Genomic DNA, 113389 nt, shown 5'->3' on the forward strand with positions numbered 1-113389 from the left:
TTTTCCCTGTTAGAGGGCTGGGAACAGAGGATTGCCTTGAGATTGTCAATTTTTCTTAATGGTCGGGTAGGGAAATTTCATTCTCTTGACCACTGCTCAACGGCCAACTTGAAAAAATGTCCAGTGGATGAAGAGGAACAATAATTCGGTTGATTTCAGAATGTGCCGACGTGAGGGGGTAAAAAGAAAGAGGCAAAGCAATGACAAATAGTGACATATAAGGGAACGAGCACAATTAACGGCAGGGGGGCTGGAAGAGAAAATATGTGGTGCATATATTTTTTACAGCCCCCCCCCCCACACCAGCAAAAATTTTAGTGCCCCCCCCCAATCACCGGCAACATAATGTTTGTGTCCCCCTCCCCAAGAAAGAAAGATTACATAGGTACAAAGTTGTCCTCATATATACAATCCTTATAACTTTTAATATATGCTTTAGTGAAAACAACATTCTTGCATTCTTGAAATAAATAATAAACAAATAAATATATAAATAATAAACAAACAAAATAAGATATGTTCAAGCTTTACGACTTGTAACACCCACAGCTACTTTTCTGTATTGTGTTGTGCTGTTTTATATCTCAAAGAATGATGAAATTACCAAATACATTGTAAACAATCTACAAGTTCATTCAGTGCTGTTATAGTTGTTATAGTTGAAGCATTGATTTAGACATGAATTATTTTTAATGATGGCAGTGTTCACTGCACATCTCCAAGTTAGTCTAACAAGCTCAATATTGTGCATTTCATCATACTCTGAGTAAAATAAGAACTTCAAGTGAAACACCCATGGTATATAGAATGAATGCATTGTCTTTTTAATTTCCAAAGTACGATACAGCAAAGAGAAAGAATTTTAGGACAATTTTGTCACTGAGAAGACTGAACTGAACTGCCTAATTATTTTTGAGTCTGTTTGCTGGTATGCATGTTTAGCATTTCATATGGCGGTATGTCTATGCTTTACTTCAAATGAGTATCTGTATGACGTTTTCAGATGTTGGGGGAAAATGTATAACATGACCATTGTGATTTCAATGCACTTTCCACAACCCAGTGTCTGCCTTTCTATGACTACCCAAGATATTCAATGTTACTACACTGTAATGACAGTCTGCCATTGGAATAGTCATTCATGGGCTAACTATAAAAGACCCATTAATGCCATTTTTTCCCTTTTTTCAGTATTTTTTCCTGTGTGTCCACTACGTATTCTAGTTCTTCCTATAGCATGATGAAATAACCAGTTTCAACCTAGCCTCTGTATCATTACCAACCATTATTATTGTTGACAAATGAAGTCAATTTTCAATAATAATATTGCTCAGTTTACACATAACAACTGCATTGTGAGGTTTAAGACTTGGTATTTCATCATGCTACAAGAAGTTTAACAAGGAACTCCAGCTTCAACAAGGAAAAAAAATGCTGTAAAATATTCTCTGTCTAGATCTGTCATGGTGTAAAAAATTTTGGTGGCCCACCCCTTACCTTCCCTGGAATTTTCATGGCCTACCCCAAGAACACTCATGTTTTCTTGCCCCCCCCCCCCCATTTTTCTCTTCCGCCCCCCGTTAATTGTGCTCTGTCCCTAAAGAGGTAGATGAAATTTTTCAAGTCGTAGAGTTGGATATATGCACAGCTATCGTTTTCACCTTTGAAGTCTTGCTTTGCTAACCTTAGCGTACCACATTGATGATTGTAAGGGAGCGTTCAGTTATTATAGCCAAGGGTGGGCCAGCAAATTCTTCCTGCGCATCAGTCAAAATAAGTGAACCCCCCTACCCATTGTACCAAAAAATTGATGACCCCCCCTTTCAAGATGTCAAAAATTTCATGAGACACCCCCCCCCCCACATTGCTTGAGTAAATTAGCTGCACACACAAACACCTCAGGGTAATGGAGCGATAGAATCCCCCCAAAATAGAGCTTAGATTTTTTCAAATGACCTTCCTTACAAACTCAAAAGGTGTTAATGCTCAGATTCCCCATTCTGACTTGCTATGATTTTGAAATTACCCCTCAAAGGGGTTGAACAGAAATTACTGGTTTATCGCAATATTTTTGCGCAAGCGTGTGTGTACATATTTTGATATTTGGATTTAATTAAAAATCAGCTGTTGATAATATTGATTCACTATACATGGCATACATATATTTTCTCATACATGTATGAGGAATCTATGTAATACTTTCTCAATGCAAAACTATATCTATGCATTTATAGATATTTGATAATTTACATAAATGTACTTAAATGAAATAGGGTTGTTACAACTGGCATGTGGACAAAAAGTTTGACCTTAGAATTTCACCAAAAATGTTCATCCACTATACATGGGAGTCAATGATAAAATTGTGAATAATTTTTTTTCCAATGAAAAACTTGGTATACTTGTGCATATGCAGACGTTCAATAATTAACATTATTGTACTTGATTAGAATATGATGGTTAAAGGTGCATATTATGTGTACAAGAAATTTGATTATGGAATTTCACTGAAAATATTCATCCACTATACATGGGAGTCTATGAGGAAAGTATGAATAATTTTTTTCCAATACAAAAATAGGTAAACCCATGTATTTATGTACTCTCGATTATTGATATCAATGTACTTGATTAGATTAGGGTGGTAACAAATGGATGTGTTCGCCAGAAATTGGATTTTCGAATTATACCAAAATGTAGATTCACTGTACATGGGAGTCTATGAGGAAAATATGAATAATTTTTTTCCAATACAAAACTATCAAAATCTGTGTATTTATAGACATTTGATAATTCATTTTAAAGTACTTAGTCAGCCTAGGATGGTTAAAGGTTGATATGTGTGCAAGAAATTAGATTTTGGAATTTCACCGAAATGCTGATTCACTATACACTGGAGTCTATGAGAAAACTAAGAATGATTGTCTTACTATGCTAAACTAAATTAATTTGTGCTTTTATAGGTGTTTGATAATTGATACAAATTAATGTACTTGATTCAAATAGGATATTTGAAAGTTCAGATGTGGACAACAATTATGATATTGGAATTTCACTTAAAAGTATTATTTAACTTTTCATGGTACTAGTAGTCTCAGTACAGGTAACTGTTAAATAATTTCCCTGACAAAACTTGCTATATCTCTAATATGTAAGTAATAGGAATTGTTCATCGCCCTCAGTGCAGTGAGCTTGATTTACAATAAAACAAGCCTCAGAGTTGTCAAGTCAAGATGTTCATGTGACAGATAATTATACTTTTGTTCAGATTTACAGGTGAATAACTTCAGAGAATGAAATCATGCAACGAATCATTTTTATCTGCCAGAATATTTCTGAACACTGAAACTGCTTTTTGACGGGACGGATACTTATGAAAATTAAGTGACCCCCCCCCCTCTGAGATGTTTGAAAAATACATGACCCCCCCCCTTTGCAGTTTTCAAATTTGAGGTGACCCCCCCCCCTGGATTTTGCCGGCCCATCCCCGGCCATAATTACTGAACGCTCCCTAAACGCCTCAGAGTCGAATCTAGCCCTGCGTACGATGATGTGTGTTAACCGTCGTTATTATTATTATTAAACTTTATTTCAGACAGGTACAAGGACCGTCCATAGAATCAAAAAAGCTACACAGTACACCAAAAAAGCACAACACCAAACTACAAGAAAGTACAGACAGATTACAAACATACATTAAAAAACAGGAACCCTGAGAGACAATAAAAAGCAATTCTAAGACTAACGATACAGAAGCTGTCTCCAATAAGATTGCAATCCAGAATACCTACAGTCTGACAAAAGTAAAACTCTTAGAAGACTGTTGTCGGTACATTGCAGTCTCCGGACAAGACTGTACACAAGTCTTCTTCTAAAGACTGGAAAATTATTTACACGATTTTCAACAAAGGCAGCTGAGATACTAGCATTTCGCGATAAGTCTAAAAACCTGCGCAAAGCATTATTGTGACAAACATGCAGGCTACGAATGGACGAAACATTAAAATCACACCAAAGTTGAGCACAATAGATGTTATTACAAAAAGTATTAAAAAGTCGTAACTTAACACTCAAACAGCAATTCAGTGTTGTCCTTAGAAGCCGGGTGCCGGGTAAATAACCCTGCTGATTTGCATTTTTTCCCGGCTACTTTTAACGTCATTAGGTTATTTTATAGACCTGTAATTTCGGGATTGCACTGCCAGCTGTTAGACTGCACACGTACGATTAACAGTTTCGCGACCTCTTTCCCCGCATGGAACTGCACAAACATAAAACAGTTTCTAAATACCCGTTTGTGGCTTTTTGAGCCCGATCTTCTATTTGTTAAATAGTGTGATTGGCTGATGGACACCTCTATGGTGCTGTCTTTGTTACGAGCAGTGTAATTGGTTTGATTAGTAAGAAGGTCATCTTAGGTCATGATTTTCAACGATGGCGTCAAACAGAAATGTGGCGTCGGCCACTGGCACCTTGCCAATGGAATATTTTACCCGAAGAAAGCCCGTTCGAAAGGTATACTTGATTCCAAAAAGATACTTCGTTTACGTATGAAAAACTTCAATTTCGCTGAATTTGTGAGAAAAAAGCGCCGAAAAGATGTGATTTTGATCGACGATTCGAAGTTCATGAGACTGCAGCTAGTTTTCCGCCGCCGCGCTGGCTGCCAACGTCACGGTCACTACATATGATCTTCTCAACAAATCAAGTTATTCTCAGAGCAATACCGACGCATTTTCTAGATTTTAAAAAAAATGAGCTAGAACTGATTTTTTTAGAAGCAACTATTTATTTGAATGGGTATTTTTTTCCATTGATTATTTTTACGTAATAGAATCCACGGTGACAGGCATGTGTGTTGCCGACCGGCGCATCATCGACGCGTCACGGCTCACGGCTTCACCTTGGCGCTGATCCCCTGTTGCTTAAGACAACAGGACAATACGTCGTGGATTCCGGCATGGGTTCAATTTCACTGCGCTTCTCCTTGTTGGGTTGCCCGATAGTGTCTTTCGATGGACCCTCTGAATCATTTTTTTCACGGACTCGTGGAGCAAATTTGAAAGAAAGTAGAGTTGTTTCCTTCCGACGCCTTGCTGCAGATCTGCTTTGATCAAATTTGGGGACAGCGAGACGCGATGATCGTGCGCGGTTTGCATTTAATTTGTTGCAACATTCCTGTCAATCACTCACTTTGTGTCATAAGTTTCAGATACTATCGCTAGCCTGAAAATTAGCAACTGACATGGTAACGTGCCTCTGACTCGACGCTGCCGATTTTTCAGACTACACTCAGAGAATCTGAAACTTTCCACATAAAATGAGTGATTGACAGAAATGTTGCAAAAAATTTAGTGTTAATCGGGCACTCATCTCGTCTTGTTGTCGCCTAAGCTCAGTCGCGGAGAGTGCTTTCGCAACTGTTTGCGTATGGAAAACTCATAACAATGAAAAAATACGTAGAGACTCAATTCAATGCGATCGACTCTCTACGCATTTTTTCATTGTTATGAGTTTTCTATATACGCATTTTTTTTCGTAAATGCGAACACTGTTACAGTGAATTATCTTACCGATGTTGTTCTTAAGAAAAGAGAATGTGTTTTGATTAGAATAGAATGAGTTTGATGGTTTTTGGGAAACTACTATGTGGTAATGAAGAATGGTAAATGAGCAATGAAATGAGCAGACAGCGGGTGATTTAAGATTAAATGTTACATCTTCACTGCAAATAAAACCATAAGTGTGTCATAAATAATACAACAAAACAAAATCATGTTTGTTTGTTTTGTTGTATGTGAGCCACGTCTAAGACACACAACAAAAGTACTGTTTCAGTCTCAGCTAAATGTCACCTCAGATGTCACCAGAGAACACCATTTCCACTCCAAAATTTCATTTTTCGCCTTGCGAGAGGGGGACACCCCCTCTCGCGCTCTCCCCCCGCGTTCGCTCCGCTCACTCGCCGCTCGGTCACTTCGCTTCCTCTAAGTCCACCCGTCTACTTTCTTAAATTACCCGGCTACTTTTAAATATAAGGACAACACTGAATTCAATTACGAAATTTTCTCAGAAGTAAGTTTGCTCTACCACATAATGCCCTACGTTGGGAGGCGATATCATCATCATCCTTTAAGTCTAATGTAAAAACATGACCAAGATACACAAATTTTGACACAAAATCAATACTATAACCCCTAAGGGTAATTGGTGGAATAATTCTGCATTTGTTTCGAGATTTAAAACACATACATTTTGTTTTTAAAACGTTATATACAATATCATTCTCTTCAGCAAAATTCTGGCAAATTTTGAGTAGTTTTCTTAGACCCTTGATAGAAGGCGCTGCTAAGCACATATCATCTGCATACGATAAATTATTCAACATTGTACCACCTATTTCACAACCAATCCCACAGGCAGACAAAGCCTTGTTAAGGTCATCCATGTATACATTAAAAAGTATGGGAGACATGATGCCACCTTGACGCACTCCGTTTGACACAGTAAAAGTGGAAGAAATTGCTTTTCCCCAACGAACACAAAATGTTTGGGAAATAAACCAAAATTTAAGAATACGAACAATGTAAAGAGAAACATGCCTCTCAATTAACTTCTTCAATAGAGTGAAATGGTTAACCTTGTCGAAAGCTTTTTCGGCATCAAGGAAACATACATACACTGAACTTCCATTCTTCTTATAATACCTGATGGTTTCTTTTAGGAGGAAAACACACATATCAGTGCTGTGCTTCCTTTTGAAACCGAACTGGTATTCAGAAGTTTCAAGTTGTGTTGCGCAACGATTTAACAGAACACGCTCCAAGATTTTAGACAAGACACTGGTCAGTGCAATTGGTCGATAATTGCTCTTGCTCGACAAATCAGCCGTTTTGTCCTTCACCAAGGGAACAAGAATCACATTGGTGAGATTTTCGGGAACAAAGCCATGCATTAACATTGAAGAGAAACACATTGCAAGATGGATAATCAATTTACTGCTAGCATAACGCAAATGCTCGACCCCCATAACCATCACTGCCCGGTGATTTTCCCATGACTAGCTTACTGATGATATTACGAATTTCATCGACATTTATATACATCTCTTCAGCATAGGGGATCAAGTCTAGTGAATTTTGTACATACATCCTGTGCTTCACATTATTCACAGAATTCATGAGTTCGTGAAAGTGACTACCCCACATATTAGCAATATTCTGATCACCCTTTGCATTATTTACACAAGTCGCCAAAGGGACCTTTTTACTATTCACACTGGCAACAGCAGCCCAAAAAGAATTTTGCTTATTTTCCAAAAGGGCGTTTGCCGTGCTATCAGCTCGCCTGGTGGCTTCATCTTTTCTGCATTTTCTCAAGGTATATTTGAAAACGGATCTCGTGCGCCGCATTTGCTCAGAAATCGGGCCAGTCCTTGGTTTACCAGCTGATCGCCAAATACTGTACGCAAAACGTGCTGCACTGTGTGCTTCTTTGACGACATCATTCCATCCTGGAATTGAATGGTAGCGCTTTGGTTTGCTTGAACAGAAAACGTCATCACTTGCCTTGGTCAAAGCATTACAAATTGAGTTATAGTACGAAGAAATTTGACTGATATGTTGATGGTGGCAGCAGTTTGGATTTTTACAATAAATCAAATCGCCGGGAATCTGAATTTGTGACAAATAGAAATCGGAACGAAGTGCATATCTTTGAATATCCAAGTCAGCAACAGCTGACCAGTCAACTCCTTTCCAATTGACCTGCGGACAGGTGTCACTAGAATTTCTATCACAGGAAGAACTCACTGTAGTACTAAAGGCGAATTGACAAATGAATGGCAGATGATCAGATGAAAAGAAATCATCGACAATTTGAATATCTAACAGTGCGCTATATGCGGCCTTGGTACACAGACAATGGTCAAGCCAGGAGGTTGAACCATGGGCTTCACTTTTATATGTATACACATCTGAACTTTGACCAAAATGTGACATGTCAGCAATAACATAGTTATAATCATTACAAAAGGAAATTAATTCTCTACCAAAGGTCTTATTAGGGTCAGCATTCATATCTCCCATTACAATCGTGTATGGTGTACCAGAATCCTGTATTATAGAGTGAATTTTGCCAAAATAGTAACTAAAAACATCAAAATTTTCATGACAATCCGTGGGGAGATAAACACAAAGTAACAGGCAAGTACCAAAGTTAAACGAAACCTCTACACCAATGATTCTTGGGTCATTATACGTTTTGGGAGTGATGATACTCGCCAATGATTTTTTCCAAAGTATGGCTGTGCCGCCGTACGGACGGCCGACAAACAAGCCTTCCTTTGTGTCAATTGCAGAAACTCCAAAAGCCTGAAAATCATCATGTATTAATGAGAGCAAAGACAGTTCGTCTTTAAAGAGCCAATGCTCTTGCAAGAGACAAATATCAACCATATTGCAGAGGTTTTCAACATCTGCAACCGACGATTTAACTGATCTACAATTATAAGACGCTATTTTCATTGTTCTGTGGATGCTTTTTTGGAACGACTACGGTAAAACTTTCGAACCAAAACTCCGCAAGGCCACTTTTCAGAGCATACTATATCACTATACGCAACTCCTTTCACGGTTATCCGAAAAGATGAATAAGAATCATACTTGGTGGAAAGTTGTTCACATTCAATAACTGAGATACAATGAAATGTCTTCTTGATGTAATCAGTCAGTTGTGTTGACGAAGTATCAGGACCCAGACGACTAACAAAAATATGTACAGTTGGTTCTGTATTTATTCCGTGAACAACGCAGTCAGATATGAGCGAAGTACCGATAACTGGACTTCGTTTCTGTCTTTTCTTTCTTGTCACTAATTTGAAGGAATCGACCTTTGAGGAGTCGGTAATACTCGAATTCTCATGCACAGATGTTTGATCATAAATTTGGCCTGCGCTTGGTTGTGGTGGTATACACTTCAGAGCTTTTGCATAAGATTTCGTCGGTGATACGGTCTTCCTCGGGGAACCTGAATTAAACAATTCCATGACTTTGGTGTTTTCCTCCTGTTGCTTATGCGGTGTCGGGGCATTCAAGACCGAGATAATTTCTTGTTCAACACACGCAACTGGTTGTGGCCGGTTTTCGTCTATCTCAGAATGACACGCAACGGATTTGTCATTCACTTCTGATATACAATTTACTCCATTCAATGCATATGATTGTGAGTTTTTCAATAGCTCGATTTCATCTTCAAGATGAGAGTTCAATTGTAAAGAATGCTTTGTACACTCCTTCAGTGAAGTGATATCAGACTTGATCGATGACATCTGTTGCATCAGAACAGAGATATCAATATGATTTTGTGTTATGGGTGGTAGATTACCTAAATCAACTGCAACAAAGGACGGTATCACCTCCGGATCGACTTCATGTAACAAATTCAGTATATCTTGAACATTATTTAACTTTTTGTTCTGGCCCTGTCTTCGTCTGAAGCGAGTAGAAGTAGCCGACGAACACAGGTCGAATAGCTCTTTTTTCGAATTTTCAATTTGAGAATCTTCATAGAAATCGCAACAGACCTTGGACAAAATGTCAGTAGGCATAACATCCATCTTATTTACCAGAAAGCAGAGCAGCTCATTCACGATCAGTACGTCCTTAGACGATGACGACTCCCCACGCTTATTCTTTGACGTGTCACATATTTTCGTGCTGGAATCATCAGCACCTGTTGATTCGTCCGGCCTGTTACTTTGTTGATGATTCAAATTTACGACAGAATTTTGTTTCTGTTTGCCCAATTTGCGTTCTTGACGTCTACGCATAGTGCCAGGAAACCGTTTCTCCTCACATTCAGGGCATAATAGTTCGTCACATATCGCAAGAGTCACAGAATTTGCCGATCCACAATCGTAGCACCTCATGTTGATTTACATAAGAATGCTGAAATGATATGTGCAATGGCGAGGTAGCCAAAGGCCAAAGGCCCTGGGCAATTCAGAAATTGCAGATTATGGCAGTACTATTGACTAACCGAGTACAGTTTTCACGTCTTCAGCTTCAGGGTATCTTCATGCACACATGTAGGTCACAAAATGAGGAGCAATTTCGGAAAAGACAGCAAAAATCGCTGAGTATCACGAGCACCTTCAGGAGACAGCTTACTGCATCAATCACAACAGCATACGCAGGGCTAAGTCGAATCATAATTTCTCACCATTGGCTGGTCGGCTGCCCATGAGATAACCTCTCCAGCTCTGACCTTTTACATAAATAAATATTTGACAGCCATATCGAGATAGTCATATGATGCCACACATCGAACGGTACGAGCGAACATTGACGATTTGCTTGGTCATCTTATTTGAATGTTTCCCCAATTTTCCGCAAAGCGAATTCGAAGCAGCAAAAGCTGTGCTCCGGTATAAAAAGACGTTCTCAATCGATTCTCGGCTGACATTTTTTACTAGGTGATGGGTCGGCTTCCTGATGGGTGTGGTAGAGTCTCAGAGGAAACTAATAGCCCAATCTGATGAAAATCCAATGTATATAGAGATGGGTCTATCTTTTACGCTATCGTATATTTCGGTCTTCATTTAAATGCGGTCCTTCTCCCAGGCGGAGGGTGACTGAGATATTTTTCTTTCAATATCGTAGCGAAGGCACGTAGGCCTACATGTACAATTGCAAACAGCTGTCACAGTTCTCTCAACTTTCCCTCTTCTTCAAAATATATCAGAATATCATATTTACTGTGCTTATACTCTCTAAAGCGGCTTAATGCTTGTTTAGTGTTGAAACTGGTGGTTTTCGTTTACACGCATGGAAACTGATCAGAAATTTTAAGTGTAACAGTTGCAAACATGTGTTCCACCGGTAAACGTAAAGCCATTCTCTTCATAACCAGAAATACACGTCAGCAGGGTCACCATGCACATTTTGGTATTACAGAAACAAGTTACCTAAAGTTTATTGATGTTTGAATTTTAACATTTACGCTTGATCCTGTGTTGGCGCTACAGGGGAACAACTGAATTTTAGATTTCCACAAAAACAAGAGAGAGGGGAATTTTAATTTACCCCGCAGGCTTGAAAATGAATCCACTCGAACGTGTGGTAAATGTGTAACTGTCTGAGTATCTGCCCTAAAGCAATTCCTGTCTTAATCTCTCAATGTGTAGCGTTCCTCTGTTGTAACAAGTCGTAACGTTTCCAATACATAAGTGGAAAATGAATTCCATATAAGCTGAAGGTTGCAAGTGACCGCTTTTACTTCCTCTTCCTTTCTTTGAAAACGTAATTCGATCATTTTATTGTGAAATCATGTGTGCTTTTGGGACAGATATTCGGACTCTCAAATTTTTACTATGCTTAGGCAGCGTTCAAAAATAACTTAGATCACCCCTTAGTATCCTCAAAAATTTTCAAGTCCCCGTCTACATGATCAAAATTTTTCAAGGCCCCCCCCCCCATTTTTTTGGGAGCGTCTTCTGAAGCTCTTAGAGAAAAGTAAACTTGTTGCCGTCTTATATTTGGTGAGAATCGAATATTCGATTTTCCCAATGGGGATGGCGACCATTTTAAATTTTGAATATTGGTAAGGTAATTTGTTTCCAAGGTACCGACATTTGCAAGGTGACCCCCTAAATTGTGATTTTGAAAGAGAGTGATTGAAATTTTCCTCGAGGGTTGAGAAAAGTTTCAACTCTTTCAATTTTAAAGCAAATACTATACTGCCTAAATACCTGCGAAATATGCGTGTCACCAATTTCCCCACATTATAAATCTTGAATAGAGTTCCACGTCAGGCGCCTTACTTAAACTCAGACAACTGCAACTGGTGGTCTAGTATCAAAAGTATGGCAAAAGAAAGTTTATGTGACTTTTGTCGTTGGTGGCCGGTACATTTTAAGAAGGTAAGATCGGGGCTGACAAGGTTTTTTTTCTGTACTTTCCAAGTTTCACTTCACACACATGGATCGTATCCACCTGGTCGTGTTATCATTGTGCGGTTTAATCAGTGACACAATTATTTTCACTGCATAAGCTTAGGTCCCATTGATCATACATTTTCACGAATGTCAACAACTTGTAATGCTCATCGCCCCTTTGTTTTTCACGATAAGACGTTTCTATCAATACGTCATATTCTGAATATGGTGAGACAATATTCATATAGAGGTTATGGGTCAGCTCAAGTGACTTTTCACCGACTTCCCAGGGCGTGGCATCGGGGGTTCAGATTGCATGTATAAGTCTGTCCGTTATTCAGGTTAAAATTTTGTCGGAAACAATGTCAACGGTATGGTAAATGAACGATCTACGGAGAGAACCTGCTTGACATGACAGTATAAGAAGTTGAAGTTATAAAAAACCTGATCAAATGGTACTTATCTTAGAAGGAGATGACGTAAAAATCTGAAACAGGATGTTGTTTAATTTGTTTGTATTTATCCCTTCTTGTCAATAACATGTAATGAAGAATAGTAATTTATTGATTTTATTGCGATTGTTTTGTTGTCCTTCAAAATACATGTAAACACCTTACGATAAAGGTTTCGAACCCCAAGCCCTCATATAAAGGAGTTCGAGTGTAGAAAATCATAGGTCCCCGTGCAGTGACGTGTCTACGTCAGAGAGGTTTACGGGCAATTACATTCCATCAGTACGCGTAGCGTCTTTTGTCACACATGATAGTCAGACGTCCAGTAAATGTAGCACAGACGTTCGGGAACGTCAAACGACACTTCTACACGTAGTCATAATTACGTGTAGTGTTTTTTTAGAATTTCTGGGCGTTTCCGCGAATTTAGACAAGCAACCTCGTAAACTTAAAGTATCATTTTAAATCAGCAAACATCTTCGATGTAAGAAATTTCGTAGAGTTTGCACCAGTACAAGAAGTATTTGCTATGATTTCGCGACATGAACGAAATGTGGACGTCTCATTCAACTTTTTTATCTGAGCTCTTGAGAAAATTCCTTTAAACCTCATAAATAACCTTAACTGTATTTAAAAAATCGGCCGATTTAATTCGAGGGTAGAATGAGGTATAAGTGTAGTCGTAGTCGTCAAGTAAAGAAATCATTTTTTTCTTTAAAATTACACTAATTTTGCATGTTTCTGAGAAAAAATGCGGCAAAATCATCGGAACGCTCAACTTAATCCAAAAATTCGCACATCAGACGGCGGCAGGGGTTTCATTAAGAGCCGGCAGCCGGCGAAATTGACCGGTTACTCTCACGATTTCGCCGGCTACTTTTTTTGGAAATTTGAACTCTTTCATAGCTAAAATATTTTTTACCTTCTGAAATGATACGGACAAGTTTCATAAGCTGTGTAATCAAACTTTTCAACGGCTTTTATGTGAAACAAAATTTAGAAGACGAGCGACTACTACGATCGCCTTGTACTACGATGCAGCACGGTCTTGCGTATACTGCCTCAATAAAAATCGGAATTGCAATTGACGATTCTATTGGCTACCTGAATTGCTGATTCCTATTTGGTGACCTTTATATATGCTAATGAAAACGTGCATACTACACCTGTCGGCCGTCGTTAGCTCAACTCAGAATGGTCGATGAACAAATGAAGACGGAAGCGATCGCAAGGTAAAGCTGCGCTGTACGATCCTCGGTTTTGAAGTGGACCAAGAAACGAGAGAAGGATAATTTACCTGGATTTAAACTGTTTTCGAAGGCTATGACCTGATTTTTTTCTCACGAAAAACTTTCCGATTACAGTTGGAATTTTAGTAAGCCGATGTGCGTTGCACTGCGGTAGGCGTAATTGTGAAGGTATATAACCATTTGGACGTATATGATATGTACTGCTCTTCGCGAATTCGGTCTATCGACGCCAATAAGAACGTCGCCCAGAGTGCATGGTTACAATACGATCAGACCTCTAAATTCACTTCAAAAGGGATCATCAGTTTAAATCCAAATGTGCGCTTCTGAACGTACAAATTTTCATATCCTACATCAAGGTTCTTACTTTGCATACCCATATAGTCAAATAACCTTGAGGATCTTTGATTCTATTTGAGCAATATGGTAATGATTGTAATTTTTTATCATTATTCGTTATATAAATTATCCTTTTTACCTCCCCAGAGGTATAAAAGTTCTTCATCTACAGATTTCCATACCAAACATCAGGGCTCTTAATTTGAAGCATAACATTATGCATTAATGAAAAGTTTCTAATTTACTGTGCTTAAAATATAAGTGTTTCATCCAGGATGGCATCAACAAGGGGGATTTTTCCCCTTTACCAGAAAATTTCGGGGGCATTTCACCAGTTCATGTGTTCTACTTGTACCTCTAAGGTGTGACTGGCACCATTTCATGGAAGGGGGGAGTGGTCCCCTTGACAAATTAATTTGGGGTGCCAACATTTCAACAGAGGGGGAATCCCCTATCTCCCTGTCTAGATGTAACACTGTACATATCAAATTTATATCATTAATAATAGTGAATTATTATAGTTTACCTCCTAAAAGCATAGAAGCTCTAAAGACTTCAGTTTTCTTTGTTCAAATTATCGTCAACATTACCACATTTTGTCATTTTTAATTATGAATTATCATATTTAGGCCTAATCTCCCAGGAAAATGGCTTTTATGATATGAACACAAATTGCCCTGGAACACTGCTGACAATTCTCCTGAAAATACTAGAAATTCAAGTGACTGTAAGCTGTAAAAAGTAAATTTTATTTTAGCTCATTTTTCAGGGTTTCCGGCCTTTGGCCGGGAGGGGAACACCCCCTCCCGGACCCTCCCCCGACGACCACCGCTTTGTGGTCATGGCAGAAGCCGCCTACTTTTCCATTCTAGCCCCCTACTTCAAAACTTAATGAAACCGCTGCAGACGTCGGCGTAATATTACGTGTAACTCAGTCGACGCACAATAGTAGACGGCAATTTTTGTTATAATTATTTATATTCCATAATAAATGCCACAAACCGAATGCCGCTGCGAAATCGGCGAGGTAGAGTTCGTACTTTTAAAAATCTAGCTACGAGATGGCCATTTCCCCCATGGCAGAAAACGCGTACACATGCGCACACATGAGGCACATGGGACACACATAGTGCACGAGAAAGTGAGTGAGGGCGTTGTCCATATCCGATATATTACATACACACAGCGCTCGCAGTCTCAGTCGATATATTCACTTCGCCGAAAAAAACGTCCTAAGACAGGCGCGTCGTGTCCATACACTGCATAGTAGCCTGCCAAGGTGATTGTCTGGCCGTTTGAATGTACCCACCACTGTCGATTGTATAAGGTATGTATGTCTTCATCACTCAATTTCTTTTGACAGAGCATTTAGCATAGCACCAACCAGCACATTTTACGTTTTCACATAAATCCCGCAGCGAGCCGGCAATGTGTTCACAGTTACACACGATTGCTGAGCGTATTATTTAGAGACATCATCTGGCCACTTACTGGTTTACTCAACTCAGTGAAACCAGCATATATTTCTTTTTAATTCCATATTGTAGCACCAATATAATTTTCGTCTCGCTGTCTCTACTGATGCTTACCGTGTCATATCCTAGACAGCGGAGACGAAAAGCGAAATCAATATGGCCGTGGATGACAATGTGCGTTCGTTCACACATATCCTTAACCTTGTGTGGTGCAGCCGATCGCCCCTCTTTCAAACCAGTTTTTGCACATGTAGTCGATGATAACGTTTATTTGACAATACAATGACAAGCAACAAAGCCTCGATGACGTACAAACAGTGTAAATTATATTTTCTAAAGCAATAGCGAGGTTTCCAATGCTGCATGCCGCGGCCTGGTGTGCACAAAATGCACATTGGGCGCAGGTGTTATAGAAATATATCCATAGAATGATAGATATATCGAGCATACCGTACCATATATCGGGATTATTGTACATATAATTGGTCCAGTCCTCCAATGTATATCCTTAATTAATGTAATGTGTCTCTTTTGCCCATCAAATCCTTCATTTATTTTTATTCCGTCGTTCAATAGTTGAACTTGGGCTGGCCTGCACCCCTAGCTTCACAACAGCGTCACCGAAAGTGAACCTCTGCAAAGCGCCCGTCCAAAGGCCGAAAGCTCGGGGAGCAAGAAACGGAAATCTAGTGGCATAGTCCTGTGCTCATGGCTGTTCTGAGAGTTTCAAAACACGGCTGTTATAGTGCTACCCATTGTTTGCTTCAGAAAACTAACAATAACATTGATTTTGTTAAACCATGGAGGTAAAAGAGATAGCTACCAGGGCCATATTTGCGTTTAAAAACTATCTACTGTTGATTGACCAATCAGAGTGCTCAATTCAGGGTGTTTTATTTACTCATAAAGCCTTGGTCACCAAATTCCAGAAACGAATGACAGCGCCGTAGTAAAGTACTGTCCAATCAAAAGTGAACATGTCATATTCTGTAGACATCTGGTACGTTTTAGTATTCAAATTTGGTAACACAGCGGAAACCAGCTGCAACACAAAATCTGCTGTGCCCTAGGGCATTTATATAATGTGGCCTAGGCATTTATAGGATGTTCCATTACATTGGAAGGTTATTTCACAAATAAAAGTTTTAATTCATATCCTAAACATGTTACATTGACAAAGGGGACGGTTGACGTAAACACATTGAAAACGAAAATATATCAGTTAGGGCGATAGTTTTTAAGTCGGATAAAACCCTTGTACTCGGGCTCTTCTGGTATATACAGTCCAACCCTACGATAAAATGTCTCGGCCTGCGGCCTCGACATTTTATCGTTGGGTTGGACTTTATATACCAGAAGAGCCCTCGTACTCGGGCTTTATCCTATACTTAATTTGGCCTACCCAATTGTGGATTTCAACAGTTTGTTATCGTGGTGGATACCCTTCGCTCGAGAAACTGAGATTAATCTCGAATTGTGAACTTAAAGTTACCTTATGGGAACAGGATTGCCAATGGAATTAGCTGTCCTGTCATAATTTGAGGTGTAATGTTTGTTTAAAAACAGCTTCGCAGACACAAGGCCATATCTGAACTTTTGTTCAAGTTTGTGTCACTGTCAAACGTGTAAATTTATCCATCATTGCAGACCTTTGAAGGAAGTTGTGTAACCACTGTCACTCTGTGGTATAACCTGAGTGTCTGTCAGTGCACCATTACAAATGAGACTTGAAATAATTATTCCCCAATAATTTGTGTGCACATTACCTAACCAAAATAAGCCTGCTTGTATGTGCATGCCATGCTCTAGAGCTAAATTGCTGAAATTTGAACTTAACACTTCAAGAAAATTGGTGATTTCAAGGTGCGAAAAAGAAATTTGCCAAATTCCATAAAAATGAAAAATATCACTTATATTTGTAGTGCTTTCCTATCAAAAAGTGGTGAAAGGTTATAAAAACTGGGATGATCAAAGTATATCAAAGTTTAGCAAAAATAAATTTGATGACTGACAAACAATGTCGCTATGATTTATAGTCATGCAAATTGACTGAATGTGGTCAGAGGGTATATAAATTTTCTTCAAAGGTTCCCTAAAGTTCATCAGACATAAATGCAACTGCATGACTGATCATTACAAAATTATGCATACTGTTTTAGAGGGAGTCAACTTTGCAATTTCTGTAAAAAAAATCGTAGCAGAATTTGTTAGTCAGACACATATTGCTGTAGATGTACATGTAGTCTGTTTCTTCATTTAGATGACCTTATTATGATATGTTCAAATCATGATGAAGTGTGAATGGCTTTTTTATGATTTCTTCCAGAGTTTTCGGGCGAAAATCATTTCAATGAACCCAGTCAAATTCGCTTTCAAATTAAGTTGTACATTACTTTATCTGTGAGTTATTCCAGGCAGTTTATTTTCTCCATGTTATATTTTGGAAACCTCAGATCAGAGTGGTGGGGTATGCTTACCTCCTTGTCGTGGGTAAAGATGTGGTGAAAGGTCACTATATGGTGACAATTGCCGATCATCACACATCACGCCTTCATTTGTCCTTCTTTGACCTGTTCCCCTGCGGTGTGAAGTCAAGTATTGGCTATTGTCCATACTAGTCTAATTTGCGGCTTAACGAGTTGGCACCTCGGGTAGTTATTGTGTACAGAGAATGGGCATTTCCCTCGGATAATTGGTATCATCTATCAGATTAAAGCAAACAAGATACTCTACATGTCTGTAGTCTGCTGCTAATACACCCATTGATGAAAAACAGAGACAGTGGATTATTGGCCGTCCATGGTGTTAAAGATTAGATTATTTATCAGCTATTGGAAAACAAATTGAATGTGGCGATAATGTTCTAAGAACCAACAAAGTACAATGAACACCTCACCATGTCAATATTCAACTCAAACAAGAAGTTATGCAATATGTACAGCCCCTCTGTAGGTAGAGCGACTGTGCCTTGAACTAGTGATCAAGCACAGTAGCTAAAACACCCTGATTGAAAAATGACAGTGTTTCAGGAATGATGAATTTAAGAAAGAGGTTTTCAGTTTTCAAAAGTCATTTTTCCCTGAGTGAATATCATGGTTCTCAATAACTTTTGTTGACAAAAATACCAGTATGAATAGGAGTTTACCAAATTGAAAGTCATTGATAAAGTAGAAGACTTGTGATAATTCACAAATGATGCTTTTGTTCTGTAATTGATATGCAACAATAAATATACGTCTACAAATTTGTAAATTATGGGTGCAAGAACAATGAAAGTAACTTACTTCAACTGTCAATGTCACCATGAACACCAGAAAAGACATATTAAGAATTCACACCGCAAGCCCAAGCAACATCCATGCATGCAACACTGAACAAATTTGTCCAATTTTCTTGCAGTAGTGTCTGATGTACATGCTGTCATTATTTAGTAAGAAACACCCCCCACCCCCCTCCCAATTTCCTGTATACGGGTCCATTCGCATCATAGAAAACAACGGGGTTGGACCAAACCATGATGGTTAATTTAGAAAAAAAGGTATTCAAAGGAAGCAACAGTGGGACGGCCACAAACTGTAGTTGCACCTTGCCCCATTTTCCTATTTTTAAAAATACAATGGAAGTTGTTGTTCAACATTCTGCAATGGTATTTTGTACCATGGTGTTCAGTTATCAGTAATTTCTCAAAATGAAAACATTTTTCTTGTTTTTTAAGAACACTCTCAAACAAAAATTGCATCCATCAGTGTTATAAAGTGTAGTGCGCTACCTCAGTTGCAAAGACTTCACAAATTTATAGCAATTCACAACTGTGCACTCAAAATAGTGACACATGCAAATCACACAAAGCGCATACATTACAGAAAATATGGTGAAAGGTGAGGCGACTCAAAAAGTGTTTTGCACTGGTATGACACCGTCATGTCTCACCAAACAGCCACAAAAGGTTTCCAGCAACTGATTAAAATAGAACAGAATATTCCTTGGGACCAGAATTGTGACCTTCCAGCATTGTAGAATGAGTGTGTCTCTAACAGTGTGCCCTCTAAGCCATGCGACGCCCCATGACGCCAACAAATTGCATGTGATGCAAGCAGATTTTTTTATTTACATGCAAAGAAATAGGGCTGATGCAAAGAATTTTCCACATTTCCCCAAAGCGAAGCGCAGTTTCCAGAGAGACGCTAGGGCACACTGGTGTCCAACAGTATCCAGACTGGCTGTTGTGACAAGACAGATGCAGTATGCCAACGAGCACTTTTGCCAAACTACAAATGCTAATTGAATTATGGTAGGGTAGCCAGAAAGTACACATGTACAAACATGCCCACCACTTATAGAAGGAAAATTGGAAGTTTCACGCTTTGATAAGATCAGGAGAGATGTCCAGCTTTCAGAAAACTAAGTTTTTAGGAATGAAGTGAAAGAGAAATGCAAGAGTTATTATGGGGGTAAGTAACTGACTACTGATCGAATGATAGGCCCTGGAGAGACAACGAGTGACCTACATGTAACTGACATTCAACAAAATGAGATATGGAAATTGTATCAAATGGTAATTTTTAAATTAAAAAAAAAAAGAGGAAAGGTCAAGATTTATCATATTACCATGCCCTGCCTGTCGCATTTTGATTGGTCGATCTGAACCATGTGACTGACCACAAATACACAATAATTGTCTGTTACATGCCCTTGAATATTTATAATAAGATTAACAACTCACAGTATTGTAACTTTACAGCTCAAACGCAAATCATAAGCAATCACAAAATAAAATGGAGCACTTGTGGGCCAAGTTGAGATAGTTTTTTCTGAAAATATCTCCAGATTTGCCAATATTTTACAGTGCGCATGACAGTGAGTCACGTATTGCTCAGTTCTGGGGCCCAGCTGTTGTCGTTCTCTTCGAAAATTTTCGCAAATTTTGACAGTTTTGTCCGGTTCGTTGATAATATAATGGAAATAACAGACTCTGCTCTGACCATTAACGTTTATTTATGGGCGCGGGCTCGAGAAAAGCCAAATTAACGGGCTCGACAAGCCTTGCCCATTAATTTTTGGCTTTCCTCTCGCCCTTGCCCATAAATAAACGTTAATGGTCAGCGTGTTGCCCGTTATTTCTATAGTAACTATAATCCAATCAGTATTTGGATGATTATTCACTGTTGCTATTATTAGCTTGATTTACAGAATGAGAAGAACTTCACATAGGCTTCTTCATTTAATTATAAGTAATTTAAAGTATGGTAATTTCAGGAAACTTCAGTAAAACTTTCCCAGTCAACTTAAAAGATCAGGTTATCACCTTTGAAGTTGTTGGAGCAGAGCAGCAAATCAAATCAAAGTTACAATTATTTGAAATGCAAAATTTTCATTACACATGCCATAAATGAATTTTTTATTTTGAAAGAAAGATTTTTGAAAGTCAAGTTTTGCCAGCATGTTTCAAAACGAATATTCAGAAGCTGTACGATGACAGGAGCTTGTAAAATTCTGAGTCTGAAAATCCACCCCTGAAGGGCAAGGCGCAATGTAGTGTTAGCCGTTGTCAGTGACAAAAGAGAAAAGTGACACAGAATCCCCCACACTCAAATATATGGTGAAAGGTCGCCGACCTACTTACAAAATAGGTCACCTAAGTTTACAGTGTTCGCTTAAAACCTTGTGGAGTTGAAGTGTTTTTCAAAGACTTGGTGTAAGATTTGTGGCCTGAAGCACGTAACTTTTAACATGTAATACACAGCACCAGACGAATATAAGTCAAACACTATCGGTGCTTACCTATGAATGAAGGAACTGTTTGTTCAACCTGATAAATATTTCACTTCAGTGAAAGGTGATTTTCAGCAATCAGGATTCAGAACTTTAACTAAATTCTTTGTTCAGTGGCTGAATGCTCACCATGACAAGAAGGCTAGATGCTTTGCCTTCTTCACTATCAAAGAAATGTAGAAATATTGATTCTATTTATCATTGATAAAGTTAGTATTTATAGAAACACTGAAACAACAAGCCATATAAGAAATAGAGTATATGACAGTGATTCTAACTCGCCCAAGGTGACAATTTTGTCCTTGACACTGTTTGTCTAGGATCTTGACTACGTATTTTGACCTTCGCATGGCCACTGTCAACAGTCTACAGTCCTACAATTGGGTCATTCCAAGGTCATTCCAAATTCTAAATATACTGAAGTTGGTAAAACATAAAACGAAAAAAACAGCAGATAACACTGCTAGGTTTTCATCTGCACAGCTAGATGTTAAAAAACATTTTGCAAGAGTCTGAAGAGTACACAATCCATCCTTTTATACAAAGAAAGTCTGTGTTGTCCCCCAGCACAGGTCAAGTCATTCAAAGTCAGTATAGAAATCAAGGTGTGTCAGAGCATGGACATACCACAGAAAGACAAGGTCAGAGCAAGTCATTGTGCCGCACTCTGCTTTTGGACAAGCAATTTCTATTGTACTTGAGTAGGTCAGGGTCACTTTTTAGACAAGTGTCTACGTCAGGTTTTTGTAACGTACCATGATTCAGGTATCTCATAAGAACTGCCAAAATTGAGGAGTGCCGAATTATGCAAGAAAATATTTAAAGCGTGCGTTAGGGCACAGATATTTGGACTCAGATTTTAACAACGTTTGTCTGATCTACCACTGAGGACTCTTGAAGTAAATAGATTATTCAAAATCTTATTTTTTCACAAGGATTGCAGCCATTTTGAATTTCAAATCTTGGTAAATCGCGTCGGTAATTTGTTTCTAAAGTATACAAATTTGGATGGTTACCCCTAAACTTTTATTATTGGTTTTGAAAAAGAATGGTTGAAAGTTTTACTGAGGCAACCCTTGAAGTTTGAAAAAAAGTTTAACTCTCTCAATTTCAAGTGCATATGGAGTTACCGTAACTCTGTCGTGGTTGACTAGCAATCATGTAGTCCACACATTGCAGTGCAATATGTGAATGAAATACAAGCAGGCGTCATGCTTTTGAAGACGCAATGTACCAGGTGTTAACTTCAGTACATGTCGTGCTCTTTTTCCTCCATTCAGGCTTAATTGCACTTCAAATATTGACAAGGTTAGATGACCGGTGTGCATGACCATATGAAAGTGATAATTTGATGTTGGTGTCTAACGGTACCTGTACAATTGGGGGAGTTAAATAAACAGAAAAGTAAAAATATAGATGCGGAATCCCGTGGTGGTTTGTGGTAGTTGAGGGAATAATGAGCCTACTCAGATAGACGTATTGTTGAAAATGCATTCAGGAGGATAACATTTTACGATCTGCAGTGTTTTCTTATCTACAGAGCTATGTCAATTTAAGTGATGTTTTTCTGATACCCATACAGATAGCTGGCAGTGTCGTTCACCCTACTTCAGCCCGTATCCACATGTCTTGCATCTTGCACCAGAGGGTGCATGTGTACATGTTTGTGTGACCGCAAACTTACGTCAAGTGTACGTACATGTATGTTCTGCATAAGTTGATGATTGCAAATCATCTACAATCATGCTCACCAATTTGGTGCAAAGTAAATATCCTTTACTAGGTATTCTGTAGCTAAGTTCAAGTTAAATTGTTTATGTAGAAGTTTATAAAGATGTCAGTGAAAATATCACTACTGAAATGATGTCATGTTTATGATTAATTCATCTCTTTCATGAGACAAACATTTGAAAGAGCAATGTCAACATCCTTGAAACAATTCTCCTTCCAGCAGGCAGCCATGATTAAAATAAACAAAATGTGGTTGATCGTTACTATATTAAGCTTCACTGCCATGCTGTAGCTGGAGGTTTTACATGCATGAGTATGTGGTCTAGACGGTTTTGCCAGCACTGTAACTGCTATAGCTAGCAAAAACACAATATTAGTGTGTGCATATAAATTTTTCAACATTTAGGAACGAATTGCAGTGAATTATTAGGAGTCTAAGTTAAATACAATTTTGTGGACAATTTGCACCCAATTGCTTGGCTATTTTGTAATTTAGGACCCCCTCCAGGGCTTATAGGCATGTCCTGGGTGACACACTGTCCTCCCATGATGTCATTCAAATCTGTGACTCGCTTCACAGGAAAGGCTGCTTTAACCTTTTCACCCCCGATTCCCTGTATAGAGGTCCACACTTACCATTGATAACAATGGGTTTGGACCAAACCATGGTGGTGAAAGGGTTAAGACATCTGGATGTGCCCTTGCCCCTGGATTTCAGCCCAACCCCTCCCTGTCTCTTTGTTGTTTTTTGGGGGGGCTAATTTGGCTTTAAAAAAATGAAACTGACAAGTATCATACTTGTGACTGTTGTCCTGTGTCAAAAGTGACTTTTTATTCTCCTCACTAAAACTTTTAAACATGTACCACGGATGTAGAAAACAGCTGGCAGCCAGCAAAACAACCGCTTGTCAGCTAAAATTTGCTAGCCGTGAAAATTTAGTTTTAGTAAAAAAATCAGGACATTTTGCACAACTTTATGTACACATACACTACTTGTAACCGCCTGTACTTTTATTTTGCAACCTGTAAGCAAAATTTTCTACATCCCTGTTAGACTTGGTTCAAGTCGGTGAATTAAAAAAAAATAAAATCATTTATAACAGTTTCTCTTGTGTCTCTCCTATTTCGTACAAACCTATCCGGAATTTGGCAGCTCACGCCAGGTTTTCCCAGCTATTGAATGCGTCGAGTTTGAGTCTGCGCAGTAGTGAGTTAGTTTCTGCCGGATTCACCGACTTGGACTTCTTGCAAGTACAGGCGGTGAGACGGACTGTGTACACAGTGACGTAGAGCAAATACAAAATGATTGACAGCCCCGCCGTTATTCTGGCCAATAAGAAGAACGCATGCTCTGCATGCATTCAAAAGTTTGTTGTCATCTCAGTGCAAAGCTAGACGTCGAGTACGTTTATATCTGGGCGAATAATGGCATCAAGTTCGTACATCAACTGCGTTTTACAACTGATCGGTCGACCATCGCTAATCATGCGAGATTACCAAAGAAAGCTTGTTGAGAGTTACATTGAGGAAAAGATGTGCTCGTCTGCGCACCAACCGGCAGCGGAAAATCACTGACATACGAAGTCGCCCCACATTGTTTTGATTTCCATCGCTTTGGGCACGTAGAGAAACAGGCTACAACTGTAAGGACGGTGTCTTTTTCCATCCTTGAAAAACCGGCGACAGTTTTCGCATTTTGCAACATGGGCCCCACAAACAACACAGATATTTTCACTCGTTTTCGGTGATACAACAGAGGTCGTGCTGATCATGACTTTTGTGGGAGTGATCGGACTCGACATTTTGTCAACAATACCATGTGAGTTTTATGCACGTCTCGTTTGGGTCAATTGGTTACTCCTCCCAATGTGTAAAATTTAGTGATGTCATCTTATGAATAATATATGAGTAAAGAAAACGTCATCTCATGAATAATTTATAGCAACGCAGATCGTGCAAGAAAGCCAAGTCTGTGATTCCGGGTGAAACTCCGCTGCATGGCGTTCACTCCACTCATCGCGTCCACTCACGCGCGCGTTTCACATGAAAGCAGAATACAAATCATTGCGTTCACTCCACTCAAACATTCACAAATCACAGACTTGAACCAAGTCTACATCCCTGTGTACTTTGGTGCAATGATTATACCACTCGTATACTGGTAAGTCTTTAGTTAGCTTTAACAAAGAAGTGAGCTTTATAAAGAATTTAAAGTGAGACATTGCGCCAGTTCGGTTCAGTAACAGGTCATCATGGAGTGGCAATTGTTGAAAAAACTGTTGACAGTACAAGACTAATAAATTCAACATGGTCTAAAAATGTCAGCATTCTGTCATGTTAACCTAGAAACTTTAAGTCTATACAATTACTGTAAAAAAACTGATCACATATCAACCGTTGATTGACATGTGTTAATTACCAAAGATTTGGAAGATCCATTTTCTTTCTTGTAGCTCATACCGTCGTTATCATAAAAATATTGATGTGCAACATACAATAACACAGCTACTACTGCAGTTCAATTGTCAATGATTCCAATGACTTAACCTTGACTTTGAAAATATTGAAGCCCTTCAGAAACTTGTACAATGAGAGAGTCATAGGATTGTGTGCAGCGTTCTTTATATTTTGGATATAATTACTTTTAATACAGAGAAAATATTGACGTCAATGACGTGAACAGTAATAGTTGCTTCTGTTAGTGTAGACTAATAGTATTGGTTTGTACATTATCACTGGATGAGTACACAATGTTCATGTGCGTACAACCACTAAGTTTGTCATCCTGCTAATGCCTGAGCTAGCACACTGTATGCAGCAAATTACTCATATGTACCTTGCAGTTGACAAGCATTGTCAAGTACATACTTGACTGCCAAATTTTTGTATATCTACCAGTTTAGCCCACAGCTTAATTAGTGATACATCACAACATTTATTGATATATGGCCTCTTGTACAAGCTTATGCTAAAATCTCTCGCTTTAAACTGTTGAATAATACTGCAAACTCTGACAAAATTACCTGAGACACGTACAAAACTTCACTTTGTGTGTGTCATTTTCATGTGACTGAAAATAATGAGAGGTCAAGGGTTGTAATGGGCGTCAGTTTGTCTTCCTGTCAGAGTATACCACTGTAAGTTGTGATGTCAGCAGAGAAAATAACGAGAAGAGTCACAGTGCAACACTGTTCATATCCTAAGAAATCCTTAATAGCTAAACCATATTGAAAACTCTGTTGATGAATATTTTCCATGCGCAATTAATGTTATAAGAGTAAAAATAAATCCACTTTACTGTCGGCATGTTGACAAAACTTTTGCTAGCCAAACCTGTTTTAAGTTTACATAAATACATGTACATTGTACATTACGTCATTTAATTTACACCATATGGCTGAAGGCTGAGTCAGCTGATGTATTGGGAAATTCCAGAGAGGATGTAAAAGTAAAGTAAAGTAAGCCTTTGTTGAAATAGTATCCCAATTCTGAATTGGCATCTTGATCACAGAGTACAATATAGGTTTTTTAGCGCTGTAATTTTTCCCACCAAAATCTCAGTGTGATATTTTACCAGTATTTATGAATTTTTCTGTAATTTTTTATTATTTTGGACCAAACGGGTGTAACATTCAATGACTACAATTTTTGACCAAAATTTTGGGAAAATCTGAAAAAAACTTGTCCAGATCTGAAAAAAGTTGCTGGCTATTTTACATTCTATAAAGGCAACAAAAGTTGACTTTGTCATTCAAAGGGTTGAATAAAACATATATATATATATATATATATATATATATATATATATATATATATATATATATATATATATATATATATATATATATATATATATATATATATATGGTATACACATGTGGTATTTAAGGTTTTCAGATAGCAACATGGCACCATTAACCAATTTGGTGATTCTTCCTACTCAAATCTGATATCTAAATATATCAACTTCACAACACCATGTTAAAATACAAGGATTTTAGGGTCAGTTAACAGAATTTTCACCTCTTTTTTTTTGTCCCAGTTACATTTCAGCTTAAAATGGTTTTCACAATTCTGTCATGCTAAGGCTTTGAAAAATGTAAGTGCTGCGGCAAGGATCTACTGGAACAGTTTCTATGTGTCTGACCCAGAAAAAGATTATTTAGATCAACCTTTGGCTTGCAAATAATCTCTCTTTGTAAATGTTGAAAGTTGTGACGCATTCCTTGCAGAGCTGTGCATATCAAAGAGTAACATGTAGCTTGGTATGGCTGTCAAGAGTTTTCTAGGTCAAGCTGACATGTTACATATTATGCAAATTTCATCTGGTTGTATATCAGGGCAGTGTCCTTTTTATGCTGTAAAATGTCAATAACCTCCATGGTTGTTGAAATGAGATTTGTATGATATATACTCTTGAGGGTGATTATTAATCCCTTTTGTTGGTTTTTTTTTTTTGTGATTTCTGTGCTCTGCATACGGTACCATTTTATTTTAAAGCAGTATGATGCAGCAAATCCAATACAGCAATCTGATTGGTCAAGACGTGAAAAAAACCATGGTATATTCATGATATACCATGGCTGGCACATACGTGAGATCTTGTCTTGAGCGAAAATCCTTTTTTTCACGTTCTATGCCAGAATTTCAATGTACTGTTATGGTGTAAAAATTGTAATAATCACACCCAGTGACGATATACCACTTGCTTTGCACTCGCTATTGCTCATGGGTATTTGTCTTGAACTGGTCAAAATCTAGTGGCATACCGTCACTGGATGCCCTTTATTGCTAAAATATATATAGCAGAAGAAATATATGCAACTGTATATCAAACTCCCCCTCACTTGCAAAAAGTGATCAGTAGAATTGTGAAAAAAGGAGACTTTAAACCCCTTCACCATCATGGTTTTGCCCAAATGCATTGTTATGAATGTTGATAATGGACCCATCTACTGGCATTTGGTGGGTGAGGAGGTTTAATACATAATACAATCACTGTGCATGTATTGCTCTACCTTCCAGCTCTCACTACAGGTTTTAGCCCCTGAAAATGCACCGTCACCATATGAAAACCTGAAAATAGATTACAGATTGGCGAAACTATTGTCATTGAGAACTGTGAGGTACAAATAAATAATTGTAAATTTCATTAACATTCTGTAACAAAATTTTTTTACAAAGTGGCATTTGGACTGAAAGTTTCTGATGTATTGAAAACTGAGATTGAAACAAGTTTTTTCTGATAAAGCTTCAAAACTTTTGCATGGCACCTTTACTGAAATAATAATTGATGGATTATAAGAGATTATTCGATTGTGAAGAAATCTACCTTAATTAAGAAACGTCAGCACTTTAGTCCATGTAATAATATTCACTTTTAAGTCCATGTGATAATAATCTCTTTAGTCCATGTAATAATACTCATTTCAGACCATACCGGTGTTATAATACTCACTTTAGTCCATGTAATAATGTTCACTTTAGTCCGTGTAATAATATTCACTTTAGTCCATGTAATAATATTCACTTTTAAGTCTATGTGATAATACTCTCTTCAAGTTAGTCCATGTAATAATACTCATTTCAGTCCGTACCGGTATAATAATACTCACTTTAGTCCATTTAATAATATTCACTTTAGTCCATGTAATAATATTCACTTTAGTCCAAATAATACTCAAGTGTATGTAACAATATTCACTGTAGTCCATGTAATAATATTCACTTTAGTCCATGTAATAATATTTACTTTAGTCCATTTAATAATATTGACTTTAGTCCATTTAATAATACTCACTTTAGTCCATGTAATAATATTCACTTTAGTCCATATAATACTTAAGTGCATGTAACAATATTCACTGTAGTCCATGTAATAATATTCACTGTAGTCCATGTAATAATATTCACTTTAGTCCATGTAATAATACTCACTTTAGTCCATGTAAAAATATTCAGTTTGCTGTCTGGTATGATTAGCAACAGTGTATGTACAACTTGTTACTTTTGTAAACTATTATCAGGTATCTTGTGTTGTCATTGGAACATATCCTTTCCCTGCTCTGCATTTCATTCAATCAATCAACAAAATATCACTCTTTGTGTTCAGGACTTATCAGTGTTTCTGTCCCTCCCCCCTCTAAAAAAGTGAACCATTCCTAGAATATAGTAGAGGTGTTGAATGAATGAGTGATTGTACAGTATTTGTCCATCGGATTCATAATCACCAAGTCTGCATGCAGGGAGGGAGGGATGTTACAACATCAGCCTGCCACGTGTTTATATGCCAATGTGACTATCCATAAGCACCAAAAACGTGATGTCAACCTTACCTAACAGAATTTGCTGACTCACAATACTGTCTGATGTCACCAGCAAAGTGCACACACATGACAAGCAAAAAATCAGTCATTTTGAAGGACTTTGTATAATTGTTGGACTTATTGTCTAGCCTCATACCCAGTACCCTTCCTTCATGTCAACTTTTTTAATTACTCTATGCTGTCTTTATGTTAATTTTTATTGAATATTAATTAATCTCGTGCCATGAACAACTTTCCCTTATACACATAGGAATGTTATCTTGTTGGTAATTTGACCAAAATGTTGCATGATTCTTTTTTTGTAGTCTTCTGCTGTGTATGCTTTATATAATAATGTATATCTTTATGATCTTGTTTGTTCTGAACTGAGGGAATTGGCACTTTTATAGATTTATTCATTTGTATGTGCATTGATTTCCTCCACTGATGGTTTGACCTTTGACCCCTGGCAATATGCCTGAGAATTACATCATGAATAAGTTTTATAAGCATAAATTTAAAAGGCAAGAAAATTGAAGTAAGAATATTACAAAAGAGGTATACAGACAGGGAGTGCTAGCTCTTTTTGCGGGATGAGACAAAATTTATAAATTGGACTTTCATTGCTGTGGAGAATGTGGGACCAGCTGAGAAAAATTTTAGTCATTTATTGTCAAATGTATAATGCTCATGCATTACAGTATATCAATGATAGATTTCTGGTGTAAACAAGAAATTTATGTTTTATCAGGGACAGCTCTGAGTCAATATTTTATTCTCTAGACTCCTTTATCTCTTGATTTCTACCCGCCCCCCCCCCCAAAGAAAAACCCCTCTCTACATAGACTAGCTGTGACAGTTCCTCATGCCTATACATGCGATATAATACAGTATATAATCATACCAGTACGTTGATAGCGCAAATACAGTGAAAATAACAAGGCTATATATATGCAATATGGGAGGGCTCGCAGACAGCTATAGGCACCCCTGCTTCAGTTATAGAAAACTTGTTTTCATAACATTCACCAGAATTTCAGTGTACCTGTTATGATAAAGACGCAATGAAGAACCACCTCAACAACAGGTAATGCCAGTATCTGGACCAGATGACATTGGCTGTGTACATGCAAATTACATATGTACATGAGTAGAACACAATAAATCGTGCAGCTTATAAAACCAAAATAACCAGCATATCATAATTATGACAAGCACTTCCACCCATAATGGTGCTATGTATAGGAATGATAGCATTGCTTATGATAAAGTTGTAAATTAAAATGTGGTCAGTGCAATACAATCAGCAAATTTTTACTCTCTGGATTGAAATAAATGTATTTATCAAATCAAGATAAATGGCAAATATGTACCATACAGTAACTGAGATGCATCTAAGTTATTGTCTGATTCTTGTTTTGACACGCTCCTTGTGAATTTATTGACCGATGATTGATGGGTCCTGTACAATATGTGCATGCAAAGGGTCAACAAAACCTGAATCGCTGACATTATGAGATATGGCGTCTCACTTAAAGCCTGTCTGGCTGTCAGGACTTAGCTGTTAGTGTGTAGCTGACATATGCCATGATGACGATCAATACATGATGGGAAAGTACGGAACCTGTGCGTTAATTGTGTGGTTAGATATGATTGGTGTTGTTTCATATCCATAGATTTTACGAGCATAGATGTGGAATTTATTTCTGTTACCCATTGTAAATGTCAAGATAATCCTCAGTTGTAGATCAGGAATTTGCCATGTCATCGCTCAATTCTTTTATACAATATTTATTCCATTCACAGGTTAAGCAATTCACAGGTTAAGCAAACAATGATCACATAGAAAGAAGCTGGGATATTCAGACGGTTTTGTGTTGCTGGACTAAAATAAAGACAAAATATCACAGCTGAAGCGTATGTCACATAAAGTAAGTTGGTTCACTATTTTACATAAGAACTGTTTATGTGGAAGCTTAGGTCAGACAGCTAGGCAGCCATATTTGAAAAGTTACTATTGTTCGCTCCCTTGTTTTATGCTGTTCACCCCTATTACCCGATGATAGGTCCTCAATCGTCATTCATAACAATTGGTTTTAGGCCGAACCATTGTGATGAAAGGGTTAATATTCTGTTCCAGCCAATACAATATGACATGCATTACAAGTTGTGAACAAAAAATGGACTTAGAAACAATATAAACTTTTACAGTTATAATAATTTGAAATATAGCAGAGGCATGTGTGCTCCGTTCACATAACCTCTAGGTGAGCTTTTAGTTATTATGCTATAGGCCAGCAACTTCTTCATTGCCTTTCATCAAAATTAGTGAACTCCCCTACCCACTTAAAAAAGTGATTACATCCCTCCACCAAACATGACGTTGCAAGAGCAAATTTTGATACTTTGATATTTTGTGTTCAATATTTAATGTCATTTATACTTAATGTGATCAATGAGCTGTATTTGCCTTGTTATCACAGTAGTAAATATAATCTATATACATCTGGAATTGAATGCAATTGTCAATGATAACAATAGCCATAGAGGTTATATATGCACAATTTGTATGCATACCGGTACACATATATACACTTTGTAATAACAAAGACATCAGTTTCATAACTAGTATTCACAGTATAGTAAACGTACTGGAAACTTCAAAAAGTTATTCATGTAATTGTGCTAATTCTGCTATCTTCAACGATTATGTTCATCATCACAATCTCCTTCTCTGTAGTATTGGTTTATGTCAGGTTCAGATATTATTATGTATGTACATTAGCTGTGTGGGCCCCCCTCCTAATTGTTTCTTAAGTTTCCAAATTATTGTAATCTGTCTCTCTGTTTTCTCTTCCAATTTTTGTTGTTTCTGGAGTACAGTGCATGTACATGTACATTGTAATATTGCCTAAAACCCATAAATGTTCCCTGTAATCAATAGATTGTCGACTCAACAAATTCGGAAATGCTCTCCATTTGGGCTCATTTTCAAGCAAAATTTGTACAATATTCATTCATTTTCCCAAAGGTCATTTTGAAAACTGTCATACAACCTAAGAGTTGCTAGACTGTAAGCTCATGTACATGTGGGAAAGGGGATTGGGGAGGGTGTCATGAAAATGGCCATTGCCAGTATGGCTGGGCGGGCTAGAAGTGTTACATGTAGGTCTGAAAGTGCCTTTCTCAGGGACATAATTGTTCAGCTGTTACTAAGTCTATAAAGGGTGTTACATGTACTCTGGTCACTACAGCTACATGTATATCAAACTAAACTGCACAAAATGAACCTCTGAACAAATGCCAAGTCATTGTAATAATTACCATCCAGGTACATGTACACCTGTGGTAAGCAAGATCTCAACCTGACGTGTGTCTTTTCCCGCTGCAGCTGGTAAAAGTTGTCACACCATTATATGCTTACAATTACAAGAAGTTAATAAGACAGGAAACATATTTATGCTATATTGTATCATGATTTCAGAGAATGAAACAGGCAGAGGGAGTTCTCCTTATAAACACTTTTGACATTTTTGAAAATTAAAGTATGTTGTTGCTTTTGATGTATATAATGTCCAGTATTTTACTCTGCCTGCATATGTTAAATAATGTTTGTTTTCTTCATGAACCCACAAAAAGATGTTGAAATGCAAAGTACTCCTCATGTCAACCTAAGCCTATAAAAGAAGCTTTGTTTGTACTGTCAGACACTATTGTCCGCATCTGAATTTTAGTCTAGACTGGAATTCATTTATCAAAAATACTACCTATTGTATGCAATTCTTGACACGTTAAATGCAATTTTGCCACCAAAGTGAGTGGTAAAAGTCTCATTCGGTTGACCATATTTTCAGCATGGCAGGTTCCTACTGGTAAATTAAATAAAAGTCACAGTGAAGTTGTACCGGTAGTTCATACAGGAATTTCTACAAGAAATACTGAAAAGTATGAGATTGAAAAGCTGCATGAGTTAAGCTATTTTCACTAGGAAACATCTTTTTGCCATGAAAACAATTGCATGTGTGTTAAAAGTATTTATCAAATCACTATCTCACACTCTTGCTGTGATTAGAATTTGACTCTGAATTTCAGTATCATGCAGTTTGATCCCCTAGCACAAGACAAAAAGCTATTTAAGGTATTCATTATGCGTAAAAAACTAAATTTATTTTAAATGCAAATTGTTGGCCTTGTTAGTGCACTGCACTTAGTGTACAATAGGAAAAATGTCATTGTTTTCTTGAATACATGTAAATATAAAAGATATAATGAAAAGTTGGGGGTTATTGTCCTTTTAAAATCCTCCGCAGGTTTCAAGTCAGTTATCAAGGGTATGAAATATGGCAGACACTGATAGAGGCAGTCCCAGTGGAGAAATAGGAAACACAGAACAAAATGCCAGCAACGTCAGTGAAAACGGACCAGAAGAAGTAATGGACTCAAAAATATCAGACAATAATGACGGAGATATGTCAGCAGAAAAACAAGATCAACAGGAGAAGGAAAATAGTGAAGATGGGGATGGTGAAGCAACAGGTGCCAGGGGAAACAGTGATACAGATGAGAAAAGTATAGATGATTCACACTCAGAGAGCAACAAACGTGCTTCTGCTGTGGACATACAAGATGATGGAGACAGCGTTGAAGATGTCACCGCGGGTGACGATTCAAAACCGCTCGTTAGAACTGAGAATGCCGGAAGTGATGACCACGTAAGAGAACCGGAGACCGGGAAAGCACCCTTGGAAAGTAGCGAAACTTTGAACACAAATTCAGAGAGCACGGACAGCATAGCTGTAAATTTCATGCCCATGGAAAATGGAGCTGATTTAAAAAGCAAGAAGATCGAGGACAACGACATCGAATTCATGGAAATTCCGTTGGATGAGGAAGATGAGAGGACGAAAGACAGAAGGGAGGCACATCGGAAAGGCGGAAAGTACAGCGACACGATGAGGGTACTTTTCCCAATCAGACCAAGAATGTGAGTATCTGTAACGAGATGTCACACACATATCACAAGATTAATGTCCTCAGTTCAATAGCCCAGCAAGAGGGGCGTATCTTCTATGGTTTAACACAGGCAATACGCCCCTCTTGCACTGGGCCATCGAGTTGTGAAAGTTGCTGTCATTGATAATGGTATACCAATACAGTGTTTGCCCGGTAGATTTGCATGTGTGTTCACTTCAATGTAAGTGATAACATCTTGGTGGAGAATGTCTGGACAACAGAGCAATCATATTTTTATCAACTCAGTTAAGTAAACAAAGCAGGGATCACATGAGATGTGCTTAGTACTGCAACGGAAAATAAGCTACTGTAATAGTTACAACGGAATTTAGGTAAAATGTGCCCCAGGAACAGATAGTTGTGCTCTCAAATTTTTACAATTACCTTCTAGTTTACAACTTTTGTGGGCTCATTTTGAAGCTCATGAAGTAAACAAGGTTTTCACAGTCTTACTTTATTGTTAAATTGGAAAGTTTTTATGTTAACCCAGGGATTGAAGCCATTTCACATTTCAAGTGTTGGTAATGTTGGAAAACCTGTTTCTCTTGTACAAAAATTTGCACAGTTACCTCGATTTTTATTCTTGACTTTGAAATAAAATGGTTCTGTGTTTCCTGAGGAAAATTTCAGCAAAATTTCAAATCTTTTGATTTCAAGGCACCTCTTCCTACATTTACCTTTGGTGAAAATCTACTAGTATCAACAATTCTGCTGCATTTAGTTTGCTGTGTATTTTTGTCAAGGATGACGCTTAATTATTCAAAGAAAATAAAAAAATTATAATTGCATCTTTTAAATGCATAATATTCACTAAACATAGTTTCTGTTTTCTGTTCGCCAACTTCATATCAACCTTACATGCGACAGGGACAAATCCAAGAGCCCATTGGACCAGATCGGATTGTTTTCCTTCATGTCATATCACTGGGTCACAAGAGTTATAGGTTTGGCCTACAAGAATAAACTGACAATGGAGAAAATACTCCCTTGTTCAGAAAACGATGCTGCCATGGTTAATGCATTGAGGTAAGACATTTATATGACAGAGTAATGGTTTCTTTAGACGAATTCCCAGATTGGTAATGCATGAGATAACAGACTGGCTAGAAAACATAGCAGCCTAGTCTCTAAATCATGTAATCATATTTTTTCAATATTATAACGAAACTGATATCCCCATCATTCATTGCTACAATGCCCTTAGACAAAAGTGTATGCAGGTGGTCGATTGGCAATATTCATTGGTGATATTCATCACAGAGCCCACAGCTGATCAGTTCGTTATAAGTGTAACCGTTTAGACTTCAAACGAGAAAGACAAATACTATGTTAATTCCCACTACAGAGTTTAGGTTGCCTTTGAATCGACCCTGGCATATAAATAAAAAAAATGTGAATGCGCTATGTGGGCCCTTGGTTGGCTCTGGGCTGGTTTCGTATATGCGGAAGGTGGCCAGGTTCAAAGTCAACACAAATTTGCGACTGCACCAAAATTGTGTATTTGAATGATTTCTGTAAGCCCTTTGCCCTGTTGATGCTCTTGCATTTGTCTAGAGCAAGCTTGTCATTTTCCCCTACTAGCTTTCTCATACAGTTCCCCTTTCTGATAATAGGATTATTATAATGGTAATCTTCTTTCTCGGTACAGGTTGGAAAGGCATTGGGACGAAGTCTTGAAGAGAGATGGTGCTGAAAAAGCCTCGTTTAGCAGTGCTGTTTGGGGATTTGCCAGAACCAGGTGCATCGTGGCAATACTTATTCAGATCTGGCCGTTCGCAGTGCTTTTAACAGCAGTAAGTGGTATTATGAAGTGTTACGTTTCAGTATATTATATCATTACCCCTCCATAACTTTGGATTCATTTTGGGGAAATCGAAAAGCATGAAGAATTTTAAAATGGGAAGATCAATGGGTACCTGGGTACTGTCTTTGAGAATGCCTATTGATGTGGTATGTAAAGTCAGTGACAGTGAGAAGTCGTATTGTAAAATATGTTTGGGGTCTAATATTGATTCACTTATCCACATGTTCGTTTCGTTACAAGTTGTACACAAAGGTCAACCATGCTGGCAGGACTGTATTCATTAGCTGCTTACCAGCAATACCATCCAGGAGTATGGTTAATAGTTTGTCTTAGGGCAAGCAATCGGCATTTGTCTCATGGATCCGTGTTTGTCATATGTTTTCTTAGGGTGTGTTGATACAAGCACTTCTGCAGTACCTGGAGCAGCCGGAAGCCGACCTCCAACAAGGTCTTCTCCTGGTCTTGGCCGTTTTTGGGTCGGAGCTGCTTCGCGTGTTCTCGCAAAGCATAACGCAGGCCATGACCGTCAGGACGGGTGTCAGAGCCAGAAACGCCATCATGACCATGATATACCGCAAAATGATAAGACTGCGAAGTCTGCAGGACAAGACAGTCGGAGAGGTGAGTTCAGGAAATCATGACAGGGATCCCTGGGGGGATTCGGTTCTGATTGAGGGAGACAAAAATGAATTATGTAAATTTGCATTATGCAAAATAAGATTTTTTCATGGTATTACTAGGAAATCAAGGTTATAGCATTGATCACATACCAAGTAAAAACACTCCTGTTTCTTTATATTTTCAATCCAGTAAACGTTGAGTAAATGAGAACGCTACACAGTATCATTCGTACTTCATTCATTTCAGTTCAGAGGTAGTTCTGTAATCTGTAGGCAAACTCTAGGTGATAGTCTTTGAGCTGTATCATTTCCCTCTGCAGATACGAAGCTCATATCACTTTACTACATGTACATATAGTGGATTACATCAACTGTATGATGTTACGTCACAGACAGTAATCATGAAGTGGAATGCTACTATAAATACTCTGTGTAAATCATAATCTTAAACCTCATTGAAGAAGGGGGCATGTGGGATGTTTGTGATTATTTGAGGAGGATTTTGATTAGATAGGGGGATTTGCATGATTGGGCATCCTGTAGAAAACACTGCAATGGAGCCTCCAAACATTTGCATGACCAGTGGCTGTAACTCTTAATGATTTTCTTCACTATTTTTGTTATGTATGTCAATTGCAAGTTCCTTGTTCCTCTCCCAAAAGCATGTTGAAACACCAGCTACATACGTTTAGCTTGCCAGCGCAGTGTCTATAAGTGTACAATGTGCTTTCATTGTTTACTTTTGAAGTTTCGTCCAGACCGGGTTGACCAGATGTCCCTTGTCAATAACAACGCATTCTCCACATGTCCAGGCTGGTGTTGACAAGCTGAATATTGTGTATCTCAACAGAACGAAAAAGTGAAAAAAATTGTCAACAGTTGCAGCTACTGGCCCTCATACTTATCCTAGACATATATGCATTCAAGTGAATGTATTTAATACGTGTATTGTCACTCAAAGAGCTTTGTAGTCATTGATGATGTATTTCTGATTGTAAAAATTGAATATATCACTTGCATTTTCTTTACAGCTTGTAAACCTATGCACCAATGATGCACAGAGGTTTCATGAATTGCTGGCGTATTTTCCTCTCCTTTATGGAAGCATTGTACTTGGCATCCTCAATATCATTTATGCATATATGCTGGTGGGACCATCTGGATTGCTCGGCACACTGGGAGCTTTCTTCGTCTTCTGGCCTTTACAGGTAAACTCCCAGAATGCATTTATACAACTACATATCAGACGGACAAATTTCTGATCTCATCATAGTACACAATTTTTATCATCACCTCTTGATAAACCATTTTGTGACCCTTGCAAGCCTTTGAAGGTCAAAGGTCAGCAAGAATTTCATGGTAAATTATCAAAAGGCCAACCCATCAAATATGTTAGATTGAGGTTACTTTCCCGGGATTAAAACAATATTTTGTGAACTACTATATATTTATGAATTTTCACATATCTGAGTCTTATGTTGAATTGATTTTCATATTTTCCTTTCTTAGAGGACTTTCATCAAATATTATTCAAACTGTGGAACAAACTTAAAAGTTAGCACAGAATTCAAACAGCCAATGTTATTGTGCTTGAGGAATCGTAAAACCTTTAGATCAAAACCCCAGTATTTGTTCTGTGTTAATGAATGACTTCTGTGAATCACATTCAACATATCATGGTATTTCTACTTGCAGGCTGTTAGTGGCATTTTGGCGCAGATACTTCGGGGCAAATCCATCAGGGTGACCGACCGGAGGGTACGCCTCATGAACGAAATCCTGACCTGCGTGAAACTCATCAAGATGTACGCCTGGGAGATGCCATTCTCAAGGACAGTTGAAAGTAAGTGAGTTTTTATTTTTTCAATACAAGATCATATTCTCTTGCATAGGAAAGTGTCGCGGAATCTTCATATCTCACTGGCTATGGATGAAATTATGTGCATGGATTCAGACTAAAGTGAACACTGAATTGAAAATATTGCAATGTCAAAATGGTGTCTGCTAGATTAACTCATGAAACTGTCCTTTGTAATCTTCCAACATAATTCACACTGTTTTTTTTAATGTTTTAAAACTCAGGCATACGAAGAGAAGAACGAAAATTTCTCCAGTATTCAGGGTATGCCCAGAGCATCGGTATATCTCTGGGACCAGTTGTAGCCAACATAGCCACTATTCTGACCATTACAGTGTACCTGGTGACCGGGAATGATCTGACGGCCGCCACAGCATTCACGTTGGTGGCGCTCTTCAACACCATCAGAACAGTGGTCGGCATCGTGCCCTGGTTGATGAGAATATATGCCGAAACAAGAGTTGCCAAAGAGAGAATAAAGGTATTCTTCCGTAATATACGAACTGTAATAGTATCATTGAGGCATAAATGCAAATGTCACTTTGTAGAATTTTTAGTGAGTTTTCTTTCTGTATTTGTGAAACCTACATACCTCTGTAAGACATGTCAATGTGCACTGGGACATGTCAGGGACTTGAAGCTTTCCTTTTTCAAGACATGAAAGCAGAATACTGTAATGCTTTCAGTATAGACTGTGAGAGTCATCACACTAATCTTTCCCCAATGAAATGAAGATTCTGTTTGAGGTTTAAGATTAACATTCTTTTTGAGTCCAGTTGGGCTTGTTGAGTCTGAGAATAATACTGATTGATTACAAATGGCGACATTTTTCTTTCATTGATATCCAAAGATATTTGTCAACATTTTCTGCAAGGACGACAAAAATAAAAAATGCTGGTGTTACAATGGATTCTAAAAGTCACACTAATTTATGGCTCAGACTGCAGGCTGCAACAACAGCCACACACGCGTCAATAAAATTCTCTGAATTTCAAGCAGTAGTCTCCGATGTTGCATGCGTGCAGCTATATTTAGTAACAAACCTGAAATCGCAATCAGGGCTATTGTTTACTTCCCAGATTTTTACCATGTTTAGAAAATAAATTATTTATCCCTGTTTGTTTGTCCAACAGCAACTACTGCTGATGGCTGAGCTGGAGCCCATCGCAAAGGCACCGGACAACCCGAAACACGCCGTGGAAATCAACGGTGCGACGTTCGCGTGGGAGAAACAGAAAGACGCTGAAAAGGAGAAGAAGAACAATGAGAGTGAAGAGAGAAGAGGTCCAAGGGGACGAAGACAGAGAAAGAAAAAAGCCAAGCAGGAGAAATCTTTTAGTAAGGGGAAAGGGAATGGGGACATTGTCTTGGACGGACACGCGGGTTCCTTTAAGACAGAGGATGGTGAAAATGACATGAATTCAAGCAACGAAGATGCCAACGGCAAAGAAGAAAAAATAATCAGGACTCTCTTTGGTATCAGTTTAATTTTACCCAAGGTAACTTTTAGTTATCGTTATACACTTTAAATATTCTTGTTGATAACTTTTGACAAAATTTGTGCAGAAAATGCGTCGAAAGTCTAAGGTTTGAGTTAACCTTAATTCGATCATATTTGCTCTGAACCAACCATTCCATCAGAAACTTAAATCTGTCGTATGTTCATCAGGGATTTATTTCAAAGAATTTCAAAAAAAACAAGTGTTTGTCTTATAGATAGTGTGGTAGTTATGAAAGATTTTTTTCATCAATGCTTCCAATTTTAAGGTATCAGAGGTTTATTTACATCAGTGCGTATACACTGTCCCCAAACGGCCTTAATCAGTACTCAGTTTGAAATGGTCATGTAAATATTTGGAAAGTGATAAGAATGAAAATCAGTGTACATTGTTGCACCAAGGACCCTAGAAAAATGCTACAGTCTATGGTTGCACTTTTGGTCCTTTTCTGATCCTTGAAAATGCTTGTTAAAACTGTGTGACATGACTTATTACTTGATCAGTATCGGAGTGCGACCTTTATTGTTTACAATGTTTCCTGACCTTCCATGTTTTAGAGGTTTCTTAAGGATGATAGAGGGCGATCATCTCAATACCTGGTTAGGGGTCAGAGTTCAATTATAAAGCACACCATATCTTTCAATTACTCTGATTTCGTTTGCAATTTTCATGCATTTTATATGTTTTGTTATGTATAAGTTTAAAGTGCCAACATCTGTTTTCTATGTGCTCATTTTTCCTACACACACTAAATTTGCTTCTTTCTCAAAAGGGACAACTTCTCGGTGTCTGTGGAGGTGTTGGCAGTGGCAAGAGTTCTCTGATATCAGCCATCCTCAGTCAGATGAGACTCGTCGATGGAGAAATCGCCGTCGCTGGAACTACAGCATATGCAGCACAGCAGGCTTTCATCTTCAATTCCACTCTGCAAGAGAACATCCTCTTTGACAAGCCTTACAAAGAGACAAAGTACCAACAGGTGGTCCATGCTGCCTGCTTACAGCAAGATCTCGATATGCTGCCTCATGGAGACCAAACTGAGGTAAGATTTCTAGCAGCAATAATCCGGTAATAAGGTACATAAGTCTTCGAAGTGGAGACAGAAAGTTCACTCAAATTTTCCTGAAAGACATTTTCAACCAGTCCCTTTCAAAATAATGAGTAAAAATATGAGTTCACCATGCAAATTTTAGTGCAAGAAAAAAAATTACTGGTACCTGACATTTACCAACATTTGAAATTCAAAATGGCTGCCACCACTGTGCCATGAGGAAAAATTAAATTGATTTTTTGATTTGCACAAATAAGCCTTGGAAAACGTGAGTTACTCTGTAAGCTGGCAGTGGTAGACCAAACCAGAAAAGTAAAAGTTCGACAGTCCGAAAAATATGTCCCAATACGCCTTCTTCTTATACCTTAATTGCCCATTGGAGTCTCATATGTAGATCATCAGTATAATTAATTTTATTTTTCAGATTGGAGAGAAAGGCATCAACTTGAGTGGAGGTCAGAAACAGAGAGTGAGTTTGGCTAGAGCTCTGTATGCTGATTGTGATGTTTATCTGTTAGATGATCCACTCAGTGCTGTGGACGCACATGTAGGTCAACACATCTTCCAACATTACATCCTTGAAGCCCTGCGTGGAAAGACTGTTCTATTTGTCACCCATCAGCTACAAGTGAGTTTCTATACATATTTTACATGTACATTCTATAAGGCCACTCACATTTCATCACTCCATTATCCATCTTCCACACCCATTTATGTATAGAGGTCCGTCTTTACTGTAGAAAACAACACAGTTGAACCAAAATTTGATGACTATAGTACTATAGGTCAAAATTCTCATGATTTGTAGAGTCGTCTATCACCGTGGTGCATTTTGTCATGATCGTAATTTCAAATAATACAAGGTTTGTTAATATGCAAATTTTATTCAATACTTTGCATAATTTACACCAATGAAGTATGAAAGTGTGCCAGCTACTTTAGCTTGACAACTTATCGGTAAGGGGACAAATTATGGTCTTGTAATATGCATGAAATTTGTGCCAATGTGTGGGAATCATGAGCTCACTTGTGACTTGGCCTCGATTTGTTGGCCAAAGCACTCAGTAGTTGGCCGTGCTTACACCTTTCATCTCAAAAAATTGAGAGAGTTTTGATACAAGAATAACAATTTGCAACAATTCTCAGAGTTTTAAAAAACCTATGTGCATGTTTTAACTGTGTAAAAAGTCTAACCTGTAGATTTTCTGTAAAATTGACAAAGAAAATTTATTCTTGCCCAGTATTTAAACAAATGTGATAAAGTACTCTTCATGAAAGACGGACGCATTGAAGAATATGGAACCCACACGGAACTGATGTCCGAAGACAAGGAGTATGCCGGACTCATCAAGACTTTCCATGCGGAAGATGAAAGCATTGAAGAAGAGGAAATGGAGCCGCAGGGATTTCATAGACAGCTGAGTAAACAAATGAGTGTCGAGTCTACAGCATCAAGAAGCAGCTTTAGAAGTGACGAATCTGATGAGACGAGTAAGGACGATGGTGAGTGAACAGTTTGTCATTTCAGTCAGCAGTATAAAATTGAATTTAGTCTCTTTACACAATCCATTCATAAAAATTCAACATTATATCAAAATAAATCTTGCCAGAACCTGTACAAATAATTTTGTGGTAAACATACCAGGCATGCTGGGTAAATGTATGCCACACAAATTTGTTTGCCACAGCACTTTATACTCAAGTCTGCGCTGATCATCACCACTAGTGGCACACTTGTGATAATCAGTTTATTGTGATATGGCTACTGTACCTCAACACTTAAGTAAATAAAGATTGCAGATTGTTTTGTGGCATGTTTACTAAAACACTTGAGTACATGTACATGTAGATTGTTTTGTGGTATGTACATGTATACTGCAGTGATAGTGTGTGAGGTGTGAGTGTTGGTTTGCAGTGCTTTCATTGTGAGTGTGATTGAAGCGAATAAGTGGCTATCACCTCTAGAAATTTACAGAGATATACCGCACATCCACGTTTCCCACATCAATCTGAGGTTGACTTGTTGATAAATGTCAGTGGGGCTGAACCAAAGTCTTTCGATGAAAGATGAGTAATGTCATTCCATGGCCTAAAAAAGAAATTGTTTTTGTTTCTCACCCTCGATCATGTCAACTTGGCTGACTGTTTGTCAGTTATTTTTTTGTATGTTTGCTTGAAAACAATAATTATATCATAGTGGAAAAAAATGACAATGCGCTATGCTCAGCAGAAAATTTCTATTGAACCACACATATGTATTGTACCATCATGAAGTGAACTTCTCCCATCATCTTCCTACCTGTAGTGTCACAATTACTGATGCATGATGCAAGCATAGACTCTCTTGCTTCAAGGTCAATGATGCAAATAGACATTCCAGTTTTGTTGTTAACATGTCGGAAGTTGAATATCGTCAGCTGAAAAGAATAAGTTGCCGCATTATTTTTGCAAGAAACCCATTATGAGAAACTAACCCATAATTTTTTCGCCTAAGCACTGTATTGACCGCAGAGTTAACAGGCAGTAGACACAAAAATACATTCAAAATCAAAGTACAATGTAATCCTGTACATAACATGTGTCGGTTAAACATTACAAGGAGGGAAACTAGTACTCTTTTGAAGATTTGGCTTTTTAAATATTATTACCAGCTTTGCAGACTATATATTGTACTGCATGTACCCAACTCCAACATTTTCACAAAAAATTAAGGGATATACAATCATAGCAAGTGACTTTATGGTGAAAAGTTTCATCTACTCAAACATACTCTTATCTTCCATCCTCAATGTGGAAAAAATTATTACTTTTTTATAATTTGTGTGCATATAGTAGACTTTGTTGTGAGCAGGGAATTAACTAGCCTCCCTCGATCCTGACGCTTTGATATTCCATTCCAGGAAAACTAATCGTTGCTGAAGAGAAGGAAGCTGGAACTGTGAAGTGGGCAGCATACAATACATACTTCAAAGCTGCTGGTGGCTATGCAGTTGTATTTCTAATCTTATTCCTCTTCATATTGTACATTGGTCTTCTGACGTTCAACAATTGGTGGCTTAGTTACTGGATCAACCAAGGCAGTGGGGTGAGCTATATTGCAAGTGTTGTGTTGTGGTCTTTGATGTGTCATATATAGAGCGCCATCATGCGGTAGTCTTTGATGTGCCTCATACAGAGCGCCACCACATGGTGAACTGATAAAAACTTTTGTAGTTTTACGCTCAGTTAAGAGGTCCTTTTTCAAATCTTGCAAAAGATGGCAGGTTGTTGGAAGCAAACATTGCAGTCTGGGCAAAAAAACAAGAAAAACAGTTACATTATTCAGAATTTCATTAGAGTGAGATTACAAACATCTGATCTCTCCTGAACTTTGGAAACAAAACTCAAAAATCCCAGGGGTTTATTTAGTTAGTGAACAACGTGTAATTTTGCTACCATCCATGGTAATTTCCCACAGAATACATCCATCATAGTGGACAATGTGACGGTGATCAGTGACAGCATGCTGGACAATCCACGGATGAACTTCTACGCCATGATTTATGGAGTCAGTATTCTGGTAGTTCTGTTTTTCAGCGTCATCAGATCCCTTATCTACATGACAGTAAGTATCATATCTCAAAAAATGTCATCTTTCCCCTCACATCGTGTTATCAGCCAATTTCACCAAACCTTTCCAACACACTTTCTCCTGTACACACTCTGTGTACATGGAACCCATGATATCTTTATCTAACCTGAGATTAACCCTTTGTGCACCATAGTCAATTTTTGTTGCCTTTATGAAATATTCAAAGTCAATTTTTTTTCAGATTTTTGCTAAAATTTTGATAAAAAACTGTAGCCACTGAACCCTGATGTCCAACAGGTCCAAAATTATCAAAAAATTACAGAAAAATTTATGAAAATTGGTAAAATGTTGCACAAAAACTTTGGTGGGAAAAATTACAGCACTCAAAGAGTTATAGCTTGACACCCCATATTACAAGAAAATAAAATACATGTCAAGTAAATGAGAACTCTATGGACATTTCATTAGCTACTGGGGCGGCATCACTTTTATAAGACTTTCTGTCATTTTTGTTAAATATATATATAATACAGAGTGGTTTCGATCCATGTGTGTACACCAGACACTGTATTGACGAGGTCAAGTGAAATTGGCTGTAATGGAGCTGGCTTACCCAGACTCATTTTTAGCTACTATAGACTATAGTCTATAGAAGCTATTGGGATGGGTATCCGTCCGGCGTCAGTCTGTATGTATGTATGTATGTATGTATGTATGTATGTATGTATGTATGTATGTCCGTTTGTGAGGCGTCCGTCCACTCAAATATCTTGAGAACCGCAGTACTTACTGATTTGATATTTGTTGTGTAGATGAAAAATATGATTTTGAGAAACTGTTTTTTTTAATTTTTTGATATTGTTGAAAATAGGCAAATTAATGCCAAAAAAGGTGTTTTTGGTAAAAAATCTTCTTCTTCATAACCGCTGGTCAGACAGCTTTGTTATTTGGTATACAGGTCCCTAGGGATAACCCAACTTAGATTTGTTCAAATTGTGATGAAATATGCAATGTGTATTTTTAAGGAATTTTTTTGTCATTTTTGGTCAAAATTTGACTTACATTGTATGTAATTCTTGTACTGTATAAACCCTATCAATTCACCCAGAAAAAAATAATTAATAAGATTTTAAATAATTGAATTAATTAGGAAATCATCAAAGCCAAAATAATTTTAGTGTGGAATTATCAGAAAGTTCAACTTTTCTTGACAGTTCATAGTGAAATGCTTACCATCTTGGAGGATTAAAACATGTAAAGGCAACTTTCCTGAATCCCAACTTTGATATTCTGAACCACCATTTATGTTATCTAAAAGAAATTGCTCATAATAGTTTGTCATGATAGGGTTGTCAAATAAATAGAGATAGAGAAAGTTCTAATTTCCATTTATGGTTGACTTGGTAAGGATAAAATAAGATTACTTTTTGAGGAAAAAAATAGAGTGGTCAGTTAAAAGAGTGGTCAAAGTGATATGGTTTTTATGGTAAAGCTTGGCTGTAAGATTCCTCATGTGCTATTTATAGCAATTATGCAATCTGTGTAAACAGTGCAATGAAAGTGTAACATGATTCCTTATAATGCTTTTGATGACCTTGAACTTCTTAAGTTTCAAACATTTGTCTTCAGTGTGCTTTCTCTGAGTACGTACAGTCTCAACTTATTCAACAGAACTTACTGGTTTACAAGTCCCTAGGATGACCTTACTGAGATAATTTCATACAGTCAGGAAATACTTAATTTTGTATCCATGTCTATAGTAGCTTCAGGGACTTTGGCCCTATGTTTATTCAGAGGCACTTATACTTTCTTAGACGGATTTGGTCCCATCATTCATATCAATACAAATGTTGAATTTTCTATCACATATTCCTCAGCACATGTGTTTCTCTCTAGCGGTTGCTTGTACATGCAATTCCCGAGTTCAGTTTTATTTCCTTGTGTTTTCCTTGCAGACTTGTCTCAGAGCATCCTCCAACCTCCACAACAGGGTCTTCATTCAAGTCTTCCGGAGTCCCATGAGTTTTTTCGACACAACCCCAACCGGAAGAATCTTGAGTCGCTTTTCTAAGGATATTGATGAAAGTACGTAGATCAGTGTTTCTGTATTGAAAGGGGATTAACAACATCCAGCATTTCAAGTTGAAAGAACCATTCTGATTTCCAGAGCACAACATACAAACATTTCTTGAAATGAAAGCAAGTGATCACTTCAAATGATGCAAAGAAATATGAACTTTTCATTACAACATAATTTCTGACTTCTGATTTCTGACACTGTGTTGACTATGTAGTTGGTCTTTCAACATGCTTTGGGGAGTATACATATAAAACAAAAATATTCAAAAAATTATCATCAGAAGTACTAGATACTGGTCCTTTAACAGGAACCTCATGTTTATATTGTAAATAAACTGTAGAAACGATATGCGGTGAAAATTGGGTCAAGTGAGACACATAGACTGGACGTCATCCTGCATGCTGTATTGCAGCATATATGCAGCTCAGCTTGAATGATGCTAAATCAAGGTTTGAATATCAAGCAAGACTTTCACACCCATGATCTGGGTGTTCTCCTTTCTGAATTTACAGTTGATGTTTGGATTCCATTGACCTTGGACATGGCCACACAGAACTTTATACTTGTAGGCTTTGCGATCCTCACCATCTGCATCGTGTTTCCATGGTTTCTAATCGCGTTGGCGATACTTGTCATCGTGTTCGTGGTGTGTATCAAGTTCTTCCGTGCTGGCATACGTGATTGCAAACGACTGGATAACGTCACTCGGTCACCGTGGGTCTCTCTCCTGACCTCAACCATCCAGGGGCTGCCAACGATCCATGCTTATAAACGCATAGACAAGTTCACTGAAAGGTAATTTCAACTACATCAGACAGATCAATAAATGGCGTATCTCGTAACACAATTGATCACTTAGGGCGCTCTAACTGAAAACTTCAGACACCAATAAATAGCGCATCTCACAAGAATAATTGACCACTGAGGGCACTCTACTGAAAACTTAATCCCAGACTTCAAAACAGGAAACCACCTTAATCACTTCTTGGTTAGACCGATATACACATATTCTGGTTTCTTCATGTCTTTCACAATCAATATGATGAAACAATTAGCTTTGTCATTTTTGAATGCACTACAAATCTTTTCTCAAGTTATGAACCCTCCATACAAAGTAACCAAAACTGTTTGATTTGTAGACATCTACTCATGAAGGATACTAGTGAGCCAGGACTTGGAGCTAAAACTCTGACAAAGTTTAGTCTAGACGGCCATGAAATTTTGGTACATTAATGCGTTGTCACCTGTGGCAAAGGTTGGCCTTGACATTTGGAAAAGAGGAAGAATTGGTGGCTAGAAATCGGAATTAGGAAGATTGTGACCAAATACTGAAAATAGAAATTTTATACATTCAGGGATAGCTGCTTAAGTACAGTACACAGTGTCTTACATGCATTTGAAAAAGTTTGCATACAGTTTAATTTTCAACTTTTAATGTCCTGTAATGTTTTACTCAGTGAGAGAGAAAATCGCCCAACACATCAGTAAAACTTACAGTTAGTAATCTTAAGAGTTATATTCCATAATTTCACCCTTTCACCACCATGGTTTGGCCAAAGCCCATTGTTATCAGTTGTGAATGTGGACATGATCACAGGGAATGGGGATGACCAGGCTAAGATGTGTGTGAGTATCAGTATTGACTCTTCTGACAGGGTTTCCCCATTTTTTTTTTACCTCTCCTATTCAGGTTTTGCCAACTAGTAGAGGACAATTCTGTGGCATTTCTATACAGTTTGATGTGCGCTCAGTGGATCAGGTTTCGAATGGATATGCTGACATTACTAATAGTTGTCACGACTGCACTTCTGGCTGTCCTGACCCATGGACTGATATCCCCTGCAGTGGCTGGACTTGCCCTGTCCTACACTATACAGGTGAGAGGAGGAGAGCTCCTTTTAAACCTCCTTTTGGTGCACAGTTTTTTCCCTAGCAACAAATGCGTTTGTTCTGACAATATATATTTATGATTTTAAAAGGAAAATGATATTTCACAACACGTCACATACCATTCTGTTATCTTGATTGACTCTAAAACTCACTGACATGATAAACTTGTTTGCTCTTTTTATGTGCTTTAAAGAGTTTTTGAAGATAATATTAACCTTTTGAATTCTGTAATTATTCCCATCAACATTTTTGTGCGACACTTAACCACTTTTTTATGATTTCTTCTGTTGTTCTTTTGATAATTTTGGACCAAATGAATAGTACTTTTCATAGCTACAGTTTTTGATCAAAATTTTGGAGAAAATCTGAAAAAAAAACCAAAATGTTTGGACCAGAAAAAAAATTTGTCGGAGTTATATTTTACAAAGTTAACAAAAATTGACTTTGGCACTCAAAGGGTTGATTGCACTCATAGCTCATTTTCCTTCCCAGTTGTATGACTGAATGAATGAACAAGTGAAGTAAGATTTCTCCCACCAGATGTACTGTGTTTTCGTTTTTAACTCCATATACATCTCTGTGGTAGGTTGGTACACTGCTCAATTTGTGCGTTAATTTTGGTGCTGAAGCAGAAGCAAGATTTACCTGTGTTGAGAGAATGAGACATTACGCCAAGGTAAGAAATACTTCTTTATGAGAATGAACTTACCTAAAATGTACTTATGTCAGGGTCTGTCAACCAGAACATTGTTTGATCTTTTTGCTGACTGGCACAACAAAACAAGACAATGCAGGATAAAATTGTTAAAATAGCTAAAATTGTTACATTGATGTGAGATCATCAGTGACTGTGTTTGTAAGTGTCAGAAAAAGTTGTGTGACACCTTTTATTGGAGTTTGTTATGTTTGTAGTATTTAGGACAGCGCCCTCATATGCCCTATAATATTGTCTCTCTTCTGGTTGGCAATACAAGTTCACAGTAGCCTTGTGAGTGCACAGCAGTACAGAGCTTGGAAGCTAGCAAACTAAACCAGAGAATATAACCATACAGTTTTTTTTTTTGTTAAGACTTGAAAAACGTACAGCGCCCTCACTAGTATGTTATGAATTATTTGTTGAATGATGGAGTTGTTTTAATACCATTACTGACCTGAATCAAACATTTTGCTAGAACGGTAATGAGGTTTTGGTTATAAATAGGTAAATAAATCAACAGTCAGGCAGCAATCATTTTTAGGCTATTGCAGCGTTTTCTCCAGGATGTGCAATTGGGCAAATCTCCCCTCCCCCCCCCAATCTAATCAATACCCCCCTTCAAATAATCACAAGAGTGGGACATGTCACCCTTCTACAATGAGGTTTGAGATTATGATTTAGAGTATTTATTTGACTATCATGATTACTGTCTGTGATGTAACATACAGCTGATGTAATCTACTATCTGTAGCCACAGTCAAGTGACAGAAGCTTCCTATCTGCAGAATGATACGATGCAGCTGAAAGACTGTCAACTGGAGTTTGCCTCCAGATTACAAAACTGTTTGAACTGATTTGAACAAAGTGTGAATGATTTGTGTAGGTTTCTAATTTATTCAACATTTACTGGATGGAAAAAATAAAGAAACAGGAGTGTCTTTTATTTGATCTTTATCTAATGCTATAAACCTTAATTTGCTAATACCATGAAAAAATCTTAATTTGCATAACTTGAATTTGCATGTTTTATTGTACTCCCCCTCAATCAGAGCCAAAGGCCCCCTAAATTTTCAACCAGAGGGCAACATTCCCCCTTGTGAGAAAAACCTGAAGAAAACATTTCCATTGTCTATGTCACCATGGAGAGGTACTGTTCACTCACATAGTAATTATCATGCCATAACTACTTTCTGACCAAGACTTGGTTTTCAATTTCAAATGACTGCTCCCAAAATGAGAAGTGGCACTGATGTATTTCAGGTAGTATGTGCCTCCAAAGTGAAAGACCTAAACTTTGGCTTAAACTTTCCTCAAGGACTCTTTCTACCATTCTCTTTCAAAATCAAAGAATAAAAATCGGGGGTCACCGTGCAAATTTTGGTACTAGAGAAATAAAAAACCCAAGATTTACCAATATTTGAAATTCAAAATGGCCGCCATCCCTGTGTGAGCTCTATGGAGAAAAATAAATTTTCGATTTTCGATTTTCGAAAAACTAAGACAGTGAAAATTTTTCTTATGCCAAGAGCTTTAAAATGAACCCCCACAAGTGGTAGATCAGAAAAGAAAGTTTGAGAGTCTGAATATCTGTCCCTGAGGCATGTTCTACCTTAAGCATTGTGAACAAAATAATCACTTCAATACTTTTACAAAAAAACGGCAGCAGCTGTTGGCTTTGGTAAAAAATAATGGTAGTTTTATTTCCCACAATGAATGGCTAGCTTTATTTTACAGTCTGTATTCCAAATAATAAATACTTGAGTTATGGAACTTCAAAATCAGTTGGGAGTTGTATGCCAACAGCACCTTACACATTCCTTCTATGTACCTCTGCAATGTTAGAATATCCCTGAAGAGGCACCGGCAAAGGTGAAGGGTCATGAGCCACCAAAGAACTGGCCAACGGAAGGGAACATTGTTTATAAAAAAGTGAAGCTTCGGTACAGAGAGAAGCTACCATTGGTGCTGAAGAGTGTCTCATTTGACATCAAACCACAGGAGAAGATTGGTATTGTAGGCAGGACAGGTTCAGGTACGGTGTTAAGAATTATTTGTGATTAGCCAATCAGACGTGAGCTCTTATTATTGATCAGAGTTCTAAGCCAATCATTATCAACATTGATAGTGTGTGACATATCTGATTGGTGGAGTACATTTTTCCTTGCAGGTAAATCATCACTTGGCGTGGCCCTGTTCAGACTTGTGGAACTGGCAGATGGAGAGATTTTAATTGACGGTTTAGATGTCAGTAAAATGGGATTAGAAGATCTACGGACAAAACTTTCTATCATTCCTCAAGATCCAGTTCTCTTTGTTGGAACCGTCAGGTAAATCTGAAACTACCCGTATAACCATGATCCTATTTTGACTTCATGTCCAATGTGTGCCTTGTTGACGGGGTAAATTTTATTGAGCTCCTATGCACTCTACACATTATGTTTTACTACATTGTGTTTTGTCTGTTTGGGTGAATTTTCTTACTCATATAGCTAATGGTTGTATTTTATCTGTTTCCATAGATACAACCTTGATCCCTTCAGTGAGCACTCTGATGAGGAACTGTGGAGTGCCCTGGAGAAAGCTTACATGAAAAATGCTATCAGTGCCTTGGAGAAACAGTTAGAGGCACCTGTTGTGGAAAATGGAGAGAACTTTTCGGTGGGAGAGAGACAGTTAATATGTATGGCTAGAGCTATTCTTAGAAATAGCAAGGTATGTAGATAGGAAATATCAACAATTTTTGTGTGTTACCTTTGTCAGTATTGTAATTATATAAAATTGTTCACCAAATACAGGGATTTATATCCGTGTACATCGTACAGTTGCAAGGCGCATTTTATACTGAAGCATATGATATGCACGAGGACATAAATCCCGGTATTTTGGTGAAAAACGTTTACTCCTTTTACACTTAAATTTTGCAAGAAATGTCGAGTTCACTGTCTCTAGAATGCTCTGTATGAACACTGCATGGCCTACAGACTAGGAACACGTACAGCACGACGTGACCGACTCCTCTAAGCACACAGAACAAAAATTGAACCCATGCAGTGCTGTACGTGTGAAGAAATTGTAGTTAAGCAGAATCATTTCACATAAATTCACAGATTTTGAACTTTTCATTCATTGCATTATTCTTGTGAGGTCAAAGGTCAGATAGCATCCAATAATGCCAAGCGGTTATTGGACTCCAGGTCAATGTTATTTGACTGTACAATATGAAACTCCATAGGTGTGCAATAATGAAAGATTATGCTTCGCAGGAATTTGCAGTCAATATAAATTACTATTTGCACAATGATATCCCAAATTTGCCTGGTAGTTAACTTCAAATTTAAAGGGGATGTTGTCAATTGCATGACCCTAGCATTTTTGACGCAAAAGTTTTGTATTTTGATATCAAATAATGTGAATAGAATTAAACATTATGATTATTCATCAAAGGAATGAATACTGTATGTCATAATGGTACATTTTTTCTTCCAGATCATGATGCTAGACGAAGCAACTGCAGCTATTGATACGGAGACTGATTCTCTGATCCAGGAAACCATCCGTAATGCTTTTAAAGATTGTACTATGCTGACAATTGCACACAGACTGAACACTGTCCTTTCCTGTGATAGAGTGATGGTTATGGACGAGGGACGGGTAAGCATATTCTTGCATTTCAACAGAGAGGGCGCTGTGACCCAAAGGGTGTTGAGTTTTAGACGCCTGGGTGGCCACAGTTGCAAACTCACTATCAAGGAGTTTGCCTCATTCAGACCATCTCAAACTTTTATGATATTCTTTTGGCGTACCACTTGTGGGGGCTGATTTTGAAGCTTATGGAGGAAATAGTTTTCATCAGCTTAGTTTTGTGACAATTGGGAATGTTATTTTCCCCCATAGAGATAATACAGAGATCATGGTAGCCATTTTGAATTTCAAATATTGGTAAATTTTTGGTAATTTGTTTCACTAGTACCAAAATATGCACGGTGACCACCGATTTTCATTCTTGCTTTAGAAAGGGAATGGTTGAAAGCTTGCCTGAGGAAAGTGAGAGCAAATCTTAAAAGGTTTTCGTTTTCCAGGCACAAACTAACATACCCTCAACCTTATAGGACTAAATAGTGTGCAAATTGAACATGTTGTTGTGCCCTTGAGCAAGGCTGTTCACCCTTATAAAGCTCACATACTTATTTAAGTTATCCATAAGTCTGTAAATAAGTCTGTATATAAGTTGTTTTTGTGGCAGATACCTACTTGTTTCGTTACAGACTTGTTCCTTTTGTCTATGGCCAAAGTTAGGTCTGTACATACTACTAAGTATGTGTATAGGCCGAAAAATGTAAATTAGCTAGGTAGGCATCGGCCATACAGACCTAAAAATTAGCATAACCACTTAACAATACATACTTAAAGCGCGTAAATATAAGCAAGTAAAATTGGTATGTAAAATTTACATATATTAATTAGCATATATAAGCAGGTAAAATTGGTATGTAAAATTTACATATATTAGCATATATACATACTTCTTGACAATAAGTATGTATGTTCTTAAAAATTAGCATACATGATGCCTATATATTCAAATCTCGATGCATGAAAAAATTGCAAAACCAGGAATTGACAACAGTGATGCAGCCACATCCACATTTTATGTATGATCATAATTATCATGCTTCTAAAATTGATATACCAGGTCAACAACTGAAAAATGGACAGTGATACCCAAGACAGAGGGCAGCTTCTAGCAGAGTTCATGGGACAGTGTACATAGTAGCCTAGACTTGGTTCAAGTCTGTGATTTGTGAATGTTTGAGTGGAGTGAACGCAATGATTTGTATTTTGCTTTCATGTGAAACGCGCGCGTGAGTGGACGCGATGAGTAGGGTGAACGCGATGAGTGGAGTGAACGCTATACAGCGGAGTTTCACCCGGAATCACAGACTTGGCTTTCTTGCAGGGTTTGCGTTGCTATAAATATTTCATGAGATGACGTTTTCTTTACTCATATATTATTCATAAGATGACATCACTAAATTTTACACATTGGGAGGAGTTACCAATTGACCCAAACGAGACGTGCATAAAACTCACATGGCGTTGTTGACAAAATGTCGAGTGCGATCACTCCCACAAAAGTCAGCACGACCTCTGTTCTATCACCGTAAACGCGGTGAAAACATGTGTTGTTTGTGGGGCCCATGTTACAAAATGCGAAAATCATGGCCGGTTATTCAAGGATGGAAAAAGACACTGTCCTTACAGTTGGGGCCTGTTCTCTTACGTGCCCGAAGCGATGGAAATCAAAACAATGTGGAGCGACTTCGTATGTCAGTGATTTTCCGCTGCCGGTTGGTGTGCAGACGAACACATCTTTTCCCTCAATGTAACTCTCAACAAGCTTTCTTTGGTAATCTCGCATGATTAGCGGTGGTCGACCGATCAGTTGTAAAACGCGGTGGATGTACGAACTTGATGCTATTATTCGCCCAGATATAAAACGTACTCGATGTCTAGCTTTGCACGGAGATGACAACAAACTTTTTAATGCATGCAGAGGTTTATTAGCAAGCGTTCTTCTTATTGGCCAGAATAACGGCGGGGGCTGTCAATCATTTTGTATTTGCTCTACGTCACTGTGTACACAGTCCGTCTCACCGCCTGTACTTTGCAAGAAGTCCAAGTCGGTGAATCCGGCAGAAACTAACTCACTACTGCGCAGACTCAAACGTGACGCATTCAATTGCTGGGAAAACCTGGCGTGAGCTGCCAAATTCAGGATAGGTTTGTACGAAATAGGAGAGACACAAGAGAAACTATTATAAATGATTTTATTTTTTTAAATTCACCGACTTGAACCAAGTCTAATAGTAGCCAAGCTTCCCAATACTTCCATCCATTACAAATTTACTCGGTTCAGAATCATTTTGTAATGAACTGTAGTGGATAGACTTGCCATGTAAGAAACTAAAAATAGTCTTACCTCAGCATAGGGAACAAGACAGCACAAGAAGCAACAAGACAACACAAGAAGCAGTTCTCTGATGTCAAGTTTGCAAGCTCTTTATTTCATAGTGGAAGGGGAGATTCATGTGAAAAACCCAACAGAACACGTCTTAAAGTCTGCATTTGATTGTTCACATTATCAAAAGTTGTTTTTGATGCCATCCTTATACTTTCCGATCTTGTTCTGAAACTTCACATTGGTCTGTTCAGCTTCTTGGCCTTTGCCCATAGATACACTGAGAATAAAAATGATAAATAACAGACAAGGATGTCATTACATGTGGAGAGTGAAATTGCTTGTACTTCGTCGACTATCCTTAATATAAAAATTCATGGAAAGAGCATTCATGTGCTTAAATGAAATTATAATAATTGATATAAAATAATTTACCTTCTGATAAAAACACTCATGACATATCTATAAATTATGTTCGTTGTGATTACCAAATCTTTGCTTTTCAGCCTCATTTTCCCCATTGATTAGTGACACACCATTCCAAACTACAACTACTGACCGGTAGTGATTGGGGTTCAGCACATCTCAAACAGAAGAAATGTAAATCAAAAAGTATCCCTTTATAATATTAAAACCAGGTCAAAGTTTAAATAATAAAAATATATGATCAATCCGGTCAAAATTTTGAATCAATGAGTAAAAACAACAGATAATAGCCTGGCTCTATTCGTTACTACAACTCTCCTTGTAATTAACGCACAGAGATAGACAGTGACAGTGTGGAGTAACACTTCACTGTCTATATTGAGGTACCAACCTCCATCATGGTTTAATTTTTGCCAACACCGTCCGTTCGTTTCGTATACTTGAACAGGGTTCGCCAAGAATGACATCAATATAGCGTGACTAAAGAAGTGAAAACTGCGAAAATTACAGAGACAACTCGTGGATAAGGCGTATTGGAAATTACTTACCGAATTTTTAAACAATCTCTTCAGTCTCTCCTGCCTCCATGCTTCGATCGAACTATGCATATGGGTTGTGTTCGTGTTCTACGGGACGATATCGCGATCTCAGAATCGGTCATCCAAGGGCCATCAAAGCATCGTAAACGCTGTTTGTTGGTTTTAAATTCATAGCTGAATGATTATGTCCTACGGTAATTTTACGCGAAACTGTGTCAAAATCAGAGCGGAAAGAGGTGACGATTTTCTCTCTCACTCAAAACGTCCCAGTGTCAGATTTAATTTGCCGCTTAGGATTTGACCCATGACCTTTTGGCAACTTGACCAATCATAAAGAAATCTTCACATGATCTACAATAATCTGACCAATCATAAAGAAGTCTTCACATGATCTATGACATCATCAGGCGTGATTCTAAAGTCCTGGGTTCAAAGTCTGATGACCCATGTGACCCACTCACTCAGCCAGCTAGCAACGTGATCGAACACAGCCTTATGCGAGCTCGCGTTTGAAAAGCTAAAACGACAGAAAATCCATTACATGTAAACCTTTACCAGATCATCACAACGCTCTGCAAAAACGTCTCCGACATACAAGTCTCGTGACTTACAAACTTGGCTCGATGACGACTTTCATCGCGACCGTCTGGTGTGAGTCGATGTTGAAACTATAATGCTTATACGCTGGGATAGCTGCCTTGCATCATACGTAGTCGTAAGCTTTCAATCTACTCTGTGATCGGACTCGTGGTTCATGTTTGAAAGGGCCCGGTAAGAAAACAAAAAAGAACCATGCAGATATACGTTATTTTTGAGTTGCACTTCTTTGAAAGACTAGGCTTTTAAAGGGAGATATGCACGTGAAATAAGTTCAACCATATTTTACGTCGAGCTGAACGTTCATTTTTCGCAAAGCGTTTTTTGGCAGATCGTCCATGTAGCCGACACGGACACGAACTGTCTGATCGTTTTTTGTCTTCTTTCTGTAGAAACATTTACGCTTTCAGTGAGAACTGATCATTCGCAAAACGTACATAAAAAGTCAGTGATTGATTTTCTGTACCGATCAAAGTCAAATGGTAGTTTTTTTCACACAATTTGTTGAACTTCAAAATCAAAATCAACTATCACACATTTCCGAATATGCAGCGTATTTATTGTGCAGACTTAAAATACGCGACACCGGCCCAAAACAACATAAGTCTGTAGGAAATTAAACGTAATTGTTTATTTTGACCAAGTAGATAACAAAATAAGTTGTTATGCTCTCCGGACGTAAAACAATTAGGTATGTATGATCACAAAATAAGTATGTATGAAGTTCCAACTACTTATTTCCCAAAAATAGGTCGTTTTGGGTCGGTACAGACCTAATCACTACACAGTAAGTACTTGATAAGTCGTTCAGTTTTCTACGGGCACTCATTATTGCCCAGTGGGTTGTTTGATGATGGGCATCTCATCCTGTCAATAGACTTCTTGCCTGTTGGATGAGGGAGTCAAAAAACAAATGTAGAGCCAAGAAACTCTAACGATGGTTGTTTCTTTTTCAGCATCTTTGTAGCTCATGGTCTTATTTGCTTGATTGCTTGTTGATCGCACCCTATGTTTGGCTTTCAATTCTGTAATATCAAGAACGATAATTAGCAGACAATACATTGAGTTATGCAAAGTACATTAACCAGTATCATGTAAGTGTATGTGCATTAATCAAACAGTTTTTACTCATTTCAATCAGACTATCATTGCCCTTGCGTTGTGCCACCATCTAACAGCAAATGAGAAGTGATTTGCAATGTTGCCTAATCATGCAAAATTATGATTTCTTCCTTTTTTTTCACAGATTGTTGAATTTGACAAACCATCAGCCTTGCTTGCGAAACCTGAGTCACAGTTCAGCGCTATGATGGCCGCAGCTGAAAAGATGAAAGGAGAATCGAATGGTGTCTTTTAAATTGTAAATTTGAATAAAAATGTACAAATTTCATATGAAGATACTTCTGTTTACTATTGTAATCTTGTCCTTGAAATGTGCACAAGAAATTCTTGAAATAATAATTTTTTATTGTTCTGTGCCATATTTACATCATGTATAACAATACTGTGTTTAATTAAACCGTGCAAGGGTTTGCCAAATCTGTAGGCTGAAGACAGGGACCACATTTTTTTTAGCTCAGAAAATCACTGAAATTGCAATTTCTCAAGTCAGATAAATTTATGAATGCCAACATGGCCATCTTATACTGAATACAATAATAGTAACAGCTTCTTTTTTACTTTATCGTAAGCCTAGACTACTGAATCTTGGATCTCCATCACAAAATACTTGTAGTATATATGCACTCCAGTAACTCAGCCCTACTCTTGTGTGATGATATAACCCCAGTACTTGCTTTGCTGTATGGAATAATTGCTGGCCAGAGTTCACAAGTTCCTTTCAACTTCTTTTGAAACACAATACTATTTCTGAAAGAAAAACAGTCTTGGTCTCAATTTTAAGAAACAAGCCCTTTTACACAGATGTAGTTAAATTGTAGATGTCTTGACAACTTTCTGATAATTGGGATACTCAAGCTGTTATTTACCAGCCTTTATGTTCTGCACAGCTGTAGTCAATTGCTGTACCAAGTATTTATCACGTATATCCTTTTATCCTTTGTTCTGTCAAAACTTTTTTGCTGTTTTGATTGTGCATTACTGGGGGGGGGGGGGATACTTCTTATTTACAGTTTTGTGGTTTGATTGTCGTTTTGTGTTCTTTCAAAGAGGTTGCATGACAACATATGATGTTTTTTTATAAGATATGGACATCCATTTCTGGCATATGAGGTTGACTTTTAATTATCCACGGTATCTCTAACAGGATTTAACACAAGGTTTATGTAGGCAATGCCAACTTGCAATGAGAAGTCATGAAAAAAGGAAGAAAAGTATAAGACTTGCTGACAATATGATGATTCCAAATGTGAACTTAGCCTAGGAATGATACTGAACAAAACGACAGCGTTTTTTAGCCTAGGAATGATACTGAACAAAACGACAGCGTTTTTTTGTTTGTTTAAAGGTTGCATTAAAAAAGAAATATCAAGAATATACAGTCAAATTGTTACACACACTTTAAACCAAATACTATGACTCATTTGATTAATTTGTAGAATGAATAAGTCAAATTCATGGGATAGAATTGTACCAAATTACAACATATATACACACACTACGGGTAATTGACAGGTAGGTTAAACATATTAGCATGTATAGTTATGAAACAGATTGTATATGCCATGTACATTTGTATAATGTGCTCTCTCTCTCTCTCTCTCTCTCTCTCTCTCTCTCTCTCTCTCTCTCGCTCTTTCTCTCTCTTCAAATACACCCAAATATATAAATGCACAACTGTTTTGAGCAAATGCACATTTCTTGATTTCGCTGAAGAAAATTTACTGCTGCAATTATACTGATGCATGGCCTTTTCAACCCCTACGCATTTTATACTGATAGCTTTCAACCCTATGCATTCAAATGTCAGCCAATCAGGTTGACTTGGCTGAACAGGTATATCAGGGTTTTGTGGTGGTCCAGTAACCATGGTAACCTGCATTTTATACACTTGTTATTCAATTTAATATGCATGGCTTTACCATGAGAGAAATTTTCCAATTCATTTACGGTATTATCTTTAAAAATCATGTTTGTTCAATGAGTACCTATTTTACGCTAGTCGAGAGCTGTACTGCCACAGTTTAGAGGCTATATCGAGTGTGTGACATGAAACGGATTTGTCTTATACTACACTCATTGTATGATACACTTTACTCAATCTATGGAGATGTTTTCTTTCATGTTTAACAAGACTGTCAGCAAACACCCGTTAACAGTACTATAAATTGAAACCACATCCCTTGATTTGTACCAACAGATATTAGAATTCAAATTTCTTTTCAATTATGGAGTCGGATCACATATCAGTCTAAAAATTATATTATCATCAGGTAATGTTCAAGGAAAGAATGTTTCTGGAAATCTGACCATTTTATTATTTCTGCACTTTCAAGTTAATTTGATAATTAAGTTTTTCAAGTGCCAAAAACAATAATTTTCTGTAGAGCAACATTAGAGATGTATTTCTTATTGAATTATGAATCCTAATCAAAAGTATAGTGCAATACAGATCACTATAAGTTGTTTGCATATGGCCATTTAAAGAAAATTCTTTGTTTGCCGTCCTTTGATTTTTGAAAAACCTACCAGCCAGCCAGGGAAAAGAACAAACACATAGGCTCAATTTTTATTTGGTTTCTTTTGGCAAAGTAATATTTTTATTTGTAATTATGTCAACACTGTATTCGTTTTCTTAATTTTCTGTGAAAACCACCAGCACGCGGACGACAAACAAAGAATTTTATTTAAAGTGCCCAATCTGAAAAACAAAATTACATCCTACATTGGTAGTCTGCTCAGTGAAACATGCTGCACCACTTCACAGCTAGTCATGTGACATCTCCAAGCCAATCATCACGCAGAATATCAACTATATATGTTTTAACATTGTATACTGTAAGTTGTTGCAAAGCAAATCTCAATTAAAAATATGTTCGACTCCTAAAAAACTGTTTTTTGGGCGTGTGAAAGATACAATATTTATGGGGAAAGATTTTCTAACTGTATCTATTTTTTTCTAAGGGGAGTTTGCATATAAATCCCAGAATTTATAGAAACTTTTCTTGTGTATGTTATACTGATATTTACCAAAACCATGACTACTGCAGTTCATACACTACCTTTGACTGATTTTTTCATTACAAAATAAGAATGATGTTGCCCCTTAAACTGAATTCATATATGTATGCCTTTCATGAACTTGAACTTTTGAATTAAATTTTTGCAGGTGGTTGCTTTATCATGTGCCAGAAATTACTTTGACTTTTTACGTCATTAAACGGTGGTGAGCTCTGTACTTTTTGTTCAAGACATGTACAAATGTATAAAGATAAATAAAGAGCTTTCCAGTGTAAATGATTCCAGGTAGTCTCTGGTTACATGGCATTGTGTCAGGGATGGACCATTGCGTCTTTCGAGGGAGTGTGTCTGTGTGCCTTGGAATGTTAGGGATGGACCATTTCGTCTTTGGAGGGGGTGTGTTAGGGATGGACCATTTCGTCTTTGGAGGGAGTGTCTGTGCGCATGGGAATGTGTTAGGGATGGACCATTTCATCTTTCAAGGGAGTGTGTGCTGTGCACAGGAATGTGTTAGGGATGGACCATTTCATTTTTCAAGGGAGTGCGTTTTGTGCACAGGAATATGTCAGGGATGGACCATTTCATCTTTGGAGGGGTGTGTCTCTGTGTGCATAGGAATGTGTTAGGGATGGACTATCATATCTTTGGAGGGAGTGCGTAGGAATGATCTACCAGAGGTCCGTTATCTCTTTACATAGGATACGATACTCTTTGAGGATAAATTGTTGGAATACTAAGATTTGAAGAAAATTGAAATTTGTGGTTCATCTGGACTCATTTTAATTGAAGTTTTCACAGTTCAATTTTGTCAAAATCAAAATTAATTTTCCTAATATTTTGACTTTCAAATACAAGTTAAATTTTGATAATTTCTTTTCTCTAATTCAAACTTTGCGTGTTGAGCAAAGAATTTGATCCTTCATCATGAAAGAAAAGTTTGCTTGAGGAAAGTTTGAGCAAATGGTTCTATTTAAGGCACTTATTGCCTGGATGCACAGGTCTCGGAGGCAATGAAGCAATTTCCTTCCATGTGATGCTGATTTTCATGCTTTCTCCAGGTGGAATATTGCACTACTCAAGTAGCATCGTCTTTTTTGAAACATTTTGATACAGTTGATAGTTGACACATTTCAGGCTGATTGTGTGAAATTAAGGTAGTTTCATGGTGCAACCACCAGAGGTTGACATTAATGACCTTGTCCCAGTTTGAACAGAACTAAACATTCCAAACGCGTTTGTCTTCCTGATTCAACACGTCTAGGGTGTTCACAAGAAGGTAAGCATGCACAACTACACAGTGCCGTTGTAAAAAGTCACTGTGTTTAGAACATGTTTGTATTCCCTACCTCAGATTACAGTGGCACCACAAATGAAAGTTTGATTTGCAGAACTTCAAATTCACTGGGCTATTGAAATGTAAACCTTTCCAAAAAACTTCATCAGATTGCTATCATTTTGTGATATTTCCCTACTCCTAAATTCCAAATAGTTGCCATCCCGATTTACCTCTATGGGGAAAACTACATTTCCAACTTTCCGAATCTTCCAGAGTTGGACCAAAAACGTACAGTAGAAGTATGAAAGTCCAAGTATTGTCCCCTAGATGGATTGTGACCTCAAATTAACATTTTTGAAAGTTGTTTAAAGAAGGACAATCCATCTTCATATTACCAACTTTCAAATATAAAGTGTGCCTGGTACTAGCAATTCAGAAAAAAAGCCTGAAAATTTTGCATAGTGTAGATTTGAGTTTTTGTCGTCGTTTCTCAATATCTGTCATATGTACAGCAGTGACTGATTATTATTAAATGTGGTTTCTGAAGGCATCTCTACACCTCCTTGGTTTTACACAATACATGTTAAACCTGTTCACCCCCCAATTCCTTATAGACTGGTCCACAATCACCATAGCTAAGTGGGTTTAATTTGGGCCAAACCATGGTGATGAAAGGGTTAACTCAAATGCTAAGCATTTATCTTGTCACTACTGTATATGGAACGTGAGTATGTTACTGTCAGTGAGTCCATCTCACTCTGGACTTGCATGTAAACAGCTAGTGCATGTACATGTATGCACATACAGTTTTTGAATGGTGAAATTAGCACACTTCATGCTTGATTCTTATGTAAACAACCGATTAATACATTTATTACTCAATGATATTACACTTTCATATTACAACAGCCTCTACAGTGTACATAAGGAAGGACAAGTTGAAGTTTACTTCAGGTGTGGTCTGTAGTGAAACTGCTGGCCCCCGGCCAACACTTTTGTCAATTTTCCAGTCTATGCTGTGGCCCATGGGAGTCAACACGTTCACAAGTTCATGAGCTAGAGCTGCATAGGAATTTCAACCACTTATAAACTAAAATTGACCTGCAGTACAAATTACGGAAATCAGTCAGTGTGAGGCTTATTATAAATCCAATACGAGGCTCAAGAATTATGACTTTTACAATCTTTATCGTCCATCCTCTTTTCTTCAAGACTACCGTACATTTCGCAATCTTATAATAATCACTTTCTAACTTACCACTCTTCGACACTTTATTGACACGACACCTTTTCTCTACAGAAGTTTCTAAACTGGATAGTTTACATGACGTTGTGTAAAATATGTAAAATTATTAATCTACCATTATCAAAGATAACTGAAGGTGTGAGTTTTCCAATTTCCTAATGAATTATGACTGCTCATTTAAAATTTTCCTCCCCGGAAATCAACTGTCAAAAACTGGCCCTCAAATAAAACAAATACAATACGCACATATAAGAAGTTATAGCTAAATTAATATGATATCAGTGAAATTAAAAAATAGGCTACAAAATTACTATAAATTTATGTGGACCTATAAACAAAGGCATAAAAGCTGTCGTTTTGACATTGTTGTGGTTTTCGTGATTGTTACGTTTTGAGGGGTTTTCTACAAAAGTCTGCACGTCGCAGTAATTATAACTGTACATCTTCAGATCTGTCAAATCTGAGTAATTCATGACACTGTTGTTGTCACGTACACATAACATTGTCTGGTGTTGATTGAACAAATAAAATGAAGCATTAGTCTGTTTTCAAGTGAGGTAGAATTATATGGTATTTCTGGCTCCACAGTTTTTAAAAGATGGACATTTTCCTTCGTCAATGCTAGACAACTTTGGCAAAACACAAACTATTCTGCTTCATTCTCTACAAATATTTTTTTTTGTTTCAGCTCAGTCTGACTTCTTCAAATTATTCTCTTTTTTTGTGATTTTTAAATTTTTTTTCAAATTTTTTTTTACTTTTTTAATGTTTTTGACATTTCTACGATCTACCTTAAAACTGTGCCTTTAATTAAAATGTATAAGTGTACAAAGGCATACCACATTACATTAACAGCCATTGCAATAAAGTAATACACCAAAATACAAGGTTCCAACCATGCAGATAAAAGGTACATACATATTGAGGTCAAAGGTTATATGAACAAAGACCTTGGGGTCAACTATTGACAAACATTTCCTGCAAAGTTTACCGAAATTTGCAGGAAACCCATAAAAACTGAAAGAGTGCATATTTGTGGCTAGAATATTGGCAGATATATGTACATTACATACTATACATTCTATCTGTTATGATGATAATCTTGGTAATAACACTACACCTCAAAGTAGCTAACGATCAAACAATTACTGTGCTAGAATTTTTCTAGTCTCTTTTTCCGCCAAAAATACAATGATGAGTTGCATGTCCGTACCTACATATAGTGCTATAAAAATGTCATCTTCTCTGTGATTACACTGCTGGTTATCGTTGATAACCAGTAAAATTCATAGAAAATCAATATCTCAATCGAACCCAAACAAAACAACAAAAACTGCATTCGTTATCAGTTTTATACCCTGAAACCAAAACAATGACTATTTTAAAAATCTTCATTTTCACAGTTACAAACTCAATTCACCTCTTTCCAATAAAAAATGATACCATATTTTTTGCACATTTTGTGCAGTCTTGAAGAAGCAATGTTTTTTCAGTTGTTTTAGCTATTACTTAATATCTGTAGAAATTTTCATAATTTTGTAATTTTTTAGATTTTTTTTTACATATTACTCAATATTTTAAATATCACTGAATCATGATGAGTATAAAAAAACCTGATCACCATTTACTTGCAATTGACATGCTACTATAACAAATGTCGATCAATGGAGACAATTTTTATACACATTGAAACTACCTACTAAATACATACACATACATGCTATCTGACAGGACTTAAATAACTACATATTTTGGCATCACTTATTTGAACCATGTACAAACTTTAAAAGGAAATTCAAAAATCTGTATCTAATGAAGGTGTGAGCCTTCACCTGACCTATGATATGAGTCATAGGCTATAGTCTGCTGGTTGTTCACGTGTCCACTTCACCACCGGGGGCTCCCATCATGCTTCCCAGCTTTGAACTTGGGTCGACCAATAATGTCGACGGGTCACCTCGCTCAACAATCTGAGAACAGAAGCGATAAAGGAAGGTTAGATATTTTATAGCAAAACTTTTGCAAATGTTACACTTGAGAGTTGGTTCCTGAAAAACAGAGCAATACATGAGCTAAAACTGTACTATCACCGTGTCATGACAGAATGCTTACAAATCCTTTGTTATCTAGAATACAAAACTTTGGAGCAGCAACTTTATTTAGACTCTCAACTGCAACAGTAACAGGGGCACATAAACGAATTCTGAAAGCTTTTTAAAGTAGTTGAGTTTTTCAAACCTAACTTGTCAGCATGGAAGTTACAGAGGTTGTTGACCTTTGGCCCTCACCTTTCCGTCTTCCATGACCAGGACCCTATCACAGGCCAGGACAGTGTTCATCGTGTGTGCAATGGTCAACATGGTACAGTCTTTGAAAGCATCGCCTACAACCGTCTTGATCGTCTCCTTGGTTTCTGTCTCTAAGGCAGCAGTCATCTCTTCAAGAACGACAACCTGTAAAACAAAACGAAACAAAAAAATGAAAGTCAGAGAAAAAGGTAGCTTGTCATGATGAATAGTTGGTATCTGTGTGGTACATGATATGTGGCATAAACTTTGTATCAATCAATGTGTAAGTGGGTGTGGCAACATGCCCACACATCCATAGATTGTATGATATTGTTCGATAATAATTTAAAACTAGAGTTCATATTCCCTGCCAAATTCTGTAACTGGAAAAAACTCTGCTAGCAAATACAGATAAAGGAAATGCCATTCTGATACTTACTGAAGGAAATTGGGTTTGAATGATCAAAGTAGAATTGCACCGCAGGTAAAGATATTCGTACTCTCAAATTTTAACACTGCCTACATTGTATTTGTAGTCACAGCTTGTGAGGGTTCATTTTGAAGTTCATGGAGTAAGTACAGTACTGTACGGTAAGTACACTATCTGATCTTTTTTTCTATCGTACTTTAATTTTTCCCCCGAAATTTTCAGGGATGGCTCCCATTTTGAATTTCAAATATTGGTAATATTTGGTGATTTGTGCCTGGTATCAAAGTTTGCATGGTGACACTAATTTATACTGATTTTCTTGATTTTAAAAGGGAATGGTTTCAATATTTTAAATATTTCAATTCCAAGGCACACACCACCTTAATGCCGTTATGAAGATGATTTTAATCACTTAAATTGAAAGATTTAGAATTCATCGCTTCAATATGATAGAATCTATTTGTCATTTTACCTTGCTGTTCCTCAGCAATGCCCTAGCCATACATATTAACTGTCTCTCTCCAACTGAAAAGTTCTCCCCATTTTCCTCCACGGGTGCCTCTAACTGTTTCTCCAAGGCACTGATGGCGCTCTTCATGTAAGTTTTCTCCAGGGCACTCCACAGCTCCTCATCAGAGTGCTCATTGAAAGGGTCAAGGTTATACCTGTCAAAATTGAAAGATGAATTACAATGAATGGAAGGTGTCAGCTCTAGCTCAGTTTTGAGTCATGTTGGTACCACCAGTGGAATAGCGCTGTTCATGGTTACTGGTTTGCTACTAAATATACGGTTACTGTACGTGGGCGACATTGGACACCGAAGCTTGAAATGCAGACAAATTTTATCAATGTTGCATGCAAAGCTGTTTTTGCAGCTTGTACACTGAGTCGTAAATACGTCTTTCAGTATTCGCCTACTAAGATGTATTCCGTCACTAATTTTCAAAAGCGTAATCTAAAAATGCGTCCAAATATTTACTTTTGCATATTAATGAGAGAACGACATCAATTGTGAACAGCTCTATTCCACATGAGATATAAAAATAATATATTCTGTTTCCATTCATGAACTCAGGAAACAGGGTAGGTTGGTAAGAAACATTTTTGATTTTGAATTTCTATTTAACCTTTTGAGTGCTGAAATTTTTTCCTACCAAAATGTTTGTGTAACAGTTTACCAATTTTTCTGAATTTCTCTGTAATTTCTTTGTACAATTTTGGACCAAATGGCCATAACTTTTCATTGGCTACAGTTTTTGATCAAGATTTTAGAAAAAATCTAAAAAAATTGTCTGAATCTAAAAAAATTGTCTGCATTATTTTATGAAGGCAAAAAAAGGACTTTGGCACTAAAAGGGTTAAAGTGTGACCCATTAAAAAAACAAAACTGGGCAAAAATCATCCATGATTTTTAAAAATACAAAAAAATTATCAGAGGGTTTCAAATAGGGTAGGTTGGGTTACAGGAAACACTGCTTTTTATTTCGCCAAAATTGTCTGACATTTGTCAACATTTACTCACATATATAATACAGAAATTAGCTTTGGGAGTTAAACTTAAATGTTGTAAGTTCAATTATTACCTGATGGTGCCGGCAAAGAGGACTGGATCTCGCGGAATGATGGAAAGTTTTGTTCGCAGATCTTCTAATCCCATTTTACTGACATCAACACCGTCGATTAAAATCTCTCCCTCAGCCAATTCCACGAGTCTGAACAGGGCTACGGCAAGCGAGGATTTACCTGAAACAAAAAGTCATACATACTCAGTCATTTTAACCCTTTCACCCCCAGTTCCCTGTATACAGGTCCAACTTTACCATAGAAAACAATGGATTTGGGACAAACCATGGTGGTGAAAGGGTTAAGGTATAATTTGCCTCAGAGAATCAGCATGCATCCCAGCTTTGCTTACTAGATAACAATACCACTATTAAGATGAGAACCCATAATAACTTGTTGAAGGTACGTCAAGCAAACCAACAGTACACATAAATGGATTGTGATAGTACATGTACTGGATTGTGAAAACCGATATAGCTGGTGAGCAATAACTCATACAAAATAAAAAAATTTTATAATTTTTCACTGAAATATTTAATGTTACGGTTTAAATGCTGCACAGATATTTATGTTACGATAATGTTACTTCAAGCTGTATGATATTTTAATATGTCACACTTAAAAATTATGGTCATACTCAATTGATATATCAATGCACTGCAATTGTTGAAGTAGTCTGGCTACTGAAAATTTGTGAAAATTTGTCACCATATATACACTGTACTGGACAATATGGGCATACTTAGCCAATGCTGTACACTTCGGCTGCTTGATGAAAAGACCTCTGACAAACACACACTGATATCTTAAATCACACTTTGTGGTTTCAAAAATTGATACACCTATAAGATCACTACTAACCCGATCCACTTCTGCCGACGATGCCGATCTTTTCTCTGGGGGAAACGTTCATGCTGACGCCCTTCAGAACCAACGGGAGTCCGTCTTTATACCTCATGACCACGTTTCTGAATTCAACGCCGCCTTGTTGCGGCCAGTCTTCTGGTGGTTCCTGACCCGACACCTTGGCTGGTGCCTCCTCAACCGATCTCTGCAGAAAGACAAAAAATCAATAAACTGTGAAAATAAACTTGAACCATACCATCACTTAACTTTCTGAGATGAAAAGTACTTCTTGTTACTGTGTAAAGTCTGCATCTCTTTAGTCTTCAATTTTTTTTTTAGATAAGCAAGCACATATGTACTATGATTGCTGGATACAGAGAATCATTTCATTTGAAACCGGTACATACATTTTGTTTACGTGATTGTTTGCTGGCTGTCATGACAGGTAAAATTTATCATAAGGATATACACTGAGAAGACAAGGATTATGCAGAGAGCTTGGTCTCAGCTGTGCATTTTTTTTTTGATGAGATGGTTTGAAATCAAAATCAACTCATGTTAAAATGCTCATTGAAGAGTGACCACAGAATGTTGTTCAAACATTGGCAATGAACATAAAACACAGATTTTAACAACTAAATATTTTTTGACTTGGCATGGTATATGACCGCCGTGAGCTAGTACACAAAAACTGTGAACCATAGACCAAATCCATCTCCAAGGATCAAAATGGCGACATTTTCAACGACAATATGGCCTAAAAATGACAGGAATCAAAAATATCTCTGAGAAGATTTGTATGGTATATTTTGGAAAGCAAAATGCAAAAAGATATAGCTACTGTTGATCATAGTTATTGCTTGCGTGCAGCAAATGCTTCAGGCATCTCAACTGACTTCAAAAAGCTGATTTGGTCCACACCTACCCTTTGATAATTAGAAAGTCTCTCTACGCTCGAAAGTCTGGCCTCTGCTTCTGTCGACATCAAGATGAGGACGTGTGACAGCCCAAGAGCCTTAAATGGAAAGAAAGTTAAATTTAAATTCAGGATGCTGTTGTACATGGCATGCAAAAAGAGTTTAACGAAGGTCCCTTGTAGTTATCATGTACTCCATAAATTCAAATGGAACAGGCAATGTAAATCCATTCAGTTAGTGAATATTTATACTATGACCCAACCGTCAAATGTGAGTTATTTTATGAAGTTGAGTTATTTTATCGCATATAAACAAAGAATGTATCAAATTTATATCCAACATCTACGACCATCAAATACTATGACAGAAATAAAAGTTTCAACACATTTTCAAGGTAAATGTGAGATTTTTATGATGGTGTTGTACCTCCGATTGACTTTGAGTTAAAAACTGTGTTTATCACGCACTATGGCATCTTTCAGGAAAAGATAAAACGTCAAGACTTCCAACTAAGGATTTACATACCTGCAGCGCAAATACCAGTGCCAATCCGACCGACGTGGGCAGGACAAAGTTGTGACTTATTCCGGCTACTATGGCGGTACCAAAGACAACCAGACAGTAGAGCATAGTGACTCTAAGCTGACCCCAGTGACCACACAAGAGTGACATGGAGAGTGGTACAGATTCCTTCTCCAGCAGTTTGTTAAACCTGGAAGGGAAAAGAAGTTAAAGTTTAAAAAAATCAGTGATCAGCTGTTGTATATCGACATGCATATACCCAACCCATAATAGCTGGATCTTTTTGCATTTACGTACCAAAAAATACCACCTAACCTTGGAAGAGATGTTTTGATTTCATATTATTAAGCCATATTGTCTTTGAAAATGTCAGTATTACAATCCTTGGTGCTGGATTTGGTTGATTAAATTCATGTGGTTACATGTACGTATATACAGCGGCCACATTTGAGTTGCAACTCAAAAAATTATTCAACTGTTAAAATCTAAGTTGTGCGTTCCTCACCGAACAACAAGGCTCTGTGGTCACGCTTCAATAAGCAATTTTATATCAGTTGCATTTGATTTCAAACCATTTCATAAAAAAATGCAAAAGATACAGCTAATTGGGCTTTAAAAAAGGATTTTAATTTCGGTAGTAGCAGTGGAAATTGACGATACGTATCATTCCTTGCGTATCCAATGACTGAAGCTTGGGCTGTCATCTGAGATAACCATTTTGCTTTTAACTTGATGGAAATTTTGATGTTATAATCATTACGGTCTTTCTATGTTAGTTGTGGTTCTGTTCATCTCGTTGCTTTCAAAATACGTGATATAAGGTCTTTTTTTTCATTAAGTAACAGTATAAGACCTGGTAGGTAATAGAAGGGTAATTGTTTTGTTGTGATTACAATTGTCACAGTATGAATCAAAAAATTAGCTTGTGGAGATGATTATCAAATGGCTATTTCCCATTTTCCTGTATGACAATATCATTACATGAAAGCAAAAGTTCAACACTCACCGTCTTGTAAAAGCATCAACTTTGCCGTAAGCATGTATAGTCGACTTCCCACGAGCCGTTGATGTCAGGAGGGATATCCACGGCAACCGATTGACACATGCCAGCCGTCTGCAGTCTCTTGCTCCAGCTCGGCATAGGGCGAATAACCCGACGGAGACCGCGAGACTCGGTAGTGCGATAATGATGACCAGTGGGAGTAGGATACAGACAGACACGACGGCAATTAGGAGGAGTATTGTACCAACAGCGACAAAGTCCATCAAGATGGGCATCTGCACTTCAGCTGAAAGAAAAGACGACGAGGATAACTATGAGGCAAAGTTAGGAACCAGAACTTATGATCAGAAACAAACAGGCATAATTTGCATAATTTGTTAAAAAGTTATCGTTTTAGTTAAAATGCGCCTCTGAGACATATATTCAGACTCGAAAACTTTCACAATAGCTTTTTGGTTTACCACTTGTTGAGGTATTTTTTTAAGCTCTTTGGAAATGATTTTGATGAAGATCAATACAGGTGTATGTACACACAGTTTTCCCTGGTTGACTGAGAATGAACTCCAATTCATGCAGAATTCACACTTTTAATTTACAAATACCTTTGCTGGAGTGGGCTGAGAAGTGACGTAGAGTACTGCTGGTTGGTGGGGAGATGAAGAAGTTTATCGGACTTCGGATGACCCTGAGGAGGGCGCTGTTGCTGAGGCGGCCAGATGCGACTGAGCAAACCTGGGCCATGAAAGTGAAAAGTACTTATCAATTTACGAGTGACATGGATGTCAATCTAAGTAAACGAATATAATGTTAACGGTGCAGTAAATGAAAGACTTAAAAGTATACAGTCACATGTAATCTGAATGTGCCCACATATGGTCAAAGGGGCATTCCTTGGTATTCAAAATGCCCATGTGAGGGCGCTGTTTTTAAAAAGCAGCCACCCGCTTAAAGTCTGTGTATTGGTTAGATTTTCTCTTTCCATGGTAACTGTGGCAAAATTGGAACAGGTGACAGTATACCTTTAAACAATCAAACACTTCGATGATATCTCTGTGTCTCCACATTTGCATCCTATGTTTTCGAACTGCATCTATTGACATGTATGGTAGTGTCAAGTACAAACAGAGTCAAATGCTTAATATTTGATCCTGGGCTTCTTTTTCTGACCACAAACACAAACTAATTACATAGGGACATAAAGGTGGATATCAAGTTATGGAGTTGACGATCAATGCCAATTTCTTTTGACCACATCAAAATGAGCAATGCTGTACACAACATTGTAAATAGAAAAGTGGCACGATGTAAATGGTGGGAGAGATATATCTGCATAATTTTTTTGAGTCATCAGGATGACTGAGTGACCCTATGAACTTTGACCCCCAACTAACCTCTGACATCATCAGAAATTAACCCTTTGAGTACTGTAATTTTTCACACCAAAATTTTAGAGTAACATTTTACCAATTTTTGTGAATTTTCTGTCATTTTTTGACAATTTTGGACCAAATAGGCATAACATTTCATTGGCTACAGATTTTTGTCAAAATTCTTGCAAAAATCTGAAAAAAATTGACTGGGCATATTTTATAAAGGCGACCAAAATGGACCTTGATGCTCAAATGGTTAAGATCCCTGAACAGTATAAAGGCAATGCCTAGAACAACTGTTTCTCTTACCTTGTAGAAGGTAACAGACTGTATGATGGCCAGGACAACAATCAACAGCGAGGTTATGCCATAAACCAAGCAATAGGTACCAAACTGAGGATTATCAAGCATGCTGTCGCTGATCACCTTTGTATCACCGTCCATGATCGTGGTGTTCTGTAAAATAAAAGTTTCAAATGTGTACCATTCTTCACATTTGATATCACACTGTTCATGCACTCCTGGTGCCGGGATATTCAGATGGACAAGGCTGCTTTGAAATACGTTGCCTTAAAGTGTCCCTGGTAGCGAGTCACATGCACAAGAAGTGCTGCTCTTTTCAATGGTGATATATGCATCTTCTAGAAGTATGAATTCTAAAGGTCAAAGTTCAGCTTATATGTAAATTGGAAATCTGTATTATTGTCAATGTGAAATCTATGTATACATGACATTTCAATAAACGTTTAGTTGTACCAGTATTTGTACATGCTAAATTTATGCTAATGATGCTCGTTATATAACAAATGTTTCACGTCAGCAAAGTACCCAGATGCATACATCATAAAACAATAAACTGATTAATTCAACGCTCCGGTTTTTTTTAGCGCCAAAATCTATTCTTTACAATATTACACACTACATGTTGCAGTTGGAATCACATGAAATTAAGTCATGACCGTAACATAAATATGCTCACCCCACTTCCTCTGTCTATCCAGTACTTCAGCCACCAGAAGTTAGTTGCTACAGCTGCAGTAAATAGCAGCACCAACAGCATTAGAATAATAACTCTTGGTACACCTGCTGCCTTCATGTAAGAGCCAATTGTACCACTTTTCACTGTGTCGTCGATTACTTCACAACCTACAAGATAATGAACATATGTACAGATCACATCAAAACTATTTCTCAGACTGGAAAATTGTGGTTTCCCCTAATTTTCATATTTATCTATGATACTTTCTACCTATAAACTCAACCATTTCATCGCAGCTCTCTGCATACAGTCAACATCTTCCTCAATCTTTTTGTCTCAACATCGTTACAAAAATTCACTTCAACCCTCTTAGATATCCATGAACTTCATCTTGTTGGAAACTAATTAAGCTGACATATCAGAGTCTTTCCCTCTCACATTATTTGGACTTCAGAGCAGTTTCTTCACTGAACCAAGCAAATGAATCACTCTGCCATGAAGCTGCATTTTGACAGATACAGTTGGCTGCAATAACAAAAATTTGGTGTGTGAAATATACTGATGCACCAGCTGCTAGAAGTCATTTAGCATGCCGTGATCACATTGAATATTCCGCGTCGAGTACTCACCAGAGATGTTGATCATTGTGCCGGATTCCTCCAATAACTGGTCATCTCGCTTCTGGGCGACTATTCCCAGTTCTTCGGCCTTCAATTGTTTAGCCGATGTATTGATCAGCGATGAGTATTCTTGATTGTGGGACATCAGGTGTCGATGAGGTCCGTGGCATCGGATGCGGCCATCTTTCAGGACGAGGACGCTATCGCATCGACTCAAGAACTGAGTCAAGAAAATAGTAAAGTCAATATCGTCAGGGTTTTTGCTTTTAAAGAAAAAATCTGAGACACATCATTGTATAAATAGCTGAAATCTAAAATGTATGAGCTAAGGAGCTTTTAATGTGACAAAAGGCACTACCAAATTTGATACAGTCTTTCCTTATTGCCAGCAATAATTCTTGATTAAAACAAATTAAGTAATGAACAAAATCACCTAAAGTTGACACAGCTACTAGCCCCTCCCTTTGTTTAACCAATGTCATTAAAATCTGATGTATAAATGCATTCAGTCTGACCTTGTATGAACTTTTTGCCCTTTTTTTCTCCTATCCATGTCTTTGGAGCAGGATCAAGACTAAAAACAATGAACTTGGCAAAGAGGAACTGAAGAAAGTCAGTTCCTATATCGCATTTCAAACAGACTGAGGTGACGTTAGAAAATTCCTGCAGCAATAGCAGCCCTACCTGTGGTTGATGAGTGACGAACAGGACTGTCTTGTTACGGAGAGCTTCATGGATGTAATGTTGGAAGATGTGTTGACCTACATGTGCGTCCACAGCACTGAGTGGATCATCTAACAGATAAACATCACAATCAGCATACAGAGCTCTAGCCAAACTCACTCTCTGTTTCTGACCTCCACTCAAGTTGATGCCTCTCTCGCCAATCTGTAATGAGCATTTATTCACAGTGGTATAGATTTGAGAGCTTAACCATTGAGGTGTTGTGTCAGGGACAGATAAGTGGCCTTTATCAAGACATTGTTGCAAAGGACGTTTTCAGTGTTTTTGAATGTATATAGAATGTTAAAAAGATTTCTTTCAGGTTCCTTAGGACTTCTTTTACTTCAGACCGAAAACCCTCGCTTGAAATAAACTTTACACGAGTTTTTGCTGGCTCAAACAAATAGGTTGATGAAGCACTATATTGGTATATTGGTTGGCAAAGAGACAACGGCACAGGAAAAATCACCTACATCTGAAATTTCAAGTTGCCAAGAGTGAAACTAAAACACAAAAAATTTTGCAACTCATTGATATAAGAGAGATGGCCTCTTCCCCACTCACTGATGAAAAAAAGGCAGATATTCTATGTAGCCGAACTGTCTGATAGCAGCTATCAAATACTATGAAAAATAGTAAAGAATGAGCTACAACATCACTATCAGTTTTAAGTTGCAGTTAGAGTAAGTCTGTGACTTTGTATAAAATACAATAAAAATAGTAGAAAGTGAGCAACCAGCTAAAAGTTAGTCGAGGAGACCTTAAACTTGACACTACGCATATCATTAGCATCTCATTGTCGGCTACATGGACAGTGTGCCAAAAAAAGCTCCATCACCACCGAACCCACTTGCGATCAATCAAGCTAAAAAACCATATCTCACCTCGGTCAGATCACCATGTGGTAACATTCTTATGACATCTTGTAAACATGCAGCCTGTAGAACTTGTCTGTATTTGGCTTTGTCAAATGGATTATCAAACAGTATGTTGTCTTTGAGGGTTGCATTGAATATCCAGGCATCCTGTGCGACGTAGGCAATAGTTCCACCAACACCCACTTCACCATCAATCAGCCTCATTTCACTGAGAACGGCCGAGATCAGAGAACTCCTGCCACTGCCACTGCCTTCATAGACTCCGAACAATTTCCCCTGTGTGATTAAAAGATCAAAAATGAAATGATGGTCTTCTGGGCAGGATTGATTTATTGACTCAGGTTCTAAAAATATCATAATTATTTCAGAGCAGATTATTTTTATTTAATCCTTTGAGCGCCAAAGTCTATTTTCTTACCTGTATTTAAAAAACGCAACAAATTTTTTCAGGTCATTTTTTTTTCAGATTTTTCCACAAATTTGATCAAAAACTGTAGCCTATGAAAAGTGCTGTCCACTTGGTCAAGAATTATCGAAAGAATTACAAAATCATAAAAGCAGTAACATGTTGCACAAAATGTTTTGGCGGGAAAGACTTGGCACTCAAAGACTACAGCATTAAAATAGACATGATAGGCAATATCCTCCTGATATATGAAGTCATGTTACCAGTAGCTATAATGTTTGATGATTTTCCCTATTTTTGTTACATACGCCAATTGCAAATTTTTATTCTACACCAAAAAGTATGTTTAAAGAACTATTTAACTCGTCAACGCAGTGTTTATACTCTGTTAAATGCACTGTTATTGTTTACATTTGAATTCAAATTCAGGCCAGAGTCAACAATGACAAAGCAGCTTTCACATATATAAAGGTTGAGTTGACAAGTTGAAAACTTGTTTATCTAAACATGCTTTTGGAAGTGGAATAAAAAAATCGTAGTTGATATAAAAAAACAAAATACTAAAAAAAGGTAATCAAAAGTTACAGCTTCTGAGCCTTTAAAACAGCCTTTGTATAGGTAAGTACCAAAAGGAGGACAGAATTCACTGATTTCTGCACTAAGTCATGAATACAAAATCTTACCTTTGGCAAAGTGAAACTGATATCAGACAAAGCTATTCTCCAGCTTGTCTTCTCACCACCCATGTCTTTAGCTTTCAACGGTATTCCCACCTCCACATCCTCGTCACTATGTATTCCGTAGTCTTTCTCCTCCACATCGTTTTTGTTTTCGTCGCCAGACATCTTCTTCTTTTTCTTGGAAAATTTGCCAAAGAGCCGCCTTCCTTTTGTCTCGTTGTTGTTGTTCTCGTTGCCTTGCTCGCAAGGCCAGGCGAAGGTTGCATCTTTGATGACCAGGGCCTGATCGATATCTTCAGGAACTCCAGTGAAAGACTTGCCTTCTTCAATAAGCAGGAATTCCTGAAACCAGTCAATGCATTCTGTTAGCAAACTTATTTTCACAAGCTGCGAGTTTTTCTGCATGCGCACAAAATCTTGTGACAAGTCAATGCATTCTATTGGAAAACTTACATTAAAAAGTTGGGTCATTTGCAAAAAAATTCTAAAAAATTCTGGAATCAATGGCTGTCGGCTTGAGGATGTCTCTATGTAAATAAAGTAGAATTTTAATTCTAAAATACATGTAGTAATGTTTACAAAAATTTGACAATAACTTCGGTGTACATAACTATTATCAATTATTTTTACAGTGGTTTGCATTGAACCATTGGCAATACAAGAACTTTACATACCATCCAAATTAAAGAGTTGCCAAATCTGTCAGCAGTAATTATTATTTTGGCAGTAATATCAGTCAATCAGCAACTCTGCAATTTAAACCGTACGTCTTATTCCCATATTGCCAATTGTTCAACGCAAAGAACTGTAAACTTACCTTGATTCTTTTGTCTGCATTTTTCACGTTGGCGTGTAATCTCCAGATCCTTGGCAGAGTCTCATTACCAAGGAAGTACAGCAGGGTCATCATAGCGGCAACAGTGAATGCCTGGTAGGGTAAGATGTTATTTCCGACCCCCAGGTAGAAGATAATTACAACGGTGGTGGCGATGTTCGGCAGCAGGAGTGGAAGAGACTGGCTGATGCCATCTAGGATGGTCACTCTGTCGAGGCGCTTTCTCTCTTCTCGATGGATGCCTAGATAAAATGGAAAAATATCAGCAATAGTGCATCAGTTGCAGAGTCTATTCATGAATCGACCATGTACCATGATTTATTTGAAAGAATTTCCAGATGAATTCCATATTTCATGGCTTGCAACTTCACATCACTTCAGCAAACATCACACACAAATTCCAACCTGATATATTTGTTTCATACAATCTTGACCACTGTAATTGTTCCATATATCATACTTTGTAAAGATTTCTTGATATCAAAGTGAAGACTAACAAACTTTGAGAACCAATTTGATGGAAAGGTGGAATAACTAGTTCATGATTTTCGCGTTGGAGAATTAATAACCACCATGAGTTATATTTCCAGCTTGCAATATATCAGATATACCGGTATAGAAAATGTTTCTTGTACAAATTCTGGATCTTGAAGTGCAATGTCCCTATCATATGGAAACTCTATTTCTGACCACAAAGATTTTATGACAATAACTTGGACATAAATATTGCAGACAGAAGTATAAACCGTAATAGAAAATAATTCAACACTCTTGAAAGGTGTCTAACTTTATACCTTACCTGCAACAAACCTTGCGAATGGAATCTCCCAAGCATACATCTTAATGAGTCTCATGCAGTTCAGAATGTCGTTCATCAGTCGTGCCCTCCTGTCTGTCAGTCGGTTGGCTTTAGCTTTGACAGCCTTGCTGATCTTCTCAAACACCATCTGAATGTACAAGCAAGATGCATACCTTAGTTGATTGCATTCATAAATTTTTGAAGGAGCTTTCACTAATATCTATTAAAACTGATTTGTTTTTACCTTGCTTTAATTGACATGGTATGTTCAATTGATTGACTATTGAAAAATGGCTGTACATTTACCAATGAGTGCACATATACACACACACAGCCCCATGCACACATGCACGCATACATACATACATACATACATACATACATACATGTGTGTATACTCTCTCTCTCTCTCTCTCTCTCTCTCTCTCTCTCTCTCTCTCTCTCTCTCTCTCTCTCTCTCTCTCTCTCTCTCTCTCTCTCTCTCTCTCTCTCTCTCTCTATATATATATATATATATATATATATATATATATATATATATATATATATATATATATATATATATATATATATATATATATATATATATATGTGATGTCAACACCAACTAGAACTAGTATAATGGTACAGTCCAACCATATACAGTAATTTGTGTTGCCGCCCTTGGCATTAGGTAAACTAGACATATTGTCTAAATTGAGGTGTTGTCAACACTGTCAGGTGCAATTCTGAGCTAGGCGGTAATATGAGTCGATCATAAAGGAACCAACTGTACAAAGGTTGAAACACTGTCTAGCAGGAGGACAGACGTAGTCAAAACAACACTACCCGATCCACACACACCAAGTCTGCTATCCTAGGCTACATTCTAGCAATCCAAGTTACAATTTCCTTGGGGGTGTTGTTTTGACTATTTCTGACCACCGGCTAGACAATGTTTCAACTGATGTGAAGGACCAACAAGGTAGTTATTGTATTGCCTTCAAGAAGTCATTGATTAATATACCAATATTTATAACAACAAAGAAGTGCATTCTCCACCAACCTGTATCATAGCAACAAGAACAAAGAGTCCGAGAGTTCCTAGTAGGGATGTAGTGCCAATGAGGATGACTGCGATGATGATGATGGCTACGCTGAGACACACGCAACTGAGCAGTGCCTTGGGGAAGAGGGTTATCATTTCGAGGTAGTGTTGGGAGTCGTCGGTGCAGATGTTTACTAACTGTGAAAAAGCAAATACAAACAGCGTGTCAAAATCACATCAAAAGGAAACCTATGTGATTTTAAGAGGAGATACCGCTGTACTGGAGCTATGTTTCTACTGATTGCCTTCTATATCCTTTGAAATGAGATGAAAGTATTTTCTTCAAGTTTCTAAAACTCATAATTTTTGGCAAAGATTCTTGCACTGAGCACAACAGCAGCGGAGCGCTTGTTTACAAGAACACTATTAAGCCTTAAGAAACATGTACCAGTGTAGATCAATGAAATAATGAATAATATCTAGATTTAAATGACTAGTAGTGGCACACTGAAGGCAAATATAAGCAGTACAGATACATTTATATTACTACCAAAAGAATGACAGCATTCAAGATATTGGTTATCAACATTGTAAAGACAGAGAAAATAATTAAAAATGGCAATTCCTAGTACCACGCTTTAAAATGTGTCGATATGTGGCATATGTATACATTTTCCTTGCCAAGTCTGTATGAACTGACTAAACAATTCGGCAAAAGTTTACCTCCTGAATTTTGTGATCCGGTAGGTCCTGAAGTCGAAGCAGTTTTCTGTACATCATCGCCACGATCGCTGTTTTGGTTCGTACACCGGTCCGCACGACAACCGCATGGTACGCACTACAGAAGAGACAGCTGACTAACAGACACAGACCGATCCCGAGGGCGAGCAGGATTCCAGTAGTTCTATCGTACGCGGGTGCTTCCAAGCCAGAAAGTATGAACTGACTGAGCACTCCCTGTGAGAAAATGGCATTCAAGGAAACAAAAAGAAGAGTCAGTGTAGCTAATATAACTTGCAGAGTGCTATGATTTGTCCTTTGATAGAACTACTTTGTCTGGTATTCTCAATGCAGAACAGGGCGGCAGTCACTGTACGTTTTGTATGACCGCTTCACCCAAGTTAACACACCACCTTTGAAATGTAAATGACTACACGATGGCTAAGGACAGGCTTATCCTGATTTCAATGGATTAACATTTTTGAGGGGCTACTACCAGGCAGTGCTGGCTGCATGATCAACACTCGCTAAGACTGAGAGGGAATTTCAGCCAAGGGAATGACTGGTGTGTTTCAGTGGAACAATGAAATAAATGAGAGGTTATGCAGTACATCACAAGATGTTGTTAAATATATCTCCATATGAAAACATGCAAGGGAGTCTTATTCAAGAGATCAAGTTCACATCTGAACAATCCCTACCAACACCTGTAAATCTTCAATTCTACACGAAAATATTTGGATAATTTCAAATTATATTATAGCTTTATCAACACCAGTGAATTTTGTGATGCCATACCCTCAGATTATTACTGATATATGGGATTAGCCAGCATGGTGGCCCCAACATGTTTTCTACAAATTCACTGGTATTGCCAAACTATAAAATAATAGCCATAATGTACTCCTCCCAGCCCAAATGGACTCAAGCAAACTTGCACTCCATAATGCCCTTGGGTTCGTTTCATACAATATGTCGTGCAAAGTTTTGCTTTTGTCCATTATGGCTGGGAGGAGTACATTATTGCTTTAATAGTGCTAGAGTGACTTGGAAACTTACATTGGATGCAATTAGAAATGCAAGATGTAGCAACAACAGCAAGAGACAGACCAGTATCCTGGTTCTTATGTAACGTCTCACTGCATGCCCAAAGTTGGCCTCGCCGACACCCTCATTTTCCAGGACATCGTTCCAGCACCTTTCAAGCCTGTGATATTGACATGAGAGAAATAAATTCAGGTAGGAGTGAGTATTGCTGCTTATAGAAGGCAACACGGAGAGACAACACAAAAAGGCATAGACTACACAGTTCTTAAAGTCATATTTATAAAAGGGATAATAGCCATGGCAATGTGCTCCACATATGACCATTGCTTTTAGATCACGACGTAAACATATATTACCTTTCAAAATATTTTTTTTCTTTTAATTTTTTTTTAGTCATATGAAGATGTTGGTGGCCTAATCACATCAAATCAGGAAAATGTTCAGAAGACGATGTTGTGTCACTGACATTTTCTTTTATCAGTATCCAAATAGCGCTGATCATGATTTCAGGTTTGTTACTAAATGTAGCTGCGTGTGCGTGACATCGGACACTACTCGGACAAATTTTGTTGTCGCATGCTTAGGCGTTGTTACAGCTTGTAGTCTGAGCTATAAATTAGTGTAACTTTTAGCACAGACAGTAGAGAAACTCCGTCTATGCTTTTAGTATCCATTGTAACACTAGCAGGTCATCATTCTTGCAGAAAATGCAGATAAATATTTATTTTTGCATATTAATGAAAGAAAAATGACGTCATTTGCAATCTGCACTATTATCCTCATGTTTGTGACCTCTAATGTTTAAGATAGCTTAAATTTTTTGACGCAAGGTGGGAACTTCTTGTCATCTACCGAGTCAACTCAAAACCGATTCTTGCAATTGTATGCTTACCCATTCTGGACACCTGGTACCACCACTTAACTAGTGGTTTGAGATTGCACTATTGATTTTGTCAGTCTTTTTTTTTGTTTATGTTGTTGTTTTTTTGTTTGTTTCTTGGACTTTGTGATTTACTGGCCTTGAATGATAATGATTGCTGGAACTGATGTCATATTGCAATATGTAAATTTTTCTTTAGTCAAAACATTCTTTTACCACACAGTGGTATGTAAAAGTGGCTAAGGGGGCACATGGTGACTCAAAAACATTTGGATTTGACACAAGTTGCCTGTGCTAACTTTGATAACATGGAAATAGGAACAAAACTCCATACAAGTCAGAGGCAATTGAACCTCTGATAATTTCATTGAACCACTCTTTTTAAGGGTGGGGATTTGGCTGAATGGTTTTGACTGTGGCGTGTTTGCTGGGTGATTTGGTGCTGTCAAACAAAATAAACAATTTACTGTACTTGTTACTTTGGAAATATATGTGACACACATAAAAAAGTTAGGTGTTGATGTGACAAGGAGGATCCTGATGTTTAACCTGTTTATCCCAATTGAATATAAACAGGTCCACAATCACCATTGATAACAATCGGTTTGGGCTAAACCATGTTAGTGAAAGAGTTAGAAAGCGGGGAAACATACCTGATAGCATTTGGTAAAGCTGCATCATTTGGAGAACATGGCTGGAACTTTCCTGAGGTAAGTCTATTTTTGTATGAAAGGTAGACTATTCTGTTCATGTAGTTATGGGTTATGAAGGAGAACAGTCCCGCCTGGTCAAAAGGACTCTGGGATAGATCTCTGTGCAGAAAAGAATGAATGAATGAATGAATAAACTGTATCTCTGTTCTTCTGTATTGCAAATCATCCTGCAATACTACAATAACTAAATGATTGTTTTTCATTGTAATACATAACCCTTTCTTGCTATGATGTCTGATGATAAGGTGGAGTGTAACTTTGACAAATAACATGGATGACTAAACAGTCAGGAAAAGTAATCTACATTTTTCCATCTGAAGGTAAAAATCCTAGCACAAGATTTTCCCACTGAATTAGGTCACTTGATCTTTAGTTTGTGAAGACACATTTTGCATGGTGTCCACAAATTTGTATGTGTTGGGCTAGTTGACAAAGACATTGGTAGCAATTATGATGTCAATATCAGCCTATTTGAGGAAACATGCTTCTGTACATGAGAATTTGCTAGTGACCCTGGGTTTATTCATATCAAAAATGAGTACTATTTTAGGGTCCATTGGAAAAAGTATGACGTCATCAGCTTTCTCCTTAAAAGTAAATGTTACCTGATATGCAACTTTATTGACTTATAAAATCAATTTCATGAAGGAAAATGCTGAATTGTGATGAATTTGAATAAATGTAACATGTTGTTGATCAACTGTATTTCCTAGGTTAAGATACGATGGAAAGTACTTACGTTTTGGCCCTAATTGGTATAAATGTTTTCAAAGAATCTCTGTATTTTCCCCCTTTATCTTTCTGAATAACAACATTCACATCATGGTCCAGAAGAGCATCTACATCAGTAGACTCATCATCACCTTCTCCTTGCAAGCCAAGTTGGCCTTTCTTCCTCAGCCAGACATCTCTGTCTTCAACATCTTTTATGTTAGCTTTTGCGGAGCCGCCACTAAGAAGGACATTTGAGTCTTGGTCATGGTTTATACCACCGGAAAAAGACAAATCCCCTTCCGCTGGTATACTTGCCTCTGTAGCTATCACTTTCACTTGCGGAATGTCTTCCTCTTGAACAACAGCACCATCAATTTCACCAGAAGGCATGTGCAGTGAAATTTCTCCATCTCCACCAACCCCATCCATACTGGCCCTCAGTTTATCCGCGTCAACATTTGCAGTCAGGTCACCAAACATTGATGGATCATTCATCGCATCACCGCCTGACATGTCAATTCCAAAACTGGCAGTGAGGTCACCATCACCAGGTAGTCTACCTCCATCCATTTCAAGATCAGCAACTCCACCAATGTTCATTGACGGGGCGGCTGCATTGACATCAAGGGCAGCAGTTTTTTGGAAACTTTCCTTTTCAATGCCAGCATCGATGCTGATGTCAGTATCACGTTGACTGAATTCCACCTTAGGAGTACTGACATCAAGGCCTCCTTCCATTGCGACGGATGGAAGTGAAACACCATCATGCCCATTATGTGACATGGACATGGTTCCACCACTAATGTTCATTCCAGCATCAACATCTAAGGATGGTGCAGATTTAACGTTGAAAGCAACATCCTTTTTAATTCCTTCGTGCTCTGCATCGATATCAATGCCCATGTTTATATCACGCTTCATGCCCTTTATTTCAACAGAGCCAGTATCAAACTTTCCTTTGCGTTTGCCGTAACTGATATCGTCATCATCTGCAGATAGCGATATGTCATACTTCTTTCCTTTCCCCAAACAAGATGTTAGGATTCTACTGCGTCCTTTTGGTTTTTTAACTTTCGCCTTTCCTTTCGGTAGCACAACTTCATGGTCTCCACCTAGTTCCAGATTGTCATTTCCGTCTATATTTATCTCGGCATCACCACCAATGTTCATTGATGGATCATCAATTTCAATGTCACCTTTTACACCACGGGTACTCATACCCAAATTTCCTCCCCTTAATTTTAGTTTCTTGTTAGGGTCATCATCATCGGTATCAGATGAGTCAGTCTTTCCTTTACAAATGCAGACTTTGAATATTCCCCCCTTTTTGCCACTCCCTTTTTCAAGTTCGATATCTTTGCCATGAATCTTCTTACTTCCCTTGATCTTCAATGATGGTAGGTTCACATCTACATCTCCAGCACTTCCTTCAATTCCAACCTTAGCACCAGTATCGATATCAAGGGATGCATCAGGTGCTGCAACATCCAAAGCGATGTCTTTTTCAACTTTTGGAGCATCTGTATCTATGTCCATGCCAACATCAATGTCACCACTGCCAGCTTTTCCCTTAGGCATATCTACATCCAAACCCTCTCCCTCCGACTTCAATTTCGCATCCAGATCTAAACTCCCTCCCTCCAATTCAAATTTCTTCTTCTGGTCGTCGTCTTCACCATCAGAAGACAAAGATGCTGAGCCAGACTTCTTTCCTTGGCAAATACATACTTTAAATAGACCACATTTTTGGCTACTTCCTTTCTCAAGTTGAAAACGTTTGCCATGGACCTTCTTACCACCTTTGACTTTGAGTGATGGAAGGTCAATATCAACATCTCCAGTGCCTTTACTTCCATCAATGTCAGCACCAGAGCCAATGTTCAGTGAAGCATCAGGTTTTGTGACATCGCCAGCACCAAAGCCAATATCAGTACCGGAGCCAATTTTCAGTGATGCATCAGGCTCGGCGATGTCACCACCATCAAGGTCAATGTCAGCACCAGTACCAATCTTCAGTGATGCATCAGGCTTTGAGACATCACCAGCGCCAAAGTCAATGTCAGCACCTGTGCCCATTTGAAGAGATGCATCCGGCCCTCTAACATCAAGAGAAGCATCTTTTTCAACTCTGGAGCCATCAGTATCTATATCCATTCCAACATCAATATCTCCTTTACCACCTCCTATTTTGGGGGTATCAACATCCAAACTCCCTCCTTTTAATTTAAACTTCATCTTTGTGTCATCCTCTTCACTATCTGATGATGCTGAATCCGTCTTTCCTTTACACATGCAAACTTTGAAAAGGCCACCCTTTTTGCCCCTTCCCATTCCAAGATCTAGATCTTTGCCATGGATCTTCTTACCACCTTTAACTTTGAGAGATGGTAGGTCAACATCCGCATCTCCAGTGCCCTTACTGCCATCAATGTCAATGTCAGCACCAGAGCCAATCTTCAGTGATGCATCAGGCTTTGTGATATCAACAGCACCAATGTCAATGTCAGCACCAGTGCCCATTTGAAGAGATGCATCCGGCCCTCTAACATCAAGAGAAGCATCTTTTTCAACTCTGGAGCCATCAGTATCTATATCCATTCCAACATCAATATCTCCTTTACCACCTCCTATTTTTGGAGTATCAACATCCAAATTCCCTCCCTTTAATTTAAACTTCATCTTTGTGTCATCCTCTTCACTATCTGATGATGCTGAATCCGTCTTTCCTTTACACATGCAAACTTTGAAAAGGCCACCCTTTTTGCCCCTTCCCATTCCAAGATCTAGATCTTTGCCATGGATCTTCTTACCACCTTTCCCTTTGAGCAATGGTAGGTCAACATCTACATCTCCAGTGCCTTTACTGCCATCAATGTCAATGTCGGCACCAGAGCCAATATTAAGTGATGCATCAGGCTCTGTGACATCAACAGAAACATCTTTTTCAACTCTGGGGCCATCGGTATCTATATCTATTCCAACATCAATATCTCCTTTACCACCTCCTACTTTGGGGGTATCAACATCCCAATTCCCTCCCTTTAATTTAAACTTCCTCTTTGTGTCATCGTCTTCACTATCTGATGATGCTGAATCTGTCTTTCCTTTACACATGCAAACTTTGAATAGGCCACCTTTTTTGCCACTTCCCATTTCAAGGTCAAGATCTTTGCCCTTGATCTTCTTACCACCTTTGACTTTGAGAGATGGTAGGTCAACATCTACATCTCCAGTGCCTTTACTTCCATCAAGGTCAATGTCAGCACCAGAACCAATCTTCAGTGATGCATCAGGCTTGTCAATGTCAGCATCAGCACCAATGTTAAGTGATCCTTCAGGCTCTGAGACATCAACAGCTAAATCTTTTTCAACTCTTTGGCCATCGGTATCTATGTTAATTCCAAAATCAACATCTCCTTTACCACCTCCTATTTTTGGGGTATCAACATCCAAATTCCCTCCCTTCAATTTAAACTTCATCTTTGTGTCATCATCTTCACTCTCTGATGATGCTGAATCTGTCTTTCCTTTACACATGCAAACTTTGAATAGGCCACCCTTTTTGCCCCTTCCCATTTCAAGGTCAATGTCTTTGCCCTGGATCTTCTTACCACCTTTCCCTTTGAGCAATGGCAGGTCAACATCTACATCTCCAGTGCCTTTACTGCCATCAAGGTCAATGTCAGCTCCGGAGCCAATCTTCAGTGATGCATCAGGCTCTGTGACATCAACAGCACCAATGTCAATGTCAGCACCAGCACCAATATTAAGTGATCCTTCAGGCTCTGCGACATCAACAGCTAAATCTTTTTCAACTCTTGGGCCATCGGTATCTATATTAATTCCAACATCAACATCTCCTTTACCACCTCCTACTTTGGGGGTATCAACATCCAAATTCCCTCCCTTCAATTTAAACTTCATCTTTGTGTCATCGTCTTCACTCTCTGAAGATGCCGAGTCTGTCTTTCCTTTACAGATGCAAACTTTGAATAGTCCACCTTTTTTACCGCTTCCCATTTCAAGGTCAAGATCTTTGCCATGAATCCTCTTACCACCTTTGACTTTGAGGGATGGTAGGTCAACATCTACATCTCCAGTGCCTTTACTACCATCAAGGTCAATGTCAGCACCAGAGCCAATCTTCAGTGATGCATCAGGCTTTGTGACATCAAGAGCACCAACGCCAAAGTCAGCACCAGTGCCTTTAAGTGATGCATCTGGCCCTCTAACATCAACAGCTACATCTCTTTCAACTATAGAGGCATCTGTGTCTACATCAAATCCAACATCAATATCTCCTTTACCACCTCCTATTTTTGGAGTATCAACATCCAAATTCCCTCCCTTTAATTTAAACTTCATCTTTGTGTCATCATCTTCACTATCTGATGATGCTGAATCCGTCTTTCCTTTACACATGCAAACTTTTAAGAGGCCACCCTTTTTGCCCCTTCCCATTTCAAGGTCAAGGTCTTTGCCATGGATCTTCTTACCACCTTTCCCTTTGAGCAATGGTAGGTTAACATCTACATCTCCGGTGCCTTTAATTCCATCAACATCAATATCAGCACCAGAGCCAATATTAAGCGATGCGTCAGGCTCTGTGACATCAACAGAAACATCTTTTTTCACTCTGGCGCCATCAGTATCTATATCTATCCCAACACCAATGTCTCCTTCACCACCTCCTACTTTTGGAGTGTCGATATCTAAATTTCCTCCCTTTAATTTTATTGTCCTCTCATCGTCACTATCTGATGAAGGTGCTGAATCAGTCTTTCCTTTACAGATGCAAACTTTGAATAGGCCACCTTTTTTGCCACTTCCCATTTCAAGGTCAAGATCTCTGCCCTTGATCTTCTTACCACCTTTAAATTTGACGGATGGTAGGTCAACATCTGGTGACTCACTTCCATTTATACCAATCTTAGCACCACCTTCTATACCAAGTGATGCATCAGGCACCTCAACACCAGGGCTTTGCTCAACATGCTGCTTTCCAGAGTCAAGGTCAAGTCCAAAATTTAGATCACCATCACCTCCTTTTACCTTTGGAGTGTCTACATCTAACTTCATTCCTTTCAGTTTGAATTTACTTTCACCATCATCATCTTCACTATCTGATCCTGAGTCCTCTCTCTTTCCCTTCTTCCCTCCAAATTTTATTCCAGGCATTTTGAGGCCAAATGAAGGTAATTTTGGCCCTTTCAATTTCAGTTTTCCCTTGCCATCATCATCATCTGATTCAGAGTCTGACTTGTCTCCTTTCTTCAAACCAAATTTCATGCCAGGCAGATCAATATTTCCATCTCCTTTGAGGTCAACTGATGGCACATCAACATCTTGTCCCAAACCTCCTTCTCCTGATAGTTTACCTCCACCAATGTCAAGATCCCCTCCTCCATCAATATCTAATGATGGAAATCCTGCTTTGACATCAACATCAACATCTTTTTCAATGTTCGGCTTTCCAGAATCGATGTCAAGTCCAAAATTTAGATCACCATCACCTCCTTTTACCTTTGGAGTGTCTACATCTAACTTCATTCCTTTCAGTTTCAGTTTCCTTTCATCATCATCACTTTCACTATCAGATCCTGAGTCTCCTTTCTTTCCCTTCTTCCCTCCAAACTTTATTCCTGGCATTTTGAGGCCAAATGAAGGCAACTTTGGTCCTTTGAATTTCAGTTTTCCCTTGCCATCATCATCATCATCTGATTCTGAGTCTGATCCGTCTCCTTTCTTCAATCCAAATTTCATGCTAGGCAAATCAATATTTCCATCTCCTTTGATGTCAACTGATGGCACATCAACATCATGGTCCAAACCTCCTTTTCCAGATAGTTTACCTCCATCAACATCAATGTCACCTCCCCCACCAATGTCTAATGACGGCAAACCTGTTTTGAGACCAACATCAACATCTTTATCAACGCTTGGCTTTCCAGAGTCAATGTCAAGTCCAAAATTTAGATCACCATCACCTCCTTTTATCTTTGGAGTGTCTACATCTAACTTTGGTCCTTTCAGTTTGAGTTTCCTTTCATCATCATCATCATCTTCACTATCAGATCCTGAGTCTCCTTTCTTTCCCTTCTTTCCTCCGAACTTGAGGCCAAACGAAGGCAACTTTGGCCCTTTGAATTTGAACTTCCCCCTGCCATCATCATCATCATCATCTGATTCAGAGTCTGACTTGTCTCCTTTCTTCAAACCAAATTTCATGCCAGGCAGATCAATATTTCCATCTCCTTTGAGGTCAACTGATGGCACATCAACATCATGTTCAACACCTCCTTTTCCTGATAGCTTACCTCCTCCAATGTCAAGATCCCCTCCTCCATCAATATCTAGTGATGGAAATCCTGCTTTGACATCAACATCAACATCTTTTTCAATGCTCGGCTTTCCAGGATCGATGTCAAGTCCAAAATTTAGATCACCATCACCTCCTTTTATCTTTGGAGTATCTACATCTAACTTCATTCCTTTCAGTTTCAGTTTCCTTTCATCATCACTTTCACTATCAGATCCTGAGTCTCCTTTCTTTCCCTTCTTCCCTCCGAACTTGAGGCCAAACGAAGGCAACTTTGGCCCTTTGAATTTGAATTTGCTCCTGCCTTCATTATCATCATCATCTGATTCAGAGTCTGACTTGTCTCCTTTCTTCAAACCAAATTTCATGCCAGGCAGATCAATATTTCCATCTCCTTTGAGGTCAACTGATGGCACATCAACATCTTGTTCCATACTTCCTTTTCCTGATAGTTTACCTCCACCAATGTCAAGATCCCCTCCTCCATCAATATCTAATGATGGAAATCCTGCTTTGACACCAACATCAACATCTTTTTCAATGTTCAGCTTTCCAGAATCGATGTCAAGTCCAAAATTTAGATCACCATCACCTCCTTTTACCTTTGGAGTGTCTACATCTAACTTCATTCCTTTCAGTTTCAGTTTCCTTTCATCATCATCACTTTCACTATCAGATCCTGAGTCTCCTTTCTTTCCCTTCTTCCCTCCAAACTTTATTCCTGGCATTTTGAGGCCAAACGAAGGCAACTTTGGCCCTTTGAATTTCAGTTTTCCCTTGCCATCATCATCATCTGATTCTGAGTCTGAGTTGTCTCCTTTCTTCAAACCAAATTTCATGCCAGGCAGATCAATTTTTCCATCTCCTTTGAGGTCAACTGATGGCACATCAACATCTTGTCCCACACCTCCTCCTGACAGTTTACCTCCATCAACATCAATGTCCCCTCCGCCACCAATGTTTAATGATGGCAAACCTGTTTTGAGACCAACATCACCGTCTTTTGCAATGGACTTATCTCCAGAGTCAATGTCAAGTCCCAAGTTTAGATCACCATCACCTCCTTTTACCTTTGGAGTGTCTACATCTAACTTCATTCCTTTCAGTTTGAGTTTCTTTTCATCATCATCTTCACTATCAGATCCTGAGTCCCCTGCTTTTCCCTTCTTCCCTCCAAATTTGAATTTAGGCATTTTGAGGCCAAAAGAAGGTAACTTAGGTCCTTTAAATTTCATTTTCCTCTTGCTTCCATCATCATCATCATCGGATTCTGAGTCTGACTTGTCTCCTTTCTTGTAACCAAATTTAATGCCAGGCAGATCAATATTTCCATCTCCTTTGAGATCACCTGATGGCATATCAACATCATGTCCCACACCTCCATGGACATTCATGTCAGGTCTTCCGCCAATATCCAATGATGGCATACCTGCTTTGAGATGAGCATCAACATCTTTTTCAGTGGACAAATCTCCGATGCCAAGTCCCAAGTTTAGATCACCATCTCCTCCTTTTATCTTTGGTGTGTCTACATCTAACTTCATTCCTTTCAGTTTCAGTTTCCTTTCATCATCATCATCTTCACTATCAGATCCTGAGTCTCCTTTCTTTCCCTTCTTCCCTCCAAACTTTATTCCTGGCATTTTGAATTTTCCACCTCCTTTAAGCCTAAAAGATGGTAACTTTGGTCCTTTGAATCTGTGTTTTTTCTTATGTCCATCTTCATCATCATCATCATCAGATTCTGATTCAGACTTGTCTCCTTTCTTCAAACCAAATTTCATTGCCGGCATGTCAATATTCCCATCTCCTTTAAGATCAATAGATGGTGCTTCAATGTCATGTTCTGTGCTTCCTATATCCAGTGATGGCAGACCTGCTTTGATATCAACATCAACATCTTTTCCAATGCTCTTGCCTCCAGAGTCAATATCAAGTCCAGCATTTAGGCTGCTATCACCTTTTATGTTTGGGGTGCCAACATCTGCCTTCATCCCCTCCAATTTAAGTTTCTGTGAATCTTCTTCATCTTCACTATCTGACTCGTGGTCTGCTCTTTTGCCCTTCTTGCCACCGAATTTAAATCCCGGCATTTTAAATTTTCCACCACCTTTCAACTTAAAGGACGGTAATTTTGGCCCTTTAAATTTTAGTTTCTTCTTGCCTTTAACTTCATCAAGTTCTGGGGAAGCTTTGTCTCCTTTCTTCAAACCAATATTCATACCTGGCACATCAATATTTCCATCTCCTGTTAGACCAACTGATGGCACATCAACATCATGTTCAACACCTCCTGCTCCTGAAAGTTTACCTCCATCAACACCGATGTCCGCACTTCCATCAATATCTAATGATGGCAAACCTGCTTTGAGATCAACATCACCCTCTTTCACAATGGACTTATCTCCAGAGTCAATGTCAAGTCCCAAGTTTAGATCACCATCACCTCCCTTTAGCTTTGGAGTGTCTACATCTATCTTTGGTCCTTTCAGTTTGAGTTTCTTGTCATCATCATCTTCACTATCAGATCCTGAGTCCCCTTTCTTTCCCTTCTTTCCTCCAAACTTGAGGCCAAATGAGGGCAACTTTGGTCCTTTCAATTTGAATTTCCTCTTGCCTCTATCATCATCATCATCAGAGTCTGAGTCTGATTTGTCTCCTTTCTTCAATCCAAATTTCATGCCTGGTAGGTCAATATTTCCATCTCCTTTTACGTCAACTGATGGCACATCAACATCACCTTCCAAGCCTCCTTTTCCTGACAGTTTACCTCCATCAACATCAATATCAGCACCTCCACCAATATCCAATGATGGTAGACCTGCCTTGATGTCAATGTCACCTTCTTTTTCAATGGACTTACCTCCAGAGTCAATGTCAAGTCCCAAGTTTAGATCACCATCACCACCCTTTAGCTTTGGAGTGTCTACATCTATCTTTGGTCCTTTCAGTTTGAGTTTCTTGTCATCATCATCTTCACTATCAGATCCTGAGTCCCCTTTCTTTCCCTTCTTTCCTCCAAACTTGAGGCCAAATGAGGGCAACTTTGGTCCTTTCAATTTAAATTTCCTCTTACCTCCATCATCGTCATCATCGGACTCTGAGTCTGACTTGTCTCCTTTCTTCAATCCAAATTTCATGCCTGGTAGGTCAATATTTCCATCTCCTTTTATGTCAACTGATGGCACATCAACATCACCTTCAAAACCTCGTTTTCCTGACAGTTTACCTCCATCAACATCAATATCAGCACCTCCACCAATATCCAATGATGGCAGACCTGCCTTGATGTCAATGTCACCTTCTTTTTCAATGGACTTATCTCCAGAGTCAATGTCAAGTCCCAAGTTTAGATCACCATCACCTCCCTTTAGCTTTGGAGTGTCTACATCTAACTTTGGTCCTTTCAGTTTGAGTTTCTTGTCATCATCATCTTCACTATCAGATCCTGAGTCCCCTTTCTTTCCCTTCTTTCCTCCAAACTTGAGGCCAAATGAGGGCAACTTTGGTCCTTTCAATTTAAATTTCCTCTTACCTCCATCATCGTCATCATCGGACTCTGAGTCTGACTTGTCTCCTTTCTTCAATCCAAATTTCATGCCTGGTAGGTCGATATTTCCATCTCCTTTTACGTCAACTGATGGCACATCAACATCACCTTCCAAACCTCCTTTTCCTGACAGATTACCTCCATCAACATCAATGTCAGCACCTCCACCAATATCCACTGATGGCAGACCTGCCTTGATGTCAATGTCACCTTCTTTTTCAATGGACTTATCTCCAGAGTCAATGTCAAGTCCCAAGTTTAGATCACCATCACCTCCCTTTAGCTTTGGAGTGTCTACATCTAACTTTGGTCCTTTCAGTTTGAGTTTCTTGTCATCATCATCTTCACTATCAGATCCTGCATCTTTTTTCTTTCCCTTCTTTCCTCCAAACTTGAGGCCAAATGAAGGCAACTTTGGTCCTTTCAATTTGAATTTACTCTTACCTCCATCATCATCATCATCAGACTCTGAGTCTGACTTGTCTCCTTTCTTCAATCCAAATTTCATGCCTGGTAGGTCGATATTTCCATCTCCTTTTACATCAACTGATGGCACATCAACATCACCTACCAAGCCTCCTTTTCCTGACAGTTTACCTCCATCAACATCAATATCAGCACCTCCACCAATATCCAATGATGGCAGACCTGCCTTGATGTCAATGTCACCTTCTTTTTCAATGGACTTATCTCCAGAGTCAATGTCAAGTCCCAAGTTTAGATCACCATCACCTCCCTTTAGCTTTGGAGTGTCTACATCTAACTTTGGTCCTTTCAGTTTGAGTTTCTTGTCATCATCATCTTCACTATCAGATCCTGAGTCCCCTTTCTTTCCCTTCTTTCCTCCAAACTTGAGGCCAAATGAGGGCAACTTTGGTCCTTTCAACTTGAATTTACTCTTGCCTCCATCATCATCGTCATCAGACTCTGAGTCTGACTTGTCTCCTTTCTTCAATCCAAATTTCATGCCTGGTAGGTCGATATTTCCATCTCCTTTTACATCAACTGATGGCACATCAACATCACCTTCCAAACCTCCTTTTCCTGACAGTTTACCTCCATCAACATCAATATCAGCACCTCCACCAATATCCACTGATGGTAGACCTGCCTTGATGTCAATGTCACCTTCTTTTTCAATGGACTTATCTCCAGAGTCAATGTCAAGTCCCAAGTTTAGATCACCATCACCTCCCTTTAGCTTTAGAGTGTCTACATCTAACTTTGGTCCTTTCAGTTTGAGTTTCTTGTCATCATCATCTTCACTATCAGATCCTGAGTCCCCTTTCTTTCCCTTCTTTCCTCCAAACTTGAGGCCAAATGAGGGCAACTTTGGTCCTTTCAACTTGAATTTACTCTTGCCTCCATCATCATCGTCATCGGACTCTGAGTCTGACTTGTCTCCTTTCTTCAATCCAAATTTCATGCCTGGTAGGTCGATATTTCCATCTCCTTTTACGTCAACTGATGGCACATCAACATCACCTTGCAAACCTCCTTTTCCTGACAGTTTACCTCCATCAACATCAATGTCAGCACCTCCACCAATATCCACTGATGGCAGACCTGCCTTGATGTCAATTTCACCTTCTTTTTCAATGGACTTATCTCCAGAGTCAATGTCAAGTCCCAAGTTTAGATCACCATCACCTCCCTTTAGCTTTGGAGTGTCTACATCTAACTTTGGTCCTTTCAGTTTGAGTTTCTTGTCATCATCATCTTCACTATCAGATCCTGCATCTTTTTTCTTTCCCTTCTTTCCTCCAAACTTGAGGCCAAATGAAGGCAACTTTGGTCCTTTCAATTTGAATTTCCTCTTACCGCCATCATCATCGTCATCATCGGACTCTGAGTCTGATTTGTCTCCTTTCTTCAATCCAAATTTCATGCCTGGTAGGTCGATATTTCCATCTCCTTTTACGTCAACTGATGGCACATCAACATCAACATCACTTCCAAACCTCCTTTTCCTGACAGATTACCTCCATCAACATCAATGTCAGCACCTCCACCAATATCCACTGATGGCAGACCTGCCTTGATGTCAATGTCACCTTCTTTTTGAATGGACTTATCTCCAGAGTCAATGTCAAGTCCCAAGTTTAGATCACCATCACCTCCCTTTAGCTTTGGAGTGTCTACATCTAACTTTGATCCTTTCAGTTTGAGTTTCTTGTCATCATCATCTTCACTATCAGATCCTGCATCTTTTTTCTTTCCCTTCTTACCTCCAAACTTGAGGCCAAATGAAGGCAACTTTGGTCCTTTCAATTTGAATTTCCTCTTACCTCCATCATCGTCATCATCGGACTCTGAGTCTGACTTGTCTCCTTTCTTCAATCCAAATTTCATGCCTGGTAGGTCAATATTTCCATCTCCTTTTACATCAACTGATGGCACATCAACATCACCTTCCAAACCTCCTTTTCCTGACAGTTTACCTCCATCAACATCAATATCAGCACCTCCACCAATATCCACTGATGGTAGACCTGCCTTGATGTCAATGTCACCTTCTTTTTCAATGGACTTATCTCCAGAGTCAATGTCAAGTCCCGAGTTTAGATCACCATCACCTCCCTTTAGCTTTGGAGTGTCAACATCTAACTTTGGTCCTTTCAGTTTGAGTTTCTTGTCATCATCATCTTCACTATCAGATCCTGAGTCCCCTTTCTTTCCCTTCTTTCCTCCGAACTTGAGGCCAAATGAGGGCAACTTTGGTCCTTTCAACTTGAATTTACTCTTGCCTCCATCATCATCGTCATCGGACTCTGAGTCTGACTTGTCTCCTTTCTTCAATCCAAATTTCATGCCTGGTAGGTCGATATTTCCATCTCCTTTTACATCAACTGATGGCACATCAACATCACCTTCCAAACCTCCTTTTCCTGACAGATTACCTCCATCAACATCAATGACAGCACCTCCACCAATATCCACTGATGGCAGACCTGCCTTGATGTCAATGTCACCTTCTTTTTTAATTGACTTATCTCCAGAGTCAATGTCAAGTCCCAAGTTTAGATCACCATCACCTCCCTTTAGCTTTGGAGTGTCTACATCTAACTTTGGTCCTTTCAGTTTGAGTTTCTTGTCATCATCATCTTCACTATCAGATCCTGCATCTTTTTTCTTTCCCTTCTTTCCACCAAACGTGAGGCCAAATGAAGGCAACTTTGGTCCTTTCAATTTGAATTTCCTCTTACCTCCATCATCGTCATCATCGGACTCTGAGTCTGACTTGTCTCCTTTCTTCAATCCAAATTTCATGCCTGGTAGGTCGATATTTCCATCTCCTTTTACGTCAACTGATGACACATCAACATCACCTTCCAAACCTCCTTTTCCTGACAGTTTACCTCCATCAACATCAATATCAGCACCTCCACCAATATCCACTGATGGTAGACCTGCCTTGATGTCAATGTCACCTTCTTTTTCAATGGACTTATCTCCAGAGTCAATGTCAAGTCCCAAGTTTAGATCACCATCACCTCCCTTTAGCTTTGGAGTGTCTACATCTAACTTTGGTCCTTTCAGTTTGAGTTTCTTGTCATCATCATCTTCACTATCAGATCCTGAGTCCCCTTTCTTTCCCTTCTTTCCTCCAAACTTGAGGCCAAATGAGGGCAACTTTGGTCCTTTCACTTGAATTTACTCTTGCCTCCATTATCATCGTCATCGGACTCTGAGTCTGACTTATCTCCTTTCTTCAATCCAAATTTCATGCCTGGTAGGTCGATATTTCCATCTCCTTTTACGTCAACTGATGGCACATCAACATCACCTTCCAAACCTCCTTTTCCTGACAGTTTACCTCCATCAACATCAATATCAGCACCTCCACCAATATCCACTGATGGCAGACCTGCCTTGATGTCAATGTCACCTTCTTTTTCAATGGACTTATCTCCAGAGTCAATGTCAAGTCCCAAGTTTAGATCACCATCACCTCCCTTTAGCTTTGGAGTGTCTACATCTAACTTTGGTCCTTTCAGTTTGAGTTTCTTGTCATCATCATCTTCACTATCAGATCCTGCATCTTTTTTCTTTCCCTTCTTTCCTCCAAACTTGAGGCCAAATGAAGGCAACTTTGGTCCTTTCAATTTGAATTTCCTCTTACCGCCATCATCATCGTCATCATCGGACTCTGAGTCTGATTTGTCTCCTTTCTTCAATCCAAATTTCATGCCTGGTAGGTCGATATTTCCATCTCCTTTTACGTCAACTGATGGCACATCAACATCACCTTGCAAACCTCCTTTTCCTGACAGTCTACCTCCATCAACATCAATATCAGCACCTCCACCAATATCCACTGATGGAAGACCTGCCTTGATGTCAATGTCACCCTCTTTTTTAATGGACTTGTCTCCAGAGTCAATGTCAAGTCCCAAGTTTAGATCACCAGGAAGATAGGTATTTCCGTCTCCCTTGAGGTCAACTGATGGTAATTTAACATCATCTTCCACACCTCCTTCTCCTGATACTCTACCTCCATCAACATCAATGTCAGCTCTCCCACCAACATCTAGTGATGCTATACCTGCTTTGGCACCAACATCAACATCTTTCTCAAGGGACGTATCTCCTGTTTCAATATCAAGTCCCACATTTAGATCACCATCACCTCCCTTTACCTTTGGAGTGTCTACATCCACTTTCAATCCTTCAAGTTTGAGTTTGCTTTCACCATTATCATCTTCACTATCAGATCCTGAGTCTTCTTTCTTTTCTTTCTTCCCACCAAAGTTTATTCCAAATGATGGCAACTTTATGCCAAATGATTTTGATTTCTTTTTGTCGTCATCACTGTCTTTTTCATCACTGTCAACATCATCTTTGACATCTTCAACACTTTTTTGTTTATCTTCATCAATATTGATCTTCCCACTGCCACCAATATCTATTGATGGCATACCTACTTTGACATCAACTTCAACCTCTTTTTCAGTTTCTTTATCTCCAGAGTCGATATCAACTCCTAAATTTACATCAGAATCATTTTCTATATCCTTTTGAGAGTCTACAGCAAGCTTCAGTTTCTTTTCATCATCTTCATCACTATCACTCTCAGATCCAGAATCTTTTCGTCCAAATCCAAATGATGGTAACTTAAATCCAAATAATGTTGTTGGTTTTTCATTTTCATCACTGTCGTGATTGTCATCCACTTCTTTGTCCCCCATCTTGTCAGAGGAGTCTTTGCTATCCTATGCAACTTCCTCGAAGTAATTGCTGCTCTCTCTTCCGGTATCAGCTGTGTCTTCTACCTGTTCTTCTTTAGTTGCCGTGGTTACATTTGAATCACATGACACAAGTCATTTCCCTCTGAAAGTTGTTGAAAAGAATAAATGTCAAAACTGTGTTAAATTCTTCAAATTGATATGTTGAAGTTTGTAAATATTTTTATTTGATGGCTGTGAAAAAAATAATTCGTTAATCAATTACTTTCTGTTAAGGGTGCAAGTGCTGTGTTTTCTTGTGCTGATGGCAATAGAGTGCATCATACAACATATGTATCTTTTCATAGTTGCAACTAGGAAAATAATCGTCAGACCCTCCTTAGTGGTGTCAATTGCATATATCATGTTTTGTTGTGTTCTCATATGCGTTCTCATGTACATTTGAAACAAATATTTCAATAATTCTTGCATGATAGTAATGCCCATGACAAAAGATTGAAGTGCCTGCGAACTTTTTAAGTTGCAGTCTGGCCAAGTATCATACCTCATTACTTTCTATTAAAGGCACAAGCTCTTTCCTTTCAGTATTTTTGACAATTTTAGTTCGAAACAAGAAGTAATTTATGTTACTGTACTTATCAAATGTTGTATAACGACCAATCACTCTACTCCAGTGGTAAAAGGGAGCAGTGAATATACGCACACATATTTTCATTGATACAAGCAAGAATATGGTTGTCAGAAGTTGACCCACCTTTCTAAGTAGCATTAATTACATACACTGTGTTTTTTGCCATGTTCACTTGCGCAAATGTAACGACACTGATTCTTTGTTTCTTACATTATATTAGTGCCCATGAGGAAAAACTAAACAGCGAACTTTTGAAGTTGAGGTCTGACCCAGTATCATTAAGCATCTGACCAATTAAACACATCACATGGCAGTGTACAATGCTCTGCAAAAATATTGCATATTTTGGTAGATCACCCTTAAAACGTTTTGTCTAACAATGTAGCTAATTACTTGTGAATGTCACAAGGTTTATGTGATACTGATGGCGGAGGCAAGAAGGTACCGTTAAGAAGTGAAAAACCATATGAATACCTGTGAGGACAATGAAATGAATTCAAGGATGCTACCAGTGACATGTGTGTAGACTTGAAGAAGACAAAGACAAAAAATATCGTCAAGGACAGTGTGCTCATATTTGAATTGGTCCATCACGAAATATTTAAATAAACCAGAAAAACAAGAATGACAAAAGTATATAAAGTCTGAAACTTTAGGTACTGGATGTCAACTTTAGGAACAGGCTTAGCAGAGGGATGATTCACCACAGTCATTCATGGTTCCAGCAGGTCTGCCAATATGAATCAGCTCATGAACAATGACCGGAAATGACTAAAGGTAAGTGGAGTAGGCTGTTTCAGTCACTGCCACCCCTCCTACACATAATAAGTACACTGCATACAAATAGGTTAAAGGTCATAGAAGCTCAGACTCAGATGTATAGGCTGTTTCAGTTAATACCACAACTCCCACACATTTGCAGGATTTCCCCCTTTCTCTTACCTCATTTGCATATTTTTGACACTGACATGTTCATTTGAACAACGTCACATCTCAACCCCTGGGTCTAACCTGTACACCAAATACTAAGATGGTAGGTGCGGCTGTTTTTGAGCTTTTGCATCGGATGGACATACATCCGCACATATATACATACATACATACACACATACAGATGCCACCGTCTCACCATATAACCTCTTTTTGGTATTTATAGACATACCAAATATGAGCTAAAAAGGCAAAGACAACTTCAAATTTCTGCACCAGACAACAAGAGAACAGGAGTCTTGGAAAAAATTCACCAGCGTGTGGTGAGGTACCCAAGTGCACTTTACAAGGGATTTAACAAATTTGAAAAAGTCAAATATTTCTAACTGAACTCTGCTTATGACACTTCTATTTGAACTTACAGCTGACGTGCACATGGTGGTGGAGATATAGCTGACTTTGAAAATGACACTGGTAAAGAAACATCTATTATTGACCCTGATTTAGCAGTCGATACTGAAGTCATGAATATTTCTGATTTGCAGCAATGTCCACACCAATTAGATGATGCCAAGACAAAAGAAACTTGCACTTTCACTACATGCAACACTGGAATCAACACCAATGAACAAATAACATCACTGTAGACAGTAATGTTGTTACAGAACATTCTAGCTGTTACAGAAAACAACAAACCACTTCGACTATAGTTTTAAATTACTAGAAGAATATACCTGGTTGATACTGTCAATAAGGGTAGTATACATATTTCTCCAGGGATGGGTGCAGCTCAATAGGCCTTACAATGCTTTCTAATAAGATTATAATCTCATCAAATACTCAAAAGTCCGCAATTTGTCACATCTGTCAGATCATCGCCCAATAATGTTGTCATTAGTTCTTATGAGACCAATGTTTGGATAATTCTAAACAGACATACCACACAACTTTTATTCTCTACCTGTTACAAATACTTGCGATAATTATGAAAAAGCCTATTTTAAATTAAATTTACAAATGATCTGAAAGTCAGAAATACCTTCCTGTCTTTCAAATTTTTAAGATACTCCAGATAAGGCCATGTTAGATTTTGAATCATTCTACTAAACTCAGTTGATAGACGTGCAAGAAAATAACATCTTAACAAAATTTTGAAAAGGCCTCAACATACAAGCTGATTCTATCAAAATTGTTTTGCATTGAGGCAAGGATTAAATGAATTAAAAAATAAAATAAATTTTCTATTAAAGAATTGAGTAAATTTGCAAAATTAACCACTGACTTCCGAAATATTCCTAGAGTACGATATTTCCCTTTAAAAAAACTATAAAATCCTTAATAAAAGAAAGAAGACTTCATGAGGACACCCTTCTCAATTTGGGGAAAAAAATTTAAAAGACATAAATAAGGATTACTCCGTTCAACTTCTGACCATTCTTTTTCATCTGAAAAATGAATAGAGTACTCTAAAACATTTTCAATCAAGACCCAGGAAATGAACTTAGGAAGTGCAGGAACAACTATCATTTACTTATCTTAATGTCCATGTTATCTCTCTTGGAAAAACTGATAAGAAAATTCCCTAGATTTACCAAAACTTGAAATTAAAAATGGCCATCATCGCTTAGTTAACCATGGATGAAAATAAAATTTCAATTAACAAAACACTTAGAGAAACTGAATCTCTTTTTTGAACCAAGAGCTTTAAAATGAACTCCCACAAGTGTTAGATCAGAAAAGAATTATACAAGTAACAAGTTTCAGAGTTTGTCCCAAATATCTGTCCCCTCGGCACATTCTACCTTAAGGTGGCACTGCACAAAACACAGCATATTTTGCTCAAATCATCTTTTTGCAAAACTTCATTCAGTTTTAAGTACTTTGTTAAGTAGTTTATTAACCCAGGATTAAAATATTGGTTGGGTTCACCTTTTAGCTTGTAAAGCAGTCATAAGTTGCGTGATGAAGAAGTGTTAATTTATGCAAATCACGAGATTTCCTGGCTTATCTTTTCTCCCAATTAGTCAAGATTTGGCTGGGTCAAATTTTCTAAAATTTTCACATTATCTTCTGTAAATATTATTTTATAAAGCAAGTTTTTTGTTTTGCATTAAAGTTCTTACATTTTAAATGAGAGACATTTTAATTTTGCTTATCAGGATTTCAATCACTTTTTTGTGTCAGTCTTTAACCCCTACCATTTTAAAATGAAGATAGATAATTGCAAAATAAACTAGTCATTTTTAGCTCACGTGTTCACACATGTGAGCTTATGTCGCAGCGATGTCTGTCTGTCTGTGTGCTCGATATCACAAGAACGGCTCATCAGCTCAGAATCAAATCAGGTACATAGATTCAGTTTGCAAATGGCAAGAACTGATTAGTTTTTGGTGGGTGTGGCTTGCTTACTTTTTGCTCATTTGCATAATTAATGATTTTAGAAAAAACAGATATACGTTGAGAACGACAGCACACAATTTGATGAGAATTGTTACAAATGTAGATCACACCAAAATACATCGATATTACGGGGTGACATGAAAGATAATGGCTAATTTGCATATTTAATGAACTTTCCTAATTAGGAAAATATATCTGAATCAGGATCAAAATTGACGAAACTTGGTATGTATATTGATGATAACTATGATATAAGAATTTTTACTTCATCAAATTCCCAATTTGTATATTTAATGAACTTTTGAAATAAGGGAAATATATTTGATTGGACTTGACCAAATTGATGAAACTTGCTATGTACATTAAAGATAGTATGATATAACATTGTTGAAAGTCATTAAGCATTTTCACTTCAGCCAATTCCTTATTTGCATATTTAATAAACTTTCCTAATTAGATATGTATATATCTGAATTGACTTGACCAAAGTTTATGAAACTTGCTATGTACAATGAAGATACTATAAAACAACATTATCGAAAGTCATTAAGCTTTTTTACTTCTGCCAATTCCAAATTTGCATATTTAATGACCTTATCTAATTAGGGATATTTATCTTTATTGACAAGACCAAATTTGACAAAACTTATTATGTACACGAAAGATACTATGATACAACATTATTGCATTTTACTCCAGCCAATTCCTAATTTTTCCTAATAAGGGATATTTATCTGTATTGACTCGACCAAAGATGACAAAACTTGCTATGTATATTAAAGATACTATGATACAACATTATTGACAGTCAATAAACATTTTTCCGTCAGCCAATTCCCAATTTGCATATTTAATGAACGTTCCTAATTGGGGATATATATACTGGGATTTACTTGATCAAAGTTGGCAAAACATGCTATATACATTGATGAAACCAGGCTAAAACAATATTGAAAGTCATTTCGCATTTTTATATCAATTAATTTATTATTTGCATATCTAATGGGCTTTCAAAGTTTGGCATATATAGCTTTAAGGACTTGATCAAAGGCAATTACACTTGCTATATAAAGTGGTGATACAATGACAGCAGTCAAAGAAATTTAGTATTTTTATTTCAGCTAATTACATATTTGTATACTTAATGACCTTTAGAATTAATCTGTGGTGCATATTGTTCATTATGTTGATCATATAACTTTAAGTGAAGTTGCAAACATATGACAAAAGTTGAAATTTACACACAACTGCAATATATAATGAAACACGTGAGCATTTTCAGTTCATATCTGGTTTCTAAAAGTATTCTTGTTTAAAGTGAAATATTTTAATAATATCAGAAAATAGTATCAAGTTTTTGACTTGAATTAATTTTTATCATTAATACAAAATTACGCTTTGCTACCAAAATATATACCCCTTGATCCTTCTGGTAAATAATTGCTACTCTGCTCTTTGAAAATATATAATATGAAGGGGTTTCCTTATCGTCTTTGATGAGAAATATTCATTGGAAAAAACAATGCATTGGTAAAGTGCAGAACCACCTTTATTGGAGGATACCTCACTGAAATGATAACAAAGTTGACACAGAAAAGCTTACACATTAGAGTAAGAGCATCAATGGAAACTTTGTTATGTATTGAAAAAGGGACAATTTGAACAGAAGTTTTGAGGAAGTCTTTCACACTATCATTTAAACATGTATACAAGCGTCAATCTGGCAGATTACATTTATCAACAAACAAACACTATCAACATTGTAAGATTGTAAAACAATTCTGGAAGTAGTTGAATACACATAGGATACCTTATACACACAAACACACACACACACACACACACATTTAAACTAAAGCATGCATACAATGGTCATACTGCAGTTTAAGAATATCAAAAGTAAAGAAACATGGAAAAGCACGGAGATCTAGGCAGCAAGTCTCACATCTGATGACAATGATATGTCTCTTGGTGTGGTAGACTTGTTTGGCATGGCAATAGCGCTTCAAATTATACCTGGCTGTTACATAAGCAGTGCCTGTGCAGCCCATTGGTGTGTATAACATGAATGCTAACCAATTGGCTTCTACAATTGACCTCAATCAGAATTCGCTGACATCAGTAAATGGACAATACCCCAATTCACTGTGGGCAGTGAATCGTTATGTAACACAGCCTAGCATTTAAACCAGTGAAAAGTTCAAGTAACTTCCTTCCACAGTAGCTGCAATTCACCTTGATTAACTCAAAGATATAAAATCTGTTCAGGGATGATATATGATACTCAGTTGCTTCAAAGAATCACACCAGATATCGACAGTTGAGGTGATTCATGCTGTAAAAACCGAAAGTTTCTTAACACATTTTTTGAACTTTCCTCAGAAACTCCCGACCATTTCCAGGACACAAATCACAGACTGCCCTGCGAGTTTTGAAAATCAGAATACACTAACATTTATTATTGTAAATCAAATTGTTCAGTACATCCAAAGTTAACTCTATGTAGAAAGAATTAAAGCTTTCACTTCACAAACACAAAACATGGTAAAATCGCTACGATTTTGCTCCCCAGGCGTAAATATCAGTCCTTACAAGCACACGACATGAAACGCATTTAAAATTTGAGAATCTGAACTTTTTTTCTAAGGCATGTTCCTCCTCAAGACCATTATCACTTGTAAAACCATTCACTAACATAGAAATTAAACTTTAAGTGAAAGCATTTTCTGTAATTGTTATGGTTTCCTATATCAGATGTAAGTTTGTAATTTCAATTTAAGAAATGATAAGAAATTTGTTGCATCTATTATATATCCATCAGCTTCAGAGATTTCTTCTGTAAGGAAACAGGGCAGTATCAGGAAGGTTCCCAAAATATGAAATAATGTCACAGATATTTATGAATGAAATATCCAATAGCCATTTGGAACAAGAAAACTGAACAACTGCTGAACAGCAACTTAGGGTAAAAGTTAAAAACAGGAAAACCACTCATTCTGAGTGATTTCATTTGTGATTATAAGGGTTAGGCCGATGCACTCTGTGCGAAAGCTTAATGCAATTTTATTGCTAGCATAAAAGTTAACCCTTTGAGTGCTGTAATATTCCCGCTAAAATTTTAGTGCAACATTTCTCCAATTTATATGAATTTTTCTGTAAATTTTGTGATAATTTTGGACCAATGGCCATCACATTTCATTGGCTACAGTTTCTTATCAAAATTTTGGAAAAAATCTGAAAAAAAATTGTCTGGGGTACATTTTGTACAAGCGGCAAAAATTGACTTTGGCACTAAAAGGGTAAAACTAGGTTGAAATTTAATTGAACATGGTTGATAAACTACCCAAACAGCTTTAAAGGCAAAACTTACTTTAAGAGTATGATGAAAAAGTTGAACATGCTAAATGTGAATAAATTAAATATCAATTTCTGGCCATTATAAAGCCAAACACAGAGTCATTTCTTGTCTGCATTGATATTACTTGAAAGGTTTTGCGTCGACCGAGTTTTCCAGTTTCCATGTAGCAGAGAGTGACGATGCAGAAAATCATGTATTAAAGTTGCAAGATATTGTGCTTTATACAAACTATAACCCTTCTCACAGCATTCAAGTAATCAGAATTTGATACGACTTGTGAAAATAAAGTATTATACTAGGCTTAAAAAAGCTGATAGACTGATCAAAACTTAAAGGCAAAAATCCAACATTTAAAATTTGCAATGTTGCCAGATTTATCAGAAATAAGCCATTCCACCAGAAATACCTCTTTTGCCTAATTTAATGTAAAAAAAACTAGCAGTTCAAACCTATTGGAAAAAGTTTTGCGTCTGATTTGTTACTTCAAGAATGTGTATTTTTCACAATTACAGCTGAAAGGAATTCTGGGACTCCTCACTTTATGAACTAAATAACAGGACTAGCACAATCATGGTAAACCTTGATTATACAAAAAAAGGGCTAAAACACTTGTGCTAAGAAGTTGATCAGCATGGGCGAGGTCAATAAAAAAATCAAAGCATGGTTTTGTTTTACACAATGGTATGGTATGTGGCTGCAAGCCTCTCTTCCAATCATATTGGCCACATGTACAGAAATTCCAATACTCCGTAATGAATGCCGGAAGAACGCAGTTTTTCATTTCAGACAAATGGTGAAGTGCACAGTGGAGTAAATCTTAAGCAGAATGTCAAACTTTATCACTTGTTTCTGCACAAGCTGTTGAAAAAACCCTCAGTGCAACTGTAACTATTCACCAGCCAATGACCATGCAGTGACATCCATCTTACAAATTCATTCATGTATTCATTACCTGTAGGCTACAGAAAGTCAGAAAAAGCTATCAAAATCAGCTTCTTTTTCCTTTCATACTGCATATCCACTTTCTGATTGTGTTACATTCCAAAACTAGTTTGATTATTTTGCCTGAGATATTAAGCTGAACTGATTTTATCAATTTTGACGAAGTTAAACAGGAAAATTAGCCATTCTAAATTTGCTGACCGAGGAATGGGGTGTGTCCGCAATTCACTGACGCTGGGTTAAAGAGCCCTTGATGGGCATGGCATTATAGTTTCTTACAACCGCATCTAAAATCCTCTCAGAAAGCGGAGTATTTGTCACATTGCAAGCAAAACATTTTAGAACTGGATTTAGGCAGTTCTAGGGATACAATATGCAAGCGTTCAGCAAACACAGAGCAATTTAATATGTACTTCAAAAAGGTATGCACACTGCAGAAGTCCGCCTCTTTAAATATTCAGAACCTGACAATTTTCAGTGAACTTTATATCTCTTTTTTTCACTTTTTCTAGTTTTTGTATGAAACACAAAGACATAGACACACTTAGAAATGCTAAAACACACACTCAGACTAGACTCAAAGTGCACACTCGTAGCGTCTACACTTTATGCAGTTTGTGATACCCTAAACTGTACAGTAAAAAAAAAAAGTTTTGTTGTAGAGTTTTTACCTTGAAAAGGAACTGCTTGCCGAAGCCACAGATAAATCCAGCTGAGGAAACTTAATCCGAACTGCAATATCCAGGCATATGCAGAAATCACATAAAAGCCACAGTCCAAAGAAAGTTGTGTACTGCAAAATTCACTGACAAAAATGCAGCACTGATAACAATGTTATGGATTGTCCGATGGAGGCATAGCACTGTTAGCTGTATACTTTTCACTGTGGCTAAATAGTTTAAACTCTTATGTAATCCACCTGTAGGGGCCAGTGCCAATTAATACAGTTAATACATAATAATGAAGCCAAGGCGTGCACATTGCTATGAATGGATGCTTCCAAGTTTTCCTTTTATTGTTAGTAGCCAGCACGTCATTTTCATTCCAGAGGGGGTAGCTCTACTTATAAATATATAGCCCTGCCCAATTTTGTAACAAATCTAACATTCCATGAATTCGTTTGCTTTTAAATCGCAATGCTATTATACAAGTATGGAAATTGATAAAATAGTTGAGTTAAAGATCATTGTAGGAGAGTGTGTTGTCTTGACCTTTCAGGATGCATGCTAGGTATTCATTAACAATGTCAAGGAAAAAGTATTCATCCAGAAAAAAAGAGCTAAAAAGATTCAATGTTTTGGAGACCACAGTGAAAGCTGGTGAAAGGTAGCATGAAAATTTTTCCATGACCAAATTTTGACTTCTTTATGAAACGGAAATTACCTCTGAGCAGGAAAACTATTATTGGTGGGTGGAAGTTCTCATGGAAGTACTTCTAATGTATGTGTTGGCTGGACTTTTCAATATGGACCTGCAGTGATCTATAAAGAAATTGCCCTGCCGCTCAGAGATACAAATCAAATTTGCTCAGAGCATGGCAAAAAAGTATTTACTGTATCAACAGACACTAACACAGACATATATATATATATATATATATATATATATATATATATATATATATATATATATATATATTCTGAAGCAGCAGCAAGTTTTCCAACCACCTCCAAGTTTGCAAATTTCTTAGATATGTTATATGAAATAATATTTGTATTAGATAAAAGACCAATCATATTTTTAAAACACAAACTTTACAGCACAAACGGAAAGGATGACTTTTCAGTTCAAGTTTGTAATATATGATAACCAATATAATTTACTTTTCATGCTAAGATGCCAGCCACTAAGGAAGTATATATAATAAATGGATATAACAATGAATATATTTTATATATATAATATTATATAGATAGACAAAATGAATTTATTTTATGTTTTATAAATATAACTTGTGTATATACATATAGATAGATAGATAGATAGATAGATAGATAGATAGATAGATAGATAGATAGATAAAATTAATGAATTTATTTTGTTACAACATGTTTTATAAATTTTAATTTCTATGTGTATGTGCATACAGAATGAAATCAACTTTGTGATACAACTTCACTGAGACTTTATCCAATAAGAGTACCACAAATCAAAAGGAAATGACAATGACAATGAAATATATGGGCCGATGATAGGAAAAGGTACACTTATACTCTTAACTCTTACTTTAAGTCAACAGAATGTGTCTGCACACCAATCATCAAATTTGACACAAATTGGGACATAATTGTACATTTTATTGTCCGTATGTACCTCCATAGTCCACACACAATAAGAGAAATTGATTTCTGTTCAGTGAAGTTATTTGTCAGAGTGGGTTTTTTTTATCAACTTTTTTAAGTGGTGTAAGTATTGACAGGACCAATGCTTTGCCTAGTCTTGTACAACCCCAAAGTCATAAAAAAGGCGTTGCATAATCAATCTGTGCACTTCTTCATTATGATAATTGTCCCTCATTTGGGGTCATCTGCATATGAACTGATCAATGACCTTGGGGCATTCGCATATTTGGCACAGGATACTGGGCATAAATTAGAGTTTTTTCAATCTCAAAATAATGCAAAAAGAAAGGCCTGTACAAGTAACACAGATGTTTCCTTCATATGCTCATAATAACCAGTAAATATGGCAGCGGCAGAGCTACGCTAACTCAGAGCATAAGATGAGTTGCTGACATATCTGGGTTTGCCAGTGATGTGAACCGACACGTTTACACAGAAGCGCACAGAAGCTGTTGCATAATGTAGGTAGTCCCACTGCATAACAAAACACTCCAAACAGTTTTATTTCAAGTAGGCGGGACCACCGTAATGCCACACTGTGTGGCTGAAGGTTTGAAATTCTTACAGCTTTCTTCTTGAGTGGCTGGAGTCTTAGCAAGAAAAGTAAATTATAGTGATTATCATAAGTGTTATTTGATATAGGGCACAACCTCACTTGAACTTGAAAATGGCATTGTGGGTGACAAAACAGTTCACAATCAGGGCAGACCTTGAACAGAAAAATCATCCATTCTATTTGCGGTATTTCACAAACTTTTTAGCTGTAAAGTTTATAATGTTTGAACGTTTAATTGCTCTTTTATCTAATACAAACATTATTGCAGATTACATATCTAAGAAATTTGCAAACTTGTTGGTAGATGGGAGACTCGTTGCTCCAGAAATTACAAGCCTCTCGCCTCATTAATTCTGAACATTTCACTGAACAAATGAAAATTTTTGTGCAGTCTGGCAGGTACATGAAGACGCTTCACTGGAGGGACACTGAAAGTAACACAACCGGAAAAATTACAAATTTGCAGCATGTTTGGCTACATAATGAACAGACATGCAATTGAAGTAAAGTTTTTCAAAGATGAATCTTAGACTGTTTTGATAGTCTTAGATTTCAAAATTTTCATGAATGTTTCTTGATGATCAGGATTATAAATTGAGATTGTTTAATATTGATTATTAAGAATGCAGCACCATCACTGAGCACAGACAGAAAGTACAGGCAAAACCTCTGGGATTTTATATCACACCTATAGCAGAATACCAGGGTTCATTGACCAAGCACGGAAGATGAGAGTGTCATGACTTCAGGAGTCGAGAAGCATTCTTGCAGAAAAATCAGACATAAACAGATTGGAAATACAGGGCAGATTACACTCTGCTGGGCCAAACAGATATATATTCTGTGACAGGAAGACTTTGGAAAGGGTACAATCTCCGCACGCAGTGTGTCAATATGTGTGAATGTGCTTGTTTATCTGTTTGTGTCACATTACATGTTATAAATTGGTGATATTATCATTGGCACATATTCCTTTAAACTTTATACAGAAATTTGCATATTTATGGTAATCCTATTTGCCTCACAACTCAAAATAATTCTATTCTCCTAGCTATGCAGGTTAGCAGGTTACGACATGATGAATTGCAAATGAGCATTTCATACTCACTGAAGAATAAAGTGTTATAAAAGAAAGGAATTTAGCCAATCACCAAAGGTACGGAGTGGGCATTCCTGCTGGCCAACCCAGCGCATCAAAGTATAAAAAAAGAGCTAAAATAAAAGCTTTTAAAAAATGTAAAAAAAATTGAAAATGAAATAAATAATTTAGCATATTTCCAAAATTTTTCCTCAATTTATTTTTAACTGTATAATTTCGTAGGTTAGTTCTGACAACCATTTTGAATTAATTACACTTCTATTGTCTTCTGATAATTTGCATAAAGGGGTAAATGTGGCCAAAGAAAACAGGCTCATCTTGCAAAATATATTTTACATGTTGGAAACCGCAAAAGATCAAATCTGCAAATTTAAAGAAAATGTGTCGACAAAAATAAGCTCACGTATTATTTTTGTTATTGTTCTATCTGAAAGTACAAAACCCACTGGAATGTGGGTGACTTACAACAGCCCCACCCATGAAAAAGTGACAATTAGCAGGTGTCATCAAAATGACAAGATACCTCATTGCAAAGTTTACGTGGTTTCAATGCAAAGCACTACAAGAATTTTCATCTTCCGCGAGGGTTGTTTGCAGTTGTAAGTATGTATGTGTCACAGTCTTGAGTTGATAGTGAAAGTCACTGACAACAGCATGGCCTTGTCGGATTTGCATTTCTTTTTTCATTTGCATTGTAAAAATCTAGAATGAATACGGACAAGACACTTTTCAAAGGCAGAACTGCATGCATTACAGCTCCCGGCTGCATTGTCTTCTGTAATTTGAATGAGTCTTAAGATGGCAGTTGTTTTGAATACGAAAGACCGACCATTTGTGTGGTTTTATTTTTAGACAAAACGTCTTGTGATTAAAACAAAGGCCAAGACTGAGCATATTATTGATTGCTTTTCGGCTGTGATTTACCTGTGTTGTCATCGGTTACAATGTGCAACCAATACTAAAGTGCCAGACACTGTAACTTAACAAAGGCCCATTACACGGTGATTCCCACCCGATCAACAACCTATGGATTGTAACCTCTCTGATATACCTGTACACTTCTGCATTATCAAAACATTTAAAGGAAAGGCTTGTTGAAAAATCGGCAATTTCCATTTCACTAAATAACCTTGTCTTTCGGTACACCCCCCTCTTATCACCACATTTTGGTCTATCAGCATTTCCATGGAAATAGGTTGATTCAACCAATTTACTTGGAAAGGGGTGGTTGGGATATGAAAGTCCCTCTTCAGTAATTTCATCATCAAAGTATAAACAGGGTCCATGAAAAACATACTTCATAGTAGCATGACAGAGCTGACAATTATGTGAGCCGGTATCATCAAGTCTTGGATGCCCAAAATGAAAAAACAATTTACAACGTCTGTGCAAAAAAATGGAAAAGGCACCGGAAGATTGTTGCCAGCTTCTAATTAAATGTCCCGAGTGATTAAAAGTAGTCTACAAATACTGGCTGCACTGTTCAATAGGTAATTGAAGTATGTGAGGAACTGTGGACTTAACAAAGAGTCCTTGGATTTTCTCACGGTAGACATATATATCTTGAAAGAGTAAAAAATTGGCCGACCAGCCAGAGATAAAATACTTGTTAAAAGGCAGATTTTGCTGCACAACATGGTCTGAAAGACTGCTCCAAAGTGGCATGTTTTGGAAATATTCTATCCCTTGCTAATTTATTTGAAGAAAAAAACGTGCTAAAATGATGCATGGATTGGTGGTTAGCCTTGTGAATTGCAGATCTCAGCAATTGAATTTATAAACCTTGATTGTCATATCATTTTTTTATGAGCTTGTTCTTAAAACAAAAGATAAAATAGAGCGATAACTTAGAACCACTTGAGCTAAGATGGGCAAAGTCATGAAAACTGATTTTGAGAGAAATAGTTTCATAAGAAAACGAAAAACAGTATCACGTCACATACACTTCATTGAAATAAATAAAATGAGAAAAATAACAGAATTTTGAACATTTTATTTGTTAACACTTTTTATTGCTACTGTGTGAATGCTTGAAATTCTAACTCATCAGTACAGCTATGTAGTTTGAACTTTTTAGGTTTCCACCTATGTTTAAGTGATAGTTTAACTATTTCGCCTCAGAATAAGATTTAAAATGAAGACTGAAGCATTTTAGTACCACAGGTGACACTTTTGCGTATTTACTGAAGAACTGGTCAAACACTCAGACAGATAGCACTTATACCATTTTCACTATGTGAGTGAGAGAGCATGTAGTGACACTTTTCAAACAGGAGACAATGGCGGATTCCACACTCCCAACAAATACCCCCTTTATCTTAGCTCCTCCAAAATTATAATCACCCATTATACGTGGCAACGCTCTTTGTGAGCAGCCAAAATCAAAACGACACAAAAGAATTCTGAGATGAACCTTTTGCTCCCCAGAGACCTAGAAAATGGTCTGTGGTCTCTAACTTTTTTTATATGAACCTACATGCTCCAACCCCTTGCAAGAAGGATGGTGATGCGACCAGCGTTCATGAAACAAGTTTTTTTTCCACTTTTTTCAATCACCAGTGGAAAGCAACTTGGAATAGCTTGCAAGTGTT

General features: G+C 37.7%; 5 protein-coding genes and 1 long non-coding RNA gene across 7 annotated transcripts; 1 reads left to right on the forward strand and 5 right to left on the reverse strand.

The window, feature by feature from the left end:
• Positions 1–8521: 8521 nt before the first annotated feature.
• On the reverse strand, positions 8522–9928 carry LOC139118114 (uncharacterized). The gene has a single exon (XM_070681407.1). The coding sequence runs from the start codon at positions 9926–9928 to the stop codon at positions 8522–8524; it is 1407 nt and encodes a 468-aa protein (XP_070537508.1).
• A 5201-nt stretch (positions 9929–15129) lies between these two features.
• LOC139119110 (ATP-binding cassette sub-family C member 5-like) lies at positions 15130–61282 on the forward strand. 2 transcript variants are annotated; one of them, XM_070682749.1, is made up of 24 exons: positions 15130–15303; positions 31082–31190; positions 33570–34243; positions 35140–35298; positions 35921–36065; positions 36464–36697; positions 37728–37904; positions 38392–38539; positions 38779–39035; positions 39688–40053; positions 40826–41095; positions 41529–41732; positions 42346–42607; positions 44005–44189; positions 44562–44708; positions 46631–46760; positions 47268–47550; positions 48446–48632; positions 49232–49321; positions 51185–51374; positions 51510–51669; positions 51862–52054; positions 52829–52993; positions 58110–61282. In XM_070682749.1, the coding sequence occupies exons 3-24, from the start codon at positions 33600–33602 to the stop codon at positions 58218–58220; spliced, it is 4707 nt and encodes a 1568-aa protein (XP_070538850.1). In that variant the 5' UTR covers positions 15130–15303; positions 31082–31190; positions 33570–33599; the 3' UTR covers positions 58221–61282. The 2 variants fall into 2 exon arrangements, with proteins under 2 accessions (XP_070538850.1, XP_070538852.1); XM_070682751.1 differs by having other exon boundaries at positions 15143–15303; positions 31066–31190.
• Positions 55377–56527, reverse strand: LOC139119113 (uncharacterized). Its single transcript, XR_011548850.1, has 2 exons — positions 56276–56527; positions 55377–55581 (listed from the first exon to the last, which is right to left on the reverse strand). It is a non-coding gene; the product is annotated as an uncharacterized lncRNA (long non-coding RNA).
• Positions 61283–63122: 1840 nt separating the features above from the next.
• Positions 63123–95242, reverse strand: LOC139119108 (uncharacterized). The gene is made up of 22 exons (XM_070682746.1): positions 83511–95242; positions 82712–82870; positions 81191–81338; positions 80135–80368; positions 79430–79609; positions 78385–78532; positions 77568–77827; positions 76754–77092; positions 75671–75940; positions 74748–74951; positions 74073–74283; positions 73444–73610; positions 72774–72920; positions 71697–71826; positions 71098–71380; positions 70095–70281; positions 69578–69667; positions 68668–68857; positions 67827–67986; positions 66716–66908; positions 65814–65978; positions 63123–65495 (listed from the first exon to the last, which is right to left on the reverse strand). The coding sequence occupies exons 1-22, from the start codon at positions 95240–95242 to the stop codon at positions 65400–65402; spliced, it is 15693 nt and encodes a 5230-aa protein (XP_070538847.1). The 3' UTR covers positions 63123–65399.
• A 29-nt stretch (positions 95243–95271) lies between these two features.
• Positions 95272–96624, reverse strand: LOC139118115 (vesicle-associated protein-like). The gene has a single exon (XM_070681408.1). It carries the CDS (start codon positions 96622–96624, stop codon positions 95272–95274), a length of 1353 nt encoding a protein of 450 aa, XP_070537509.1.
• Positions 96625–96998: 374 nt separating this feature from the next.
• Positions 96999–107701, reverse strand: LOC139119112 (vesicle-associated protein-like). The gene is made up of 2 exons (XM_070682753.1): positions 107473–107701; positions 96999–98685 (listed from the first exon to the last, which is right to left on the reverse strand). The coding sequence occupies exon 2, from the start codon at positions 98541–98543 to the stop codon at positions 96999–97001; it is 1545 nt and encodes a 514-aa protein (XP_070538854.1). The 5' UTR covers positions 98544–98685; positions 107473–107701.
• Positions 107702–113389: the final 5688 nt, after the last annotated feature.

The sequence above is a fragment of the Ptychodera flava genome, chromosome 19 (assembly GCF_041260155.1).
Source record: "Ptychodera flava strain L36383 chromosome 19, AS_Pfla_20210202, whole genome shotgun sequence".
Lineage (NCBI taxonomy): Eukaryota > Metazoa > Hemichordata > Enteropneusta > Ptychoderidae > Ptychodera > Ptychodera flava.

Coding starts and splice junctions, on each gene's coding strand:
- LOC139118114 (XM_070681407.1), bottom strand. CDS start 9,928: ATGAGGTGCTACGATTGTGGATCGGCAAATTCTGTGACTCTTGCGATA.
- LOC139119110 (XM_070682749.1), top strand. CDS start 33,600: ATGGCAGACACTGATAGAGGCAGTCCCAGTGGAGAAATAGGAAACACA. Junction 38,540..38,778: donor ATTCTCAAGGACAGTTGAAA/GTAAGTGAGTTT, acceptor TTTAAAACTCAG/GCATACGAAGAGAAGAACGA. Junction 39,036..39,687: donor TTGCCAAAGAGAGAATAAAG/GTATTCTTCCGT, acceptor TTTGTCCAACAG/CAACTACTGCTGATGGCTGA.
- LOC139119108 (XM_070682746.1), bottom strand. CDS start 95,242: ATGAAATTTGGATTGAAGAAAGGAGACAAATCAGACTCAGAGTCCGAT. Junction 81,339..82,711: donor GCTTTACCAAATGCTATCAG/GTATGTTTCCCC, acceptor TCAATATCACAG/GCTTGAAAGGTGCTGGAACG. Junction 67,987..68,667: donor CGTCGGCAGAAGTGGATCGG/GTTAGTAGTGAT, acceptor TTTTTGTTTCAG/GTAAATCCTCGCTTGCCGTA.
- LOC139118115 (XM_070681408.1), bottom strand. CDS start 96,624: ATGAAATTTGGATTGAAGAAAGGAGACAAGTCAGACTCAGAGTCCGAT.
- LOC139119112 (XM_070682753.1), bottom strand. CDS start 98,543: ATGGGGGACAAAGAAGTGGATGACAATCACGACAGTGATGAAAATGAA.